The 137,145-nt window shown below is 55.9% G+C and overlaps 5 protein-coding genes across 7 annotated transcripts in view; 1 reads left to right on the top strand and 4 right to left on the bottom strand.

The window, feature by feature from the left end:
- Positions 1–250: 250 nt before the first annotated feature.
- SHMT2 (serine hydroxymethyltransferase 2) lies at positions 251–5,229 on the bottom strand. Of its 2 annotated transcripts, none has more exons than XM_040983222.1 (12): positions 5,124–5,229; positions 3,534–3,731; positions 3,056–3,135; positions 2,728–2,928; positions 2,458–2,539; positions 2,219–2,311; positions 1,993–2,132; positions 1,566–1,731; positions 1,356–1,455; positions 1,105–1,260; positions 899–1,006; positions 251–753 (listed from the first exon to the last, which is right to left on the bottom strand). In XM_040983222.1, the coding sequence occupies exons 1-12, from the start codon at positions 5,154–5,156 to the stop codon at positions 626–628; spliced, it is 1,485 nt and encodes a 494-aa protein (XP_040839156.1). In that variant the 5' UTR covers positions 5,157–5,229; the 3' UTR covers positions 251–625. The 2 variants fall into 2 exon arrangements, with proteins under 2 accessions (XP_040839156.1, XP_040839148.1); XM_040983214.1 differs by having other exon boundaries at positions 2,219–2,341.
- Positions 5,230–9,933: 4,704 nt separating this feature from the next.
- NXPH4 (neurexophilin 4) lies at positions 9,934–17,103 on the bottom strand. Its single transcript, XM_040990307.1, has 2 exons — positions 17,047–17,103; positions 9,934–10,794 (listed from the first exon to the last, which is right to left on the bottom strand). Exons 1-2 carry the CDS (start codon positions 17,101–17,103, stop codon positions 9,934–9,936), a joined length of 918 nt encoding a protein of 305 aa, XP_040846241.1.
- A 3,674-nt stretch (positions 17,104–20,777) lies between these two features.
- On the bottom strand, positions 20,778–95,720 carry LRP1 (LDL receptor related protein 1). Its single transcript, XM_040983235.1, has 89 exons — positions 95,182–95,720; positions 86,788–86,910; positions 83,639–83,776; positions 81,549–81,668; positions 79,456–79,584; positions 79,068–79,331; positions 69,561–69,723; positions 69,247–69,469; positions 68,076–68,265; positions 67,473–67,616; positions 66,122–66,358; positions 64,535–64,715; positions 63,568–63,790; positions 62,443–62,644; positions 62,106–62,231; positions 59,331–59,471; positions 59,111–59,236; positions 58,631–58,747; positions 58,273–58,353; positions 56,574–56,741; positions 53,888–54,070; positions 53,383–53,583; positions 52,263–52,508; positions 51,906–52,103; positions 50,867–51,071; positions 50,584–50,748; positions 49,836–50,080; positions 49,460–49,591; positions 49,010–49,237; positions 48,727–48,901; positions 48,552–48,646; positions 48,306–48,455; positions 48,077–48,217; positions 47,700–47,834; positions 46,113–46,244; positions 45,718–45,852; positions 45,433–45,562; positions 45,205–45,331; positions 44,732–44,883; positions 44,522–44,646; positions 43,871–44,248; positions 41,481–41,670; positions 39,482–39,686; positions 38,945–39,137; positions 38,156–38,281; positions 37,871–37,999; positions 37,581–37,700; positions 37,271–37,384; positions 36,951–37,100; positions 36,746–36,868; positions 36,315–36,431; positions 36,091–36,219; positions 35,698–35,820; positions 35,449–35,589; positions 35,149–35,339; positions 34,284–34,467; positions 34,117–34,202; positions 33,852–33,971; positions 33,253–33,440; positions 32,945–33,150; positions 32,399–32,587; positions 31,473–31,621; positions 30,991–31,084; positions 30,760–30,876; positions 30,462–30,581; positions 30,071–30,193; positions 29,769–29,894; positions 29,341–29,457; positions 28,611–28,717; positions 28,392–28,524; positions 27,273–27,392; positions 27,011–27,133; positions 26,632–26,772; positions 26,405–26,539; positions 26,188–26,307; positions 25,387–25,655; positions 25,069–25,247; positions 24,707–24,813; positions 24,474–24,590; positions 24,047–24,223; positions 23,792–23,932; positions 23,513–23,686; positions 23,188–23,349; positions 22,762–22,936; positions 22,552–22,653; positions 22,334–22,398; positions 22,120–22,210; positions 21,867–22,011; positions 20,778–21,717 (listed from the first exon to the last, which is right to left on the bottom strand). Exons 1-89 carry the CDS (start codon positions 95,246–95,248, stop codon positions 21,577–21,579), a joined length of 13,635 nt encoding a protein of 4,544 aa, XP_040839169.1. The 5' UTR covers positions 95,249–95,720; the 3' UTR covers positions 20,778–21,576.
- A 20,620-nt stretch (positions 95,721–116,340) lies between these two features.
- Positions 116,341–132,658, top strand: STAT6 (signal transducer and activator of transcription 6). The gene is made up of 22 exons (XM_040983260.1): positions 116,341–116,596; positions 120,495–120,631; positions 121,006–121,144; positions 121,442–121,525; positions 121,949–122,087; positions 122,177–122,226; positions 122,369–122,517; positions 123,369–123,500; positions 123,630–123,818; positions 124,211–124,298; positions 124,440–124,562; positions 124,729–124,821; positions 125,092–125,298; positions 127,507–127,601; positions 127,700–127,836; positions 128,017–128,163; positions 128,335–128,398; positions 128,503–128,604; positions 128,766–128,855; positions 130,979–131,044; positions 131,131–131,256; positions 131,356–132,658. The coding sequence occupies exons 2-22, from the start codon at positions 120,516–120,518 to the stop codon at positions 131,543–131,545; spliced, it is 2,526 nt and encodes an 841-aa protein (XP_040839194.1). The 5' UTR covers positions 116,341–116,596; positions 120,495–120,515; the 3' UTR covers positions 131,546–132,658.
- Positions 132,659–132,753: 95 nt separating this feature from the next.
- Positions 132,754–137,145, bottom strand: part of NAB2 (NGFI-A binding protein 2) — a 5,842-nt gene continuing 1,450 nt past the window's right edge. Inside the window, exons 2-7 of one of the 2 annotated variants that reach the window (XM_040983288.1) lie at positions 136,059–136,932; positions 135,562–135,695; positions 135,176–135,227; positions 134,940–135,072; positions 134,533–134,724; positions 132,754–133,498 (exon numbers count right to left, since the gene is read on the bottom strand). In XM_040983288.1, the coding sequence (XP_040839222.1) occupies positions 133,389–133,498; positions 134,533–134,724; positions 134,940–135,072; positions 135,176–135,227; positions 135,562–135,695; positions 136,059–136,932 (1,495 nt within the window). In that variant the 3' untranslated portion in view covers positions 132,754–133,388. The remainder of the gene's footprint in view (positions 133,499–134,532; positions 134,725–134,939; positions 135,073–135,175; positions 135,228–135,561; positions 135,696–136,058; positions 136,933–137,145) is intronic. The other variant, XM_040983297.1, reaches the window with a different exon arrangement.

Below are 137,145 nucleotides of genomic sequence, written 5' to 3' on the forward strand. Positions count from 1 at the left end.
CCCTCTGCCTGCCATTCTGCACCCCTCCCCTCCCTTGCTCCGTCCCCCGGGATCAAACAGAAGCAGCCGTGGGCAAAATACAATTTCATTTAACAAATTGAATTTGCTGCGCCTGCTAATCACGTCTGGTGTCGGCTCTGATCAGAGATGGAGAGGAGGCCGTAGTCCCAGGGGTCCTGGTGGCAGGGGAGGAGGGTACATATGGAGGGAGAAACCCAGGGGACCCCTCCCAGAGTAGCAGAAACTCAGGGCAGGTTGGCATTTTATTAGATAGGAAGGAGGGTGCCCACCCACCCCTTCCATTGGCTCAGAAGGGTAACTCCCCCCACTCCTCTAGAAAGTGGGGGGCTGTAACACTGAGATCAAGGCAGAATTAAGGCAGAAGGCTCCAGAAGGGGGGTGCTGGGAGAGGCCCTTCTCTCAGTCTTAGGACCAAATGTGATTTGTGTTTTCTTCTCTCAGCTTCACATTGTAGCGAGGAGGATTACACCTGGCTCTTCCCAGGAGGCCTGCTCAAAGGAGGGACAGGTGGCTGGGCTTCCCTTGCATAGACCTAGGCAGGGGTAGGGACAGCAGCTTCTGGTTCTGGTCTGGGGGTCCCTTGCTCCCCGGTCCCCCATTGCCTTTAGTGTTCATCGAAACCAGGCATGGGGAAGGCCCTGGCAAACTGCTGCACACGGTGTCGGAGTTCTGCCAGCCGCTGGCTGGTTGCTGGGTCCTGGAGCAGGAAGGATTTGAAATCCTGGAGCTTGGCTAGAGAGACGGGTGAGAAGAGAGACACAGTCAGCACTGCGGGGTGACATGGGGCAGGCGGTGGGCAGTAGGCAGCGGGCCTAGCTTGGAGAGGAGGCAGGGAACGAGCAGTGGCTGGCCCAGGGGTCTTTTCTGGCCCACTCACCAGTCTTGCTCTTGACCTCCAGACCAATGTTAACTCCTTCATCTATGAAGTCCACGACTCTCCGGAAGTCATCCTCACGGAACTGTCGTGAGGTCAAGGCGGGCGCCCCTGGGAGACGGTAGCCAAGGAGTCAGTGGAGGGCTTCGCACCATCCCAGCCTACCCAGCAGCTGTGCGGGGTGGGTGTATAAAGACCCAGGGCCCTACCAAGCCGCAGGCCCCCGGGGGTGATGGCACTTCGGTCCCCGGGGCAGGTGTTCTTGTTGGCGGTGATGGACACAAGCTCCAGCACCCGCTCGGCACGCGCTCCATCCAGACCCTTGGGTCGCAGGTCCACCAGCACCAGGTGGTTGTCGGTGCCACCTGAGGGAGAGGGGTGGAATGAAGAATGGGGTCATGCTGAGTCCTCGGCCATCGCCCAACCCTCCAAAGGTCCTCAGCTACACTTCCCAGCTCACCAGACACCAGGGAGTAGCCTCGCTCCAGCAGTGCGTCAGCCATGGCGCGGGCATTCTTCAGAACCTGCAGGGAATACTCTCGGAACATGGGGGTGCAGGCCTGCAAAGTGTGACAACAGCATCTGTGACCGTGCCCTGCCTTGACCCTCAGCAGCCACAACCTCCATCCTGGCACTCAACCAGCTCTAGCTGACTTCAGGGTCCCCCAACCTGTTTTAGGGCCACAGCTACGGCAGCAATGGCGTGGTTGTGGGGACCCCCCTGCAGGGACGGGAACACAGCAAAGTTGATCCGGTCCTCAAACGTGTAAGGGATTTCCCGGCCAGTCTTGGGGTCCACAGTCCGCACTCCCTTCCGGTAGAAGATGAGGCCCGACCTGTGTGGGGAGAGCAGTGTGTTCAATCGCAGCTGGAGACAGAGAGGGGCTGGGGCAGGGGCAAGGGGCCAGCTGGCAGCTTAGCGTGCACCTTGGCTGTGCTCCCATCCACAACCCCTGCCAGGGAATAGCCACTGTGAGCACACAGAACCTTCAGGTCTGCAGGTGACAATGAACCCCTCCCAGATGCAGCCCCGACAGCACCCTCGGAAGAGGGTGTGGCAGGAGGGAAATGCAGGGCCCGTCCAAGGGGGAGCCTACCTGGCCCCACGTAGGGTCTTGTGTGTGGTGGTGGTGACAACATCCGCATACTTGAAAGGCGAGGGGATCACCTTGGCAGCCACCAGGCCGCTGATGTGGGCCATGTCTGCCAGCAGGTAAGCCTTGACCTCATCACACACCTGGACAGGTACAAAGATGGACCTCAGCCTGGGGAGGGCCTGGCCACACTCCCAGACTCCTTGGGGCACTCAGTGGTCCCACCAACCTCTCTCATGCGTGCATAGTCAATAAGCCGTGAGTAGGCACTGGTGCCAGCTATGATGAGGCGCGGCCGGAAGAGTCGGGCAGTCAGGGCCAGCTGGTCATAGTCAATGAGGCCGGTTTGGGGCTGGACAGACAGACAGACAGCTACAGCCCCTGGAACCCTGTGGGGCAGCTCACCCCCTCCTCCCTGGTCCAGCCCACACCTAGGCATCCCCTCTCCGCTGCTGGCACAGCACTCACGTTCAGCTTATAAGGCATAGATTCAAAGAAGATGGAGGTGGCTGAGACCCGCTTGACATCAGACATGTAGCCGTGGGTGAGGCTGGAGGGCAGGGGAGGTAAGGGCTGTACTTAACCACATTTGCCATGCTCCCCACTGCCCCTGTTGTCCCTCTGGTGGACTCTGAGGGCTGCTGGGCTGCAGGACGGGGAGCCATGGCTGGTGCAGATGCCAGCCACCAACTCCTCCACCACCCCAGCTACCCCCAGCCACCCCTTCCACACACTCACTGGCCCCCATCAGGCAGGTCCAGCCCCATGATCCGGTCGTGAGGCTGCAGAAGGGCAGTGTAGGCGGCCAGATTGGCAGGCGACCCCGAGTAGGGCTGGACGTTCACTCCCCAGTGAGCAGGGTCTAGGTCAAAAGCTTCCAGGGCTCGGCGCTGGCACAGCAGCTCGATCTCATCCACCACCTCTGCTCCCCCGTAGTACCTGCCATGCGAGGGGCAGGTGCACACAATCAGGTCCCAGGAAAGTGACTGTCAGCCAGCAGCCAAGGACCAGGAGAGCCCAGGGAGCTCCCCCATTGGGAGCGCCAGCCCTGCTGCCTCGCCCTCACCTCTTGCCAGGATAACCCTCCGAGTACTTGTTGTTCAGACAGGACCCCAGGGCCTCCAGCGCAGCGCGGCTGCAGAAGTTCTGAGGTGGGGGGGGGGGGGCAGTGTCAGATGGGCCGGAGCTTCCCACTCCTTTCCTGGGACCCCCATGGCCCACCCTGCCAGGGCACCCAGGACTTGCAGAGGGGAGCCAGGCTCCACAGAGAGCTCCTTGGGCCAGGCCCCATTCTCAGAAATGCAGCCGCGATGATGAGCCTCCCCAGCAAGGCCACCTACCCGCTCCAATGTCCCTCTTGGGAGCAAGGGAGGGGTAGAGGACACACTGGAGGGTGCTTTCAAAGTCTGGGACAGCTCCCACCTCCTCCAGCCAGGCTAAACCTGTCTTTCTGCATCAGAGGGACAGGGGCAGAAGATGGCCGAGCCCAGCGGAGTGGCTCCACATCCCAGGCCCGACCCATGCCCCCTGTGCTCAGGTCCCACCTCAGAAGCGATGAGTTCCAGGCCGCGACATTGCCTGTCCTTCTCCCGCTGCAGCAGCTCCCACATCTCAGGGTCACTGGCTGCCAGGCTCTCCTGGCCACTCCAGCCCTGCACTGCTTCCCCGGCCTGGGTCTGGGCAGCCTTGCCATGCTGGGCCCGCACAGCTGACCTGACTAGCTGGCCGCATCTCTGCAGAGGCTGGGGGCAGGAGAAGTCGAGGTCAAACATACCTGGGGTGCCAAGGAGTTGCTCCCACCGATTGCCCTTTACCAGGCTGGCAAGGCCCTTGGGCTCCATAGCCAGCGGCCAGCTGTCCAGCCAGCCCGCTCCGGTTCTCACACCCCCACCTCTCAAGAGCCAAGGCTTGGGATCAATGTCCAGGGGGTAGGACTAATTCACTCCATTTTCACTGTAGGAGGACATTGTGACCCTAGCAGGTCAGTGAGCACAGGATTACAGTTGATTGGGTAATATTTGTATGATAACAACCAAATGGATACTTTTTGTATACCTGATTGGATATCATTTGTATAAGAACAGTTGAGTGGAGAGCATGCAAATGAGAACACTTGGTAGACTATAAAAAGCAAAGGGAGTTCCAAACAAAAGTATAGAAACAGTTGATGGGTTTTGATACTTCCTCTCTTATGCCATATGACCCCCTCAGTGTATAAAGTCTGATGCCACTAATAAACTTCGGCTTTGACCATCAGTCAGAGTCCACACGTGTTATTATCGGCTCCATGCACCAAGTCCACCGCTGCAGGACAGCAACACTCACCTCACCTTGCAAATGCCCTCCACAAGCCTCCCTTCCCCCCACCCCAAATGACCCTGAAAAGCCCCAGGGCAAAGTTGTCGTCCCATATGGCTGCTTTCCCCAAACTCAGGTCAGGGCCCTAGAGATTCTAGAATCTGCCCACTCCCACAGGGACAAGGGGGCTTCCTGAAGCAGAACTGCTACCCTAGCCAGAAAGTTAGAAGCCTGATTGGCCACGGGCTGACTGCAGAGGTGATTTTCCCAGGGATGGAGGTGGGCGAGGAGCCTTTGGCAGTCCCTGGAGAACAGGTATGTGTGTGGGGCTGGAATGTGGGAGAGGGGCAGGTCCCAGTGGAAGCCGCCAGGATCCATATCCTGGCCCCCTCACCGACACCCCTTCCTTCTGGCCTCCATGCCCGCCAGCTGGACTCTGGCCTGATGCAAACAATGAGGCCCAGTTGCATCGTATGCACGCCTCGGGTCACGCAGGAAAGACCCCCTGGCCGGTCCAGGAGGGGGAGCCTGACGAGTTCCACAGCACAGGGTCCCCTATGGGACACGCGGCGCCGGCCTCTCCCCTAATGCCACGTGAACTGGGCGCTCACGAGGCACTGGGGCGACGAAAGGCTAGGGCAGGGAGGGCCCTCAGTTCCCCCTAAGCGTGCCCAGGAGTCCCGGGGAGTCCCTGGCTAATGGTTTCCTCCCTAAGGCCCTAAGGCACACGCGGTGAAAAAGCCCAGAGAACCCCAGAGTTCGTGAAAGGGAACTCGGCAAGGGGAAAGGATTCTTTTTCACGGGCCACCCCCACTCCTCCAGAGCCCCATCCTTACCCGAGCTGCCCAGAGCAAAGAGAAGGGCAGCATCGCTACCAGGGGTCGCAGGAGGTCCAACCACTAACTCTGGCGGGAGATGGCAAGGGGGTCGGAAACAGACTGATCTGAAAGCGCATGCGCGAGACGAGCGGGGTTTCCCATAGGAGCCAGTTGAGGGCGGGATCCACGCATGCGTGATAATGACCCTTTGAGGCCTTTTGGGAATTGTAGTTTGTCTCCTTTCTTCCGCTTTTCCCCCTCCCATCTACTTAAAAACCCTGCCCTGCTCCCATTGGTTTATGTGAGGGCCAAGTATGTGCTGGGCAGAACCAGGCTGGACTGCAACACCCATTAGTTGCAGTGGAAGTCAGGAGTGAAAACAGAACCAACCCAGCAATTACAACCACCAGCTGATCAGGGTGATGGACTGTAGAATCTGGTTTGAGAACACCTCAAAGTTTCTTTGGAGATCTTCCTAATCTAAATGCTGGACTCAGAACCCTAACCAAGAAAAGAGAGACGATAGAACAGGTCAACCAACCATCTCAGCTATGATGGGCTATGTCAATCAGTGAATTTTTCAAAGACCTCATAGTGCTTGGAGTGGCAAGATTGGCAGTGATTCATAACTGTTGAAATATCAAAACCACATGAGCAAGATCCTCAGAGCATGCCCTACATTCGAGACCTGGGGAGGGTGGGAAATTGGGTGGGCCTTCTCCCTTAATACCCCCCTTTAAACATGAAGGAAACCATATGGAAAAAAATAAAATAAAAACCCTGCCCTGAAAGAAGACAGATTCAGAGCCACCTCACACCTTACAGCCTAGCTTTTCAGGGTTTCAATTTCCTGTCGGATGTCAGGACAAGTTATTGGGTGCATGCTCAGATCTAGCATTATTAGGCTCTCAGAGATTTTCCAAAGACTTCCACACAAAAACACACACCTCTGGCACCGCAGTTCAGTAGATCAGATCCGCCTCCACCTGCCCTGCAGGCATCCCGTATGGGCGCTGCTTAGAGTTCAGCAGCTCTACTTCTGATCCAGCTCTCTGTTTATGCTCCTGGGAAAGAAGCAGAAGATTGTCCAAGTGCTTAGGCCCTGGCACCACTTGAAAGATCCAGAAGAAGCTCCTGGCTCTGGTTCTTGAGGCCATTTGAGGAAATGAACCAGCCTGTGGAAGACCTCTGTCTCTCCCTGTTTTTGACTCTGCTTATAAAATAAAAAATTTAAAAAGAAACAAACATAAAATGTGTGTTAAAAAAAATAGAGAGCTGGGCCCGGCGGCGTGGCCTAGTGGCTAAAGTCCTCACCTTGCACGCACCGGGATCCTATATGGGCGCCGGTTCTAATCCTGGCAACTCCACTTCCCATCCAGCTCCCTGCTTGTGGCCCAGGAAAGCAGTCGAGGACGGCCCAAAACTTTGGGACCCTGCACCCATATGGGAGACCCGGAAGAAGTTCCTGGATCCTGGCTCTGAATCGGCATAGCATCGGCCGTTGCACTCACTTGGGGAGTGAATCATTGGACGGAAGATCTTCTTTGTCTCTCCTCCTCTCTGTATATCTGACTTTCCAATAAATAAAATAAATCTTAAAAAAAAAAACATAGAGAGCTCTGTACAGTACACTAGAATGCACCTGGTTTGGAAGGGTGACAGTCCAGGGCCAGAACAGTGTTGTAACAGGCTAACCTTCACCTGCAAGCACCAGTATCCCAGTTCTAGATGCTCCACTTCCCATCCAGCTACCTGCTTGTGGCCTGGGAAACAAGTAGATGATGGCCCAAAGGCTTGGGACCCTGCACCTGTGTGGGAGACCCGGAAGAAGCTTCTGGCTTTGGATCAGCTCAGCTCTGGCCATGGCGGCCACGTGGGTAATGAACCAGAGGACAGAAAGTCTTTCTCTTTGTATTTTCTTCTCTCTGCAAATATGCTTTTCCAATAATCAAAAAAAAAAAAAAAAAGCCACAATAGAGCCCGGCACGATGGCCTAGTGGCTAAAGTCCTCGCCTTGAACACGCTGGGATACCATATGGACGCCGGTTCTAATCCCGGCAACTCCACTTCCCATCCAGCTCCCAGCTTGTGGCCTGGAAAAGCAGTCGAGGATGGCCCAAAGCCTTGGGACCCTGCACCCACATAGGAGACCTGGAAGAGGTTCCTGGCTCCTGGCTTCGGATTGGCGCAGCACTGGCCGTTGCACTCACTTGGGGAGTGAATCATTGGACGGAAGATCTTCCTCTCTGCCTCTCCTTCTCTCTGTATTTCTGACTTTACAATAAAAATAAATCCCCCCCCCAAAAAAAAAGCCACAATGAAGTGCCCAGTGGAGATGAACTGAAACTTTCCTGCTAACCAGCTCTGGTTGGCTAGCCCTCCTTGTTGTGCTAGCCTGACCTTGTTGTTGTGCATCTGTCATGTCCTTACCTGTTCACAGGCTTGGTGATATCCCAGCAGTCAACGAGCTTTCTTTGTAATCCCAAGGGTATCCTGGGCCTGGGAAGGGAGTTTTCCCTTTGCCTATTCCATCAGGAGGAAACCCTTGGGCGACTCCCACATGAGGATGCAGCCTCTCCCTGGAGGCAGATCTCAGAGTAAGTGTTGCTGCCTGCTTGTGCCTCTCCTCTCTGAAGCCCAGGAAGCAGTGGTTGGGAAGGGATACCACTGCCTGCCACGGAAATATTACACACATGCTCCTTCTGCTATCTGGCTGAGCTCCTGCCCTTGAGGTTGGAGTGATCCAGGTGGGCTCCCTGGCAGCCTTGACTTCAGGAGGCAGACAAGCAGGAACACTTCCCTCTCCCCAGGGTTGTGCGTCTCCAGGAGGAGGAGACAGAGCAGGTGATGGCCTTGGAGGAAGCAGGTGTAGCAGCAAGAGGAGGACCAGTCAACCCCCAGCAGGTTCACCTGCAAAGTTTCGTGTCCTCCCATCTGACCTTATTATGATTTTACAAGTAGAGAAACTGAGGTCCACACAGGCCAACTTACAAATTCCAGCCGTTTCCACTTGGCTGCCATGCCAGACTCTTTGCTCTAACCCGCTGCCACACCCCTGCAGCCCCAGCTTTGTCTCAGCTGTTGGGAGACTTTTGGGCTGGCTCTTCTTCCAACCTGTGACCCAGAACCGCTCCCCCTGCTCCCGTGAGGCTCTCACCCACCGATCCAGTGCAGGCTCACCTGGCAGATTTTGCACCCACAGGCTAGTCTGGGTCAGACGCTTTCCCGACTCCTAGTCCGGCTGCAGCCAGGGGGCATGCCCTGGAGAACGCGGCCTCTTCCCAGGGGGCACCTGGACCCTGGCCTCCAGGCGAAGCCAGGCGGAAGAGCAGGAATTTCTTGATGCCTCTGCTTGTCCGAACCCCCTCCCTCGCCCCAGTCAGGGGTCCCACGGGAAGGGGGGCCCACTGAGCTGAGAACTGCTAATGAAGCCGCAGCCAATTAACGCCCGGGCCAGGGTTGGGGGCGGATAAAATTAGCAGCGGCGGGCAGCAGGAGCGAGCCGGAGGCGGCGGTGGGGAGGGTGGGCAGCTGGCCGGAGGGGGCTGAGTGTACCGGCAGCCAGCCAGCGGCGTCGCGGGGCCCGCCCTCCAGACCCGCGCCCGGCCCTCCCCCCACACCCTCATCTCCCCCCTCTAGCTCCCTCCCTTTCTCGTCCGTCTGCAAACTCAGCGCCCACGAAATTAGGAAGGAAAAGGAAGATCGATGACTCCAGATGCCGCAAACACCGTCCCCCCTCCCTCCCCACCTGCCGCCTCCCTCCGGGCCCGACGAGCTTAGCAGGTTGTCAGCGCTCTGCCCACGCTGTGCCTGCATCCCCATCCCATCCCAGGTCTTCTACCTCCTTCCCCAAATAGTCCACCGGTCCCCACAGAATTCTCAGCTCCAGCCTGTTTGCTCCAGCTGCCTTGGCCCCAACTCAGCCAGAAGGATTTCCCCATCTGCCCTGGCAGGCCTCCTGCCCTAAGGGTCACTCCCCTCTGTGATCCGGTCTTAGGTGACCTTATGATGCCAGATATTGTCAACCAGTGCCTCAATTTCCCCCAAAGCCGCCTAGGGAGAATGTCTTGGGTGCATCTCCACCAGACAGTAGCCCACACCTGCCCCCCTTTTCTCTACAAAGGTCTCACACAGACGCGTATTGGATTTCACTTTATTTTGTTCCCTTTCCCGTCTGTTTTGGCGTATAAAAAATATCACCGTGAGGAAGCAGCCAAGAGGGCAGGTGGAGTTGGACTGCGGGGATGGGGAGGACGGAGGGCCAGGGCCAAGGGCGGAGCTGCCGGGCGCAGTGCCTCTGCTTCCGCTACCCGAAGGGGTCGCGAGGAGAGGGGGCAGGCAGAAAGGGCCAGGGCTATGGACTTCTGCAGGGACAGGTGCGGCAGGGCACGAGCGCGTTGGGGGTGGGGGTAGGGTGGCGGGGTGCGATAAGGGTGCCAAGCAAGTGGCAGTAAAGCTGCGGGCAAAGGGATTGCACAACCCGGCGCCAGGGGCAATAAAGGAACCCAGTGTGGACCCGGAGGACGTTGGACGGAACAGTCTTCCCTCCCCGCAGATTCAGGGGCTGCGCTGGTTCCCCATCACCACCTTAAAGTGTGTCTCAGCCTGGAGGCGGGGTATCCCAGACACAGCGGAATGTGGCATGAGGAAAAGGGAATTCGCAACTGCCTAAGGTTCCCTGGAGGGCCATTCTTCCCCGCCCCCCAGAGTGGAAGGGCTGGGCGCGGCCGGGTGGGCGGAAAGGGGACCGGGAAATGTGGGCGGGGTCCCACCTAGCCAGGCTGGGATTTGGCGGGAAGGGCAGAGACAGGGCAGGGGGCGGGGCGCGCTACCCGAAGTAGGGATGCTCGCTCTGGAAGTTGTAGTCTGGGCACACCTTCTGCACCAGTTTGTAGTCAAAGCTGAGGAAAGAGACGAAGATGCAGATGACTTTGAAGGGCTTGGCACAGAGCCAGGCGGCCTGACTCTGCGTGTGCTCCGTGAAGCACACCTGCGAGGGGTCGTACAGGCACGGGCGGTGCTTGCGCGCACGGTTGGTCTTCTCGTACTCCACGTGGCAGTTGAAGGCGCGGGACTCTTTGGCGCCAGGCACTCCCAGCGCGCCCCCCAGGGGCCCCGCTAGTGCACCCCCAAGGGGGGTGCCCCCTAGTCCTGCAGCAGTCATCCCCAGGGGGGGTCCCAGCCCGGGAAGCACCCCCTCCAGGGCCAGCGTGGACTGCAGAGGATGGGGGGCTGGCCCCGGCAACCAGACTCCCCCGAACTCGACCCGCTTGGAGGGGGGCACGATACTGACGCTGAGGTTGCCCAGGCTAGAGGAGTTGTGGCGGAAATACACGCTAAAGGTGCCATTCACGTGGTCCACGATCTTGCCCGTGACCAGCAGCGAGAACTTGAGGGTGTGCACCCGGAAGTAGAAGTCTCCCCAGCCAAAGATCTTCTTGGCACGGGCAGCTTTAATGGACGGCTTCCTCTTGGTGCGCGGCACCGGCAGCGCGCCCGCCGCTCCAGCCCGAGCCAGGGCCCCGGTGTGGTTAGCGGGCCAGGCCCAGCTCCAGGTGCGGGCGGCGCCCAGGCCCTCGGGAGACCTGGGCGCTGGCAGCTGTTGGCCAGGGACAGCCCCTCCGGCCGTGGCTGGGCGCAGCTCCAGGTACTGAGGCCGATCTGACTCTGGGATTTGGGCACTGAGGGCCTGCGCAGGAAAAAGAGCAGGAGAGACAAGAGAGAGGCTCGTTGGGGTTGCCCCTGACCGCCCCGCCCTCCCTCTCCAGCTCTCTTCCCCGGGAGCAGCAGGTGATTCTGGAAGCAGGTGCCGGGAGTAGACCGGCAGCCTTTTCAAGCTATGTGGTCGTGGCTAAGTCGCTCCATCTATTTAGCCCTCAGTTGCTACATCTGTGAGGTGACGCTGCACGCCCGTGTGCGCTCAAACCTCAGGTATTGGAGCGGGCCAGAGGCGGCAGGGCAGATCCAGACACCACGGCTCCCACTACCCTGGCCTGCCCTGCATGATTCCAAGCAATGGGTCTGGGAGGACAAGAGGCGACTGGAGTGCGGGAGAGGCCGAGGCCTGGGTATGTCCACTTCCGGGGCGCAGAAAAAAGCGCGAGGAACTCCCGACCCCACTTCGGTCCACCCCGACCGACCTTCCGGGAAGAGGGCACCTGCAGGATTCCCGCGGCTGGAGGCAGAGGGCGTTAAGCGTGCCGCGGGGCGGCTTTGGCGGGGGGCTGAGGGGCAGCTGACCTGGGGAGGTGGGGGGAGCCGGCCCGCCCGCCCCCACCCGTCTCGGCGAGTCTCAGGTGGCGGCCGATCCGGGAGACAGCGCGGGCGTGGATTACAAGATGGATCGAGAGGCGGGAGCGGCCGGGCCAGGCCCGGGCCATCAATTATCTGGGCGGGGGTGGGGTGGTGGCAGTGGTGGCCGAGAGTGAAAGGAGACCGGGAGAGCGGGAGGAAGAAATATGGAGATGCCGCTCGGGCGAGGGAGCGGGAGGGAGCGGCGCGTGTCAGAGTGTGTCATTCAGGCCTGCTCGCGGGGGGCCCGCACGGCTGCGGTCCCGCGGGGGAGGCCGCGTGGCTCGGGGCGACCGGCAGCCCCCGGAGGCTCTGCAGCGGCGACGCGGGCGACAGCGCGGGGAGGCTCGGCCGAGGCGTCTGTGTGGCCGCCGGCGGCACTGGCTGTGTGACCGCGGCCGCCGTGGTCTGCAAGGGGTCACTCTTCTGTGCGCACACCACCTTTCAGCCCATGTCCCAGTCGCGTCCGGTTCTCCCGGAAGCGGGTACACACACACACACCTGCACAACAAGTGTGGTGTCGCCGTGTCCTCACAGGCTTGTGGAAACGTGTGTGAGTGGGAGATGGACCTTCCCCGGAGTGCCTATGCATAGGAGGGAGGTGGTGGCGTAGGGAGGCTGGGCCGCAGGGCGCCCTCACCCCGTGTTTCCGCGCGCGTTCGAGTCCACGTTGGAGGGGTAGGCATGGCGGAAGAAGCGGCTGGGCTGAAATCTCTACCGCCTGGTCCCGCAGCGCTGCGATCCCGGGTTATTAATGCTGCCGCCACCCGCTCGTCATACATATTTATCGCCCCCCTCGTCCCTCCTCCCATCCAACCCTCCTCCCGGCCCAGGTGAGGGGGGCAGGGGCGGCAAACGGTGATGGACTCAGACAGACAGGCTGAAGCTGGCATCTGAAGTGGGCCTGAGAGGGGGCTGGGGGAAGGGGTCCCTGGCCCGGGGTAGGGAGAAGGAGGGGCCCTGGATGTTCACGTGGGGAGGGGAGCCACTGGCCAGCAGAAGTCAGCTGAGAAAAGGAGTGGACGAGGCTTGGGAGCAGGGTGGAAGAGTGCAGGTGTCTGACCTCTGACCCTTAATCGACCCTCCCATCCCTTACCTGCACTTGGTCACCCAGTGAGCCCAGTCCCTGGCCTCCTGACCCCAAATGCCTCCAAGCCACCTCATCCCAGCCAAAACCCCAGGATCCCTGTGTCCTGCACCCAGACCAGGACCTGGGCAGCCCTGGTTAGGTCTGATGCCTCCCAGGGCCCAGGGGCTGGAGGAAGGGATGAGGTTTGCCCGATGCCAGGATGTGTGTGTGTGTGTGTGTGTGTGTGTGTGTGTGTGTACCCCCACCCCTCTGATCCCAGACAAATTGCTGTCTCTACTTCTCTGATCCTGGCAAATCCCTGGGCTTTGGGCTCTCACACCCCCACCTGCTATTGGAGACAGCCAAGATAAAGAGGAGAGTTGGGGGGAACAGCCAGGCGACCTTGGGCGATGATGGGGGAAGCTTGGCCAGGCAGGGACGAGCTGTGAGGAAACGAGCCGGGAAATGGGAACAAGGAATAAAATAAAATCAAATCCTCCCTCTGGCTTCCTTAATGGCTTGTACACTCTCCCTCTCTCGCTCTACCTCTTCCACTGTTTCCCCCCCTCCCTCCCCCTATTTCTCTTTTTTTGTCTCTGGCTCTTTCCTCACTCTGTAATTGCCTCCTTCTCTCCCCGTCTGTCTGTCTGACTGCGTTTTTCTCCCTCTGCCCTTCAGGGTGTCCGTGTGCCACTGTGGGAGAGGGGGGACAAGGTGATGAGGGGTTCCTTGGTGCCCACAGCCTGGGTCTGTGCCCCCACTGGCCCCATTGCAGGGGCGGGGACGGAGGGAGCAGGGTGTTGTCCGAGGAGGGGTCCCACTTGCTCCAGAGCTGCTTTAATTAAGCTAATTGGGCGCGGTGACATTTGCAGAGGGGAGAGGCTAGCGCAGCTGTCGGCAGCAGGGCGGTGGGAGGTGTCTGGTGTCTGGTGTGGGGGGGCTTCAGTCAGCTTCTCCAGGCCCCTGCCGTATGAGCCAAGCCAGCAGCTTCGTGCCCCCAAGGCAGCAGCCCACGCACCTGGGGGGAGTTGAGGCTGCCTCTGGCTGCTAAACAAACTCCACCAGAGGTGAGGGCGGGTGTGGGGGTAGGAACTCTTTCCCCACAGGACAGGGCCGGTATGGGGAAGGATCAGGCTATGGGCCCCCCAGCCGCATTGCAGGGTGCACCTCCCTTGGGGCTTCAGACTGCTTGGTGCCCCTCCTCCTCCCTGCGTGGGTCAAGCTGGGCTAGCGGGACTCAACTGGCGGGAGGGGAGGGCCCCCAGGGTCAGGGGAGGGCCAGCCCAAGCCGGCATTTGGAGGCAGGGGAGAAAGCAGCAAACTGAGCCCCTGCACCTAGCCAGAGCCTGAGGCCAGGGCCAGGGCACTGCAGTCTGGGCAGGAGGAAGCTGGCTGAAAACCAAGGACAGAGGTGGGGTGAGCAAGACAGGCTGGGGTGAGGACTAAGACCTAGATGGAGGGGAGCTGGGATGGGGGACCAGCTAGACTGGGGTGGGGGAGGGAATGGGAAATGGTGGGTAGACACTGGACAAACTGGTGGGGACCACAGAGGTGAAGGTGGGGTCTGGAATGCTAACATTAACGGTGGTAGCATGGGCTAGGTACTGGGTGTGGGTGTGAGACAAGAATGGGATAGGACAGGATGGGGAAGAAGAGAAATGGGGGGGGGGCTGTTGGGCAGAATCAGAAATGCTGATGGAGGCAGAGATCCAGGAGGTGGGAATGGGGCAAGCGGCAGGGGGTGGGGCTGGAATGGGAATGGGGGATGGCGAGAAATTGGAGGGAGAGGTGCCGAGTACAGGTGTGGGTCAGAGCCAGAGGGAAAGACAGGCCTGGCAGGATCAGGCTCCGGGAAGGGGCCAGGCAGGTGGAGGGGAAGACCTTGGCTGCAGACCCTAGTACTGCGTGAAGGCGGGGGAGGGGCAGGCGGGTAGGGGAGGGCTGTGCCCTTGGGCCGGGCGCCCCCTCCCCCTCAGCCCCGCCTGCCCGCCCGCTCGCGGCCTGCCGCGCAAGGCTCACCGTTATCTGAATTTTTATTTTATTTTATTTTATTTTATTTCCCTGCTTCCTCGAGCCGGTGCGGTCCCCCCGGGAACGGCCGCCCCCCGCCCCCCACCCCGCGCCTCACTTTATTATTGCAATAAATGTGCCTATAAAGGCGCCGGCTCCGGGGCGCGTTGGTGGGGGGGGCGGGGAGCCGCGGAGCGGGGATGTAATTTCCCGAAGCCGGAGCCGGAGGGGGAGTGGGCGGGGTGGAGGTGGAGGAGGGGTAAGCGGGGGAGAAGGGGAGACTCGCCAATTTCCAAGACTCTAGGCGGTGCTCCCTATTCCAGTCTCCCCACTCCCTGCGACCCCCACCCCGCACTTGAGTCCTGACCCCTCCCCCATGACCCTACTCTTGCTGTGAACCTGTTCCCCCCCCCGCCGTCCCCGCCCACCTGGATGACGGCGCAGTCCCAATTCCTGATTCCCTTGCTAACGCTTCATCTTCGACCCCTATCTGAGAGCCACCCCAACCCTGACTTCCCTGCTCTCCCCAGTAATTCTCCCCAGTGACCCTGACCCTGACTCCAATGACCCCATCCCGCCTGCTCCAAGGTCTCCAACTCCTCCCCCATGCCAAGTCATGACCCCCTAAATCTTCCTTTCCAACTGCACAGAGGGGCTTGCATGGCAAGGTTGTGGCTCCAGGTGCCAGCCACCGCAGCCCCCTCCCCTGTGTCCCTGGCCCAGCTGCTGCCCCTGATTACCCCCCAAATCCCCACCAGCAGCTCACAGTCCTTGGACCAGACTGCGCGTGTCTAAGTGGCCCAGCCAGAGATTAGCAGAGGGGCTTGAAGGGGGCGTGCAGGCGGAGGAGATGGCAGGACCCTAGGGCTGCAGAAACGCTCGCCCCCACCGGCTCTGGAGGAGGCCCGCAGCTGCAGCTCGCTGTTCCTCAGATAGCTCCCATCGCTCATAGCCCCATGCACGCTCTCCCTCAAGTCTCCACCAGATGTTTCATTCCCCTTCAGGGGGCAAAGGAAATTAAACCAGATCTGTCCACAGGGGAGTTTATTTGAGGGGAGAGTGGGAGGACGGCAGGCGCAGGGCTGGGGACTGTGTACCATCCTGCCGTGTGTGGACCCCACACAAGGTGGGTGTGCACACACACACACACACACACACACACACACACACACACACACTTCTTCCTATGGGCCATGTAAGGGCAGGCAGAGCAGCTAGTGCAAAAGGAGCCCCTGCCAGATAAAACAGTTTCTACCCAGTGGGGCTACTCGCTGCCTACCTTCCTGACCCTCAAGGTCACCTGGCTGGTCTAGGAGAATAAGGTGCTTTATTGCTGGCTTCAAGGGGGCATCCCCTGCTTGGGTGGACTTACTGAAGGGGATTGGTGGGAGTCCAAACGCTGGGGGAGATGGCAGGGGGAGAGAGAACTAGCCCCTTTCCAGGAACAGCCTAGTGGGGAGGGAGGGTTTAGGGAGCCACCTACCTGCTGCTGAACTAGGTAGGTCACAGTTGGAGGGCAGGAAACAAGGCTGGCCAGGGGAAGCTGAGGCTTGTGGAGGGAGATGGGCCCCAGGGCTTGGGGTCTTGTATTGTGGGAGACGCGGCGGGGGGGGGGGGGAGGCACAAACTGATGGCTGTACCCTAAAGCAAGCGCTGGTACTCCCGCAGGCAAAGGGGACATCAGTGTGCACACGCCCCCTCGAGCCCCAGCGCCAGACACCCAAACCTGGCTCTCTCGGACACACCCACGCACACAGGTGCACACCAGGATGCACGCTCCACAGCAGCAAAAAGGAACATACCCTGTGCACTCACCAAGGGGAGGATCAGGCTGGGCCCACTTAGCCTCCACGGTTCCTGCCCCGGGAACCTCAGAGAAGGAGGCAGACTAGAGGGGTTGGGTAGGGAGCGGAGGGGACGCGAGAACCCCCTACCTTCCAGACAGCACCCCCCTCCCCGCCATTTGCCGGGCGCGAGAGGGGGGTGTGTCTGCGAGGTTGTGCAGGGGAGATGGTGTCTCCGCCGGAAACGTAATGGGAGATCGTAGCCAAGTTGAGCCGTGTCTGTATGAGTCCGTGCGCGCGCGTGTGCTCGGAACCAGAGCCTATCTGGCATGGTGACAAGTGCGAGGAAGAGAGACGGGGGTGGGGTGGGGGGAGGCGGAGGCGGAGGACTGGAAAGACCGACAGAAAGCGAGGCAGGCGAGCGAGGCTGGCGCGGAAAGACCGCCAAGGCTGACACCCCGCCGGCTTGTCTGTCGGTCTCGCACTCCCGCTCTGTCTGGCGCACTCGCGGGTCGCGCTTTGTGCCCTCCCCGCGCCGCGCCCCTCACCAGCTCCGAGCCGGCCTGCATCTCGAGCCCCTTGAAGCCCTCGGCCAACTTGTGCCAGGAGACAGCGCCAGTCCCCAAGTCGGCAGTCTGTCTGTCCGCGTCCCCCAGGCCGCACAAAGTTGGGCCGCTTGGAGCCTAGAGGGGGAGGCGGGGCGGGGCAAGGTGCCTGGAGCTCCTCGCCACTCTGGGACCCTGGTGCCCCAAGCCTCCCCTGCGCCTCCAAACTCCGCCGCCCTTACCTTCCTAAGGAGCCAGGGGCCAAAGAGCAAGAGGAGCCATTCCGGGAGCAGCCGCATCTTCCCCGGGCGGCCGAGCTAGCGAACGAGTGGCGCGGGTCCCGGGGCTAGCCGGAGCCGGGCCTGGGGCGCAGGGCTCCGGGCGCGCGTGCGGGCGAGCGGCGGGAGCGGGCGGCGCGGCCGGCGGACTGCGTGGAGGAGCGGAGCCGGCGCGGGGGGCGGGGCGCGGGCCGCGGGCGGGGGAGAAAGTTGGATCGGAGTCGGGCGGGGCTCCGCCGCGCGCCAATCCCGGCCGCGCCCCGCGCGCCCCCGCCCGCCCAGCGGGGGGCACCGAAGGTGACTTTCACCCTGCCACGCCCCGGACACGCCCCCGGCCCAGGTGCGAAAACCAGAGGCTCCAGGGGCTCGGGCAAGGCTCCCAGACCTGCCGGCTTCGCGCCCCGAGGTGGACGAGGGCAGGGCGTGGAGCCCAGGGACGTGTGTCTGTGTGTGTGTGAGTGGCGGTGCGGTGGCGAGGTGTGGGCTCAGCGGCCGCAGCAGGACCAGGGTCCCTCGATGCTGGACCGAGGTGGGACCCGGGGCAGCATCAGGGCAGGGGCCGAGGTGAGGGCGGGTGGGGCCTCGGGCGGCTGCGGGCGCGCAGGCTGACGGGGATGGATGGGCGCCCCGCGGCTCATTCGGCCCGGAGATGAGAATCATTGATCACGGATGGAAACCCCATCACGTCTGTCAATAGGATTGACGAACGGCGCCCGGCGCCCCCGCCTCCGGCACCCCTGCGGCCTCGGGGACCCCTGGGCGAGATGGACAGCTTACCCGAGTCCCCCTAACCCCAGTCGCTAATCCCGCCTCCGCCAACACACGGCCTGGGCCCCTGTGTGGGGTACGATACGAGTGCCCTTTAAGCCGCCTGCCCAGCCTCCCTTCCCTGACTATCGCTGTCCCATCTTTCACCATCAGCTCTTCTCTGGATCTCTGGCCCCTTGGCGGCCTGCCTCTGTCCTTGTCTCTGTCCCCAGCCCCAGCCTTGTCTCTGTCCCCGTCTTGGCTGTTTCTTCGTTAGCTGCCTCCTTCCTCCGCTCTCCCCCCCCCCCCCCCCGCCCTCGTCTCTCTCCCTTGCCCTGGAGTCTTCAGCTGTCGCTGTTGCTATGCGCTAAGGTTGTGGCATGACCCACACCTCGGACAGCAAAGACATCTCAGCCAGCAAAGATGCAGAGAGATGCTCGCAGGCCCTGAGCACCCCCTCCCAGCCATGCAGAGGTGCCTGAGCTGACAAGCCATGCTGTGGAGGTGCACAGCCCAACACAGAGACAGGCACACACCTGGGGTATACACCCATGCACACGGATGCTCATTTTGCACACATATGTAGGCGCCTAGTGTTGGTGGGGACATACGCCTGCCCCAGGAGATAAGTGTGTCCAGCTCATCTTGGTAGACACACACACACACACAGCTGAGCGTTCACTAGCACTGGCAGTCCCAAAGACACGCTGAGGCATGTACAAAGAAGCAGACAGGTGTGAGATGTTACACACACACACAGAGTCAGGGAAAGCACAGGGTTGCTGAAGAGGCTGAAGCACCCAGGGAAGCAGCCAGAGCCAGGAGGCAGGGGCCCGGGCAGGTGTGCAGAGGAGGCAGGCGAGGGCAGAAGCGTCCAGGCTTAGGACCACAGGCCCCATCCAGAATCCCGAGTCCAGGGGTTGCTCCAGCAGTAGGCGGGGGCAGTGGCACAGCAGGCCTAGAACATCCATTACCAAGGTGCTGATACCCCCCTGCAGGCTAGCCCCACCTCCATTACTTGACTCTCCTGGTTACAACCTCAGGTCATCCTGTTTTCTTGCCAGTTATCTATCTGCGTGCACACACACACACACATCTGCCTCTGGGTTTTTACTTCAGTTCCTACACTCTGTTTCCGAATCTGCCTTTTGTGCTGGCAATATAGGCTGTGTTCCCGGTTCTGCTCCCTGGCTCTTTTCTGTAGCCCTCGTGCCACCTGCTAGCAGGTGAAGAGGACCTGGCAAGAACCTGGGAGGACCGCCTCCTGGTGGCTGGTGTCCAAGCAGGCCCTGCACACAGAACTTGGGTGCTGGCCCTCAGAGGGCTGTGCCTTGCAGCCCTCAGGTGGGGCCCTTCTCCGCTTTGCTCCAGATCTTGAGGCGACAGGCAGAGAGAATCAGTGGCTCCCGGGGGGCGCCAGATGTACGGGCTGGTGGAGGGAGGGGTTGAAGGGGTGGCGGCTGTTTGGAAGGGAGAAGGGGAGAGCCGCTGCGAGACGGAAGCTGACTGGCGGAGGGGGGAGGAGGGTGTGTGGCAAAATAGCCCGAGGGAAGGAAGTGAGAGGCTGGGCTGGGGTCCTCCGGCAGGTGCATAATTAGTGTGTGATGAGGAGGGGCAATGATGGGCTTCAGGATGAGCAGTCCGGCAGGAGTGTGGGCGCCACCTGGTGGCTAGATAGGAGTACAATTCACTCAGCCACCAACAAGGAGGCCCGTCTCTGCCTCTCCTGGGTTGCTCAGCCCCTGGGATCTTGGGTTCCTAGGGAGTAGGCAGAAGCTCTCAAGAGCCCAAGAGCTGGCTAGGAAGAGGAGATTAGAAATCCCAAGGTTGGGCCCAGCATGATAGCGTAGCGCCTAAAGTCCTCGCCTTGAATGCACCAGGATCCCATATGAGCACCAGTTCTAATCCCGGCAGCTCCACTTCCCATCCAGCCCAGAAAGGCAGTCAAGGACGGCCCAAAGCCTTGGGACCCTGCACCCACATAGGAGACCTGGAAGAGGCTCCTGGTTTAGGATCAGCCATAGCACCGACCGTTGTGGTCACTTGGGGAATGAATCATCGGACGGAAGACCTTCCTTTCTGCCTCTCCTTCTCTCTGTATATCTGACTTTGCAATAAAAAAATAAAATATCTTTAAAAAAATGTTCCTGGTTCCTGACTTTCAATCAGTTCAGCTTCAGCTGTTGTAACCATTAAAAAAGAAGAAATCCCAAGGAAAGAGGGAAAGGGAAGCCTCTTGTTTCTGGAGGTGCTGTCACCCACACTTTTCCAGAGACAGGGGAAGCAAGCAAGGAATCCCCAGGCCCCTGAAACCCGTGACAGAGGGGTTGACTGTAGCCCTCCCCTCTGAGTTGGGACAGCCCCCTCCCTGGGATCACTGCTGCAGGGGAGAGTGGGTGTGAATGCTCTCTGGGTCCTGAACCGTGTGACCTCCGGCAAAGGATTCCAGAGTAAGTAGTCCTAGGATATCTTTAATTGGTACCAACTTTTCCTGCTAAGCCCTGTGCATCCCTTAATGAGCTGTATCTATTGGTGGTCTTCTTGGGTGGGTCCCCAGGAAGTGTGATGTCACCGCTTCAGAGCAAATGAACTTGGGCAGGGAGAGCCACTGCCCAACCCCAGTACCATCTGGTGGGATTGTCACGGGACAGCATTGTTGGTAGAGGTGGTGGTGATGTCCCCTAGAAGTGGCAATGCAAACTAACCAGAGAGATGAATTCACAGGCTCGAAATCACACGGTGAAGGGACCAGTGCCAAATCCAATGCTACCCCTGCTGCCTTGCACTGGGCAAGACCCTAAGGGAGGCCTCTCTTCCAGGCGGGCCTCCAATGGACAGCAGGACTCCCTCTGGTGGCTGAAGCAGGCAAGCGCAGCCCCAGCTCAGCATCACATTCAAAGGCAGACACAGGCATCTTTTTTCTTTTTCTTTTTTTTTTTTTTTAACAATTTTATTTATAACAATATCTGTGTTATTTAGTTGTAAAGGAATTCAAAAATTATTAAAACGTTCAGGTCCCCAAAACGGGGCTGCCCGCTTGCCCTTCCTCGGCGGGATCCTCCTCCTCCTCCTTGGGCACCTGTCACCAAGGTCTCCAGCCTTGGGAGGGGGGTGGGGTAGCGAGGGGGAGAACGGCAGCGGGGAAGGGGAGGACCTGTCTGGAAGGGGTGATGAGTGGGGCCATCTCAGAGGTGCCCCTAGAGCAGGGGCTAGGGCTTGGGTTGACCAACCCCCTCCAAGAACTAACCATCTCCACTTTTCCCTTCCAGTCAGACAGGGGCAATGAAAGAACTCTCCCTCTTCCTTGGAATGAGCGCCCAGCAATGGGGAGGTGGGTAGCTGGGACAGAGGTGAGAGGATGGGAGTGAGAGGGGAGCGCCTTGGTAAAGTGTCCAGGACCAGCCAGCACTCCCTGTGGGGTGCGTCTGGGGGAGGGTTGGGGGCGGCCCCCTCGTACCTTGATGAAGCTGCAGGAGCCTCCCCGGAGCCCACCTGCCCTCCCCCAGGCGGTGCTGGGGTTCTGGGGGCTGGGCAGGTGGAAGGGACTGAGAGGAGATAACACTGTGCTCGCTTGCTCGCTTGCTCGCTGGCTGGCTTGCTTGCTCGCTCACATATAAAAAGTAATTCCTTCATTTGTACATTTATACATCCGGCTGGGCCGGCCAAGGGCTGGCTGGGGAGGGGGCACATGGAAGGACTGCTTGGGCTAGGGGAGATGGAGGGCAGGAGGCTCTCTGGGGGAGGGTTCTATGCCAAGGGGTCCCCTATCTCATCCTCGGGGCCCCGGCCCAGGAGTTCTCGCTTCTCGTCCGTGCTGGCCAGGGAGTGGCGGCTGCCGTGGCCCCCCATGTAGAGTGTGGCATACACGGGGTTGGTGAAGTTGGTGGGCTGCAGAGTGACAGAGAGGGTCAGCAGGGACTGAGGGGCTGCTGGGTGCTGTGGCATGGGGTCCACCAGCCCTTCCGTCCCGACTGCCACCCAGCCTACACACCCCTGTGCCTTGCTAGGGAGCAGCCCCGACCCCACGGGCAGCCCACCTTGTCAGGGTCCAGGGCAAAGTCAGCATCCAGCAGGCCTCCCACATCATCGGGCTCTCCGCCTTCGTACATTTTGTAGGTAGGGTTTCCTATCTCCACGTTCATGGCTCCATTGGTCATCCGCTGGTGCTGGAAGCCCTTGGCCCTAGGAGGAGCAGCAGGGTGAGGGGCCCAGAGATCCCCGGGATGGGGGTTGGGAGAGGAGAGCTGGTCGGGGGGGAGGACTGGAACTTTCCAGACGCCAGTGACTCACCCTCGGACTCGCCGTTTATACCAGAAAACCACCCCAGCCACCAGCAGCAGCAGCAACAGCAGCAGCAGTGGAATGAGAATGGAAGCCATGTCTAGAGGGAAGACAGCAGGGGGGGGAATGGAGTCAGGACTCGGGGAACTGGGGGGCCCAAAGTTTCCCCCGCACCCCGCTCTACATCATGGAGGCCCCAATAGTACCGCCCCCTGCCACTTACGTCCTGGCTGCTGCTGGCTAACCACCTCCTCTTCACACCGGGGTCCTGTCACGTGAGGGGGACACCTGCAGAGGGAGGGTGGGGCTGAGAAGGCTGCCCCAGGATCACAGCCACTGGGGACAGTGGGCAGGGTCTGGGGGGTGTGAAGAGCAGGGGAAGCTGAGATTCGGGAAGAACAGGACTAGTGTTGGGTAGGACGTGAGCCAGGTCGAACTCACTGGCACTCGGGCATCATTTTGCTGTTCATGGTGCAGGAACCGCCATTGCTGCAGTGGCCAGCACAGGTCAGGCAGCTGGGGGCCACGCGGCCATCGGTGCAGCTGCAGAAAGGAGATGGAGGCTGGGTGGCGGGGCCTGTGAGGCCAGGGCCAGGGGAGGGTTGGGGCTGGAAGGAGTGGGATTGCAGCAGGGAGGCAGAGCCCACTCACTTGCAGGTGACATCGCCAGTCTGCTTGTTGACCGCGCAGGCGCCCTCGAGACAGCGGCTGCACTTGTTGACCTCACACCTGAGTCCTTCGAAGTAAGCAGTGCAGCGGCATTGCCGGGAGCCGTCGGCAGCCATGTGGCATGTGCCAAAGTTCTCACAGTAGCCCGAGCACTGCCCTGCCATGGGGGGGTGGGAGAGGAAGTGCCTCAGGTTCCACTCTCACCTTCGGAACTTGTGTGTCTGTGTGTGTGTGGGGGGGAGCGGGGGCATCCTGGGTTTCCTAGAGAACCCACATCGCAGGCTCCAAGGTACAAGGATGTCCCTGAGCATGTAGCTGAAGGTCCGATGCACAGGGAGCTTGCTAGGTCAGGGAGGCACACCCCAGGAGTCCCAGCTCCCTCCCTGGGCCCGGGCCTGGCTCACTCACGGTACTGGCAGCGATCCCCCAGGAAGCCAGGGAGGCAGCGGCACTGGGGTTGGTTGCCCTGGTTGACGGTACAGGTGCTGTTGTTGGCACAGTAGCCTGCACACACCTGCTGGGTACATCTGGGGCCCGTGAAGCCTGTGGGGCACCGGCACGTGGGCATGCCTGGTGAGAGAGGAAGTGTGAGTGGACTCGCCCTGCTGCTGCTGCACAGAAACCAGGGCTGGGTGGAGGTGGAGCCCTGAGGATCCCAACCCCAGGGAACCTTGTTGAGCGGACACAGAGGCCTGGAGGGTGATGGAGGCAGGGCTGCAGCCAAGGGGCTTACCAGAGGGGGAGGCGGCACAGGTGCCCCCATTGCGACAGTGCTCCCAGCACTGGTCCAGTTCACACTTGTCGCCCGTGTAGCGGGGCTGGCAGCGGCACTTGGGCTGCCTGCGGGCGTTGAGGAAGCAGCTGCCACCATTGAAGCACTGCAGGTTGCAGGTCCCAGGCCGGGGAGCTACGGTGAGGAGCTGAGCATGAGCACCAGTGGGTACTGCAAGGGAGCTGGGGAGGCTGACCTGGGCCACAGTGGGGGTGGTGCAGGGAGAGGTGGGGGGCGTACCATCTGGTGAGGGCGTTGGCGAGGGAATGGGCACACAGGTGCCATTGTCCAGCCGCTTGCCGTTAGGACAGGTGCACACGGGCCCGCTGGGACTCAGCAAACAGAGCCACTCGCACTTCTTGCGGTCACAGGGGTTGGTCACTGTAGAGTGCAAGGGAGAAAGGGGAGGATGCTGAGCCCTGTGGGCCATGATCACTCCCCTGCCCAGCCAGGCTCCAAAGGCCCTCGCTTCCAGACTCAGAGCTTTCCCCGCACCTTCGGGCTGCTTGTGCTGGTGGTACAGGACCACATCAGAGGCGTGGCTCAGACCGCCTGTCAGGTTGATCAAGGGACTGTGTCCAAACTTATGGATCTTGAAGACGCGGTTATTGATGTAGGTGACGCCATAGATATAATCCTCAAAGACATCGATGCTGAAGGGGTGACTCAGGCCTGTAGGAGGAGGTGGAGTTAGAGAGGGGCGGGCGGACGACGGACAATGTCCGGAAGGACAGTCAGGCCCTGCTCCTGCCCTCTCTCCAGGCACTCAAAACTCAGCACTCTGACATCAAACCCCAGCCACCCCCACCTGCCTGGCCCTCCTTTTCCTGTGGCCACTGTTATGCCTAGGACTCGTGGGCCACGGCAGTTTTGCTCTTTCCCACCAATCATCCGTCTGTGACACCCCACTGAGGGCCCTGACCTCGTTTGCTGTCTGCGGCCACGATGGGGTCTGTGCCGTTGAGCCGGATGCTGCCAATGACTGAGAGCTTGGCGTCGGCCCAGTACAGACGTTCATTGTGGTAGTCCACGGCCAGGCCTGGGAAGGGGACAGGGGAGGCACGGTGAGGGCCTGGCCTCCCCTCCTTATCGCCCGCTGCCTTCCTGGACTCTCGGGTGAGCTGGCCCACTGCCCCTGCATGTGTCTCAACTGACCTGTGGGCCATTGGATGTTGTCCTGCACCAGCGTCTCCCGAAGGGTCCCGTCCATGGCAGCTGTCTCAATCTTGGGGTGATTCCCCCAGTCGGACCAGTACATGGTGCTGTGGAGGGAGAGGGCAGAGGGTGGGTCAAAGCCAGAGTTGGGGGTAGTCCAAGCCAGCTCCTAGGTTGGGCACAGGGACTGCTGTTCTGTCATCTTCCTTCTCCCAGCCCTCTCCTGTCATCAGGTCAAGCCACCACCAGTGTGAGTGGGTGGAGTCTTTTGGGGGCAGGCAGAGGGGAGGCCCCAAGGGAGGGGCTGGGGCTGCCGCGTGCTGCCCCAGCGCACAGCTGCCCCTGCCAGGGCCCTCACCCACCCCCGCAGCGGGTCCACCACGATGGCGTGTGGCTCGTCGATCATGCCCGAGATGAGTGTCTTGCGATTCTCGCCCTTCATCTGTGCCACCTCGATCACATCCCGGCCCGAGTCGGTCCAGTACACGTTCCCGGCCACCCAGTCGATTGCGATGCCCCTGGGCATCTTCAGGCCTGAAATCTGAATGTACGACAGGTTCTCCCTGCCCTCCCTCCTCTCCTCCCACTGCTACCACTGTCCCTGGACCACAGGCAAAGCTGCCCACCGCCCCATCCTTGGCGAGGTCTGCTCTGGGATTCATGTCTGGAGGTACACTCACATTGAGGTGGGTGACACCTCGGTCGATCTGCCGCCGGTGACGGTTGGAAGTGGTGGGAGGTGCGGCAGGTGGCAGGCTGCGGAAGGAGATGGTGCCCGTGTGCCAGTTGGTCCAGTAGACACGGCCGGCCTTAACATGGACGTCCATGGCATCGATGCGGACGCTCTCGTCACCCTGGAAGGCCTGCTCATAAGCTGAGTGGGGGTGCCCGGGGAATAGGCTGCGGATCTCGTTGTCGTCAGCGATGTACAGGACCTGGTACTCCGAGCCTGCAGGGGTGGGGCAGGTAGCTAGTGGTGAGGACAGGGCTGGTGGAGGGCAGCGGAGCCGTGTGGCCCAACCCCATCCAGCCTTCCCTATGCCAGCCCCCTGCTCCAAGCAGAAGGCAACACTCTTGATATCCAGCAGAAGTCCTCTCAGCTTTCCCATGGCGTCAGGATGGCATCTGGTGCCCCCCGCCACGCGTTGTAACCATGACGAGCATGTGCATCTTGGGGTATGGGCAGCTGTGGACCCTGGGTCTTTGTGCACATATTTACATACTTGTGGGACTGACTGGTAGGTGTGTATGTGGGTGGCATGCATGTAGATGTCAGAGTATGTAGGGAGTGTGCATGGTGAGTGTGTGCCAGGGCCTAAGTGTTCCCTTTCCTTGGGAGAGGGGTGTGTGTGTGAGTGTGAGCACAGTCAGGCTGGGCCCCTGCTTGTCATCCCTTCCCCGGGCCTGAGGGAGGGATGTGTGTGTGTTTGTGTGAGCTCACGCTGGGCTTCCACTTGTCTTCCCCTCCCCAGCTCTGGCACCTTCAGCCTTGCAGGTGTTGTGTGTCTTCATGAAATTTCGGGCGCAGCTGCAGAGGTGGCCGCCCTTGGTGTTGTTACAGAGCTGCGAGCAGGTGCCGAATCGCAGGCACTCATTGATGTCTGTGGGAAGGAGGGGGTGTCACAGGGGAGGGCCATGGGCTGTCTCGCAGCTGGGCCTCCCACTCGCCTGCCCACCCGCTCTGGATCCATTTCCTACCCTGGCATCCGGGCTGCCCAGGCACGGTGTGGAATCCTGGGCGGCAGGCACAGTAGGCTGCTTTCTCAGTGCGCACACAGCGTGCCTCATCCCCGCAGATGCTGGCGTTGGTGGCACAGCTGGTCAGCTTGGGATCTGTGGGACCACAGAGAGATGATTGCTGAGCTGGGTGGGGCCCTGTCCCCCTGGATCTGCCCACCCACCCACCGCCAGGCCCTCATGCCTACCCATGCTACAGTCCTCCTCGTCGGACCCATCCCCGCAGTCGTCGAACATGTTGCAGCGCAGTGAGGATGATAAGCAGCGCTGGTTTTTGCACAGGAACTCCTTCTTGTCCTTACAGTGGGTGCTCTGGGCTGTAGGGGGCTCTGAGGTGCAGGGAAGGGGGTGCTTCAGGCTCTGCTGCACCCTTCTTTTGCTAGGGACCCCACAGAGACTGGCAAATCCCAGGCTGCCTTCCTAGAAGCTTACTGAAGAGCCTGTTCTGAGATGGGGCTCCTTTCACCCCTCTCCCCCCAGGGCCTTATGGATCCTCCACACCCCTGGCGAGTCCATGCCTCGGATGCACAGTTGGCCCTGTGCAGCCCCACGAGGACCCCTGCTCACCGCAGTCCTCCTCGTCACTGCCATCCCCACAGTTGTCGGTGCCGTCGCACTGCCGCCCGATCAATAGGCACACGCGGTCATTTTTGCAGCGGAAGGGCCGGTTGGGAGGGCACACAAACCGGGCTATGGGGACAGGAGGGTGCAGAGTTGGAGTGAGCTGGCCCTTTGGAGAAGGGTGTGGGGGGACCTCAAGAGCCACATTCCTCCTGATTCCACCCTTCACCTCCAGGAAGTCCCGCCCCCTTGCCCTGCCAAATCTTACCGCACTCCTCGGGGTTCTCGTCCGAGTTGTCTCCACAGTCGTCCTCACCATCACACTTCCAGGCCAGAGGCTTGCATAGGGTGTTGTTGCACTGGAACTCATCCAAGGGGCAGGTGCGCACTGCACCCCAGGGTGGGCTGTGAATGCAGGCCACCGGGGGGACCCTGCCCAGAGCCCTGCCCTCCACAGAGGGATCAGCAAGAAAGTAGTGGTGGCAGTGGATTGGACTCAAGGTGGACTGGGGCAAGAAACTGCCTCCCTCAGGAGTTAGCAGGTAGGGGGAACAACCCCCTTTTGGGGAACGCACACCCTTTCTCTGGTGGTTGTGGGATACACAGAGGAGCATCCCTGGGCTGGAGGAAGGACCTAGGGTGAAGGTCTTATCTGTTTGACAGCTTGGGTCAGAGGATGTCCCACTTCTTGCAGTGGGAGCTGCAGAGCCCAGGCAGGTGGGCCAGGAGCAGATGTGGTCTCCTTGCCCCGGACTGGGAGGCGGCATGACTGGCTTCTCTGGGCAATCAGGTGGACACAGCCCCCAGAATTCTGCCTGACTAGGTGTAGGTGAGCAGGGTACAGCCGACTCAGAGGGGTGCCAGGATCTTGCTTACTGCTTCTGGGGTAGGGGGGTGCTCTCAAACATTTCTAAAAAATGCATCTTCTAGAAAACTGTTCAGGGATCTCAATGTTTTTGTACCACAACAAGCTTATCTTTGAATTCCATTTTTCCCCACCAGCATTTAGAAGTCTCCCTTATGTATCCCCAACTACCAGGACAAAGCCTGGTGCATGCTACATGTTCAGTAATAGCAATGAGGGACAACGCCAGGTTCCTATATGAACGTTGGTTGCAATCCTGGCTGGTCCACCCCAGAGCTGGCTCCTCACAAACACACTGGAGGCTGGTCCAAGTGCTTGTGTCCCTGCCACCCACGTGGGAGACCCAGCTCCTGGCTTTGGCCTGGTCCAGCCTTGGTCATTGCAAACATTTGGAAAGTGATATAATCAGCAGATAGAATCTCTATTTCCCCTTGTCTCTCTAACTCTATCTTTCAAATAAAAAAGTCAATCTAACTTAAGTCATTGCTGGGACAGTGCGGGAACGACAGGCTGGGGGCTTACCACCAGTGCCACAGGCCTCCTCGTCACTGCCATCCATGCAGTCGGCGTCGGCATCGCAGCGCCAGCGCAGGGGGATGCAGTGGCCGTTCTTGCACTGGAACTGGTCCATGTCACAGCGGGGGGTGCAGTCTTTCTGTGGATGGACAGCAGGCGGCTGGGTCAGCTCCAGCTTTGCCCTTGTGCCCTTTCTGCCTCTTTCCTCTGGGTCTCCCTGCCCACCTCGTCCGAGCCGTCAGCACAGTCGTGATCGCCGTCGCACTTCCAGCGTCCGGCGATGCAGCGACCGTTGGCGCAGGAGAACTCGCTTTCGGAGCAGGGGCGCGGGGCTGGGGAAGGACAGGCAAGAGAGGCCCCAGGGAGGGTGGGTGTGGGAGCCCATCTCCAGCCCTTGCCAGGGGGACCCTCCAGTGCCCAAGGCCTATTCCAGTGACATTGAAGGCCACAGTTGTTTGGAACAGTGACCAAGATGCCTGGGTGCACTGGGGACGGTCATTAGGCTGTTCCTCATGGGGACCAGTTGGGCATGGACAGTGCTCACACCTACCCCACTGTGGACGGATACATAGCAGAGGGCATCGGTCCCTGACCTGCCCTCAGGATACTGTGGGGCACAGGGCAGTAGGGGGAGGAGCCGGGGAGGGGGTAGATCACGAAGACAAGCACCAGGGTTGGGGGAGAGGCCAGCAGAGGATGATGGGCAGTGAGGCACAGCACGGGGGCAGGCGGGCTCCGGGGCAGAGGCAGGGGTGTGGCGGGAGCACGGGCGGGTCAGAGACACCTACCTCTGCAGGCCCGAGAGGACAGTGTGAAAATGGAGAGAAACGTGAGATGAGGTGAAATGGCACAAACTCAGAAACACAGCATGGAGGGGCGAGGCGGGACGGGCTACTGCCCTCCTGGCTGGGGTGGGGGTGGGAGTGGAGGCTGCAGGGTGTGGGGTAGGACCTACTGCAGCTCTCCTCGTCTGAGTTGTCGCCACAGTCGTTGTCATAGTCACATTGCCAGCGACCTGGCACACAGCGGTTGTTCTTGCAGCGGAACTGATAAGGCTCACAGGTGCGCTCGTCTGGGGGAGGTAGAGGGAGGGTCTCAGGTGAGCGTGTCTGGGAGTTCAGGAGCCCAGACCGGGTTCCAGGGCAAAGAGGGGTGAAGGGCTGCTTTGACTCCCTGGGATGAGCTGACAGGGCAGGGGCAGAGACAGATGGGGTACTAGGAGATGGTAGGTATGGAGGTACAGAATGTGGGAAATCAAGTCCCAGTCCCACAGTGGGTCTGGTAGGCCCAGGGCCAGAAACACTGGCAGTGGGCTCCAAGACCTGGCCTGCACACACTGCCATCTCCACCCCACACCTGCCACGGGGTCGGGGCTGGGCTCACCGCACTCCTCCTTGGGCTCGTCCGAGCCATCTCCACAGTCATCCTCTCCGTCACACTTCCAACGTGCCGGGATGCAGCGGCCCGAGTCCTTACACCGGAACTCGTCCACTCCGCAGGTCATCTGGGCTGCAAGGGGGCGGGGGGCATGGGCAAGGGTGAGGCTCCTGTAGGAGTGGGGTGCAGGGAGGGGGGCAGCAGCACATGGGTTCTCCTGATGCTGGGGGAAGGGAGCGGCTGAAGAAAGGCAGGTTCTGTGGGGGGCCATGGCCGGTGCAGGGATTGGGGGAGGTGGGACAACTCACTACAATTGGCAGGCTCATCGCTGCCGTCCACACAGTCATTGTCCCTGTCGCACACCCAGACGCGGGGGATGCAGCGCTTGGTGATGGAGCACTGGAACTGGTTGGGGGCGCAGGTGACTTCAGCTGTAGGGGTAGGTGACAGGGTCCCATTCAACATGGCAGTCTTCTCCCTCTCCCACGGCCGGGGCCCTGGCCATCCTGCCTGCCAGCCACTTCTCAGGAAGGAGGCAGGGTTGGTGTCAGAAGCTGGTACTCGCATCTGCATCTGCATGTCTTTACACTGAGCATGATAGCTTTTATGAGCAAACCAAGTTATGCCCAATAGAACTGATGGGCCTGTCTACTGAAGTCAGCAAAGGGGTTCCGCCCACCTGCTGCCCTGGGCACTTACGGCAGTCCCTCTCGTCCTCGCCGTCACCACAGTTGTCCTGCCCATTGCAGCGAAAGATGCCAGGGATACAGCGGTTGGTGTTGGTGCACTTGAACTGACTGGGCAGGCAGACGTGGATGTCTGTGAGGATGGGGGCGCGTGTCAGGACAAGGGAAGGGTGAGGTGGGTGCCCATTCCCTGAGGGAGGTGGGTGCAGACTCCAGGGCTGATGGAATCCAGCTGGGAGGGCTAGCTTAAGTCTCCTCACCCTGAGGTCCTGGGGCAGTGTGGGTGGCAGAGAGGTGGGCAGCCCCCTTACCGCAATTGGCCTCATCACTGTTGTCCTGGCAGTCGTTGTCCCCATCACAGATGAAGGCAGGGTTGGTGCAGATGCCCGTGGAGCACTGGAACTGGCCAGGGCGGCACTTGAACTCGGCTGAAGGCAAGGGATGCTTGGTGTCAGGAGAGAAGGCTGGGGCAGGGCATGGCCACACCCTTCCACCTGTCCCTCATCCCCCGACTCTCCACTCCCTCAGCTCTGGACACTCACGACAGTCCGAGGGCTCATCGGAGTGGTCCCCACAGTCGTCCTCGGTGTCACATTTCCACCAGAAGGGGATGCACTTGTCATTCTTGCACACAAACTGGAGAGCAGTGGGGCAAGAGGGGTTGGCGGGGGGCCTTGGGTACTCAGAAGGCTTTGTTGTGAGGGGCTGGGACATTTCCCAGGGGTGGCAGTGTCAGAGTGTTTTGGGGTGAAGGTACAATAAGTGCTGGGGGACCAAAGCAGGGAGCTGGGGGTGGGCAGTGTGGAAACTGGGGGGCCGGGGGCACTGGCAAGGGTGGGTGAGGGGCTTGTTGGGAGGGGACAGGTGTACAAGTGTTGCTGTGGGGAGACAAGAGGTAGGCAAGAGATGTGGGGGTGTTAGCGTGGGGAAGCCAGCTGAGTGAGGACATCACAGTGGGTGCTGGGGTCCCAGGAGGACTGGAGGTGCTGGTTGGGTTAGGCGGGTAGCTGAGGGAGCACCTCACCTGGCTCGCCGTGCAGTTGGACACACAGGTGCGTCCATCACCACCAAGGTAGAAGTTGGTAGGGCAAGCACACTTGTGACCACCTCCCGGTGAAAGCAGACACAGGTTGCTGCAGCCCCCGTTGTTGATCTTGCATGGGTGATTGGGCACTGCCGGGGAGACAGCAGCTAAGGGAAGGCTGCCTGGGTGTGCTGTGTGACCACCAGCCCCTGGCAGGTGCTGGGAGCACACACCCTGGTCCTCCCCAAAGTTGTCCAGCCCAACTCCTTCCCGGAGCTGGTGGCATGAGTCTAAATCCTACCACTCTCGGGTTTCAACTGGCTAATCCTTCCCTTGCAGGCACTGGGATCCCATATGGGCACTGGGTCATGTCCTAGCTGTTCCACTTCCTATTCAGTTCCCTGCTTTTGGCCTGGGAAAGCAGCAAAGGATGATCCAAAGCCTTGGGACCCTGAACTCATGTGGGAGACCCTAAATAAGCTACTGATGAGGTCAGCTCCATCTGCTGTAGCTATTTGGGGAGTGAAACAATGGATGGAAGATTTTTCTGTCTCACCTTTGTAAATTGGCCTTCCTATAAAAATAGATCACTTTAAAAAAAAAATCCTACCATGCTCAGGAGATGGCTGAAGCTGTGGACAGGAGAGGCGCCACTCAAGGTCCCAGACTATCTGTAGTATTGCATCCTGTGACTTCTGTGCTCCCCCTACCCCAGGTACCTGCCTTAGGGTCCCGTCTCCATGGCTGCACCCCAACCACCACACTCTTGCTCCTTCCTAAAGGCCTTAGACCTTGCTGCTACAAGGCTTCTGGGGTTATACCCAGGGCAGCATGATATTGCATAGAGCCAGGCTGTATTCTGTCTACATCACCCCTGAGGGTGGCCCGCCTCAGCCTATGCCTGCTCCCAGCCCTTGCTCTCTCACCGTCTGGCTGGCGCAGGGCGTGGAAGACGTGTAGGTCCATGGGCCGATGCAAGGTGCTGATAAGCAGCGTCTTGTTGGCACCCGTGGTCTTGTGGGCTCGGTTGATGGACTTTGTCTCCCAGTCGGTCCAGTAAACATAGTCTTCAAAGAGGGTCAGCGCGAAGATGTGTGGGATGTCCTGGCTCAACACTGTGGGGACAGGTGCAGCAGGACTCAGCCCCCAGGCGGCACTAGAGCTTCTTCTCTCCCCTGCCCCCTCAACCCTGTGGCTAGGCATGGACTCAAGTTCCAAAAAGTTCTCTGATTTCCCCAGGTTGCAGTTAACAAGCAGCAGTACTGCTCTCCTTCCTCATGTCCCTCAGGCCCATTTGCCCACAAGAGTCCATGGCAGTGAAACTCTCATCCTGCCTGTTTGCAGCTGAACCAGTCCAGGGCAGTGCCCTGGCAAGCAGAGTCCTCAGAGTGAACCTCTGTGGCCTCCAAGACTTGGCCAGCCTCTCACACACTGGCCTGCCGCACCAGGGTGGGCCTCACTGGCACACTGACCCACATGGCGGTTGGAGCCATCCAGGCTGGCAAACTCGATGTAGTCCTCACGGGCGTCGGCCCAGTAGATACGCTCGGTGACGTAGTCCAGTGTCAGGCCATTGGGCCAGGTGATCTTGGTGTCCACGATGACGCTGCGGTCAGACCCATCCATGCCGATACGGCCAATCAGTGAATGGTCACCCCAATCTGTCCAGTACAGGTACCTGGCCGGAGGAGGGGAGGGCAGTGAGTCAGGGTGGGCCTGGGGGTCCTGAGGGTCCCTCCTGCTTTCAGGGTATTTCCCCAAACCCTCCTCACCCACATACCCATTCTGTACATCCACCACTAGGGCCCTGGGCTCGCGGAGGCCAGAGCTGACCAGCACCGTCCTGTAGGCCCCGTTGAGTTTGGACACTTCAATGGTGTCCCGGCCTTTGTCGCACCAGTACAGGTTGCCGCCTACCCAGTCCACAGCCAGCCCGTCGGGGTTGCTGAGACCTGTCCGGTGAAGCACCTGCCGGCAGGGCAAGAGGAAGATGAACCCTGGGTGACCCCTCCAAGATTCAGGCTCCCCAGCTTTGTCAGGAGAGCATTGGGCACCCAGCGCTGGCCTGGTGTAGGGCAAGCATCAGCAGAGGTGCTGGCAAGGACATGCCTAGGCCCCAAGTGCCCAGAGGTGGAGGTATAGGTGTAAGAAACATCAGGCAGGGACTGGCGAATTTCTGATAGCCAGAAGACCAGAAAATGGCAGTGGGCAAGGAGCTTGGGGAATGCCACACTGAGCAGAACCGTACAGTGTCATGGTGAGGAGGAAAGGAGGAAGGAGGTCCGGCAAGTGGGCGAGGAAAGGATGCAGGGCCCCACAACAGAGGTGAAAGGCATCTCTGGGGTGCCCATGGAGGACTGGGGCCACCCCACGCCTCACCTGCACATTGCTGCCGTTCAGGTGCATCCTTCGTATCATGCTGCCCTGCGTAGTCACATCTGTCCAGTAAATCATCTGTTCTCGGTAGTCAAAGTCCAGGGCCACGGCGTTGTTGAGGCCCTGGGTTTGTGCAGAGAGGGAAGTGGGGAGAAGACGTCAGTTGTGGCAGCAGGGGCAAGGCTCATGGGGTGACGATGGAGTCAGAAGGCCAAGAAGCAGGAACTTGGTGGGAGTGGGCAGGGGCAAGGAGGCAGGGCGTGGCTACCTGCTTAAGCAGTGTGTAGTTGGAGCCATCCAGGTTGAGTCTGCGCAGGTAGTAGCGGTTGGCGAAGATGAGGAAGGGTTCTTCATCTGGAGACAGAGGACCCTGGCTTCAGCATCCTCAGCTGCTCCCCCCAACCAGCTTCCTCCCACTCCAAGTGCCCGCCTTACCAGTGACAGCTTTGCAGCTGTGGGGGTCGCCACCACGGGGGGCATAGCCCTCCACGCACAGACATTTGTAGCTGCCATGGGTGTTGATGCAGCGCTGGCTGCAGGGGAAGGTGGTACTGCATTCGTCCACATCAGCACATGTTCGCCCGTCGTCCTTCAGCCGGAAGCCAGGGCGGCAGCGGCACTGGAAGGGGGAGTGGGGCACAGGGGACCTCGAGCTGGGTGCGGGGCCCTGGGTTTCCGGGCTGGGTACTAGGAGGTGAGAGGCCCTCCCGGGGCTCGGGGCAGCAACTGAGCCCCAGGGAAACTATAGGGTGATGGGTGCGCTAGCACACAGGGACCCGTGGCCAGGCATGCCCTCCGACATGCCCTCGGGGTGTCTCTGGAGGTGCTGCCTCTCTGCCACCCCTCCAGGATGCTCAGCCCAGGGTCCAGACCTCGGACCCCTTTGCTAACTAATCCCTCACTCCCCTGGGCCAGGGGCCTGTATCCAGGCTCATGGATTTAAAACTACACATGGTTTTTGTCCCCCATAAAGTTGTTTTTTTTTTTGCACCAAGATAGTTTGATGTTTTTCTGCCACTCTACACACTCCCCGCTGCTTGTCTTGCTCCTATCTCTCACAGCCCCAATCTCTTCTCAGCACATCCCGCGGCTTCTTCCTCCCAGGGTAAGTTGGGCAGAGGGGTTTCCTCTGCTGCTGTAACCCCAGTCCTCAGGGCCTTGCTGGTACACGGTACGCACTTTCACCAAATGCCAGTGAGTAGACAAGGCGTTTGGCCAAGGGGTGCGGTGACCAGGGCTGGGGCGGGGAGCTGTGTAAGCTCTCCCTCTTTCTACCATCCAGGGTGCTGGGTGCCCACACCTTGAAGCCGATTTTGAGGTCCTCACAGTCCTGGCTGCAGCCGCTGAGCTTGTGGCTGAGACATTCGTTGACGTGGCAGCCTCGCTCGTCTGAACCGTCGCCGCAGTCATCCTGGCCATTGCAGAGCAGGGCCTCGGCCACACAGCGCCCGCTGCTGCACAGGAACTGTGACGAGGCATTGCACTTGTGCTCTGTGGAGGGGGAAGGCAGAGGTGGGAGAGAGGGGGCAGGTCAAACGGGGTCACAGGCAGCCTGCAGAGAGGGGCGAGTAGGGTAGGGGGAGTAGGCCGCTTGGCCCACCTGGGCTGGTGCAGTGTGGGTTCTTGGGGGCCTCGTCGCTTTGGTCATGACAGTCGTTTTCGCCATCACACTCCCACTGCCGGGAGCTGAGGCAGCGCCCGTTGGCGCAACGGAACTCGTTGGGGCCGCAGGTCGGGTACTCTGAGGAACAGAGGGAGAGGAGGAAGGGCCAAGTGAGGTGGAAGTCCTGGGCACATGCCCACCCGGAGGCCTCCCACAGCAGTCTGGCGGCACTCAGGAGATGCTCACCACACTCTGGGGACTCGTCCGAGCCATCAGTGCAGTCACGGTCATGGTCGCACACGAAGTGTTTGGGGATGCACTGGCGGTTCTGGCACATGAACTCTCGCTCATCACATGTGCTGTTGTACACTGGGGACAGCAGCCGACACACAATCCCCTCAGCGCTGCCCCCTGCCCCCCGACCCACTCCTGGGGCCCCACCAGGGACCTGGACAAAGCCTTTCCAACACCCTACCCCTGCCCGGGGTGGCGAGACTGCAGGCCATGGTTTGCTGGCAGTATGGCTCTGCTGAGAGGCAAATCCTCTTCCTGGACTCACTTTCCCTGTCTGTCACATGGGGTTCATCCTTGGTACCCTCCTGTTGCCCTCCCACACATCACAGCATCCCTGTCACTCACAGCAGCCGGCTGTGACACTCTCGTCGGCACCGTCAGCACAGTCCTTGTCACCATCACAGAGCCAGCGCTCGGGCACACACACATGGGTGCCAGGGCAGGAGAAAGAGGAGGGGCCGCACGTCTTGCCTTCTGTGGGAGGGACAGGGAGCCATGGAGGAGGAGAGTCAGGAGCTGTCACAGCAGCCTGGGGTGGGGCTTGTCCCTCCCAGTGTGCCTGCCCTCACCACAGTGAGCTGCCTCATCGGAGTTGTCCCCGCAGTCATCGCTGCCATCACACAGCCACTGCTTGGAGATGCAGCGATGGTTGTGGCACTCGAACTGTGCCTCGGAGCAGAACTTGTCTGGGGGGGTGGAAAGCCATGGTTAGAAGGGAGGGTGGAGGTCAGCAGATGGCTCAGCCCAAGCAGCGAGAGGCCCCCGAGGAGGCCTGGAAAGACTCCCTGCCCTCACTAATCCAGTGAGACCCTTCCCTTCGTGGGGCTCAGGAGGAGCTGGAGAAATGGGTCCCAGGCTAGAGGATGAGCAGCTGGGTTGTGGAGCAGATGGCCATGGCCTTGGAGCCCTTCTCCATGAGGATCTCGTGGGTGGGGCCCAGGAGGCTTTCGGAGTGCTAGAACAGCCAGGCTAGGAGGGATGGGGGACTGTGGTCACTCACTGCAGTGAGCTTCATCCTCGCCATGTTCACAGTCATCCTCCTTGTCACATGTCCAGCTCATGGGAATGCAGCGGCCACTGGGGCAAGCGAAGTAGTTCAGGGGGCATCTAGGGCGCTTCACACCTGCTGGGCAGGGGTGGGGGAGGCACATGTGAGGGTCTGCAGTGGCAGGGCCAGTCTGCCGCACCCCTGGCTGTGGGCTGACCTGGGCAGTTGCGCTCGTCACTGTAGTCCCCGCAGTCATTAGCTCCGTCGCACACCCAGCTGGGTGCATAGCACAGTGACGTTCGCTCACAGGGTTGGAAGAGCACGCCCTTCACGCCCAGGCGAAAGTAGCTGCTACAGTCGGTCGCACCTGGTGTGTGTGTGGGGGGGCGAGGGGGTACCATCTGACTCAGCTGGGGCAGCTGCCTGAATCCCAGGAGAGCCCAGGGGCAGCAGGAGAGGCGGGGCTGCGGGGATGCAAGAGCAGGCAGGCACCAAGGGGCAGGAGGGTTCTAGGGGTTGGGCCAGGGGCTCACGCACTGCAGTTCATCTCGTCTGAGGCATCCTCGCAGTCCACAAACTGGTTGCAGCGGCTGGAGTTTCCGATGCAGGTCCCGTCACGACAGCGGAATTCGCCCGTGCCACAGGCTGTCTCTGCAACAGGCCCCGACCATACAGCGGTACACCACCAGGCCAGAGTCCTGGGCTCAAATCACCTGCCCATCCCTGCCCTAGGGGCACCCTGAGCTGACTGCCTGCAGTCAGGGTGGGAGATGGCCCAGGCTCATCCAGGGTGAGTATGGGGCAGGGGTTAGAGTTTCCCATGGGGGTAGGGCCGGGGCCCACTTACTGTTGCAGGGAATCTCATCGGAGCCATCCCCGCAGTCATCTGCCCCGTTGCACCACAGCATGTTGGACACACAGCGCCCGTTGCTGCATTGGCGAAAAGTTTTCTTGCAGCGGCGCGAGTCTACATGGGAAGGGGAAGGAAGGGGCGAGTCAGCGGCAGGTTGGGGCACAGGGGTCCTGCAGGTGCCAGTGGCCTGCTAAGGCCCTGGAATGTGCTGCCAGTGGTTCTGTCCCCCAGGAGCTGAGGATGCCCAGGGGCTGATGGATGTAGGGCAGGCGCAGGCTGCTTACTGCAGTAGGATGGCTTCTCGTCGGACTTGTCCTTGCAGTGGGAGACACCGTCACACGTCAGGCTGAAGCTAATGCACTCGCCGTTGGCACACTCAAACTCATCCTGCTCCCGGCACGAGGAATTCACCGCTGGGGGGATGAAAGGGGTGCCATGAGCCAGGCCCTCACCACCAACCCCTCACCCCAGGAACATTTGGCTTCTCATGGCCCAAAGGCTGTTGGGGAGTAGGGTGTGCTGGGAGGATATGTCCTCTCCTCCCTAGTCCCAACCTCCTTTGCTCTCACCTCTGCAGGTGAGGTCTTCCTGGAGGAGGCGGCCCCCTCGGCATGAGCAGTTGACATGGCCTTGGTGAGTGAGCAGACACAGGTCCTGGCAGCCCCCGTTGTTGATGCGGCAAGGAGAAAGCTCACCTGAGCAGAGATGGAGTGACCGTGGGCTTGCAGAGTGTCTTTGGCATGGACCTGCCCCTGCGCCCCACTCCCTGTCTTCCCTGGACCTCCCTGTGGCAGGCCCAGTGAGTGCTTCCTGGCCCACTGGGGGTGGAAGGGAGAGGACGTTGGGGGGCTCCTCCTGGGGTGCTGTAGGTTTTGAGGGAGTGTTTGGAGGAGAGACTCCAGTGGGCCATGAGATCCAGGTAGGCGATGCAGGGTTCAGGGCACATGTGGGGAGTGTGCAAGGGGCCTGGTATACAGGGGGCAAGGGTTCATGCATGTGTAAAGGGCATGCGGGGCATTGGGCAGCATCTGGCCTGCCTGTGCATGACCCAGTTCCAGTGTCTGTCCATGTCTGTGTGTATATGTGTGGCTCCAGATAGGGAAGATAACTGGGGTACATGTATAGGGGATTATCTAGGACTGTACGCGGGGACCTGATCAGAAGGTGTGCATATGAAGGATGTGCTGTTGACAGAGGGGTCCTGGCTCGTGCCAGAGCTCTGCATGTGCACACAAAAGTCTTGGGGGGTGCGGCTAAGTAGGAGTGTTGGAACTGTGTGTCTGGGCAGCCCCCCAGGGAGTTGAACTGGCCTGGCTGTGTGGCAGGCAGGAGGGTGAGGCTGAGGTAGTCCCACTCACAGCTGTTGGTGTCATTGGCCACAGCGATGATGCCCATGGGCTGCTGGGGGATGTCCACACGCAGGAGCTTCATGTCACTGCCCACATACTTGTTGGCCCGCTGTACTGCCCGTCGCACCCAGTCCGTCCAGAAGATGTGCTCCCCGTACACGGCCAGCCCGAAGGGGTGCACGGGCTCTGACTTGAGGATCACCTATGGAGACAGAGCTGGCCCTGTCATGGACAGCATCCCTTGGGCAACTTCCCCAGTGCCATCTCCTGCGCTGGCTGCATGGGGACTAACGGCTCCGACAGCCGGAGAACAGGGAGGACTCACATGTTATCTCACTACCTCCCTCATCTAACTTGCCGGGCAAGCCACAAACTCATCCCGGGGCCCAGGGTGGGGGGTGTGTGTGTGTGTGTGTAAACGTATGTGCGTGGATTCCTGCCATGCCACATGCTGCCCAGCCTACTGCTCTTTGCCTGGACAGTTTTCTCCTTGGCTGACCAGCTGTCCCCCAGGACCCAGCCCATCCACCTGCCCTGCACACTCACATAGCGGTGGGAGCCGTCATACTCGCACCGCTCGATCTTATCCAGGGTGGCATCAGAGAAGTAGAGCTTTTCAGCGCGGTGGTCGATGGCCAGGCCGTTGGGTGTGCGGATGTCCTTCTCAATCAGGGTCAGGACATTGGCACCTGACAGGGCTGCACGCATGATGCTGGGGTGCTGCTCGTTCCAGTTGGTCCAGAACATCAAGCTGTGGGCAGAGGGGCCCCGGGGAGTCGGGTCAGACCCTGAGAATCTGCCTAGGGACAACACTTTCGGGACATGTGGCCAGCCAGAAACCAGGCTTCAGCTAGCAGTTGTAGTAGGCTGGAGTGCAAGGCCACCTCAGTTCCAACAAGGCTGATTTGCATCAGTGTCTGGAAGGGCTGGGCCATGCATGCATACAGCTCATGCTCAGTGTGTCTGGGAGAGCTGGGGATGAGGAGAGAGGATATCCCTCTTAAGCTGCCACGGGAGGAAACGTGCACGCCAAGGGCCCTAGACTTGTCAAGATTAGATGGGACTTGGCTGGTTCCCACTGGGGGTGTCTACCCCACAGTCAGATACCACTGTGGGTGCTGGAGTTGGGGACAAGTCTGGGCCTGGGAGCAGGGGAGGGAGGAAGAGATGATATTCCGATCATCCACCTGCATGCTCCTGGGGGACCCCCAGCACCCTAGTGCCAGCTTCAGGGTACACCAGGGAGGAGGGCTCTTCCCTAGCCATTCCTAGCTCTCTGCTGGGCCTCCCTGTCCCAGCTGCAGTGTACCCCAAGTGGCCCCTTGGACCTGGGCTCAGCACTACCCTCAGAGAGTCAGGTCACACAGCTGTCCCACATCCCTTAATGCACTGTAGAACCTTGTGGATTCAGAAGGAAGGCATTGGGTGGGTTGGGCAGTGAAGCCCAAGGCACTGGCTGTTCCATGGGGGCTCCAGGCTGTGGGTCCAACCCCAGACAGGTGCGGTCGCTAAGGGTCAGGTGTCATCAGCTGGGGGCTGTGCCCACCAGACAGGGCCAAGGCAGAGGGGGTGGGCAGAAGGAACAGAGGGAGCTTGTGTTTGCTCAGTGGTGGCAGGCGGGCTGGGCTGGGCTGGGGCCAGTGACGTCAGGGGGACAGCTCCCAGCTCACCACCCTGGCGGTTTCCAGGCAGCTGCTTTTGGGTTTTGTTTGTCCCTTAGTTTCCTAGTAAAGCTTTCTGAGATTCTAAGTGCTGCTGAATCAGGAGGAAAAAGTGTTTCTCACATCTGGGCCAGGATTGCTAAGGCGACTGGGCGGCTTCTCGGAGGCCCACATGGGGAGGCCCAGGGCCTGCCCCTGTTGGGTTGGGGGAGCACCCAGGGAGGAGCTTCCTCCCAAGTTTTTCCTGGCTGTGCTCTCGACTCCCAAGTGACCCATCCCCAGCGGCCTGGGGGAGCCCCCCCAACTCCCCGCTGTTCCTCTCTCTCTGCCTTGAGCCATCCCTCCCTCAGCCTGGATTGTGCCCAAGGCCTGCCCCGTCTGGGCTGCCCTCCCATCCCCTGCACTGTAGGCCGGCTGCCAGTCCTGGCTTCTACAGGCTTCCACAACACCTCTCTGGTGTTGCTGGCAGCTCCAGGCCGGCCATCGCTATTCCCCTCCCCTCACCCACCTAGGGGGATTGAACAGGGCTAGACTAGCACGCACACAATCCACCGGGTTCTGTGTGTTAGGGTTGGAGTCCTGGGGGCTTGGGAAGGAGCTAGCCTAGGGCCTGGATGGTGGCTCTCATCTGAGTGACTCAGTCATGAGGCCAGATGCCTGCTCCACAGTCCTCACTCTGCCCCTTGGCTCAGGGAACTAAAGTGTCACCCTCAAATCACAGCCAAGGAAATGGGAGCTCAGAGAGGCTGTGTAGCTCACCCTGGGACACACAGCAAAGTAGTCCAGCACTTGGGCTAGGGCCAGGATCTTCTACTTTTGCCAACCCCCAGAGCCCTTTTCCTTCCCTGTTCCCCCTGGCCCACTTCAAGCATCCAGCAGCTCACTTCTGGCACTCATCCAGCACGAAGGCTCGTGGGTGGTCGTCTCCAGACATGGTGATGACTGTCTCCCGCTCGAAGGCCCCCGGGCGTGTCTGGTCCACGGTGTGACGTGTGATGGTGGACGTGGTATAACTGGTCCAGTAGAGTGTGTCCCAGCCCCGGTGATAGGCCAGACCTTCCACGGAGCCCACGTCTGGAAAGAGACAGGGGCGGGAGCTGAAGGGGCCAGATCTATGTGCCTGGCTGAAAGGTGGGGGGAGGGTGTGAATGTGTCTGCACAACATGGCTTGGGGGCACCAAGATTTGACCTTCTGCACCAATATCTGACCAAGATCTTCACTCCCGCCCTCTGCTGAGATCCTCCGCCATTCCCAAGGCCTACCTCCCTACCCACTTCCTCTGGGGTCAGTCTGCTTTGGTGGAGGGGTTAGGGTTTTTCTGCAGCTGGAGCTCAGCCCAGCTGAGTTCAAGTTGAATTTCAACAAATCAGATTCTACCTGGGCTGCCCACGGGAAGCATCCTACTTTAAAAAAGACTCTAAACTTGACTGATGGGGGAAGCAGAGGACCTGAACTCAGCTTATAGAGCCAAGGGCATGGGCAGCTGGCCCTGGGGCACAGTGGGTTAGGCTGTCGCCCGTGACACCAGCATCCCATAGCAGAGCTGGTTTGAGTCCTGGCTGTTCCACTTATGATTCAACTCCCTGCTAAAGTTGCTGGGAAAAGTAACAGAAGATGCCCCGAGGGCTTAGGTCTCTGCCTGTAGGAGATCAGGATGGAGTTTCTGGCTCCTAGATTTAGCCTGGTCCAGCCCACCCCTCAGCCATTGCGATCATTTGCAGAGTAAACTGGAAGATCTTTCTAACTCTCCCTTTCAAATAAAATAATAAAAAAACAAAAACAAGAACAAACAAAAACAAGGGAGATATTGTGGCATAGTGGATTATGCCACTGCCTGCGACACCAGCATCCCATATGAGTGCTGGTTGAGTACTATCCTGGTTATTTCCATTTCTGACCCAGCTCCCACTAAAGTGCCTGGGAAAAGTAGCAGAAGATGTCCAGTATTTGGGCCCCTGCACCCATGTGGGAGATGCAAATGAAGCTCCTGGTCCAGTGGCTGGCTGTTGTTGGCCATCTGCGGAGTAAACAGTGGATGGAAGATCTCTCTGCCTCTCCCTCTTCTTCCTGTAATTCTTGCTGTAATTATTTTTTAAATTATTTATTTATTTATTTTTCAGAAAAAGAGCTAGACAGGCCTGAGAATAGTGTGCAAGGAGGAGACCCAGGGGTTTCGTGGCTTCAAGCAGCAGGATGAAGCAAGGGCTGTTGGGTACACATTAGTGCAGGGGCTAAGACCTCACTATTATCAGAGTGCCAAAGTTTGTGTCCCAGCTCTGTTTCCAACTCCAGCTTCCTGCTGATGTGCACCCTGGGAAGTAGCAGTGATGGCTGAACTACTCAGGCCTCAGCCATCCACATGGAAGACTTGGACTGAGTTTCAGGCCCCCAGCCTTGGCCTGCTCAAGCTTTGGCTGTTGCAAGCATTTGTGGGGTATCACCTAGTGGATGGGAGCTCTATGTCTTTCACATAGGATGAACATGAGTTTTTGTTTTGTTTTGTTTTGTTTTAAAGGCCCTGTTTGCTACACTGGAATCTAAAGATCAGCCTTGGAGAGGGGCAGTGGGGCCAGTGTCCCCAGGTCCAGTCGGGATTAGATTGTGGGGCTCAGCTGGGGAAGCGATGCTTCTCGGCTGGGCATTGGTGAATGTGAGCTGGCAAGGCAGGACCTGTCCCAGGGGATCATGAAAGGACAGGGTTACTTTCTTCCCCGTTGCACGCCCAACTCACTACTGAGCACCTGACAGGGTGAACGAATGAATGAACAAGTGAATGAGCCAAAGGAGTGGAGTAGTTGGCCCAGAGAAGGAAGATGGGGTAGACAGAGAGCCGTGAGCACCCCAAGACAGCAGTCTGACCTAGGGATCTTTCTGGACGGCCTACACTGTGCTCTGGTGCTGAGCTGGGCACAGTTGTCGGGAGCATCCTGTCTCTTCACATGGATGGCAGAGCTAGGCTTGGCAAGGATACAAAGCTTGTCTAAGCTGCTGAATTCCCAAAGGATCAGAGTTAGGATCCAGCCTGTATCTGCAACTGGAGCCAGGCCTTGGCCTTGACGTGGGACTGGTCGTGGGGAAGGGGTTGTTAAGCTGAGTAGGGGTGGGGGCTGGGCATTGGTGACTCCCAAAAAGGAGAAACTTGCATGGAACCACAGCAGGTGTGCCATGATTGGCGGCTGTTTCTATAGGATGTCGCTGCGGCAAATGGGATTTGGACGTGGGCTAGGGGAGGCTGGGATGAGGGTCCCACACCCCACCTGCTGGGTGACTTACTCTCCACAATGGTGGTTCTCCCTGAGCCATCATCATTGATCTGCTGGATGTTTCCGAAGTGGATGTCGCTGAAGAAGATGCGGTTGGGGGTGCCGGGGGAGGTGCCGGCGCGATAGTCAAAGGCCAGGGCAATGACATTCTTCATGTGTTCTGGGTCCTCGAAGGGCTGCACGGGGGCATTGAGGTTGCGCTCGTCTGACAGGTGAATGCTCTTGAGAATGGTGCGTTCTGAGTAGAGCAGGTAGCCGGCATACTCGCGGCATGACGCACCATCTTCTGCCAGCATCCCGTGGGCACAGGCGCAGGCCCGCTGGCCCCTGCCCCGGTACAGGCACAGCTGCTGGCAGCCGCCATTGGCCACGGCGCACACGTTGGTGCCTGGTGAAAGGGAGATGTTATATAAGGTGGGATGTGCCTAGGGGTGAGGTTCTGCAGTTGCTCCCATCATCTGGGCCCTGACGCCAACTGTGGTAGGCACCTGCCCTGCCTGAGCATGCCCTTCTTGGATGTCTCTCGAAGCCCCGGCTCCCACCCCCCAGGTCAGCCCTATGGTACCTCTGCCTCTGCTCAGCAGTCCTACCTTCTCTCTAGGTCTCTGGTCACCACTTTGGATCTCTTCCTCAGGCCCTGGCTTGGGGTGGCCAGTCTTACCTTTTTGCCGGTCCCGGTTGAAGACTTTGATGTCTTTGAGCTGGACACCAATGCCCGTTCGCAGTGGCACAGAGTCAGTGGCATTGTCCTTGCTCCCCCGCTTGATGGAGCCATTGGCGTGGGTCCTGGTGGAGGGAGAGAGGTATGAGTGGGGCAGGGCTGGATGGCACTGCATGGGAGGGAGGGAGGGAAGAGAACAGCAGCCCTCACCGGTCACTCCAATAGATGAACTCCTGGAACACAGACACGGAAAACATGTCCATGTTATTGCTGGACAGCACCACCTCACGGTTGTCACCTGTCTCCAGGTCAATGCGTTCTATCTTGTCGGTCCGGGCATCGCACCAGTACAGCTTTCCATCCTGCAGGCACAGGCCTCAGTTCACTCCAGGGCTGTGTTACCTTCCACACCCTACCTTTCATCCCCTTGTACTGGGGCTGGTGGGCCTGAGTGGAGACCCTCTGTTCAAGCTTCCCTCCTCCAAGTCTCTGCCCTCCAGCCCACTGAGCTCTGAACTCTCTCAGTCCCTCCACTCTCCATGCCCGAGGGTCCTTCCTTCACTGGGCTTCCATCCTGGGAGGGAGGCTGGCTGCTCTGCTCTTTGCATCTTCTCACTAAATGGGGGCTGCTCAGGATACAAGGCCAGAAGGACCACCCATCAGTTCCCCAGCCAAGGGCAAACCTGATAATCCACAGAGATGCCGTTGGGCCAGCTGATGCTGGCATTAACCAGCACCACCCGCTCCGTGCCGTCCAACCGTGAACGCTCAATGCGTGGGTACTGGCCCCACTCAGTCCAGAACAGGTACCTGTGCGTGGAGGTGAAGTGGGGTGGAGCAGAAGGTAAGAACCCAGACCATGCCGAAGATGGGGTTGCATCAGGCCCGAGACAGCCTGCCCAGCTGCTCACCCCTTCTCTGGATGCACAGTGATGGCCCGGGGCTTGTCTAGACCCTGGGAGATGACCACATAGCGGAAAGAGCCATTGAGCCTGGCAACCTCGATGACATCAAAGCCTTGGTCTGTCCAGTAGATGTTGCCTGAAGGAGTGAGATTTAGAAAGGTCAGTGAGGGGGGTGAGATGTGTCCCTGGCACCCTCCCAGCCCCTCCTTTTTACGTCCCCTCTAGGACCCCGTGTCCCATGTCCACAGTCCTCTGTATCACGTAGAGCTTCCGACCACCCCCAGCAGCCACCTGCAATCCAGTCCACTGCGATGCCCTCCACACGACCAATGCCGTTGGTCACCACATCCTCTCTCCACGTCTGGTCCCGCTTGGCCCGGCTGATGGTGCTTAGGCCCATGTCCACCCAGTAGATGGTGTCATTCTCTGCAAGAGGAAGAGCCCAAGTGAGGATGCCCACTAAGATGGGGGTGGAGGTGGCAGACTTAGGGAGGGCCAGAACATGTGGCAGATGCTAGGAGTAGCAAGGGGATGTGGGCAGTGGGGTAGGGCAGTGGGAGGGACAGCAGTGGCCAACCCCTCCCTTCGGGCAGGTGCAAGTACCCTGAGTGTATCATCCCCGAAGTTCCTGGGTCACATCCCACTATCCACCCCCTGCCCCAAGTGTGTATTAGCACACTGCTCACCAGCATGGAAGTCAATGCCAACAGCCAGAGAGGTCCCTGACACAGGGACCAGGGCGTCAGACTTGTCATTGGGATCCAGAGGGATTCCCCGAATCCCTTCATGCACAGAGTATAGGAGAAATGAGCCCACACCTGGAAGGCAAGGGCGTGTTATACTCTGCTCGGAACCATTACACACACACACACACACACACACACACACACACGCGCACAAGTCACCTGGCTGGGAGGGTGCGTGCCTGTAGGATTGCTCACTGACACAAGAGGGCAGCAGAGACATGGCTGTTTCTTGTGCTGCCCGCCTACAAGGCGGCTCCCCACATGGGTCCTCCAGGGAGAGAGCCTGGGAGGTTCAGGCCAATCAGGATGGGACATCTCCAAGTCTAGATTTTTCAGATTGGCCCTCTGTTTAACCTCAACTTCCTCTCTGTCCTCTCTCTGACTTGTCTGGACCACACCCTCCTCTTGCCAACGCCCCAGAACTCCACCCTCACAGCACCTGACCCCAGTGCCAACCACCAGCTTTACAATTTCCTTCCCAGTACTGCCCTGTCTGCACGCAGCCTTCATTGCCTCCCTGGCCTTTATCCTCTGGGACCACGTTTACCCAGATAAACCCAGTGGGCCCCAGGTACTCAGTCTCCATGGGAAAAAGACGGTAGAGTTACATGTGTCTAGGAAAACCCCGGAGACTGCAATCTGTGCTTGAAGCTTTACTGTGGATCTTAGCATTTAGCAAGAGTTATTTCTGAGACTCCAGTATTTCCAACACTTGCATGCAAGAGTCCATGGTGCTGCTGCACTCACATTAGCAACAGAGAGGGGTTTCCAGGGGTGCACACCCCTGGGAGACGCCAACACGGGGCCTGTCCATCAGCCTGTTGTCAGCAAGTACTTGTGCAACACCTCTGACTCTCAGCCCTTTCCCGTGGCCCAAGCTGCTGGGCCTGGCTAGACCCTGGATCCTCAGCCTGGGATTACCCCTAAAGCCTAGCAACTGGTCTGACAGGCCTCGGTTTCCCCCGCCCCCTGCTGCGGCTGGCTGCCGCCAGGTTAATCTTCCCCAAACACCAGTTCCAGGCACCAGTGGCGGCAGAGGCATCGACTGAGAAAGCCAGCTGGAGCCCTGCCCTCCGTCACAGTCTTATCTCCAGGACTTTCCCACACCCAGCCCACCACTCCAGGCTTAGCGTATGAAGTGTACACTGCACTGCGGTGGTACATTAGCGTTCCCTCTTGCTGCACATCTAGAACTTTTTCCTGCAGCTCATGGCACACCCTTGCTGTGAGGCTGGCTAGGCTCCACTTAAACCTTGCCATGGGCACTGGGCAGTTCAAGCCACTTCATGGTACAGCGGCTTTCCCTCTCTGATGGCCTGGTCTTCTGGCTAAGAGCCTAGAGACAGGGACCTTTGCCCCCAGGGTACTCCTAGGGCACCCAGCACAGTAGGAAATCTGTTAGTACCTAATCCAGGAGCAATGAGAGAAATGAGGTCTTGCCCTCCCCCACCTGCCCCAACCCTGGTGTCAGGCTGTAAGCTGGGAAAGCTGGGGGCAGGGGCTGGCAAGCAGAGGCTGGGCACTGACCCTCGCAGGCCTGCTGTCCGCTCCGGAGGCTATAGCCAGCTGTGCACATGCAAGAGCGCGTCGTCTCCGATGTGGGCAGGCAGAGCTGGGAGCAGTCGCCGTTGTTGACGCTGCAGGGGTTGGTGCCCTCATGGTCTGTGGGGAGCAGGGCAGGTGAGAGGGAAATGGCAGGATCAGGGGCGTCTTCCTGGGGACCCCAGGAGCAAGCTCAGGCTGCTCTGGAGTGGGATGGTCACCATCTTTACCCTGGCCCTGCTGGGGGGTCACCACCCACCCCACTCACAGGTCCTTGAGGATCTAGCTGCCCAGACTGCTGCTCCTGGCTGCAGCATGGGCTGGTGCCCCACTGAGCCCCACATCTCAGACCCACCACGTACCCAGCTGGATGCTCTCATCATAGACCTTCATGTGCATCACCAGGGTGGTGCTGTTGCGTAGGACCACGGAGCCCGAGCCGTCAGCCTTGTTGCAGGTGCCCATCTTCTCTGACACCTGATCTGCCCACCACAGCTTGTCCCCTGGGGAGGCGGGGTGGGGGGATGAGGCCCCCCGACAAAGCCCGTGGACCAGCTCCCTCCCACCCTGCCACCCTCTGTGGGTCCTCACCCATGATGGCCAGGGCGGTGGCTTTGCCCAGCTGGCTGCGCATGGTGTCTATGACCTCCAGGTCACTGCCATCTAGGTTACAGCGGTTGATGGTGTGGTTCCCGGAGCTGATCCAGTAGAGTTTACTTTCGGGGAAGTCGATGGCCAGGCCTGAAAAGGGTCAGGGTAAGAGAAGAGAATGTCAGGAGGGCTCAGGGTTGGGGGGTCGGAGAGGAAGCTGTGGGTACAGGAGGGGCAGGCTCATACCCACAGGGCCCTTCTGGCCGCTGAAGAGCAGGGTGCGGTTGCTGCCGTCCATGTTGGCCATGCTGATGTTGTCACCATCTGTCCAGTAGAGCTTCCTGTGGGAGGGCAGGGTCAGAGCGTGCCCCTGGCCAGCCCCCCACAGTCATGCTCCCCAGCCCCTGGGCGCTGAACCGACCCCCGCAATGGGTGGACCACCAGGCCATGGGGCTGCTCCAGGCCTTGCACCACTGCATTCTTAAAGGAGCCGTCCAGCCGGGCCACATTGATCTGCTTCTTGTTGGTGTCATAGCTTGTCCAGAACAGATTCCGGGAGACCCAGTCCACAGCCAGCCCATGGGCGTTTGGGAGGTCTAGCAGGGTAACGGGGAAGGGTGAGCATTAGAGAAGGTTGGGCACTGGCTCGGGCAGCTACTGTGGTAGCTGGGGAACAGGGGTCAGGGTGGGGTGGGGGTCATCACCTGCAGAGACCACTGTTTCCACTCCCGTGCCGTTGATGAAGGCGCGTTTGATGGCCTGCGTACGCACATCGGACCAGTACACACGCTGCTCGCGGGCATCGTAGTCCAGCACGGTGACATTGTCGATGTCGGGCACCGTGAAGGAGATGATATAGTTGTAGTAGGGGGCATCAAGGTCCACGCCCCGGATCTCCATCTGGCGCGCATACAGCAGGAATTTCTTAAACTCTGTGGGGCACAAGTGGGTCACTGAGGGTGGACCCCGCTCCCAGACTCCCTGACCAGGGAGGTTCCCTCCTCCTCCTGTTGACTGGGCTCCCACTGGATGCAGCCATCCCTCCCCTTGCTCCCGACCTGGTGCTGGTGTCTGGGGCCTGTCCCATGAGGGGACACAGTACAGAGTCCCCTCACTTGCTCAGCCTCCTGGCCTGAACAGAGGGGTGTCCCTACCATAGCAGGTGATATTGTCCTTGTGTAGTTTCATGAGATGTGGGCAGGCGCAGGAGACTGTCCGGTTGTAGTTGATGAGACACAGGTGGGAACAGGGGCCCCGGCCCCCGTTGGCTTCACACGGATTGGGAGCTGGGAGCAGAGGAAGGAAGAGCAAGAACCCGTTGGGGCTGTCGGTCCTGCCTACTGGCCTTTCTCACCTAGACCATGCCCCCTGCTCCCACCCTCCTGCTCCCATGTCTGCATGCTTTGCTGCTAGATCTGCTCCACTGCTAATAAGGAGGGCTCACCCCGGCCTGCCCAACACAGACTCCAGGCCATTCGCCCACCCCTGTTCTGCAGAACAAGGCCTCTGAGGCCTTCCCCTGGCTCTTACCCATGGGCTGCCGGGACGGATGGTAGACCTGAAGGTCGAAGGGCTGGGTGTTGGTCCTCTGAACCACCGTGACATTGTGACCGGTCCATTTGTTGGCCTTGGCCAGCGTGTTGGTACGCCAGTCGGTCCAGTACACCTCCCCCCCATACAGCGTCACTGCAAACGGGTGCGACAGGAACTCGTGTCCCCGGAGCACCTCCATGTGGCCGGAGCCGTCGTAACGGGCTGAGTAAATGGCATCTGACCTGAGAGTGTGGTCGGGGCAGAGTAAGGATGCCAGCAGCGGTGGGGGACGCCAGCCCTCCGGCCACCACCCTGCCTGGGGGTGCCCTTCCTCCCTGCCCTGGTCTGCCCCACAGAGCACAGAGCAGCAAGCACACGGAAGAACTGAGGCCAGAAGCCCAGAGGTTCCAGGCTACCTGCTGCCAGAACCCCATCTCTAAGCCTCTGGCTGTGGAGTACATGGGCTCATAGCTTCCTGGAGCTGCTGGGGGCACACAGGGCTGGGGAGGGGTCAGAAGGAAGCACCCCTCTGCACAGACAGACCAGTGTGTGACCCAGCTCCACCACCCCCCAGAGGGCACATGCTGGAACTCGGAGAGGGTCTGTAGGGGGTGGCTGTGGGGGGTAGCCCGGCTTCCATCCTCTTCTGCCTGTGGCCCCTCCCCCCAAGCCCTCTTCCTGCTGTGTCTGATCCTTAACCCCCCTTTCCTTCCTGCTTCCACCCAGGTGTGAGGTGGGCACTGACCTGGCATCAATCCACAGGATGCGCTTTTCCAGGTAGTCCACAGTGAGCCCATTGGGCCAGCCCCCGGAGCCTGTCTCCCGATGGACGGTGCGACGCCCAGCCCCGCTCATGGAAGCTGCCTCAATTCGAGGCAGGCTGGCATCCCAGTCTGTCCAGAACAGGATCCTGTGGGAGTAAGGAAGGGTTAGTGGGGCAGGAGGGGGCCAAGGGCAAGGCTGCAAATAGCAGTGTCCTGTTGGTGGCAGGTGCATCAGGCCTTCATAAGAGGGCAGGTGGGTCTCACCCATCCCGGGGGTCCAGAGCAATGGCCCGGGGGTGCTCTATGTCTCCAGCCAGCAGGGTGGTGCGAAGGGTGCCATCTAGCTTGGCCACCTCGATCTGGTCCAGGTTGCTCTCCACCCAGTAGATGTTGCCTGCGATCCAGTCTACTGCCAGGCCCTCGGGGGTGGCCAGGCCGTACTGTATCACCACCTCGAAGCTGGTCAGGGCTGGAAGACGAGAGCAGGTTGTGGTGTCAGTATCTCTGGGATGGTGTGGGGATCCCAGGAGCCCCCACTCCCAGCCCCACTTCAAGCCTGGAGCCTACGCCAACAGCTCTGATGTGCCCAGACTCAGTGGAGGGTGGGTGTTGGGGGAAGGACCCAACATCTTCACTTTCCTCTCTTGGAACCTCTACTTCATCAGGAGATGAATCAGGAAAGGGGGTCAGAACAGAGGTGGTGTGGCTCTGTGGGACAGATCTGCCCTTGACATGAGGAGAGAACTTTCCAGAAGTTACCCTTGAAGGGTGGCTATCACTGTTACTCCTCTAACACAATGTGCCCTCCACAGACAGCCTCTGCTCAGCAGACCGTGTGAAGTTGTGTGAGATTTACAACAGCTGGACTTGACCTTACAGGATGCCCGGGCCCTGTGGGCAGGGCCCAGGGACTGTGTGCACTCACGCAAGTGTATGTGTATGTGTGTGTATGTGTGTTGTGTGTGAAAGAGGAAGCTGACGTGCGGGTGGATGGCAGGTGCTCCACCTCCCAGTGGTTTTCTCTGCTCAAGCCTGCAATTCCAAGAGCTGGGGGAGCCGAGCTCCAGGCTGTCCCAAAGGAAAGGACGATCATTTTCTTAATTATTGGGCTAGGAGCTCTGCCGACGGTAATTATGGGCCGTCAGGCACTGAGACCCACAGCAAAATCTAACCCAATTAAAGGGGACTGGGGAGCAAAGGCCTGTGCTCAGGGCCACCAGGACCTGGAGCCTATGGCCCTGGGCACCCCAAGTCCCCCACCCCTGTCCCGTGGGTGTGCCTGCGCCCCCTGCACTGGCATCACCTCCATTGTCCAGCAGCTTCCCCCGGTAGATTTTGTCCTCCACCACATCGGTCCAGTAGAGGGCGCTCTGGCTGAGGTGGAAGTCCAGGGCAATGGTGTTGCGCAGTCCAGGCACCAGGACACTGTAGTCTCCTTTGTGCAAGTCGATGCGGCGGATCTCATGGCGGTTGGAAAAGATGATGAATGGCTTGAAGGGGTCTGGGGTGAGAAGGTGGGTGATGGGGTCAGGGGTTGGCTGCCTCCTGGGGCCCCAGAACCAGGGAACTGAATGGAGACTCAGCCCTTGGTGTTTGGCCAATCAAGGCCAGCTTGGGGCAGCTGGAGGCCTGCCTGTCCCACCACCCACCCATGTCTCACCCAGGCTGCGGCAGCTCTCGCCGTCGGGTTCCAGGACCCAGCCCTCGTAGCAGGAGCATTTGACACTGAACTTGTTCTGGTCACACTTCTGACTGCACTTGAGGTGCTTGGCACAGTAGCTCTGGATCTGGCAGGTGTGGTTGTCGGTCCCCAGTTCCATGCCCAGGGGGCAGGAGCACACGATGCCTTCGCCAGGTGCCACCGAACAATTGTGGCTGCAACCCCCATTATTCAGAGAGCACTGGTCTGGGGGTAGAGTGGGAGATGGGCAGGAAGAGAGGAGCAGGCTCAGGGTCAGTACACCAGAGATAGCAGGTACCTGACCAGCTGGGCCCCAAGCCCTGGATCCTTGCCCAGGCTCTCCTTCTCTCCGTTCCTGGCTCACTGGGCATCCTCGGGCCAGGGGTGACACCCCAGAGCTAAGCACACCACTCATCTCCCATTCTCTGCTTCTCACTTGCCTGCCCCATCTTGGGGTCAGGGCTGGGATCTCAGTTCTTGTCTAAGCCCTGGGCAGCCACTTTTCCCACTGCTCCCAAGCCTGGAGGGCTGTGAGAAGGGAGGTGGCAGGGAACGTCTTGGTGCTGGAATCATCGGCTTGGCTGGTGACCTGTCAGCAATTCCTGCGTCTTATCTCCTACTATCCTTCCAAGGAACCGGCTGACCCTCCGGCCCGGGCATGACAGCAGATAAGACTGCTCTGTTCCCCCTGCCCAAGTCACACTGTGTGACTTTCCCACCCCATCTCCCCCAGCCTCCCTCAGCCTCCATTCTTCTGATCTTGGAGGTGCACCCTCCTCCCCCACTGTCTCGTTCACTCTCTGCGTTCTACTCATCCTTGGGAACCCAGTTCAATTTCCACTGCCTCCAGGAGCCTGCCCTTGCCATCAGCACTCAGCCCTGGTGCCTTGCCTGCTGCCCATGGGATGAGTGTGTATGTGGGCAGGGAGGTAGTGCCTCTAAGGGTTGTATGACCCTGGTCTAGGCTACCAGCCCTCTCTGTGCCTGTTTTCTTGCCCCCAAGAGGGCGAGATCACCACTCTAGGCAGTCAGTTGGGGAACCCTCATCCTGGGTGTGCCTATCCTCCAGACCCCCAGCCTGTCCTTGCCCACTGCTCACCGCAGAGCTCGCCCTCATCCGAGCCGTCCCCGCAGTCATCGTTGCCATCGCACAGCTTGTCGGGGGGCAGGCAGACGGAGGTGTTGTTGGCACAGGGGTGTGAGGGTGGCCGGCAGGCCAGGGACTCGCAGTTCTCCTCGTCTGAGTTGTCCTCGCAGTCATTGTCGCCATCACACACCCACGCTTTGCTGATGCACCGAGCTGAGACAGGGCAGCACCGTGAGGCAGTGGGTGGCCCCCATGCCCTCCCTGCTCTGTCGTGCCCTTCTTCCCAGCCCCGGTGAGATTCAGATTGTAATACATTGGGAGCCCTTGCCTTTGGGGTCACTCAGCAGGGCTGATGCACCACTCTGCCTACGACTGCTGGGGGGCTTTCTGTGGGCTCTACCCTGTGGAAGGTGTGTGAGGTGCAGGCTTTCCCATCCAGGCCAGGGAGTCTCTCTTGCCACAGCCTCTCCTGCCTGTCCCTCCCCATTCCAGGTCCCCTTCTAGCCTTTCGTTTTACCTGAGTCCTTGCAGCCGAACTTGACGTTGGGGTCACAGACATGGGTCACGCCCTCACAGCTCTTCTCGTCACTCGAGTCCATGCAATCTGTGTCCCCGTCGCAGCGCCACCGCAGGGGAATACACAGTCCATCCAGCCGACACTGGAACTCATCGGTGTGGCAGCCACCAGGAGGCCTCGTGGCTGCAGGAGGATGGTGGGGGGTGCAGGCATCAGGAGAGAGAGGTGCACCTTACCCCCATCTCAACCTGCCCAGCCTTGGGGGGAGGAGGAGATATGATACCTGCCAGAGCCCTGGTGGTCACTCGCCTCATTTGATCCCTGTGTCTGTTTTCAATACGTAAGATCTCAACCAGTAAGTGATTTGTTAGGCCATAGCTCAGCGAACTCCTGCCTAAGCATCAGTTTTACTCATTCATTCATCCCACAAAATGTGTGTGCCAAGTGAAGCAGTGAGTAAGAAGACCAAGTCCTTGCCCTCAGGGAGTTGGTGGGGGGAGTGTGGGGCAGGTCAGCACTTCAATGACTAGGGCAGCTACAACTGCAGAGGGATGGGGCTGGGAGCCTCTAGGGAGGAGCGGAGTGAGCAGAGTCCTGGAGGAATCAGAGAGAGCCTTGGGATATCCATGAAGGACACAGCAGCATAGGGCCACAATGGGGGTGGGGCCGCAGGCTGGCAGGGAGGGGCTTGGCCCTGCCTCTAGGACTGCAGGGAGCTTGTGCAGGCTCTAGGACAGGCTGGGGCATGGCCTGACACATGCTTCGTCGGGCTCACTCTGGCCATGTGTGGGTAGCTGACTCAGGAGGCTGGGAGCAGGACAGGGGCAGCTCAGGGTCATGGCCTCCCGGGCTAACCCTCCCCCTCACAGGGCTGCTGTGCAAAGCCCTCTGCCCTCCCTGCCACAAGTGTGGCCTGAAACTTCCATTGTCTGTTTTGGAGCCCCTGAATTCCTTTCCAACTGGTTGTCTTGCAGGGCTGTCTTTTGGAAGAACCTCCTTTCCCCACATCATGCACCTGCTGGCTCTGACGTCCTTCAAGGCTGCTTGTGCCTGACTTTCCTTGTGGTTATGATCCATTTCCTTTGGGGGCAGCTGCATTTCCTGCTGTCCCTATTTGAGGCTTCCCTGGTAGGACTGCCCCTGCCTGGCACCCCTTCACCCTACAGAAGTACTCAGATTCACCTTCTAAGTTCTTTACTATAGAGTTCCCCATTCTAGTCCCTCCACCTCTGAAGACCTCCCATCCTGGCTCTGCCTTGTCCAGTTACCCACATCTAATTTCCCCATAGGGTGGGGTAATTAAATAAAATCCTGCCTCCCCCTGAGTGGCCATGGCCTGGCAGACATGTGCCCCCACGTCAGGCCACTCTCACCCTAGTTCATGGAGGAGGAAGCCTGCTCACCGAGACAGTGACCTGTCCCAGCCTGCCTGCTCACCGAAGGAGGGAGGGCAGGAGCTCTACTACACCCCACAGCCTCCAGGGGCCCCTTCTCAGCAGCCTGAGGTGCTATCTCTTGTCTACACACCCCCTTCCCCCAACACACACACTCATCCCTTCTCAGGAATGGCTCTGGAGACTTGGGTGCTGTTTCTCGATTTTCCTATCACTCGCCTATCCTCTCTCACAGGGCTGGGGGCTGCTCAGTGGGATCCTTACTCAGCAGGGCAGGGCTGGAGGCTCGAGGGATCTGTGGCAGGCAAGGCTGTAGTATTCTCCCTTTTACTGCCACCTGCCAGCTATGACGGGTTGAACTGCATTCCCTGGGACAATGTGGAAGCCCTCCCTGCGACAGCTGTGAATGGGCCCTGACTCCGACATCCAGACTTGCAGGTGATAGGCCTACGGTAAGGTTATTAGGACTAACTTATCAAGACTGACTGCTTTCTAGATATAAATGGGAGGGGGGGGAATGGGGCTCAGACACCTGCATGTGGGGGAAGTCACGTGTGATGATAAGGGCAGAGACAAGAACAAAGCTGCCATCAGCCATGACCCCTCACCATCCTTAAGGTTACGGAGGCCAGGGACAGCGCCCACGCTGTGCCTCAAAAGGACCTGGCCCTGCCCACAGTCTGGTCTGCGACTTGAACTCCTGCTTCCATGATGGCAGGGCAGTGCATTTCTATGGCTCCTGCCGTTCCACCTGTGCTGCTCCGCTGTGGCACTACAGTGCGGCCCGGGAAGTGAATACCTTACTGTGAAGAGTGTAGCTTTCATAGACAAGTCTGTGCTTCTGATTTCTGTGGTCCTTGGCTGTGCTTTGCCCTCATTGTTGACCTGTGCCCTCCGGAAGAGTCCACCCCCAGTACCCCTAAGCTGGATCCTGGGGGCACCTTGCGGAGCCCATCCCTGTCTGGCCCTGGTTCTTTCCTGCTCCTGCGAGCTACGATTTCTCAACATAGACCCTGTGCAGGGAGCTGCAAGCCTCCTCATGCCATATGTTGGGGCTGTTATTACCCCACTCTGCAGACACAACTCACAGAGGCCCAGGAGGGATTAAGCAACCTGCTCAAGGCCACTCAGAAAACAAACACACAGCAGAGACGGAGTGCAAACCAAACCAAGGCCACAGGCCCCACTACAAGGCCCTGGTGCCAAACATCAGTGGCACTCTCCCTCTCCCCGCAGGGGGAGCCGGAACCTCCTGGCCTGGCTACCATCTCTGGCTCAGCCCTGGGGCCCACCCTGGTTGGTGCAGTTGGCATGTGTCTCGTCGCTGTAGTCCCCACAGTCATTATCTCCGTCACAGGTCCAGTGCTCAGGGATGCAGCGCCCACTGTTGCATTTGAACTGGGTGCTGGAGCAGGAGTGGCTGCAGCCGGCCTCGTCGCTGTTGTCCCCACAGTCGTTGTCTGGAGTGGATGCAGGGGATGGGGAAGAGAGAAAGGGGAGTCATTAGCAGGGTGACTGCCTCTGTGACCCCAGCTCTGTGATGCACCCCCTCCACCTTTCCTCAGTCCCACCTGCAGCCCACCCTCAACCACCCACCCCCACTGAGAAAACAATAAACAGAAAAGACACAGAAACTGCATAGACTGCAGCATGCACCATGGCCCATGGCGGGGTGAAGGGGCAGGGCAGGCTCCATGAGGGCCCTTGCTGAGTCTTGGGGAGTGCAGGCCTGAGGAACAGGAAACGTTCCCAGATGCTCTTGTGGCAGAGTCAGGGAAAGAGGTCTGTGGCTTTCACAGGAGGATGTAGGGCTTTCTCTAGTCTGGGGGTGGCCTCTGCTGGGTGGAGGGATTTCTTGAGCCCCCACCGGAGCTTGTGGGGGCACTCTGCCCTGGGTGTGGGTGTCTGGTGAGGTGGGGGCTTCTTGCAGACAGAGGTTTCTGAGGCAGCTGAATGGAGGACATCCTGCTTGTAGACCTTGAGGAAGGGCCACAGGAGGCATAGGGCAGAGGCATGATCTGCCTCCCTCTTGGCGTGAGCTACTCTGACACTCTCCTGCCCTGTCTGTCCGGGCATGGCACCCTGTCTCTCTATGTTTCCGCCAACCCCTGCTTTCTCTCTGGGCTGCAGCTCAGGGGTAGGAGTGGAGACGGGGAGCCTATGGGCCCCGGGGATGGCCTCTGGGTGATGGTGCATGTGCTTCTATGCACTGACCGGCAGGCTCAGGACAGGTCTTTTCGTCAGAGCCGTCCCCACAATCCTTCTCTGAAACACAGAAACCGCCAGGGCAGCCATTGGCACGTGAGACACGGCAGGGACGAGGGTCAATGTGGCATTGACTAGCCTAGGCCCACATACGACAGCCAGGCTGCAGTGCTGGGAAGTGCATCCCAACAAACACCAGACATGACAGAGCCCAACATGATACACACACACACACCAGAGTCCAATATAGCACACACACATATACATGACAGAGCTCAATAGTGTACACACACACACACACACACAAAACCGCTTGCTGACGTCACCTGACCCATGGGTGACCACCAGGTGGGCTCCTTAACCACTGTGCCACCGCGCTGGGCCCACCAGGTGGGCTCCTGAGTCCACAACCCAGAGCCTGGGGGGGTTGTACCAAGGACTCCAGAAGATGGGAGCTTGTGGGGAGGAGGAAGTGAGGCAACCCAGGCTTTCCTTGCTCCAATCCCTCTCACTCATCATTTCCTGGCACCCGAGCCCTGGCCCAGGGTGGGCAACTCTGGCCATGAGGAGGCAGTGAAATGGTGCTAACTGGCCCTAGGAAGGTCTCCCTTTGGTCCATTGTTGCTCCCCGAGGCATTCCCAGCTCCTCTTCTCCCGGCCAACCCAGCAGGACTTCGGGGTACTTGGTTCTCAAGCCCCTTTCCCTAACTCATCTATGGCCTGGCTACAGCTTCTAGCTCTCCCAGGAATCACAGCAGCCAGCAGCCGACAGGGGCCAGCTCTTACCGTTGTCGCATCTCCAGTTGATGTTGATACATCTGCCATTGTTGCAGGTGAACTGAGTCAGGGGGAAGCAGGTGGGATAGGCTGTGGGGGAGAAAGAGGAGCTGAGCAGGGTTCCTAGGGTAACAAAGCATCCTCACTGCTCAGAGAGGACTTCCTTAGCCCTCATTAGTCACTGCATTCAGGCCCTGTGCCAACTGCTTGCTGTGCTTGCTGGAGCTGTGACCAGCACTGGGATTGCCAGCACTCCTGATCTGCAGATAAAACTTGCCCAGGCCCCCCAGGGCACTAGGCTGCAGAGGCTTTCCAGGTTTCCCCTTCCCAAGGCCCAGCTTGGCCTCACCGCCACCACCCCTCTTACCACAAGAGTCTGATTCGTCAGAGCGGTCCCCACAGTCATCATCCAGATCACATGTCCAAGAGATGGGGATGCAGCGGCCACTGGCGCATGAGAACTGATTGGGAGGGCAGGTGCGAGCTGGGGACAGGGATGGACACAGAGCGTCATTGTTCTGACCGGCTTTGCTTTCCTCATGTCCTCTGCCCTTGTTGTCCAGAGTCCAAAACCACTTCTCTTGGAGAAGTTCAAAACCATCTATGTGGCCCTGGGCTGCATGTCTTACCCTCTCTCTCCTTCTCTCTCTAGAGGCCTCTAGAACCCTCCAAGAAGATCCCTTTGCCTGGCTTCCATCTGTAGCCTAGAACTACAAGTCCAGTTGCCCCCAGTCTTCCCAGCTGGGGAAAGGGGTGCAGCAGACCCTCCCACTCCTGTCCTGGAGACTCTGACCCCCTCATTCTCCCTGCCCTGAGCTCTCTCTTCCCAAGCCCTCACGTTCCTCACCTGAACAAGTGGCATTGGACTCGTCCTCACTGTTCCCGCAGTCGTTGTCCCCATCACAGAGCCAGCGGTTGGGGATGCACCGGTTGTTCTCACACTTGAATCGGTCGGAGGGGCAGGTATGTTGATCTGGGTTAAGGGGAAGGGATCAGTGAGCATGTGTGAGTCACAGGCAGTCAGAACCCAGCTGTCCCACGGGCTGGCAGGCAGGCCAGGCACTCACGGCAGAGGGCCGGCGCCTCGTCGCTGTTGTCCAGGCAGTCATTGTCTCCATCGCACTTCCAGCGCTCCTGGACGCAGCGACTGTTGGCACAGGCAAACTCGCCCGGCTGGCACTGGGGTGGGGGCACGTAGGATGGGTTCGCTGTGGGCACCACAGGAGTGTGAGGCGGGGGAAAGTAAGACCCAGGTCCTGGGATAGGTGCTAAGCCCCCTCAGCCACACACTTGATTTGTTTTGCTTATGGAATACAGGGTCATTTTTCCCTAGGACTCAAGGCTTAGAGAAGACATTCTCTGGAGGGAGCATGCCAATCTGTCTCCTCTCTGATAATTCCTACACTGCAGTGAGGCCTGAAGAGAAGAGCTTGCAAGAGAGCCTCGAGCCGCTCAGTCCCTTCTCATGCCTGAGCCATGTCTGTCCCCAGCCCTCCCTGCCTCCTCCATGACCTTGGGGGTTATCCCTGAGACCCCTCAGGCCCTACCCTGGACCCCTTTCACAGATGCATCAACTCTTGCAGCAGGAGTGAAGGGAGGCCCCAGCAGCCTACAGGTGTCACACCCTTACCTCACCCTTACTGCGGTCCTAGTAGGAAAAACACCACCGGAAAAACAAAACAAAACAAAATAATAACAACAAAAACACCACCCAGTCGCTGTCATTTGCACTGGTAACTGAGAAGGCCAGGATCCCTGTGCCCCACCCTCACTCCTATGCACTCTCTCATCTCTGAAACTCCCCAGGATCCCCTCCTTTACCCAATGGCTCCATGGACCCGGAGGTTGACAAGTGCCCTGGCTCCACACTACCACTTCCTGACCATCCTTCCCTTCTCCTTCCTGGGTGCTGGGCACCTGGCTGAGGTGCAGCCTGGGACACCTGCATCCCACTTTGTGGTGGCCTGGTTCAGTCCTGGCTCTGACTCCTGATCGCAGCTTCCTACTAACAGGCACCCTGGGAGGCAGTGGGTGATGGCTCCAATGGCTGGGTCCCTGATACCCATATGGAAGACCCAGATTGATCGCAGATTGCTGGCTTCAGCCTGGCTCAGCACTGGCTATTTTGCGGGCATTTGGGGGAGTGAAGCAAAAGTGGAGATCTCTGACTTTCTCTGCGTCTCTCTGCCTTTCAAATAAAACAAAGTTTGAAAAAAATATCCGTGTAAACTTTTAGATGAGTAAACTAGACCAATTTTGGGGGTGGTGCCATGGAACAGTAGGTAACATGCCTGCAGTATTGGCATCCCATATGGACACCATTTTATGAATCCTGGTTGTTCCACTTTTGATCCAGCTTCTTACCCATGCACTTCAGAAAGCAACAGAGGATGGCTCAAGTGCTTGAACCCCTGCCACCTGTGTGGGAGACCTGGGAAAAACTCCAGGCTCCTGGCTTCAGATCAGGCCAGCTCTGGTCATTGTGGCTATATGGAACATGAACCAGTGAATGCAAGATCACTTGCTCTATGTAACTGTCTTTCAAATATATAATTTTTGTTAAAATAAAACAATAGCAAACAGAAACAGTGGCATCCATTTCTTCTACAGGGACTCCCAGGCTGCCTACCATTTCCTCAATCTTCAGACTTTCGATTGGGGCTCAGCATCATGTTCTCCAAAGTCACGCCTAGTTCAGGTTTTGATGATATCAGTGTTCATGGAAACGATCGTTCCCTCACCCAGGCCCTTTCATTCCTTAACCTCCCCCTGCAGCTGGTGTCAGGGCACTTGCTCCCAGTCATACACTATAGCCTACTGATGCATGGCCATTTCTGGGATTCGACTATAAGGAGACTACATGGAACTGTGGGATGAGCGGAGGCGTGAAGACCTGAGAAACAGCTGAAGCTGTGGCTAAGAAACGGACTCCAGGTCAGACTTTCTAGACTTGATCCTTTGCCATGGGGCAGTTTTTAATGAGTAAATAGCTACTGCATAGGAAATGCTTATAGTCTAATGCCTGGCACACAGTCCATGGCCAGCATACATTGGCCGTGACTACAGTGAAAAACTTGAACCAAGGCATCCAACAGTAGGGAAGTGGTTGGGGACAATATGTCTCCTACCCATTAACAGTGAGAGAGGGCCAGGGGACAGAATGACCAAAGTGTCATGATTCCGTTTAGGTGACTGCATAGAGAAATCTGAGTGACAGCCAGGTTCAAACTGGGGGGAGCTGTCCTGTTGCTTTTGTGTCTTTCAGTCTTGCATACATATTTGTTTTTACAGTGAGCACAACCCACTTTTATTTTTTAAAAAAACAGGCTATTAAAAAAAATTGCAAGAGTAATTATACATAAAATGCTGTCACATCCATGAGCCGAAAGGGGTCAAGGACAATTGCATCCAGAGTGGCCCCGGCTACATGAGAAGTGAGGCTGCTGCCCAGCCAGGGACCAAGGGCAGTCTGGCATCAGGGCTAACAATGCTGTGATGCTCCTTGCAGGCACGTGGCCTTTGTTTCTTTGAATTTTCCAACATTTTAACTACTCAATACTGGGAAGAGAAGTCCAAAAGGCATTAGGAAGTGTTTCCTCCTTCCCCAGCTGGCCCATTGCTCAGTCCCCACCCATCCACCTGCCCTCCAGCTCCTTCAATCACTCTTTTAGTCCCCAGGGCTTTCTCTTCTGACCACCTCTTGCTTCCTATTGGCTCTCAAAGCCCCTCTTCACTCCTTTTCTTAGGCTGGGCCCCTCCAGTGGCCCCTGCCTGGTTTCTAGTTGCCTGAGTAGGTGTGTCGTGGGTGGCAGTTCTCCTTCTCCCAGCCCGGTCCCTCATACCCAAGCATGTGACGCCATCCGTGTCCAACACCTGGTCCTCCGCGCAGGCACACTGGCGGCTCCCGGGAGTGGCCAGGCACAAGCTGCTGCAGCCACCATTGTTTACTCGGCACTTGTTGGTGCCCACTGTGGGGAGTGATGGAGAGGGAACCGAGAAGGATGGGGACAGGCAGAAGCAGAGTCAGGAAATGCAGAGCAGGGAGATGAGGGACAGGGGAGGAAGGGAAACATGTTGGAGAGGAACCGAAGAAAGATGTCTCATCAGCCCCCAGAGGAGGAGGCTCCAAGTCCCAGGCCAGAACCCACCCCCACCCAAGCTCCACCCCGTTGGTGGTACCTTGCTGCTGCTGGGCGTCATACATGCGGATCTCAAAAATGGGCGGCCGCTCGCTACGTAGAAGGACCACGGTGGGCGGCACACTTCCCACACCCCTCTCCAAGCGGTAAACACTGCCACTGCGGTACTCGGTCCAGAAGAGGTAGTTGCCATGGTGACACAGGCCAAAAGCATGGTTCAGCTCAGGACCCTCATACACAATCTAGGAATAAAGGCATATGACTAAGGATCTGGGAGACAAATGGGGGTATCTGGCCAGGGTGGGGGTGGGGAGGCAGCCTAGGGACCATCTCTGTGTTCTGGGCATGGACCTTGTTTCTTCATTAGCCTGGGAGCTCTTGTGAAGAGTGACAAACCCTGAAGCCAGCAGGTGACAGAGCAGGGATGTGGGTGACCAAGTTTTCTATTCATCCCTCTCTTGGGCACATTTATCTTCACTCCAGTTCCTCTCAACACACATGCCCCCACACAACTGAGCAGACAGTAGAATTCATTCACTTATTTCTCCACACAAGACATTCAGTAGAATATGTTACGGGCTCAGTGGTGGTGGGCACTGAAAGTCAAAAAAGCCAGAGCCCCTGCCCTCAAGTTTCCCAAGGCCCTATGGAAGGCACACTTGGATAATGTCATGAGGAGGAAGGGCAGGCCTAGAGTAGCTGGCCTCAAGCTCGTTGCCAGGGGAACAGGAGCTGGGGATGTACTTTCCAGGCTGGAATTACTACAGAAGCAATGGCAGAGGGTGGGTGCACTATTAGGTGTGCCAGGAATGACAAGCTGTCTGCGCTGCCTGTTTAGGGTGTTGTAATGTGGGGAGCAGGAGAGAAATGAGACTACAGAAGCTATACCATAAAGGGCTTGATGTACCAAGGAAGAGTCTGGTCCATACACCTAGATGTGAACATGACCTATGCGGCACATAATGACCCAAGTGTAGCTTCTCACACTCACACAGAGACAAACACCAGTGTGTCCACACACTATGTGGACAGACATGGATCTACACCTGTAGCAGAAATACTCAAATGATGCAGCATAGCAAAGCCGCAAGCACACAGACACGCACAGACCTGCCCGGACCTCCAGGCCATCCAGTGGCACCCACAGGAATGTTCGTCTGCTCACCTTCCGGTCTGTGCCATTGAGCAGGATGGTCTCAATGCGGTCATAGAAGGCATCCACCCAGTAGAGGCGCCCAGCTGGGATGTCCAGGCTCAGCCCATTAGGCCAAAGCACCGTCTTCGAAGTGACAAAGATGTCTCGATGGGAGCCGTCCATCCAGGCCCTCTCCAGCCGCCCTCGCCGGCTGTCCTTGGGGTCCTCTTCCCAGTCTGTCCAGTACATCCACCTGTAAACAGTCACCAGTCAGCATCCCGTGGGCCACCCATGCCATCAACAGCCTCTCCTGAGATCCCACTCCATAGTCCAGAACTCCTCCTAAGGGTCTTGCTAATTCATTCATTCCTCCACTGCATCTGTGTTTTGGGTTGAGTATCTGTCTACTGCCCACAGGGCATGGTTCTGGCATGCAGGAATCCAGAGGAGTTAGCCAAGGGCCCTGGCTTTCATGGAGTTCACATCCTATAAGAAGCCAAGTCAGTCATGGCCATGTGAGAGAGTGATAAAAGGCAGGAAATGAAATAGTGAGGAGCTGGGCAGTGGCTGGGGCACAGGTGGGGGCCACATGCGGATCTGTCTTGGTGCTGAGGGAGACAGACCTTCACAGATCTGGGGGTTCCAGGTACAGGGAGTCACAGGGGAAGCTGGGTTTGGTGGGAACGACAGAGGACAGGCAGTAGGACAAGAGGTGCAGATGAGGCCAGACAAGCACCCTACATGGTCTTCCTGGACTGGCCAAGAAGGCAGGTTTCCTCCTATGGCTAGTAGGATGCGGAGAAGGTCTCTGGTCTGGGGGCAACAGGCTCAGATTTTTGTTTATGTGTTTGAGGCATCACTCCCCTTGCCCTGGAGTCAGAGCTGTCTTAAATGTCTGGCCTTGGCAGCTCTGTCCTGACTCACATTGTCTCACTCCCAGTCCTCTGAGGAGTGTACACCCTTGTGACTCCTTCCACCCTGCAGTCCTGGGACTCACCCATTGAGCGGATCCACCACGATGGCCCTGGGGTGAGTCATTTTGCCCTCAATTAAGGTCTTGCGTGTCTGGGCAGCTTTCTCCAGCCTGGCCACGCTGATGGTCTTCTTGGGCCCATCGTCCGTCCAGTAGAGATTGTCGCCCATCCAGTCCACAGCCACACCTTCCACATTGTGGATGCCTGGGGTGGCAATGGGGTGGTAGGAATGGGGAGGGAGAGTCTCAGAGGAAGTTCAAAACTGCCACCCTCCAGGATGCATGGGACCTTTGAACCAAGGTGCTAGGCACAGGATATAGGAAACCTCTGGTGTTCTAACAAGTAGGGGAGGAGAGGCTGGAGGCAGAGATGGGGAAGACTGCCTGCATGACCCCATTTGTGTTGGGACAGTTTCCTCAAACAGCACCTGAGGGGCAGGTGGTGACTGGCCTATTGGTTAAGCCCTACTGGAGCCCTGGGTTACATGTCTAGCTGCAGTTCCTGCCAGCGTAGAGCCTGGAAGGCAGCAGATGATGGTTCAAGTGCATTAAGTTTCTGGCTCCTGACTTGGGTCTAGCCTAGCCTCAGTTGTTGTGGGCAGCTGAGGAATAAACCAGCAGCTGGAATCTCTTTCTCTGTGTCTCCAATAAGTATGTATTTTCCCCCAAACATGAACTGTATGCATGGCTGTATGTGGCTGATGTGGGGCCTGGTATGGAGGGCCTGTCTGGTCTGTGTGCCGGTAGACATGAAGCATGTGTGCACATGGCCCTGGGTACATGGGTGACACCATGCTCTTGGCCTCAAAATCCTGAGTTCACCAAATGAATCAGTTAGGAAGTTAATTTTTTTTCTTTCCGCTTAGTCCAAGGCTGCATCTCCAGGCTCCTTTAAATAGCACTTCCCCTGCTATAGGAAACCTCAGTTTTTTTCCTGATGAAGAGCTACTTTTGAGTCCCCCTAAGTCTTATGACTGCTGACTGTGGAGGTTCCCTAAGCCACAGGGGGTGAGGAGCAGGGCAAAGGGCACTCCCACAGAGACTGGGGTGCAGGTGTGGGGCAAGGAAGAGGTTCTGCACATGGGTCTGAATGGTTCAGTGCAGAAAGCCCACTTCAGCTGGCGGAAACACAATTTACTCAGGACCCAGAATCATGTGTGTGGGGCGGCAGTGATGCCTTGCTCTGTGTGTGGCTGTGCCCTGCCTGGATCTGGCAGGCCGGGCTGATTCCAAGCCCTGGGCTTCTCCCGGCTGTGTGCTGCCTGCAGCTCCAGGGCACTGAGCCAATGGCAGAGACCCTGCGTTTTCCCAAGGGCTGGCAAGGACAGCCCACACGGCCTAACCCATCCATCCTCCTGCCTCTTTTCGGCTCAGCCAAGAAGGGGGTCAACCAGGGGTCAATCTGTCTATCCCCTCATCGCCATGCCAACCAGCCCAGCCAGCCAGTCAGCATGGGACTCTCGAGGGCACCGAGAAAGCTTTAGGACATCCCCCCCACCCGCCCCGCCATCTCTGCATCACTACTGTCAGTCTCCTTGCTAACTTCCCAACCTAGGTGGTCCACATCCCTTGGGAACGCTGCCCGCATGCTGGCTGCTCTGAGACCAGTACCGTCTTTCAGGATGGTCTCCCGCTCTGTGCCATCGATCTTCTGGCGGCCAATGAGGTAGCTGGTGGTGTCGGCAAAGTAGATGAAGCCCGTCTCGGCATGGAAGTCCAGGGCCCGGGGGTTCATGAGGTTCTCGATGGGGATCATGTGCTCGTCAGGGACCTTGGCCCCCATATCCATGCCCCGGATGATGCCCGGCCGGCCCTTGCCGTACACAAGGAACAGCTCATGCTCTGGCTCTAGGGCAGCCACAAGGAGGGGACACAGTCAGTTGTACACCCAGGATCACCAGCCCACACTGCAGAGTCAAGACTGTGCTAGGGTCAGGAGCCATGGGGAAGCGGAACTGTGGGTGGAAGGATGAAACACACACACACACACACACACACAAACACACATACTGATGTGGACAGAGGACTCCATCCAGGCCACAGTGCCCACGCACTGCAGGCGGCAGGGAGTGGGATGGGAAGGGAAGTACATTTGCAGTGAGCTACCCACTGTCCAGCAGTGACATTATGTGGCAGAAAAGCAGTGCCTTTAAAATATGTTGGAAATCAGATCACTTCTCACCACTTCCTGTGCTGCCACCATCCTAACCGAAACCATATCACTTCTTGCCTACACCGCTGAAATAGCCTCCTGGCTACTTCCCTCCTGCCCATCCTCCCTCCGTGGGGTGGGACTTTTATACACATGAAAACCTAATCCCATCACCTGTTTTGAGAGTGGCCGTGAGCCCCCTAGCTCAGATGGCAGAGAATTCAGCCTCCCTCAACCCACTTGGCCATGGCTCACACAACTCCAGCCCCACTGGCCTCTGTGCTATTCCTCTGTGCTATTCCTCAGGGCCTTTGCACTGATTCCAGCTGCCAGAAATGCCCTTGCCCTGTGTCGTCATGCGGTTGGCTTCCTGGCTGCACAGAGGTTGCTCAGACACCACATCCTCAAAGAAGCCCTCCCTGTGTTTGTCACTCTCAGCTCTACTTTCTCCCTCCCACCTGGGGACACTGAAGTTATATTCATCTGTTGGACTCCTCTGCCAGACCACAGGCAACTTGAGCCAAGGAAGCTATCTGTCTTGTTCACTATAGAATCTTTGTGTCCACTGCTGACTTATTGGATAAGTAAATTAATGAATGAGTTGATACATAGCCTTTGGTGGGCAGCCCTCCTCCCAGACATAGGTTTTGCTCTTGACTCCACCAGGGTTATGGGTGATGACCTCTGGGGTCAGTTCCTTTACTTCTTGACATCTCAGGAAGAGGCAGTGGAGCTATGAGGGACACCTAAGGACAAACCCCTCACCCTGAAGCTCAGCAGCAGGCAGGCACGCCCTGCTGTGCCACTCACTCTTGCATGACTTCCCATCGCTGCCCAGGCTGAAGCCAGAGCGGCAGCGGCAGGTCCGCGCCTTGTGGCTGTTGGCCAGCAAGCAGATGTCAGAGCAGCCGCCTGGCTTCCCATACTGGTCGTTCTCGCAAGCGTGGCTCCGCACTGCAGGAAGGTGGAGAGCTGTCAGGACCCTCCGGGGCTCATGCCCTTGGGAAGGCATTATCACATCTGACCCCACACCATGTTTATGCCTCCCTTCTACCCCATTTAGGATCTTGGGGCTGCGGGACTGGGAATCCTTTGCTCCTGACATCCTCCTCACCTCTATTCTTGGGTGAGAACTTCTGTGATTGGGGGAGAGTCCCAGGGTTGCCCAGAGCCAGGGGATTTTGCTGTAGTCCCATAGAGAATGGGGGGGGGAGTGGCGGGGGGAGAAGGAGTAGGGACAGGGGAAGGGCCCAGAAGTGGAAGGGCCAGGGTGTGTGGCCTTGGTTGGAGGATAAGGGCAAGTGGTCATGAGGTGGCAGAATCAGGGGCCCCCACACGAGGCCATAGAGGGGTTTTGTTCCCAGAGTCCTCGAAGGGTATAGCTGGCTTAGGGGTGCTGTGGAGGCTGCTTACCTCGGGGCTGACGGCGCTGGTGGTAGATGTGCAGGGCACCACCCTTGTCCACGCGGGTGACCACCTGGTACTCAGTGCTGTTGAAGCGGTTCACGCGGATCACACTGGTCTTTTGCTGGGCGTTGGCATTGTCAGAGTTGGTGGCGTAGAGGTAGTTCTCAAACACCGTCAGGCCGTACAGATGCTCAATCTGAGAGATACAAGTGGGAGTGGATGACAGGGGATGAGAGGGGCCCTCCCTCTACCCCTCTCTCCCCGCCTGGGAGCCTGTAGCATCATAGCCCACCTTCAGAACACACAAATTTCAAATCTACCTTTTGGGGCTGAAATGTCACACTCTACACCTGTTCCCTTCAAATGGACTTGAGCTTTCTGGAATCTTCTAAACTGTCCTTTCCTATACCGTCTCCAGTGGCCTTCGTACCCATGATGTGTACATATATGTATGTGCTGGGGGGGCACTTGGTAGACTGGTCTCACATACTCCATACTCTACTGCAGCCCTTGATGGCATAAGCCACTCCCCTCACAGTGGGCACTCAAGTGACCTGGGACTCAATTCAAGTTGAGCTCTGATCTCTTCCCCAACAATAAACCTTCTCAGCCTGATTCCAGCATTCAGCTTTTGAAAGGGCTGGGAGAACACGCCTCCCATGCCAGCCCCATGACAACCCCCTGGGTGGCCACCAGTGCCCCTGTGACCAAGACTAAGTAGCTTATTAATTCATGGGGACTCTCGGGGCTAAAACCAATACCATATAGGCCAAGCAGACCTTAAGGTCATCCTGTTCATCCCAGAACTGAGGTGCCAGCTCTGAGTCCCAGGATTTGCCTAGTTGTGCGACCTTGGGCCACTTTGCCTCGTAGGACCCAAAGGGTGCTAAACCACCTGCCTGCTCATCTCCTAGACACTACCATGAGGACTGAACCAGGACAAGAAAGTAAAAGAGGCCTCTAATGTGACTGCCCCTATCAAGCTGGAAGCTGTACCCCTGTCCATCTTTGCTGTGCTCAGACCCACCCCACTTGGGCTCATGGCAGCCCTGTGCCCATTGTCCTCCAGGAAGCTGAGACAACCAATGGTGCCCCCTGCAAAGGTTTCCCCCTCGCCACAGGGTCCTGGACAATGGATCCCCAACCCTGAGCCATGCTCAGCCAGCATCTCTCTCACCAGTATGCCTTGGATGATGGTCTGCCGGCCCTTGCCCTCATAGTCCACCACTTCGATGTAATCCAGGTAGGCGTCCGCCCAGTAGACTAGGCGGCTGACCAGGTCCAACGTGATGCCGTGAGGAAACACAATCTTAGTGTCCACCAGTTTGGTGCGGTTATGCCCATCCATGTCACAGCGTTCCACCTTGGGGATCTGTCCGTAGTCAGTGAAGAACACTTTCCTGCAGGGAGAAGCAAGTTTGATGGGGTCCAGGCACTGGTTGGGGAAGTGGGTCACCCTCTTTCCCTCCTCCCCTCCACAACCATTCTCACCCCATGGCAGGGTCCAGGGCGATGCCCTTGGGGTTGTAAAGTTCCAGGTCCAGCAGAGTGACACATGTGTCCCCATTTCGGTTGCAGACAAAGATCCTGTCATCAATGTCATCCACGAAGTAGAAGTTGCCTGTCAGCCAATCAATGGCCATCTGCTCCACGTCTGCAGAGGGCAAGTGAGCTGGATGGAGGGCAGCTCCTCCCACGAACACACCTACCCTACCCACATCCTCCCAGCTGCGCTGCCTGCCTTTCCTAAGCTCCCCTGAGAGCTCACCAGCAGCATCACATGTGTCCTGGTGGTGCGCCGTCTTTGCATGTGTTATTCTCTCTGCAGAGAGGTCTGTAAGCATCTCCCTGCACCCCACCCCTGCCCCCAGTTCCCACCCTTCCCCAGACCCCAGGGCATGCTCAGGCCTGTCAGGTACTAGGTGAGTTCTGGCTGATGGACAGACTGACTGACAGGCTTCCTCAACTCTGACCTTGAACAGGAACCCATCTTCTTGGGAGTTGCCGAAAGTAGCTGGTTCCTGGTTTCCAGCTTTTTTTTTTTCTTTTCTTTTTAAAGTCTGCTCTTGCTTATGATAAGCTTATCCAGGCCAACTAAAATACCAAGTATCTTTGCTTTTGGCCAGATTTTGAGCAGCTCTTTATGGTGAGTCTAGTTATCACACATTAACCAGAAGCACAGAATGGAAGCTGGGTGTGTAGCATACATTTTGAGATAGAACAGCAGGGTGCATGTCAATAAGCCCAACTGGAGAGAAATGAGTTCCAAAACAGGGGGTCCCTAGAACTTGAGAAAGGGAAGCCCATAGTGCAAAAAGTTGAGGACCAGTAACTCAGGCCAACCTCCTCTATCTGCTCTACTCACTGTCTCCAAAGCTCCTATTGGTCAGTTTCTTCTTGCCCCGTAAGTGAGGCATAAGACTGTGGAATGAGAGTCCAGGAGGGCAGATGGTGAAAGGACCCTAAAGGTAAACTGAGAAATGGCTCAGGTAGAGGCAAGGCCTTTGACCTAAGAGTTAAGACTCTGTTACAACACCTGCTCCCCATACTGGTATGCCCGGGTTAGAGTCCTGTCTCCAGGTTAGTGTAGACCCTGGGAAGCAGTGGCAATAGCTGCTGAGCAGTTGGCTTCCTGCCATCCATGTGGGAGACCTGGATTGAGTGCCAAAATCTTGACTTTGGCTCTGATCTAAACCCTAGGTAGTTTGTGGCCATTTGGGGAGTGAACCAGTGTACAGAGCAGATGGGAGCTCTGTCTGTCCCTGTCTCTATAACACAGAGATAAACAGAAGGAACAGAGAATGGCAAAGGAGGATGGGGGAGAGCGAGAGAAGAACAGGGAGCACTTCAGGAGGTTGGGAGTGCAGCAAGATGGAGACCAGGACTCCGTGCAAGCTAAGCCATGATTCTGGGGTGGGGAGGGCCCAAGGCTGCCCTGAGAGGGAAGCGGGTACAGCACGGGTAGCAGAAAGTCAGGGGACAGGGAACCCCTGTTCCTACCCATCGTCTCCTCTAACCCCTACCATCAGTGAAGATTCTCTAACAAACCAAAAAATGGCCCAAGGCTGCCGTTCCCTTCACCAGCTTCCTCAGCAGGTGAAGTTTGCAGATCCCCTGCTTTGAAAGGTTTTTCACGCCACTCCCATGGATCCTTCCTCCTGAATCCTGTCCCCACTCAGCAATAGGCATGATGATGACTTGGGTTCTGCTTTACTGATCCCTGCCCACACCCCCTCCTCCCTACCCAGGGAATCAGGGGCTGTTTCCTAACTGTTGGGGGAGGGGAGCAGAGGAAACAGGAACGTAGCTCCCAAGGAACTTGGCTAAGGCCCTGACACTGACTCACAGTCACAGGACCCGGGCTGAGCAGAAGAAGGGAAGGAGCCAATTGGAGGCCCTCATCAAACCAGTTTCCTCTTCAGTTCTCCTCTGCTAAGCCTTACCCCACCAGGACTGGTGACAGAGCTCACAGGAATGAGTTGCTACCCCGTTAAATGTTGATGCACTCCTCACCCGGCAATGCTCTCCTCAACGCCTGCAGCCCTGTGCCAGCCCAGCCACCCGTTCCTCTGACGAGGTTGGGCACAAGAAGCCAAGCAGCCCTGGGTGTGCCAGGCCCTGTGCCGACTCCGTGCCCCCCCTACTGTGACCACGGAGAAACCAGATGAAAATGCACGCTGCTGGGCCGGCTCCCAAGGAAGCCTAGGCAGGGGGAGCAGGGGCAGGCGGGGAGTGCAGGGAACCTGCCTGAGGCCCCAGGCAGCCAGCTGGGTGGCTGAAAGTCAAACAGGGCTGTGTGCCCTTTACTTGGTCACGGCAGGGGTCTGGGGGCTGCTGGCATGGAGTTGAACTTCATCAGTCAAGGCTGTTTTACCAGCACCAGCTGGCACAGCTACATCCTCTCTCTAACTTCCTAAGGCTTTCCTGAGTCACTGCCCAGACTTGGGGCTGGCAATACCCTGTTCCAGCTCCCAGCCCTCCTCTGCTCCTTCATCCACCCTTCCCTTGGCAAGAGGGGAGAGGGGCAGAAACCTGCCCAGGATTGGGAGCCTCCCATCCCAGATGCAGCACCGTGACCTCCCTCCCTGGCCTCTCCCCAGGAGCCTCAGGATGCTGTGGTCTCAAAGCCCCCCACTGCTTCATGGCCGATTTCAGGAAAGTAGGTAGAGAGCTGGTCCCCACTCTCAGACGCTGGCCTTCAGCTGGTCTCCCCTTCCACCTCCCTGCAGGCCAGGCAGGGCCCCACTCAGCAGGCCGGTGAGGAGCTGGCAAGGACTGGAGTCCCCGGCCCGCCTGGCCTCCCCTTTGGTATTTTTGCAGCTGGAGACTATTAGTTGCAAGGAAAAACCCTTTGTTATCCAACCCCTGCCACCACACTATTTTCCTCTCTCCTAAAAGTTCAGATTCCTCTGTCTACCCTACTACATACACACACACACACACACACACACACACACACACACACACACACACACACACACACACACAAGCACATGTACCTCTCCACTTCCACCACTACCAGGCCAGCATGGAGAGATGGGCTCTAGTTGGGAGGGTGATGTCCCACCAGGGCCCCCTCCCAAGGCAGGATCTGAAGCACTCCCCTTTGCAACATGGGCTGGGCTGAAGGTGGGGCCCTGGGCTCTAGATCCCCAACCACTCTGAACCCACAAATCCACAAGACAGCTATGCCTTGCACTGGGGGCTCCCTCCAGTGGGTTCTAGCTAGAGGCACCAACTCCTTAAACAAGCCCAGAAGAGGGATTCCAAGGGCTGGGAGAAGCTCAGGAGGAGCAGGGATAGGGACAGGAACATCTGAAAGATGTAACCCAGCTGCCACAGGGCACAGGACTTCCGGTACAGACCCCAGAAAGACTTAACCTGTGTCTATGAGTGGGAGCACCTGCACTCCCCAAAGCATCCTTCATGTTGTTCCATAGGCCACAGCCTCAATGACAGCTGCTTTTTCATCAGTCACATCCCCAGAGAAGTGACACCCTACCACATTTGCCTCTGTTGCTGCATGCTGCCCTGGACTCAGCTACATTCCTGGCACAGCAGCCTCGGTGCAAACTCTGGTTCTATCATTCTAATTGTGGGAATCTCAAGCAAGTGACATATCTCTGGGTCTCAGTTCTCCTTATCTGTAAAAGGGGTTGGCGCCTTAGTGGCTCCCACCCCAGGGCCTGGCACTTGACAAGCACTCTCCCCTACAAACACACATGGGAGCTGGGGTACACTCTCCCGTCCTCCCTCACTCCACCTCTGTTCCCTTTTGCCTTCTCCACCACATGTTTGGTGCCTGTAGCCAGAGAGCACGAGGCAAGCCCTGCCAAGTGGACAGAGATGTGTCCTGCAGAGGTAGAGCTGATCTCTCCACATCCTCAGGGTAAACCCCAGGCTTCCAGAGGACAGCCCTTCAAAGCAGAGGAAGGTCCCAGGCCCCAAAGCAGCCTGCAAACACTGCCAGGGCAGGCGCCACCTTTCATCTCTGCCCCTCCGGTGCCTGACACACAGGCATTGCCTCACTTAACAAATATTTATCACATCCCGAGGCCTCCCTCTGTAGTCCCAGAGCCAGACCCTGTTCTCCCCTTTCTCCCCTTGGCTACCAGGAACCTCCCCCTCCAGCCTTGGGATGCCCCAAGGATAACCAGCCTCAGTAGGCTGGAGGCACAGATGCAGCGACTGTGAATCAAAGATGGGGGAGGAGACGGTGCCGCAGGCTGACCAAGCATTCTGCTGGGCCCTGAACTCTTGCTTGCTATCCCAGGAAATCCATAGCCCATTCACACTGTGTCCCCTTCTGCCCCTGCTCCTATCCTGGGGTCTCTGTCCTGCTCCCTTCCCCTCTCCAGGCCAGGCTTAGACCACCCTGGCTGGCCAGGGGTGACTCGCCTGGATGTGGCTCAGCCTGGCCTAGGGTCGTTTCATGATTGAGAAATCCTTGCTGGGCTCTCTTACTTAAGTTACTTCCTTTGGCCTGAAAACAGTTGGGGCCAGGGAGGGTAGAATGGGGGTGTTGCTGGGAGCTGACTGGCTGGGTGGGGAGGCAACATGAAGGAAGCTGGGTCTGGGTCCTACACAGGGCTGGCAGGACAGAACAGTAAAGGAGCAAGAAAGGGCTGGTAAGCAAGAAGGAACCTCAGAAAGCAAATGGAAAGTCTAAATGCCAGAATATAAGGGGCCCAAGGACAGAGAGGTGGAAAGATAGAGCCCCAGAAATATTCCAACACCCTGGGAAGTTAGAAGGCCAAGGAACAGGCAGATGACTTTTCCAGGTAAATATTGGGGCACTCCGGTTATTGGGCAGTGATCACAGAGGGGCTGCTGCCTATTCCCACTTTGCCCTCCCTCTAGACAAATCACTACCCATTTCCTGTTGTGATCTTAAACAACGCACACACAACCCACACTCACAAAGGGAGGGAGAAGTGAAGTTGGCCAGCTGGACTCCAGGACCCATTTCGCAACCGTGCTGCCTGCAACTTAGAGGGGACCTTTGCTGGGCTGCCCCGCCCGCCTACTCCTTCCCCATGCAGCTCAGGGTAAGGGGGTACAGGGAGGAAAATCCTAAGTTCCCTAAGGGGCCTGGCCCAGCCCATTCACTCGCGCGTGCGCGCGCGCTCTCTCTCTCTCTCACACACACACACATACACACACATGTGTGTGTGCGCACGCTATGTGACTTCACCAAGGTTTCTCTGCCTCCAGGCCTCCCAAGCCCCCTCAGCACACACTCCCTTCTCAGGGACCCTCACCTCAATCAATTCTGGGCTCCACAGTGAGATTCTCCTCAAAGTGGAAGCCAGGTCAGAGCACGCTGAGCAACAGACTGGGTGACAGCAGTGCCCTGCAGGAAGCCTGACAGTTCCCTGGAAATGATGGGTCAGAGGTGGGGGGCTAGGGTGGCCAGCGGGGTCCTGGTTCTGGTATTGTCAGACCTGTTGATCTTTCTGGGCCTGTTTGTGTGAGTGTTTTATTATTACTATGATTATTATTATTATTGCGTTTGTGTGTCACTTTCACAATGCTTGCCGTCTTCATGTGCAGCTTGTGCTATTTACAAATATTCTTTATATCACCTAATTTACCCTAATCAACTAGGTAAGATTATTTTTAAAAATAAATCAATTAATTAAAAAATAAATAAATCACCTTATTTTTCCTCTTCTGCTGTATCCTAGACAATTTATACAATTAATAAGATTCAATATGGGAGACCAGCATCATGACACAGGAGGTTAAGCTACCACTTGTCAGAGAACTGATTATTTCTTGCCAGAGAGTTGGTTCAAGTCCTGGCTGCTCTGTTTCCAATCCAGCTTCTTATTAAGTGCCTGAGAAAGCAGTAAAAAATGACCCAAGAGCCCGGCACGATGGCTTAGCAGCTAAAGTCCTCACCTTGAACATGCCGGGATCCCATATGGGCACCAGTTCTAATCCTGGCAGCTCCACTTCCCATCCAGCTCCCTGCTTGTGGCCTGGGAAAGCAGTCAAGGATGGCCCAGTGCTTTGGGACCCTGCACCCGTGTTGGAGACCTGGAAGAGGTTCCTGGCTCCTGGCTCCAGATCGGCACAGCACCGGCCAATGCACTCACTTGGGGAGTGAATCATCGGACAGAAGATCTTCCTCTCTGTCTCTCCTCCTCTCTGTATATCTGACTTTGTAATGAAAAATAAGTAAATCTTTAAAAAAAAAAAAGATGACCCAAAAGCTAGGGTCCCTGCCACCCTCATAGGAGCCTTGGATGGAGTCCCAGGGCTCTGGCTTTGGGCTGTCCTGGCCACTTGGGGAGTGAACCAGCAGTAGGAAAATCTCTGTCCTCTGTTTCTCCCTCTCAAATAAAAATTCAAACTTCTTAAAAATATACAGATTTGATTTGTTGTTTATAGGAGTTTACTCATGAGTATCACACAGTTGCCTAGGCTGGTCTCAGCCCCGCTGGGACCACAGCCCAGATAACCTGCCTATTAGCCGGCAGCTCTGAAAACTCGGGGGCCAGTTTCAATTGCCTCTTTTTTTTTTTTAAGATTTTATTTTTATTATTTTTTTATTGGAAAGGCAGATATACAGAGAGGAGAGACAGAGAGGAAGATCTTCCGTCTGATGATTCACTCCCCAAGTGAGCGCAACGGCCAATACTATGCCTATCCGAAGCCAGGAGCCTCTTCTGGGTCTCCCACGCGGGTGCAGGGTCCCAAAGCTTTGGGCCGTCCTCGACTGCTTTCCGGAGCCACAGGCAGGGAGCTGGAAGGGAAGTGGGGCTGCCGGGATAGAACCGGCGCCCATATGGGATCCCGGGCATGCAAGGTGAGGACCTTAACCACTGCGCCACTGCACCGGGCCCTCAATTGCCTCTTATAATTGATTCCCCCTGCTTGGACTTGGCGCTCTGCCATCACCCTGGAGCAGTGGGGGCCTCCAAGAGGGAGGGGAAGAGACCCTCACCCCCATCCAGGTTCCTGAGAGGTACAGAGGTATAGGCTGTGGCTACCCAGAGGAGGGCAAGGGCGGCCCAAGGGCCAGGAGCTGCTGCACAGCGCTTTAGCTCTAAGACCCACGGGAAGCAGGCTTACTTCCTGGCCTTCTTCCTTCTTCTATTTCTGTTTCCAGAATTTTCTGTACAGCAAGCTCCCCGTTTTTTTCCCATATCCTCCTCCCTGGCTCTAACACCTCTCACTTGTCTGATTCTGTCCTCTGGGCCTACAGTCTGGGGTGGGAGGATGCAGGGCGTCCAACAGAGTTCATGGCAAAGAAGAGGGTCAAGGCAGGGAGGGCCACCCTGAGGGCAGAGAGAAAGTGGGAGAAAGTAGCAATGGCCTTTCTTCCTCGCCTCCTCTAAGAGCTAATTATAGGCCAGCAGCCCAGAGCAGATGACTATAGGACCCCACACACCAGGGCAGGTTGGGCAGCCTTTCCTGGGGAGGGGGCTGTAGGAGAGACACTTCCGATTATCCTCAGCCCAGGGCCTGTAATTAGTCTTTGGGATGACAGCACAACAGTAACCCTCCCACATACTGGCAGCCAGAAGGTGGGGTGGGGCAAGAGGAACCCACCCTTTACCCCAGCATGAGCATTTCCCCCTAGAACCTTAGTTGCTGCCAGCAGCCTGGACTCTGCCCCAGAGGGGCCTAGTGAGTCCCTGGGCTGGAGAAGGCAAAGCAAGTGTGTTTGCCAAGGGAGGGGTACCTGGTCTAGGGAGGTGATTTCCGGCAGTTCCAGGGAAGGAAGTCAGGAGAGGGGAGCAGGCCAGAGCAGCAGCTAAATCACAGCCCATGGCCACTCATCCACCTCTGACCCTGGGGGTTGGCCAGTCAAGCCAGTTGGGGAGGATGCTAGACAAGCAGCCGTCTTCTGAGATCTTTCCCCAGACCCACCTACCAGCCCCAGAGCTCCTTGAAGTTCCCTGGGGCTGAACTACCTCAAGGGTTCAGCCAACCATGTGGAGCCCCGGCGCCAACAGGACTCAGGGCAGATGACAAGGGAACCTGAGGGTACTCCTAGCCCACTTTGGAGAAGCCAGCTGGAGTATGGCCCCTAAAGGAAGTTCTTCCTAAAGGTCATGGAAAATATAAATGCTGAAAACACTGTGCACAAGTTTCAAAGCAGGCTGGCACCAAAACTCAACCTATCTTTCCATTCCATTCCCATGAAAGTTTCTGTGTAGTTGTTTTTGACAGATTATTTCTCTGAAAGGCAGAGAGAGATCTTCCATCTCCTGGTTTACTTCCCAAATGGCCCTAACAACAGGGGATAGGCCAGAGCCAGGAGCGCCATCCAGACCTCCCACATGGGTGTCAGGGACTCAAGGGCCTGAGCCATCATCTGCATTCTCCCAGGCACATTAGCAAGCAGCTGGATTGGAAGCAGAGCAGCTGGGATTAGAACTGGCAATGCTACTGGCACTGGTGGTCCAATCTTAAACGTGTGCCACCACAATGTTGACTTCACCAAGCAGCTTTTAAAGGGTGAAACTTCTGCTTCTCACAATACCAGGCAGATCCATCTCTCCCAAAAGGACTCCATGACCATCTTATGGGATCTTTGCTTTCAATGGGGATTATCACAAGAACTGCATACAGAGACTTGAAATCACTGCTGGAGAGATCAGAGTTCATGGCCCTGAACTTCACACGTGCAGTCCAATGTCAGCCAGTGGCTTCACCTCCATCTCTCTGATCTGGATAGACCAGCTCAAACCCATTATGCAGATTAGAAATCCAAAGTACAGACAGGGAATTCTGGTTTACTCAAGGTCAAAGACAAGTTTGCCTGTGGGTGGGGATGGGGATGGTTCCTCAGAGCCTGGGCTGCTGATTCAGAAATGTGATGACCCAGACATTGTCGTTAAAGTGTTCTGTTTGCTTGTGTAACAGCATCTGAGATGAGCAGGTGGTGGATCTACACCCCGGCACGCCCACCCCTTCCTGTGACAATGCTTCTCCTAGCCCTAGCTAGGCTGAATGGGAAGGGAACACCAGGAACATCCTACAGCATGCCCACAATCACATTCACCACCACCCGCAGCCATCCCTCAGTGAGGAGTTCATTCTGGCTATGCACCAAAGGAGTCCATGGATGGACATAGCAGACACAGGTCCAGTGGGGCCCTGGCTCCTTTGTGGTCAGCCACAATGTAACAGGGCCACCCCTGGCTGCAGCTCCTTCTTTTACCAGCTGTGGCTTGGCCTGCATGGGAAAGTCCCTCTAAGATCTGTTTGAGATTGCTTTCCTGGAGAAGGGACAGTCCCTGATCTCTGGAGGCAGATCTTCACTTTTCCTCTTGAGGCCTTCCTCAGTCTGGGGCCAGACAGGCAGGAGCCAGCCAGAGACTCAAGAGAAGGCAGAAGCAGCCATGGCACTTCCCCTGTCCCTAGACAGGCCCAGCCCCCTGCCTAGGGCTTAGGGTCAGCCTGATAAGCCCTAGACAAGCGCCCTCATCCTGCCACTTCCCCACCCTCTCCTGCCCTGCAAGCAGGCAGCAGGTGACTCACGATGCAGACTGAGGGAGATGTTGATGGTGTGCTCATCCACGAAACCCTTCAGGCCAGGCATGCGGGCGCACTTGAGTTGTGTTTGGGCAGCACTGTCCCCAACGTGCACCCAGCATACAGTCTCATTGGCATAGCTGAAATCCATGGCTGTTGTCTGTCGAGTGCTGGTAGGTGTGATGGTAGAGACCTGGGCCCCACTCAGGTATGTAGCCAGGATGTTCTGAGAGTTGGCAATCAGCAGCACAGGGGGTCGGTCCACTGGTTCTGAGCACCAGACAGAAAAGGGGCAGTGTGGTCAGGGTAGTCCCAAGTGCCTGCCAGGCCACCACCCACCAAAGGACAGTGTGGATAATAGGCAGCACTGTGGTCCCCAGGCCAGCCCACTCACCATTCTTGGCTTTGCAGGAGCGGTTGTCTGGTTGCAGCAGATACCCCTCAACGCAGCCGCACGTGAAGGAGCCATCGGTGTTGGTGCAGAGCTGGCTGCAGGTTCCATACACAGAACACTCGTCGAAATCTGCCAGGGAAAGGGGCAAGGGCATGGTCATTCTCAGTGGAAGGGCAGAAGGAGAGTGCCCTAAGATGTCAACAGACTGTCCTCATAGCTACTTGCAAGGACAATCTGGCAAGATAGGTGCATATTCTATCACCCATCAAGCTCAATCTAAAAAATCCACTTGAGAGAAATATCTAGACAAGATACTTGCACTTTTTTTTTCCAGTGTTGCAATCTTTATTCCATTAAATACTTGCACTTTCTGAAGCGATTTCTTGAGGGACTGCTACATGCCCAGTACTAAGGATGCATCAGCTAATTTTATTTATTTGGTGTTCAAAACAAAAATTTCAAAAAAAAAATTTGCTTGAAACATAGACGCTGAGAGAAGGAGAGTCAGGAAAGAGCTTCCCCCCACTAGTTCACTCCCCAAATGCCTGCAAAAGCCAGGGCTGGGCCAGGTTACAGTCAGAAGCCAGAATTTTAATCCAGCCCTCTAATGCAGATCCAAGTATTTGGGATGTCACCTGTTGCCTCCCAAGGTGTACACTGGAAGGAAGCTAGAATTGAGAGTAGGGGCAGGACTTGATCCCAGGCAATCTGATATGGAACATAGGAAAATTTACAGAGAGAAGGGAAGACAGGAAGAGCTTCCATTCACTGGCCCACTCCCTAAGTGGCTGCAATGGCCAGAGATAAGCCCATCCAAAACCAGGAGTCAGGAGCTTTTTCCAGGTCTCTCACGTGGATGCAGAGTCCCAAGGCCTTGGGCTGTCCTCTACTGCATTCCCATGCTAACAATCTGGGAGCTGTATGGGAAGCAGAGCAGCCAGGGCATGAACCATCACCCATATGGGATCCTGGCACTTAAGGTGCGGATTTAGCCACTGAGCCACCAGCTGGACAACCCCTGCCCCCAGTGACTTTTAAAATAGACCTACATACACTCAGGGCTGGTGCCATGCCATAGCACATTATGCCTCTGTCTTCAGTGCCAGCATCCCATATGAGTGCTAGTTAGAGTCCATTCTTGATCCAACTCTCTGCTATTACATCTAGGAAAAGCAGTAGAGTACAGCCCAAGTGGTTGGGGCCCTGAATCCACGTAGTAGACCTGGAAGAGGTGCCTAGATTCAGATTGGCTCAGCCCTGGCCATTAGGGCCATTTGGGGAGTGAAGCAACGGATGGAAGATCTCTATGTCCCTTCTCTCTCTGTAAATCTGTTTTTCAAATTAAAAAAATAACAAAACTTTAGAACAAATAGACTTGCACTGCTACCCGCATGATAATTATGTTCTGATATAAAAGAAGTACAATAATAGTAATAATGATGATAATACAGAAAAAGGTAAAGGATGTGCTGGAGGTGTTCATGAAGCAGCAGGAGAAGGACATTATTGTGGAGTCACGTTGGCCAAGATGGGATGTGACTGTGAAGTGTACAGGGGCAGCTGTCCTGAAAAGATGGCACATGCCTGAAGACCCGAGTGAGGCAGATTTCAGGCAAAAAAAAGTCTGCATGGTTTTCAGCTGAGAAAAGCTGGGAATGTCTTACTCATTCATAGGGAGATGGCCAAGTAAACTGTGGCGACAGTCACACGTCAGGGCGGTTTTTAAAAAGAATGTAGTAGAATGCTACTATCAGCACAGGCACTGCAACCTCGGGGCCTGGTGTCAGAATGGGTGGATACAAGGAAGTCTCCCTGCTGCTCAGGTGTGCTTGAGTGCATGTGTGATGTCACAAGAGAGGGAGAGGGCCAAGAGACCGCAGAGATAGGCCAGAGGCCAGAATCAAATGAGATTTATAGTCATGTGGCTTTTAAAATTTTATTTCTTTTACAGTGCTGTCTGTGAGATGGGTTTCTCAAAGTCAGCGGGGTCTGTCCTGCCCCTAGTCCCCTTGCTTCTCCCTCCTCCCCAACTCCATCCCCGCCACCCGCAATCTGTACCATGCGTGTGCACAGGGACATGGCTGCTAACGCACCTTTGCAGGTCTTGCCATCCGCCTGCAGCTGAAAGCTGCTGTTGCAGTAGCAGGTGGGGCCACTGAGCGTGGGGACACAGTTGTGCTGGCAGCCCAGGCGAGAGCAGTTGCCCCGGAGCTCTGCAGGGGTGTGGGGGCAGAGTGGATAGAACAGACACAAACTCAGGCCTCCAGACCAGAGTGCCCCAGCCTCCCTCTGCCTCCCTGGGATCTTCAGAAACTATTTCTAAGGGCTGAGCTGTTGGTTCCCAGGGCTGGGAACTAACTACTGATATTTCCAAGAGAGGAAACGGAAGCTGCGAGAGGGTGTGAGAGAGGCCCTGGGTCACCATGTCCAGTATGGCTTAGCAAGCAGCCCTGTCTGCCGGTACTGGCCGCCCTCTGTCCCATGGGGAACAGACCTGAAACTTTGCTGGGGCCAACAGGAAGAAGGGATAGTGAGCCTGATCCCGACCATATGCTTTTAGTCTGTACTGCCAGGGGCTCAGCATGCTGTCTACAGCGAAGGGCGTGAGGGGGATGGGATCCAGTCCACCACCGCATGAGCCCAGTGCGGCCTGGACTGGGCAGTGCCCTTGCAACCTGTTCTTGTAGCCTGAGGTGCCTCGGGGACAATGCCCAAGGTCAAGGTGGAAGATGGAGAGGAGGAGCAAAACTGCTTCCCTTGGGATCCTCTGCAGATCTTTCTCCTGCCACTGACCCACTTCCACACATGGGACAGGAGGAGGAGAGGTAGGAGAGCAATGCTACCCACCCCCACCAGTGACCCAATTAATGGCTTTGCGTGGGGCCATGCGGCCTGGCCACAAAGACCCCTTTGTCTAGTGGCCTCACACCCCCACTGCTCCTGCCCCCACCTAGGAGAGAGCCAGCCATGAAGCTAAGACGTTCAAAGCACTAAGCTGGCTAGGGTAGTGAAGGTGAAGGAGCAGGCCTTCTCCTCACTTCCACCCCAGAACCTAACTGTGCTGTCCATCCAGCCTCCCCCATGAGGAGGAGGAGAGGAACCTCAGCCAAGGTTGTGGGGAGGGGGTCCCTTCTGGAGATAGTGTGGACTGGGGGTGGTGAGGAGGCGCTGTGCGGGTTTTGAAAGCTATCCAAAAGGAAGCAAGCTCAAACATGTGCCAGCTGATGAGGAGGAGCACCTGAAGTTACCAGCCCCAGGTCCTGGTTTGGCCTCTCCTGGGAACATGGGATTGGAGACAAGTTAAAACTGACAGAAGGGTGGGATGGGACTAGTCCACAGCTTCATGAGAGGATCCAGATGTGGCCCTGCCCACAAACAGATGTTCCCTGACATGTCTATGACACAGGACATGGCCCCCACCCTACAGCCACCCCTTCTTCAGGGCTGGCTTAGGCTCCCTCCCAAAGCTGCTCAGGCCAAGGACAGCAGAAGGCACAAGCCACCATTCCTTGACATGGGGATCTGAGGCTAGCTGTCCCCCACAGTTCCCAACCAGGCTCCTCCCCTGCGATCACAGGATCCTTTAGGGATTGGTGAGGTGGGTATGGGGGGGACACATGTTCTGGTTTGTGTATCCCAGTGTCCCTGCCTCAATCACTGCAGGAAGCACAGACCATCAGGAGCAAGAGAGCAATGTAGCTTTCAGGCCCCTCCTGGGCAGGCTTCCCACCACCCCAGCTTCAGTTCCGGCATCCTGGGCCCTCTCAGTGATTTCCCACAGCTCCAGCTGGGAAGCCTTCTGAAGAAAGGACCCTGACTATTTTCCTTTTTCAAAAAAATATTTTTTAAAGCATGACTGTAACGACCTCTTGCTTTACAGATAAGCTGGGGCCTGAGAGAAGGCAGTGGCCTATCTAAACACACCCAGCCAGGGCGAGCCGTCCAGGCCAGGGCCAGCTGTCCACCCCTGAGGCCCAGGCGGCTGTCACCAACAGCCTGGTTGACAAGTCTGCTGGCAAGTCAAGGCGTCATCCCACTGAAAGGGGGTGAGGACAGTCCTTGGCTGTAACTGCAGAGATGCACGGTGACAGGAGAAGGTGGGACAGGAATGGGCAAGGTACCCACCAGGTGCCAGGCCAAGGGCTGGCTGGCATGCAGCCGAGGGAGGAGAGCAAGACCTTACCTCGGCAGTGGGGTCCTTCGTCAGAGCCGTCCACACAGTCTTGAATGCCATTGCAGAGGCGGGACATGGGGACACACACCTCGGTGCCCAGGCAGTTGTGCTCATTCGGCTGGCATCTCTGGGCTTTACTCTGTGGACCTGGAGGCAGACAGAAGGGCCAATATCACCAGGCTGGTCAAGGTGGCTGTTCAAAGGAGGTGGAGATGAGAGACTATGGCTCAGACACCTGCACTGGCAGGAGCCCAGAAGGATTTGGGGGCTGGCTGCAAACAGAGAGCTCTCCTACCCCACCAGCAGGCAGAGTAGGCAGGGAGGGGGGAGGCTAGGCCTTCAGCAGTAGCCCACTTTCCAGTGCCTCCATGGACCGCAATGCCCCAGGCCAGGGTCAGAGGTGGGAAGTTCCCAAGAGCCTAGGGAGGCAGAGTCCAGGACAGAAACTCAATGATAACAACACCTCCGTTCTTCTTACAGTTTCCAGCAGCCTGAGACTTCCAAGGACACCAACTTTCTAGAACTGCCTTGTTCTTTGGAGGACCTGAAATATGGCTCATTCAGGTTGGGACTGGTGCCATGGTGTAGCAGGCTAATCCTCCAGCAGCAGCACCTTCATCCTATATGGCAGCCACTTTAAGTCCCTACAGCTCCATTTCTGATCTAGCTCCTTGCTTATGGCCTAGGAAATCAGCAGAGGATGGTTCCTTGCTCACATGAGAGACCCAGAAGCAGCTCCAGATCCTGGCTTTGGACTGACCCTATCTCTGGCTATTGTGGCCATTTGGGGAGTGAATAGTGGGTGGAAGATCTCTCTCTTCTGTCTCTCCCTCTCTTTCTCCCTATAACTCTTTCAACTAGGTAAATACTAAAAAAAAGAAGAAAGCAAGCTGAATTTTAATAGCAAAAAAAGAATGGAGAAGATCTCTAATTAACTATAGGGACAATATATGTAAACAATGATTTTTGCTACATTGGATAAAATAAATTAATTTCACTTATTTCTTTTTTATTCTTTTTAATATGGCTATTGCAGATTTTTTTTTGTTTTTAATTTATTTATGTACTAGGCAGAGAGCCCATCCACTGGTTCAATCCTCAAAGGCTTGTCATGGTGGGCTGAGACTGGACTGTGCCAAAGCCAGGAGCTGGGAACTCAATCCAGGCCTCCAATGTTGTGGGGGTGGGGTGGTAACTCTACTGTCCAAGCCATTACTGCTGCTTCCTGAGAGTTCATTTCCAGGAAGCTGGAATCTGAAAATAGGCCAAGCATTGGACCCAGGTCCTTGGCTGTGGGACATGAGCATCTTAACTGCTAGGCCAAATACACACCCCTGTGAGCAAATGTTGAAATGTGTGAGCCACATCTATTTCCATTGACAGTGTTATTCTAGATTTCCACACCCAGAGTAGCAGCCTGATGGAAGGTTCTGGAAGGGCTCCAAGGTTGTGGCCAGCTATTGATGTCTCTGCTACTTCCTTTGCTGCCTGAGAGGTTGTATAAGAAAAGTGCCTACCCCTGCCGCTGGGTCCCTAAGTCTGGACCAGCATTGAGTGTAAGCATGCCCACATCCCTGGGGAGAAGCACCCATGCACAAGAGAAGGGGTAACTGTGCAAGTGAGGGTCTGCATCTATGTTCTGCGGCTTCTTGCCTCAGTAGTTGCAATTCCTTTTCATTCTGTGACCCACTCGGGGGTATGTGTGTGTCCCTGAATGCTGTCTGTGCTTCTGCACGTAGCGGGAAGGGTCCATGTGCTTGTGCCTTTGTGTGGGGCTGTGTATGATACTAAGCGTACATGAGTGTGAACAGCCTGGCGCTTGTACCAAATTAAAGAAAGAATGGAGAAAAAGAGCACGAGCTGGCCCCTCTGCGTGACTTTCCTCTATTTGTAGCACCCAAAGTTTGAGATCAGAAAAGCAGAAGGGCTGTGGCAGGTGTTGTGGCACAGTAGGGTAAGCCATTATCTGTGATGTCAACATCCCAGAATGCAACGCCAGTTCCAGTTCCAGCAGCTCCACCTCCAGTACAGCTCTCTGCCTGGGAAAGCAGCAGGAGACTCCCCAAGTCCTTGGGCTTCTGCTACCCATATGGGAGAACTGGATGGAGTTTCTGGATCAGTCCTGACTGTTGCAGCCATTTGAGGAGTGAACAAGCAGATGGAAGATCTCTTTCTTCCTCTCTCTGCTTCTCCCTCTCTGGAGCTCTGCCATTCAAATAAATAAAATAAATCTTCAATAAAGAAAAAAAAAAAAAAAGAAATGTGGAGCTGGTGATGATGGCCTCAGGCAGAAGGAACCATGAGGCCAGATACCCTTGGCCCTCGGCCCTCCAGGGCACTGAGCAGCAAGGAAGCTGAGAGAACTGCTGGCTCCCTTTCCAGCCCTAAAATTACCCCCCGATAATTATAGGTGGGGGTGTAGGGGTGGGGACAGGGGATTGGACTGAAGCAGCAAAAAAGAATGCGAAAGAGGACAGAGACAGATCTCGGAAGGCAGGGTCATCTAGACCCTGGCCTGGATTAGCTATGTGGGAAAGTGGCTGGAGCAGGAGACCCCAGGGCTCTGAGAAGGCTGCCCAGGACTCTGGGGTCCTGCCAGCAAGTCCTCCACCCCCTTCACTGGCAGGGGATAGCCTGGGTGGGGACCTTTCTCCCAGTTTAAACAGCTGCCTCTGATTACACCACTTATTGGGGGCAGGGGAAGGCTGGGTGGCGGGAAGCGTGCAGGGGTGGGGCTTTTGGTAGGGAGGCTGAGCAAGAGCTTCGGCCTTTGGCCTGGGAGCCAAGGACAGAAGGGCCTGGCAGGATCTGGAGCTACTCATCAGGGGGTCAGGCAGGCTCACAGGTGGGAAGGAGGAAGAGACAGAAGGAACGGAGGTGAGACGACCTCCCGACTCCCAGCCTCCCTCCGACACAGTCCATGGTCCCCGCCAGCCTCCAGGGCCTGCTGGGGGAGAAAGCGGAGGGGCTGCTTCTGGCAGCATGCTGGGCACCTGGAAGAGAGGAGCGGAGACAGTTTTAGCTGTGTCATGAACAAACAGCCCAGAGCAATGTCCACAGTGTGCGAGCTCAAGAGCAGCTGTCCCGTCCCAGAAACCTGCCAAACAGAAAGGATGCAGCTAAGGGTTGGGACAGAGGGGTCCTAAGGTGACACTTACAGATCTCAGGGGCCTCATCCGAGCCATCAGGGCAGTCCCTCTCGCCATCACACCGCCAGCCCTTGGAGATGCAGGTCACCTGGTCTCTGCAGGCGAACTGCTTGGGGCTGCAGGTCTTAGGGGCTGTGGGCAAGGAAGGAAGAGAGGGGTGTCAGTGAAGGGCAAAGGCTGACATCAGGGCCCTAGAGCTGCTCCCAGGCTCCCCGTGTCGCCCTCCAGTTCATCCCTGAGCCACAGTCCCTGAGCACCAGGGAGGCAAGACGGCTATGCAGGGTCACACCCAGATGCCACACATTGTACCTGTGCGTGGCGCAGGGGCATCTTCCAGGCTGCCTGTCCAGGCAAAGCCCTTGCTGTTCACGATCACTCAGATCAGCCTCCTTAGTCCTCAAGGCTTTTGACCTATTTTCTCCTTTTTTGCCCGTCACTCCCTTTTAGAGGCCCAGAGCTGGTCCTTTCTTTTTTCTTTAGAAAATTATTTAGTTGGAAGGTACAGTTACAGAGAGAGAGAGAGAAAATTCTACCCATTGGTTTACTTCCCAAATGGCTTCAACAGTCAGGGCTGGTCCAGGTCTAAGTCAGGAGCCTATCTGAATCTCTCCAACAGGTGCATCTTCCACTTAGGCCATCTTCCACTGCTTTGCTAGGCACATTTACAGGGAGCTAGATCAGAAGTGGAACAGCCAGAACTAGAACCAGTGCCCATATGGGAATGCTGGTGTCACAGGCAGTGGCTTAATACATTGTGCTGTAGTGCCAGGCCTCCCCTTCCCCTTGCCCCCAGAGATGGTCTTTTCTAACCTTTCTGTTTCTGTGCTCTCGGGGACACAGCTAGTCCCTTGAATCATCACTCCTTCCACCCCAGCCTCTACACATTAGGCCCCTAGAAGGAAACTGTGTGTGTTAGGAGGTATCCTTGGCACCCATGTGCAGAAGTGCAGAAATACAGGAGGGAAAGGTGAGGTAAGAGTGCCCTCCATTCTCCAGACAAAGCCTCCCTTGCTGGGCATGCCTCAGGGGCACTTTAAGGAGCAGTCTCAGGGGAAAAAGGTGCTTCAGGATTGCTCAGAATGAGCTGGAAGGCAGGGGGTTGGCCGGCATTACCTTTGGGTGACCTATGCTCCCACCTTACCAGCTTCCTGCTACTTTTTCTCTATTCTCTCGCTTCATTCCCCAAGGAGAAACTCCAAATAGTACCAGCTAACTCTTAGTATGGTGGGACTGGGTTGTAATGACAACTGGTAAAACACATATCGTCTTATGTAGCCCTCTCCATGGTGTGACAATGGAGGGACAATGGACACTTCCATTTCCAAGATGGGCAAACTGAGCCTGGTGCATCAACCTGGGCCACAAAGTTGAGGACATAACCAAGCCTCAAGTATATACAATTGCTGGTTTGAGTGCTGCCTGCTCTGCTCCCTCTCCAGCTCTCTGCTAACTAATACCCCTGAGCAGGCAACAGAAGATGGCCGGAATACTTGGGCCCCTGCCACCCACATGAGAGACTCAGATAGCACTTCTGGGTCTTGGTTTCAGCCTTGCCCAGTCCCGGCTGCTGTGGCCATTTGGAGAGCACACCAGGGGATGGGTGATCCTTCTCTGTAACCGCCTTTCAAATCTATCAGCAAATGTTGTTTTAAATACAAAACAACCAGGGCTCAGACAGGTGCAGTGAACTCCCAACTAGTGTGGTTTACACAGGCCTGCCATCTGAACTGAGAGGTTTTGAGGGCTAAAGGAAAGTCCTCTACCCTTCATCCCCCCACCCATGGTTGGCTACCCAGGCTTTCAGTCCTTCACACCCCTTCCTTGGCCTGAGTCAGATCCACTTCTATTCTGCTGACTCTTGCTAAAGGCCAGGTCCATGCCAGGCCCTGTGCTGGGCACGAAAATGCCAAGAAAAGGCAAGAAATGCCCCCAACACCCCAGCTCAGGAGGCCAACCTTGTGAGAAGAAAGAGAGCTTGGCACCCCTAGGGAGCACGCAGGCAGGAGAGAGAAGCCTTAGGTGAGGGAATGGGGCCCCAGGAATGAGGAATTCATCTGGGTGCCTCTCTCGGACATGTCCTCCCTCCAGATTCCCCAGCTTTAGCAGAGGGGATTGCGCTTAGGCCCTTGGCCAGAATGAGAGCCAGAGAGCTGACTTCAGGAAACACATCAAGGATGGCCCAGCCAGGCAACCCCCCCCCACCCAAGCAGGGAATAAAGGCCCCTTGAGGAGATGGATAATGCTGAGTTCATTGCCCCACTGGGCCAGCTGTGAGGTCTTCCCGGGGAAATGCAGCCGCCAGCCTCGTTAGCATGCGGGTGAACCATCCACTTCCCCTGGCCAGCCAGCTAGGAGAGAGGGGGCTGTGGTGGGACTCACAGGCAGATGGGGTGTTTGGAGCCCAGAAATGGACCCCTGTGCCATCCCTCCCTGCCCCCGCCCCAACACACTTCTTCCCTCCCCCCCACTTGGGACTAAGTCCCATCCCCACTCTTAGAGGGTGGGGATGGGCAGAATGCACAGCCGGGGCCTGAGGTCATGGATTGGTCACTTGAACCTCCCCTCCATTCCCCTATCTCAGCCACGATCTCCACCCCCCCACACCGACCCCGTCATCCCCACTGCCTGCTTTGGCCCTCCCTAAGTCCTCCCCCACCCAGCACCCGCTGTCCCCCACCCCCAATTTTGGCCTGAACTCGACAGAGGAAACAGCAGCTGGCAAACTCGGAAAGCTGGAATGAGAGAGATTCACAAACCAGATGTGCTCTTGTGGAGGGAGGAGAGTGGGGGAGGGGGCGAGTGAAGGGAAGAGGAGGGTCCATTCCCCTTCCCAGCATCTCCCAGCCTCGAGATGAGTGGAGGCTCCTGCAACTCTCCCAAGGGCCTGGGCCACTTCAGGGGCTTGAGGGGACAGGGAAAGGCTTTTGTCGGAGACCCTGTGTGAAGAGAAAGTCCAAGGAACTTTTCAAAGGTGAAGGCTGTGGCTTGTTTTTGATTTCCTTTCCAGAGGGAGAGAGAAGGAAAGAAGCAAATAACCTACTTTGGGGCCATCTACACAAGCCAAGGACAGAGAAGCAGAAGGAAAACTTGGGGTTGTCTAGAATCCTGTTCCCCCCACAGCACCTCAACCCCACCCCAGGCCCACCATCCACAGGTGAGGGTGGCGGTGCCCTGAGTTCCGTGGCCACCAGAGCATCACCCTCCCCCAACACATGCCCACCCTGGTAGGTGGGAAACAGGGCTTCCTGGCATTTGCTTTCTCCTGTGCTCACAGCGTGCCTACCCCAGCTCTGAAAGTCACCACCGTCACAGCCCAGACACAATCCCAGTCGCACAGGGGAGGAAACTGAGGCACGGAGCCAATAGTCACCGACCATCCACAAAGATGGGGTCAGATTAGGGAGGAACATGGCCCAGTTCACTGGCAGCGAGAGTGAGGAGCGAGATTGCGGAGGAGTCTCCTTCAGGCCCCCCTACACCCACCCACCCACATAGACACAGAAGACGGAGAGGGGTGAGAAAGGGACAGAAGAGGCCTACGCAGGAGGGAGAAGATGGAGGAGAGGCCTGGAGCGGGTGGAGAGCAAGCGAGGTTGCAGGAAGGACACGGGGACACAGGGGCTGTCTGTTCTCAGCTTTGCTGGACACGAATGTGACCGCCATGCTAACTTGGCCAACACCCTACCCCCGCCTCCCCGCCAGCCCAGGCGTCCGGCCCAGCCACAGCCCCCAGGGCCACCAAGCTGGAGCCAGGGCAGGAGGTGTAGGGTTGGGTGTGTGTCCAGACACAACATAGACCCCACTGCCCCGCGGGAACCTTGGCTGCCATCCTGCGGCCCATTCTGGGCTCTTGGGGCTGGGGCCGGGAAGTGGGAAAAAGATGAACCTGGCCAGAGAAGGCTTGGGCAGGCAGGAAAGCCAGGCCCATGAGATATCCATAGGACACCCCCCCAGGACAGAGAGGAAGAGAAGAGGCCCAGGGGGCAAAGGGGGTACCTCGGAGAACCAGGGAGGCTTGGAGGCAGGAAACCACAAAGGGGGGGCGGGGAAAGGGAGAGAGAGAAAGGCTGTTTGCAAAGCAAACTCAGCAAAGAGAGAGATCCCCCCCACCAACTGGCCCCAGATATCACAGGGAGCAGTGGTACCCAGGGGTGGGGGGCACAGCCTGCAGGAACCTGAGGGGCCAGCCCGGCAGGAGCGAGGCCTGTGGGATTTTATGTATTTTGGGTGTTACCCCGTGGCTCCCTTCCGCAAGGCAGCGGCTCAATGAGGCTCAGACACATTTTTGTCATTCCTGAATCTGGGCCTCTGTTTTGTGGCCTGGACAGATGGACAGACAGGGTGGCTTGGACCTCCAGGGGAGGGGAAGGGTCCCCCCTCCCCCTCCCTTCCATCCTGAGTCAATATTGACTCAGCAGGACATTAGCTTGACCTGTGACCTTCCCGCCATATTTTTCCTTCCTCCCGCCCCCGCAAATACGATCCAGACCCCCTTGGATGCCTTCAGAGGTCAGTGTATTTCTCATGGGATCTTTGGAAGCATCCCCTGTGTCCCACCCCACAACAATCTTTGTCCACCAGAAGTAAAAGCATCTGGCTCCCAACAACATACTCCCCACATTTCTCCAGGGCTGCAGGAAGTTCTGCCAAGAGTCTAACCTCCCTCTGTCCTTCTGAAAATACCCCCTTTCCCTCTTCCTCAACCCACAAAGCAGATCAAGTTCCTTTCCTCCAGAAACATTCTCTTCAAAACTCAGTCTCAGAATCATTGGAGGGGGAGAAATGAGAGGAACTTGGAGTAAAGTGCAGGGGGACTCTTAGCTGCCTAATCAGGCACACTCCTCTGGCCAGGGAGAGAAATAAGCCAGGTAGAAGTTACGGAGCAAGCGCGAAAAGCTCAGGAGAGACCCTCACTTCCAGGTAGCTTTTGGTATCTTGGGAGTCTGCCTATCTCTGGAAGATATGTAGAGAAAAACAGGTGACAGAAAAAGAGCAAAGAATTCCACCTGCCACAATGGATCATTGATACAAAGAAGTTCTGGAAGGCCAAGGGGACACACACCAAGAGCAGACCAAACTGGCCAAAAGGACAGCCAGGGCACTGGGTCTGGAGCTTGCCAGGATGGAGACATCGTGGTCCTGAGATAAACCCGGAGAGTCCTATGGGGGGTGGGAGCAGTATCTACCCTGTGGGGAAGACAGAGACCAGGGCCCTGGCAGCGCCTGGCCAGAGGGACCCTCAGAAGTGAAGGCAGCTGCCTCCCACAAGGTCTCAGAAGGTGGGAAGAGGGATGCCAAGGCCTGGGAGACTGTGACTCTCTGAGAGGCTTGGGAGAGGGATGAGAAAGAGACAGCTCTGTGATCCGGTACCCCTCACCTCTTTCTCAGGGAGGTTTTACGCTGGTGCCTGAGGCTACTGCACAGGAAACACTCTACAGCCAACTGCTTCCTTCTCCAAACAATGCCGGGTCCTGCTAACCAGGCTGAAATCTGGGACAGAATGCAGGGGGGCGGGACACAGCTGCCTGAACGTGGCACCAGAACCAAGGCAGGGCTCCCCTGTGTGCATTCAGCTGCACCAAGTCCCCCATCCACAAAGGCAGGGAGCCCCTATCCAGAGCCTAGAAGGGCAGAGACCTGGGGGCAGCAGAGTGGGTGGACATCGCAGGTGAGGGCTGAGATGCTGCCTGCTCAGGAGCCATGGTGGGACTGGAGAAGGAAATGGCTTTCCAGCAGTGGGGTAAGGCGACTGGAAGATTCAGGCTGGACCTGATTCTGGCCATACCCCCAGATGTCATATTTGGGATGTCACCAGTGATTGGGGTGGGAGTGGAGTGGGGTGGGGGAAGGTATTACCAAAAAGTATACACATATATATATGTATACATATATGGTAAAGATGGAGGGAGAGAGAAAGTAGGCCATAAAGGAAGTTTTGTGAGAGCCCCCAACATGGAAATACCCCTCCAATCACCAAACGAATTCTGCACACATCTTTGTCTCAAGGGATGAGGAAGAAGGAAAGACACTCCAGGACCTGGGTCTGACCAGGGCAGGGTGAGTTAACCGAGTAGGAACCTTCTCTGGGAAGCCTGGGGGCTGCAATCTCAGCAGCTGGAAGCAGGGAGAGAGGTAGGAGTTGGTCTTCCTCCACCAGCCTGTTCTGCTTGGGGGAGATACCCCTCCAGCTCCGCAGGACCCTCCAGAACCCCCTCCCATCACCATCACGCCACCAGGAGCAGGTGCAGTAGATTTGGTCCACTGGTGACAGTGCTCCTCCAAGATCAGGGTTACCCGGGTGTGAACGGAGGTGGGTGAGGCCCTAGGACTGCTCCCATGGCCTGGAGACAGCAAGAGGAAGGAAGGAAGGGCAGACAGGCACTAAGGCAGGCCATCTGGGACGGGAGGGTTCCTTCTCTAGAAAGCAAAGAATAAAGTTTAGTGTCTGGTCCCAGGCAGGAGGGCAAGGGTGGGGGACAACGGACTCTCCTTTGGCTGCAATGGACCTGTCATCGGTGTAGGGGGGTAGGGGTTGCTACTGGAATGGGCAGTCTGAGTTCCCAGGCAGTAATCTTGGGGTATGTGTTTGGGGAGGGGGCTTCTCCCTGGGACTAGCAGAATTGGGTCTGAACTGGGGAGACAAAGGTGGAAAGGAAGAGTACTAGGCAGATAGTGCAGTCTCCCTCTCCCAGTCAGCACCAAGACGGTCATTGTGTCACTGATAGAACCCCGATGGAGTGTGGGAGGGAAGCAGCTGGGGCCCCATTCCAGGATTTTCTGCTCTCCACACAGTCCCCCTGGCTTTCGCCTTTCCTTGAAGGGGGGCTCTGCTAAGCATCTTTCTTCTGTCCCCTTCCAGGAGGCATCACAACTAAATTCTTTCTGCTCAGTTTCCCCTCTCACCTCACAGGGCTGAGAATGAGAGGAAGTTCTGGGGGGCTGGGAGGGAATGTCTCCTCTCACCTGCCCCAGCCTCCTCCCTCCTCTTGGGCAGACAGCTGAGGTGTGTGTTGCTGAATACACTGCTTTTCTGCTCATAGCTGCTTCCTGGCCCTCTGGCCCTCCTCCCTCAATTGAAGCAAGTCAGGGAGAAGGGAGGGGGGTGGGTAGTGCTAATCTGATTTCAGAGAAAAACTTTCCCAATCCCAGCCTGGCAAGATTTAGAAGCAGACAGGGGAGGGGCGTATAGGAGGGGATTGGGCCCTTTCATCCCATCCCTTCCCAAACCAGGGATCCAGCCCCAGCCCAAACCCATGACCCTGGCTTAAAGCTAGCTTGGGCAAGACTTGAACCAGTGACTCACAAGAAAGGGGAAAAAAAAAAAAAAAACAGCTGACGGACGGAGAAAGGGGAGAGAGGGACACCCATTTCCTCAAGTAAAAAAAATAGCCCAGGTCCAGCTCCAGCCCAACTGTGTAGTCCATGAAGTGGATGCCAGTAAGCAGGATGGAAGGGGACACAGTTACTGGAGGAGTTGAAAACTGGGGGTGGGAGATGAGGGCACAGCCACAAGCTCCATCCCACCTCCAACTCCCCTTCCAGTCCAAACTGGGGTGCAACGGTGGGGAAGCCGCTTCCTCTCACCCTTCAGCCTGGGCCATTCTAGGCCATTTTTCCCGGTCCCCTTCCCCAGTGATGACATCTGATTTTTTTTTTTCCATTTTCAAGCTCCCAGGAATTGAGAAGGGAAATTTAAAGTCACATAGCATCATCAGCGCCCCCTCTCCGCCCCCCAAACACAGCCCTACCCAGGTTATGACAGAGGTCCGGGGAGGGGGAAGTGTGCCCCATTCAGAAGCAAGGCCAGGAGTCCTGGATCTTGGACGCACCCCCCAGGCCTGAACCCACACCCAAGCAGGGGGCCTTCTCTCTCCCCCACCCACAGCCTTCCAGGGCCTGCCGGCCGGCTCTCAGTCTGCCCAGCAGGGCACCCCTGGCCCGGCTTTCCCCGCTTAAGCTTCAGAGGGCTCTGCAAAAGGTACCCCTTCCCACCCACCCCCGCCCCCTTTTGCAGGGTACATTGCAGAGCCGGATTCCTTCACAATTCAGATGGGGGTGGAGGATGGAGGGGAGGTGCAGGCCCTCCCCGACCAGAGGGAGGAAAAGAAGGCCTCCCGCATCCCAGAATCACCAAAAACGGGGCGCCCTCTTCTCCCTAGCCAGGTCTTCGGTCTTTGTCTGAGCTGGTGAGGAGGGTCCCAAAAGCATCCTCTGTCCAGGGGGTCCCATCCCCCAAATCGGACCCCTCATCCCCGCCCCAGTCAGGCCCGCTGCTGTGTCAGCTGGCCGAGGATAACAAAAGGCACCCCCTTCCGCGCCTCCCTTCCCCAGCCGCAAGCAGGAGTGGGGGCTGGAGGAAAGGTGCCCCCAGGGGTCCAAGGGGGCCCGAGGAATCTCACTTACCTTCGATTGCAGCGGCGACCGGAACGGAGAGCAGGGACAGCAGCAACAGCAACGGCGGGGTCAGCATGGTGGGGGCGGATGCGAGCAGCGACCCCCTCCCTCGGGTCCTGCTACTTCTCGCCCTCGTCCCCCCCCCCAATTGGGGGGACCCCCTTTTCCCTCCCCCTCTCCTCTATTCTTATTCTCTCCTTCAGCAAAGCGCACCGGGGTCGTGGGTGAAGAGGGAGAATTCAGAGCCCCTTGGGGAGGACTTGCTGACGGGGGTGCGCCCGCGGCCCCCAAATCCAAACCCTCTGTCCCCTCGTTTTGTACTCCTCGCTCCTCTTTCCCCCCTCCCCAGGCGAAGCTCACAGCTCCATCTCGGAGCCGCCTCCGGCTGCAAAAATGCACAATTGGGAGGAGGCGGGGTGGGGGGTGGGGGGCGTGGACCGGGTGGGGAAGACTTTGGAGGGGCCTGATGCTGCTCTGGGGGCTCCCCTCGTTTCCGCCTCCTCGGTGTACGGGCCTGGAGCTCGCACCGCGGTTCCCCGGACTGAAGTGCCGCCGGGGGGGGGGGGGGCGACTGGAGGGGGAGAGGGAGGGGACGGGCCGAGGAGGGAGGGAAGGGGCGGGGAAAGAAAAGCCAGGGAGGTGGGGGGGGGGTGGAAGAGCTACGCGGCAATCCCGGTAGTGCGCATGCGCCGCTTTGGCGCGCTGCCCTGGGGAGGGGGAGTCGGAGCGGCCACAGGGTTTGGACTTCGGGAAAGCTGTCCGCGAGTGGGGGGCCCACGGGGCCCGCTGCCCGCCTCGGGGGTGCCTAGCGCTCCTCCTCCTCTCACCTGGCCTCTTCCCTGCGCGCCCCCAGCCCTCTCCCGCATTCCTCCGCCTCCCGCGCTGAGGAGAGCTGAGAAGGCCGCGGGAGGGAATGGGCAGTGGGTGAGGAGAAGGCAGCGACGGCTTCTCTTTGAAAGTCGGGAGTCAGACCTTGAGACGTCGGAGGGCTCTGAGGTGGGGTGTCCGGGGTGGGGTTGGGGAGTTGCGAGTCCGGGCCCCCGAGGTGGGGGGCGCCTGGGCAGCAGCCCCGTTTTCCTCAGGGAACCCTGCAGCCTCCCTCAGCTGGGGGTGTGGGGGCAGGGGCCGCCTGGCGGCGGAGAAGGTAGGAGGCCAGGCTGCGAGCTTTGATTTGGAGTCTCGGGAAGCCCGGGGACCGGGATTGGGGCGTGCGGTGCGGGGGGGGAGGGGCTGCGAGGGCCCGCCCTCCACCTCGCTCGCGGGCTCGGAGTAAACAGGGACACCCGCGGGGACACGCCGGAGCTTGTCCGCCCGCCCGAGGCGCGGGGATGGAGCCCACCCTGGGGCCGGCCCGCCTGGCACGGGGCGCGGCTAGGGCAGGCTCGGGGTTTAGGAGGGCGGTGAATCACCGGGTGGAGTGGGGTGAAGAAGGGCCACCCCTTCGCCCCGAAAAGTCGGGGCTCTCAGAGCTTTATTAGTATTAATTTTGTGGGTTTTGTTTGTATGCTTTCTAAACGGTCTGGCTCCCCACCAAGTCAGGCTTTTAAGATTCGGAGCAGCAGGGATTTGGGAATAACGCTGCGAGGGAAGGCCGGCGGCGGCGGGTGCCCTGGCGTCCGAGGAGGCCGATCTGGACCTTTGTCCCAGGCTCCGCTCAGCCCGCAGGGGGACGAGGCTGGGAGTCCAGAAGGCGCCGGGCGGTTTCCCCAGAGCGGAGCCGGCGGCGAACCCGCTCGTGGCCCCCGCCCCCTGCGGGGCGGCGTTGGAAGGCTCGTTACCCTTGGTGTCTGACTTTGGGTGTCTGGCTGGCAGTCAGAGCGAGCGGAGGGTGCCGGGCAGACGACCTCGGCTGCCAGAAATAGAGTTTGGGCAGGAAGGCGGGGCACTGTCCTTCTCCCTTTTTCAGCTCCATGCAGGCAGGGCCTTCAAGTCCCTCCACTCCGGAGTGGAGCCCCGTGATGACACGGAGCCCAGACTTTGTTCCCCTCCCCACCCTCCACTTTGGAACAGAACTTTCCTTGGCTTGCTTTGCTCGGGCCATGGCCACCTGCTTTTAGGCCGGCCTGCGGACTGGAAACCTTGGGCTTTTTCTTGCCAACTGCACAGGACCCTACTTCCCTACATCCCATCTTGCCAGCTTTTCCTTGGGTTGTCATTCCCCTACCCCTTTGGAATCTCGCCTCAGATTTCCTACATTTCCGCTGCCCCATTTTCTCCCAGGACAGGGGTGGAGTCTCATTCCTTCTTTCCTCTGAGCTCTTGTGGGCCAGCACCATGCCAGGCACACATGGCTTGGACTTGCCAAATGTTTTTACCCGTTGTCTGTTAGGGGCTGTGCCAGCACCCTTCCTGACATCGTGGTGCAAGTGAAATCAAGTGGAGACTTTGGAAGGGAAAATGATACCTGTGTTTATTTTTATTAACTTTGCATTGCAAAAGAAATGATAATACTCAGCAATTGAAAAGCTTTGAGTTGTAGCTTAGTGGCTGAGGTCCTCACCTTGAATGCACCTGGGATCCCATATGGGCACTGGTTCATATCCTGGCTACTCCAGCTCCCTGCTTGTGACCTGGAAAAGCAGTGGAAAACAGCCCAAAGCCTTGGGACCCTGCACCCACGTGAGAGACCCAGATCTGCTCCTGGCTCCTGCCTTCAGATTGGCTTCGGATTGTCCATTGCAACCTCTTGGGGAGTGAACCAGCGGATGGAATATCTTCCTCTCTGTAAATCTGACTTTCCAATAAAAATAAGTAAATCTTGAAAAACAAAAAAAAGCTCAGAGATTAGTGCAAAAGTGAAAAGTAAATTTGCCGCTTTCCACACTCCCTCTCCTCTGCCCCAACCTTTGGAGTAACCACTTGGCTCTCCCTCCAGAACTTTGTTTAGTTTTTATAACTGTAAACAAATGAAAGTGAATATCCTTGACCATTACAGATGAGCTTGTATAACGTACTTTGTCCCTGAACTTGCTTTTTTTTTTTTTCAGTGAGCATATCTTGATCCCTTTCGGCATGTACGCGCACACCTAGCTCACCCTTTATATTGCTGACTGGCAGGCTCCTTGCTTAGCTACCTTGGTCTCCTGGGATTGGTGGGTGTGCATTTCCAATGTGTGAGCTGCAGGGCGTCTTGGTAAGATGAGAGCATGCATATTTCTACCTGAGCCTTTAATTAAGTCTCTTCCTGCAGCTTCTTTCAGAAGACTACCCTGTGACTCTCCATTTCTCTTAACTCCTCACCTCCACATTTTGTGCTCAAAACAGGCTGGGCAGCCAGGCTGTAGCACTGGATTTGGTGGTTCCATGTTCACTACCGGATCCTGAGCTTTTTGGCAGTGGAGAATAACTATGTCTTTTTTAATCAAAAAATTATTTATTAGAGACCATGAACTTCCTTCTGCTGGTTCACTCCTGAAGTGCTCTCTGAAGTTGGGAGCCAGGCACTCAGTCCAGACCTTCCACGTGAATCCCAGGGACCCAATTACTGGAGCCACTGTCACTGCTTCCCAAGGTTTGCCTTAGCAGGAAGCTGGAACCTGCAGCACTTTATGGCTGTAAGGTCTTACCAGGTGCCAGACGTCTGAGGAAAGGACCGCCTCCCCTCTGATATTTGATTGGCAGGAGAGGGGTGCCTGCCCTGAGAGAAGAGCAGAGATGTAACTGCACATGGCTTCTCCTTTGTATTTCTCAGTCCCATCCACACCTCATCATTTTCTCTCTGTTCCCCTTTCTCAACACATTTCTCCCACAGTGAAATGCTTGTGTTAATGTTGTAACTAAAACAATAGGAAATCAAAGGGAAATTCTCTGAATTTGAGGTTTGAATAACTGGAATAGCAAGGACATTGATACGGGCAGAGAATCCTTTCTCTCCGCCTGCCCGCCCCCCTCTCTCAGCCAATTATTAAATAGCTCCTTTTTTGTTTGAGTGTGTCTGAGCCCCAGATGGGGCATTAATTAGGGCATCTCTGGAACTGTCACCCAGAGGCTAATACCACCTCGTGGTCATTTTAAGAAGTGCAAGAACGAAGGGTTATCTGAGGGTCTGGGTGGGGAGAAGGAAAGCTGCCACAGTTTATGGAGTGTTTACCATGTTGCTGGCCCACACAATGAATTTTGCATAGATTGATTCAAGTTCCATATCCACTCTGTGGCTGAGAGTTGTTTCTGGTTTGTGCATACAAATAAAAGCCCAGAGAAATCGAGGAGTCTGGCCCTATTATGGAATGGACTGGAGGCCTGAATCATTCATTGAACAAAAACTTACCAGATACCTCCCAGGGACCAGGCAGCTTGCAAGGCACTTGGAACTGTAGCTAGAAACGCACCATTCTCAGTCTAGGAGAAGCTTGCCTGTGTGTGGGGCGCTCCACAGGGTGGCTGCTGATGGCAGCACCCCAGTACCTGAATAGTGAGGAAACGAGGGCAGAGAGGGACGCCTGGTGCCAGAAGGTGCTGACAAGCAGTGACAGGGAGGGGTGTCACAGCCCAGCAGGCACTTGAGAAGTGGCAAATGAGAACTAAAGTTTTTTCTGAGTCCTTCATGCAACGCTGATGTAGCTCCCCAGGAAGAGGAGGAGGTAGGATCAAAGGCAAGGATACCTCAGGAAGTTAGTGGAAAGTGGAACTGACCACTTATTTTGACACATAAACACATGCATGTGGGGGAAGGTCTTTAAAAAGTTAATGAAAATGAATATTATGAAAAAACTGCATGGACTTAAGATATTTTTGTATCAAAATACATTTCTCTTTTAATTCTATTTTTCCATGAACTTTGTGAAAGAGATAGTAGTGGAGAAAATGGTGGTTCTAGAAACTTTGGTTCACAATGTCCTGAGACCTTAACTGCTCATCAGGGTCACACAAGACTTAAAAAACCCAATTAAAAAACAAATGGGCCACAAAAAAAACAAAAAAACGGGCCAGCGTGGTAGCCTACTGGCTGAAGTCTTCGCTTTGCAACTACTTGGCAACCACTGAGATCCCATATGGGTGCCAGTTCATGTCCAAGCTGCTCCACTTCCCTTCCAGCTCCCTGCCTGTGGCCTAGGAAACCAGTTGAGGATGGCCCAAAGCCTTGGGACCCTGCACCCACGTAGGAGACCTGGAGAAAAAAGCTCCTGAGCTCCTGACTCCACGGCTGTTGCGGCCACTTGGGAAGTGAACCAGTGGATGAAAGATCTTGTCTATCTCTCCTTCACACTGTAAATCTGACTTTCCAATAAAAATAAATAAATCTTTTTTTAAAAAAAAAAAAGTGCCAATGTTGTGGTCAGTGAGGTAAGCCATCCCCCACTAGCATCCCATGCCAGGGCTGTAGTTTTTTCCTAACAGTACCACTTCTGCTCCGGATCCCTGCAAATGTTCCTGGAAAAGTGCTCAAGTACCTGAGCCCCCGTTACTTATGTGAGAAACCTGGTTGGAGTTGCTGGCTCCTGGCTTTGTGACCAGGCTCGGGTCTGACTATTGCAGCCATTTGGAGGCTTGAATCAGTACATGGAAGAGTTCTCTCTTTATCTCTCACACTCTACCTTTCAAATACAGAAATAAAGAAGAATTCAATATGCATTTATTATGTTACACTGATAGTTTCATATGCTTTTGTTTAGGATTATTTATTCATTTGCCTAGTTTTCTATACCACTATCATTTTCCTCAATTCTTTCAAAAAGACAAACAAAACCAAAGGGTTGGTTAATTTCCTGTGTCAGTTCCTTGGCATTGACTTCCCCTCCACCTGCTCCCCCAGCCTGCCCTGTGGCCTTCAACAATACTTCTTCGGGTTGACTAGGTCCAGCCACTAATCTTGGACTCCTATCCACCTCTGCTCAGCCCTTTTGCTAGGAACTGGAACCTACTTTGGACCAGGCTGTTGGCATCTCCTCCTGTTGGTACCTGGGATCACTCAGAAAGCATCCCCTCCAAGGCCCTGGGGATGCAGGAGCCTCAGCAAGGATACTTTTTTAGCTGCAGGTTTGGGATGCTGCAGCCCCTCCACGACTCTGGCCTTCTCACAAAGGCATTTGATCTGTGTTATGTCAAATCTCTGTTTGTGTCAGGAAGGTGGGTGGGACCTCCTATTGCACCCTTACTTATGTCACCCCCAAAGGCACTGGGTTTTAACAGAGATGCCCATGCAATCCAATGGAGAACAGCAGATTTTTCTGACCAATGATGCTAGAACAATTTAGTGTCCTATGGAGTAAACACAGTCATTCATCACTTAGCAATGGGGTATATTCTGAGAAGCGCATCTTAGGTGATTTCATCTTAGGTGATCTTTCTGTGCACTTACACTGATTGATTAAGACAGCTGCAATGTCACCAGGCAATACACGTTGATGGGACCGCATCACATACATGATCTGCTCCTGGATGAACCTTGATCATTGCGTCACACCATATGCAGAAATGAATTCAAAATAGATTATGGACTTACATGTATAAAGCTAAAATTCTGCACTTTTTAAAAAAATAATTATTTTTACTGGGAAGGCAAATATACAGAGAGGAGAAGAGACAGAGAGGAAGGTCTTCCATCTGTTGGTTCACTCCCCAAGCAACCGCAATGGTCGGAGCTGTGCCGATCCTAAGCCAGGAGCCCAAAGCCTCTTCTGGGTCTCCCACGCTGGGGCAGGGTCTCAAGGCTTTGGGCCGTCCTTGACAGCTTTCCCAGGCCACAAGCAGGGAGCTGGATGTGAAGCGGGGCCTGCTGGGATACAGACCAGCACCCATAAGGGATCCTGGTGTTTACCAAGACAGGACTTTAACTGCTAGGGTACTGCACCAGGCCCAATCATACCCTTTTAAGAATAATTTACGTATTTATTTCTTTATTTGAAAGGTAGAGTTACAGAGACAAAGGAGCAGAAAGAGAGATCCCCCACCAACTGGTTCACTCCCCAAATGGCTGCAACAGCTAGGGCTGAGCCAGGCAGAAGCCAGGAGTCTAGAACTCTGTGCAGATCTCCCACATGTGTAGTGGGCTAAGGAGTTAATTAGCACTGTTGGAATGGGCAGGAACAGGAACTGGGCTTGTGGCTAAAAACACCTGGACAAATTGGACTCATCTGTAGCCAATACCCTGCTAAATTAGTACTTGGGGGAAAAAGTATAAAGAGAGGTGAAGGAGCAATAAAGGGAGACTTCGCAGAGACTTCTACCATCACTGGTCTCCTGTCGGTGCTTCATCCCCAGGCCCTCTCCCTGTCCACGTTACTAACTCTACTGATCGGAACACACATGGGTGGAAGGGGCCCAAACACTTGGGCCATTTTCTTACTGCCTTTTCCTGCTTTTTATTCTTTCATTTTTTGAGAATTTGTTTTTATCGAAAAGGCAGATTTACAGAGAGATAAAAAGAGACAAAAATAAAGATCTTCCATCCACTGGCTCACTCCTCTATTGGCCAAAACAGCCAGAGCTGATCTGGGAAGCCAGGAGCTGGGAGCCTCTTCTGAGTCTCCCACTTAGGTGCAGCGTCCCATCCTCTGCTGCTTTTCCAAACCATCAGCAAGGAGCTGAATCAGAAATGGAGCAGTTGGGACGCCAAATGGCACTCACACTTAAATAACAGATTGATTATAACTTTTTATAAAGGACTATGTTATTGTTAACAATATGCGGAAAATCAGTTAGGAGGGTGGGAATTTGAAGGGGAGAATCCCAGACTCTATGGAATTGTATCATAAAATTTAAAATTATGAATAAAAGAACTCCAGCAGTGGCACATCAAGCACTATTTTGTACAGTGTGGCAAAGGCTTTAAGACTGCAGGACAACAGTGAGCTGTGCATGATGCACTGAGCTGGGAGAGAATTCATTGAACTCAGTGCATGAAGTGGTCCCACAGGGAAAATAATACTGATTGTGGCATTGTACGGGTCAAAACAGGTCCGTGTGGCCCTCAGATCCAATGACCAACAGATTCTGGCAAGATTAGCACTAAAAACAACCTAGCCATATAGGATACCTGGTTTCTTCCTAATCCTGGGAACTACTCAAACTGGAAGTGGGAGAAAGGTTGTACAGGAAATGGTACATCTTCAATACAATACCACAGGAGGTGGAGAGTGGTGAGCCACGAGCTGGGGCTACAGAGACCATGGTGGAAATCTAACATAAGAACCCAAACCTGAAACTCGTGGGAAGGAATGGCACGACTGACTGCAAACAAAGAGCTATGTACCAACCACAGTAAATAAAATCGAACTGTAGACCTGTGGATGACACAGCTTAGAAACCTGCCCAAACGAGAAAAATTTGATAATCAGAAGTACAATGACCAAGAGCAAAAGAAGAGACAAAGGCACAATGAATATTACTGAAGACTCCCCTACAAAGGAGCAAAAGCCTTTACCAACTTCATAGTTAACTGAGGAATAAATTGAGGAAATGGGGGATACAGAATTCAAAATACTTGTCATAAACTTCTTATCAACAATGAGAAACATGTGATATAGGAGTTCAAGGAATTTAAGGAATATGTTACACAGAAGATGATCAACTGAAAGTTGATATATCAGAAATGAAGAATACAGTGGAGCAAATTAAAAGTACAGTGAAGAGTATCCAAAATAGAATGAAGGAGGAAGAAGAAATAATCTCAGCAGTAGAAGACATTTACTGTCACCAGGGGGAAACAAACAAAAAGCTGGAAGCAGAGCTGGGTCAAGCTAAAAAAAAAAAGCATTCTAGAATTGGAAGGTACTACTAAAAGGCCAAATATAAGAGTTATGGGAGTCCCAGAAAGTGCAAAAAGAAAAGCTGGATTTAAAAATGTATTTAATGAAATATTAAAGGAAAATTTTCCTACGCTGGAGAAAGAATTGGGAAACAACATCCAGCAGGGGAACAGGACTCCCAAAAGTGTTGACCAAAAGTGATCTTCACCACAGCACATAATGATCAAGCACTCTTCAATCAAACATAAGGAAAAGATCCTTAAATGTACATGTGAAAAAAAATCAATTGGCTTGTGGGAGGGGTAGGGGGAATCCCAATGCCTACAAAACTGTATCACATAACACAATGTGATTAACAATAAAAAAAAAATGTATGTGTCAATTAAAAAAAAAAACATCAATTGGCATGTGGGCACCGGTTTGTGCTCTGGTTGCTCTACTTCCCATCCAGCTCCCTGCATGTGGCCTGAGAAAGCAGTCGAGGGTGACCCAAAATCTTGAGACCTGCACCTGCATGGGAGACCCAGCAGAATCTCCTGTCTCCTTGCTTCAGATTGGCTCAGCTCTGGTCATTGTGGCCACTTGGGGAGTGAACCAGCAGATCAAAAATCTTTCCTTCTGTCTCTCCTTCTCTATGTAAATCTGCCATTTTAATAAATTTTTAAACAACAAATCTTTAAACAAATTGAAATGGTAGCTGTTCTTGATGAAGATGGTTTTTTTTAAAGGATTATATTTATTTATTGGAAAGAAAGAGTTACAAAGGAAGGGGAAAGAAAGAGGAAGGGATGGGAAGAGAGAGCACTCTCCAGGTGGATACAACAGTCAGAAGTCAGGGGCTTCATCCAGGTCTCCCACGGTGGTGACAGGGGACCAAGCACTTAGGTCATCTGCTGCTGCTTTTCCTACTAGGAAGTTGGATTGGAAGTGGAGCAGCTGCTAACTGGTGCCTATACAGGATGCCACTGTTGCAGGTGGCAGCTATACCCATTACCCTACCAAGCTGGTCCAGAGAATAATGATCTTTTTTTTTAAAGATTTATTTATTTATTGGAAAGTCAGATATATAGAGAGGAGGGGAGACAGAGAGGAAGGTCTTCCATCTGATGATTCACTCCCCAAGTGAGTGCAACGGCCAATGCTATGCCGATCCGAAGCCAGGATCCAGGAACTTCTTTCTGGGTCTCTCATGTGGGTGCAAGGTCCCGAAGCTTTGGGCCGTCCTCGACTGCTTCCCCAGGCCACAGGCAGGGAGCTGGAAGGGAAGCAGAGCTGCCAGGATTAGAACTGGCGCCCATATGGGATCCCAGTGCGTTCAAGGTAAGGACTTTAGCCGCTAGGCCACGCCACCAGACCCAATGATCTTTTTCTTTTTTTTTTTAAGATTTATTTATTCAATGTTGGAAAGTCAGATATACAGAGGAGTAGAGACAGAGAGGAAGAATCAGTCCATTGATTCACTCCATAAGTGACCACAATGGCTGGAGCTGTGCTGATCTGAAGCCAGGAGCCTCTTTTAGATCTCCCACGTGGGTGTAGGGTCCCAAGGCTTTGGGCTGCCCTCTGCTGCTCTCCCACACCACAGCAGGGAACTGGATTTGAAGTGGGGCCACTGGAATTACAACTGGTGCCCATATGAGATCCCGGCACGTGCAAGGCGAGGACTTTAGCCACTAGACTACTGTACTGGGCCCAGAATACTGATTTTGATAGGAGTTTGCACGACACCTGAACCCTGAACAGCAGGACGGGCTTAGATACTGTGTGGTTTTGCCCCAGAGGCTATAATTTTAATACAGCTGCCCCTCTGAGGAGGTAAGGGCCTCAAGCATGAATCAAATCATCAGAAGAGTAGCCCGATAAGACAGGAGTCCAATAAGGGAGCACACACCGGATGGGGAGAATTCTCAGAGGGACCAGGAAGGCTGGGTTGGGGGAGAATTTATTCAAGAAGCGCCATCAATGTTGAATACTCCCAGGGTCAGCAAGACAGAGATGAGGCCTTGCAGTGGTTCTTGGCACCTAAGAATGCCTGTATGCCGTGGGACCAGAACAGTTCTCTCTGCTGGGTCAGGGAGCAAGCTGTGCAATGAGGTAAGGAAGAGAAGACAGTGAATAATTTTCCCAAGAAGCTTTGGCTATATGAGGGAAGAGAGAGAGCGAGCAAAGTCGTAATCAGATGGCTGCCACTTCCTTGCAGAGGCTCAGCCCTGACCACAGCTAGCTCCATCCAGAGATGCCTGACTTTGTCCATCCACCAGGGCTGCTGCTTGTCCTTCTCTGAGGTGAAGGTCTGCTGCCTTGGAAAACCTCAGACAGCTCGAGGGCTCCTGCTGAGATCCTCTGACATGGCCATTGCTCATATCCGGTTGTCCTTGGCAAGCCTCCTAAGGTGTCCATCCTTCTACACTCAGCACAGCACGTTCTCTGCCTAATTACCCTTGCTCCATTCCCCACATCCCTTCTTGCATGAAGCCTGTGGTGACCCTCGGCTCACGGCTCACGTTGTCTTTGCCTCTAGGTGTTTGCCTGAAACCTGGCTAATCCTGAGATGCCCTGCCTTTCCTGAGAGCTTGTTTGCTTTCCTAAGGACACAAGGTAGTTGGTGATGGGATCAGACCTATCGTCATTATGTCTGTGCAAGGAACAGTTAGGCTGCCCCTAGCAGGAGTCACAGAAGATCTCACTGATGTAGCAGAGCCACGAGAGATCTAGAGTAAGTTTGGGGGCAGCTGTTTCCTTAAGGATTCTCCACCTCCACAGTGACATTGTCCACAGGGCTGGGGGCAGTCAATCCTGCAGTTGCAACAGGGTGGCAGCCTTCCAGCCCTCATGAGTGGAGACATCTTGCATCTGAACAAGTGTAAGATCTTTCTCAGGAACCTCCAGGATCTTGTTGCCCAGAATTGGCCAGGATTGGGTCCCCAGGTAGGGAAATGGTTTTACAGGGATTGGCTAGACCTCTAAGACTCAGCATCTGTTTAGATGGAAGGCAGACCCACAGAATCCAGACTGAGTCAGCCCTTTTGGGGCGTTCCTCAGTGATCACATCAAGTCTCTCTTTAAAGGCCAAGTCTGCATCTGTTTATAAAATTTGTGTAAAATTTCATGTAATTCATTATACAAATTTAGGAGATTAGTTAAAGGTCTGGTCTCTCACCTCCTGTTAAGAGGTGTAGCATCACATAAGGGACCAGGCTAAGTGGGTTCAATGACAACTCTCACTTTGGCCTCAGACATGTGGCCCAAGCTAGGCATGCCAGAGTTTCCCCTTCTATAAAATGAGGGTTGCTGGGTGCCAGAGTTTGCTATGGTTATTAAGATGCCCTTTGGAACGCTCTCACATCTCCTGTCACAGTGCTTATTCAAGTCCCAGAGCTCCCCCTTCTGATCCACCTTCCTGCTAAGGTGCATCCTAGCAGGCAGCACAGGATGACTCAAGGACTTAGATCCCTGAGTTCTGAGTTTCTGGCTTCATTTTGGCCAGCTCTATTTGTGGGCATTTGGCAAGTAACCAGAGGATGGAAGATCTCTTTCTCTCTTTCTTTGTCTCGCCTTTCAAGTTAAATGAATTTTTTTTTTTCAAAATGGGAGCTATCAGCTCTACCCAATAGAAGCTTTTTAAAAAAGGATTTATTTATTTTTATTGGAAAGGCAGACCACATTTATGGAGAGAGGGAAAGACAGGAAGAATATCTTCCATCTGGACCCAGCATGATAGCCTAGTGGCTGGGTCCATGCCTTGCATCTGCTGGGATCCCATATGAGCACTGGTCTGTATCCCAGTTGCTCTATTTCCCATCCAGCTCCCTGCTTGTGGCCTGGGAAAGCAGTAGAGCATGGCACAAAGCCTTGGGACCCTGCATTCACATGGGAGATCTGGATGAAGCTCTTGGCTTCTGGCTTCAGATTGGCTCAGCTTCAACCATTGCAGCCACTTGGACAGTGAACCACCAGACACAGAATCCTTCTCTTTGTTATCTCCCTCTCTCTTTATATCTTCCTTTCTAATAAGAAATAATTTTTGAATAAATCTTTCAAAATCAAAAGATATTCCATCTGCTGATGTTACCTAAATGGCCACAATGGCTAGAAATGAGCCTATCTGAAGCCAGGAACCAGGAGCTTCTTTTGGGTCTCCCACAAGAGTGCAGGGTCCCAAGGCTTTGGGCCATCCTTTACTTTTCCAGGCCACAAGCAGGGAGCTGGATGGGAAGTAAAGCCATGGAACATGAATTTATATCCATATGGGATCCCGGTGCGTGCAAAGTGAGGATTTAGCCATTGCACCAGGCCCCAGAGTTTTCTATCATGATGGAAATATCCCATATCTGGGCTGATATAATAATCTCTAACTATATGTGGCTATTGAGCATTTGAAATGTGGCTTGTATCTCTGAGGAATTAACTTTAAAAAATAAAACCAAATAGCCCTGTGAAGCTGTGGTTACACACACACAGTTCCTACTCATAATAGGAGAAAAAGTAAAATGACTAGATTTAAAGCAAGAATTGAAGTAACACATAAAGCCCATGAAATGTTAGTCATCATTTTTGCTGCCATCCACTGATATCCTTGTCACTTGAACACACTCCAGAGGCCTTTGAGATCTGACTTACTCCTACCCACCTTAGGTCATCTGCAAAGCCAAGTGGCCTCAGGGCTCATGTGGGCTATCCGGTGAGTCTTGGCCTCTGGGTGCCTCACCCTGTCCACCTCTACGTCACCATGACTGCACACAAACGTGCTCTGAGCCGGCGGGACTCAGGTTTCCACCCCTCGGCTCAAGCCCCCAACGCCCCAGGCCTTGGAGCTCTGTATTCCCCTTGCTCCCAGGAGGCCTGGACTGTGAGTCTGCTGAGAGTTCTGTTCCCAGGCTCCATGCCTTACTTCCACACTAACTCTTATGTCTCTACTTCTGTTTCCTGCTGAAACTTCACAGAGCTCCAGCTCTGTTCCTCAGCCTGTGTCCTACTGGCCACCTGCATGGGTCTCCTGATTAAGCCTCCACACTGCTGCTGGGGCATTCGTTCTGCTAAACATCCTGCTAGTATTCTCTTGCCCCAGACCTCTAACTGCCCATTGCCAATCACTACCCATTCCCAGAAGGCACTCTGCCTCTCCGTGCCTTTGCATATCCACAACCAGCTTCCTAGCTTAACTCTCCTATTCTGTGTCTGAATAACTCTTTGCAACATTTATATATTTATTCACAGAAAGACGAAGACATGTCTTCCACTTACTGATTTACTCTCCAAATATCCATAAGAGCCAGGTGGAAGCCAGGGGCATGGAACTATTTGGGTCTCCCTCATGGATGGCAGGAGTCTGAGTGTGTGGACCATCTGCTGCTGCCTTCACAGGCATATTCGCAGGGGGCTGGATCAGAAATGTAGCAGCCAGGGGCACTTAGATATGGCTTAACCCAGTGCACCAGGAGCTGGCCCCCTCCTTGACCTGCTGTACTCCCTGTGTGATCTAGGAACCCCTGCTTGGTGTTCACACAGCACCCTACACTCATTGGGATTGCAACTCTTGACGATCCTGCTGTGTCTGTTAACTAGGCTGATTCCATCTCTCAGTGATAAGTGTCTAAAGACAGATACTCAGCAAGTGTTTGTTGAATTAGCCAAACAAAGGTACAAGGAGTGGCCTTTTTTTTAAAAAAAAATGTCTATTTATTTACTTATTTGAAAGACAAACTGATAGAGAGAGGGAAGCGGAGAGAGAATAGATATTCCCTCTGTCCACTCCACAAATGGCCGTTATGGCTGATACCGGGCCAGGATGAAGCCAGGAGTCAGGCACTTCATGGGTAGCAGAGACACAAACCTGTGGGGCTTCTTCTGTTTTCCCAAGAGCATTAGCAGGAAGCTGGATCATAAGTAGAATGGCTGAAACTTGAACTATTGCTCTAATATGGGGTTTTGGTTTTGCAACCAGTGGCCTAACCTACTGTGCCACAACGCCAGGCTGTGCTTAACTATTATTTAAGATTTATTTATTTTTATGTGGAAGGCAGAATTATAGAAAGAGGAGGAGAGACAGAAAGAATCAGGAGCTTCCTTTGGGTCACCCATGTGGGTGCAGGAACCTTAGACCATAAGCTGATCAGAAGGGGAACAATCAGGAACATAAACTGGTGTCCATATGGGATGCCAGTGCCACAGGCAGAGGCTTAGTCTACTACTACACTACACTGGCTCTATTTTTTTTTTTTTTGTAAAGCTATGACAGATGAATAGGCATATGCACTGGGACTATAGAGCTGTGGTTACTGGTGCAGGATGCCTGCAGGGGCATCCTTGCCTCTGAGCCACGATGTTTGTGTGTTGAAATGGAGCAGCAGGAATGTGGAACAATCCTGCAGATGGTCTCTGATTCCTCCACTCTAACTGGTGAGTTGATTTTGAGGTGCATTGAAATGTTGGGAGAATGGCTAGGGCCTGGGAGGCAATGCTAGTTGGGGGAACCCTCAGCAACTCCCATGCTTCTGTTGAATCCTTCTCACATCCTTCAATATGCCCCAAATCCTAGGTCGCTCACCAACATCCCAGAATAATCTTGCTGGTGACAGCAATCAATCCATCAATAGACCTAGTGCTTGTAGAAGAGCATATGTAAGCCACACACACACCCCCAGTGGCCCGCAGAGAGAAAACAGGATGAAGAAGCAGTCCCTGTTACTTCCTACCATCAGGAAGGCACATTTTCTTGGGTGCTGGAAAGTGGTGGGCACATGCAGCGGGATGTGAGTGTGAGCCCTCCTGAAGTTTATAATCTAGGGAAGAGAGCTGCATGCCTGAGGTACTTAAGAAGCAGGACAAACAAATAAACAAATAAAAAAGCGAGGTGAGGAGGTGGTATGTGATACTCACCAAAGAACGCTCTTTTTAAAACAGTCTACCATAGTCCACCTTATGTCAGCCAGTGGATTCTGGAGAGATTTCATAGTGCTTGGAATAGTGAGACTTGCAGCAATTCAAAACTGTTGAGCTATCAAAACATTTGAGCAGTGCCCTCAGAGCATGCCCTGAGTCGGGGACCCTGGGATGGGGTTGGAGGCTGGGTGGGGCTTCTCCTTTTATTTCCCTGCTTACAGCATATACAGAAAAAAAAAAATGTGGCAACAATGGTCTTATCCAATCTCTTGTAGCCCTTGACCATTTGTGCCCTAATCAACTATGTACAGATTATTAATATAATAATAATAATAATGATAATAAAGAAAATAGATGGAAAAAGTTAGCTATATTTGAGATTAAAATCAAGCTGATCCTAAATAAAGAGAGAAAACACTGAAAAAAATAAAATAAAAACAATAAAGCAGTCTGCTTGGGGAAATCAAGTGCTTCTCCAGAAGATGGAAAACAGAACAGGTTGGACAATTCTCCTGACTAAGCTTTGCAACATGTTCCTGAGTCTGTGGATGCACTAAGGGGGACTTTATCAGCCAGTAGACCTTGAAAAGATCTCAACCCTAGAACAACAAAACCGACAAGGTCTCAGGGATATCAAGCCACTCAAGCAACACCTTTAGAACCTCTTCCCCACGTTAGGATCTCTAGGGAGTCAGTAAAGGGCCCTCTACCTTCCCCAAGTGCTGATGTGGTTTGACATTAATGAGTGGCCCTCTTCCTCTCCTCCCCTGTGGAAACAGGAGAAAAAAAAACAAAACACAAAACGAAAGACTGAAATGTGTGCCCACCAACCTTCCTCCATATCTGGACCCTCCCCACCCTGATCAGAGGCCCACATGGGCATGAATCCCTTTCAACTATGTAAATAATATTCAAAATAAAATTTTAAAAAATGGTCTGCTCAGAATTGAAGTTTCATGTCATGACTAAGAATTCAGATACATACAAAGGTACTTTGAGAAACTTGTGGAAAACAGAATTAAAAGATAAGCTTATTTTAGTGCAAAAATACTGAAATCTGCATATAAGAAGTCTCCAAAAAGTTGTCCTTGTTCTTCATCTGAATAACTCTTATGAGCAAAGTAGCAGGGATAGATTTCTTTCTTTCTTTCTTTCTTTCTTTCTTTCTTTCTTTCTTTCTTTCTTTCTTTCTTTCTTTCTTTCATTTATTTGAAAGAGTGGCAGAGAAAGAAACAGATCTTTTATCTGCTGTTTCACACTTCAAATGCCTCCTAGGTTAGAGCCAGGAGCCAGGAACTCCAGGCGGGTCTCCCAGGATAGTGGCAGTGTCCCAGGTATTTAGGCAATCCTTTGCACCCGCCTAGGTGCATTAGCAGGGAGCTGGATGGGAAGTGAGGCCCCTGGAATAGAAATCAGCACTCTGGTACGGGATGCCAGTTAGACAAATAGCAGATTAACCTGATGCACTGCAATGCCAGGCCCCTGTGCATGATTTTTACATTATTATTATAATTATTATTATTTTGCATCAAAAGAAACTTAGATTGTCATTCCCTCTTTTCAGGGTATTTGAAGTACACTCGTGTGAAACAAAAGCTTACTCAACACTTCTTGTCCTTCCTCGGCATGATGCTTTCAGATCTATTCTGTTTTTAGACAAGTGGCAGGCCAGTGTGAGTTCTGCTCCAATATGACTAGCATCCTCCAAAATGGGGACACTCTGGAGTCAGGAACACATGCTGGAGGGAGGGGCCTGGCATACATTCTGCCCCCGCAGCCTCAGAAGGACCCAGCCCTGCCACATCTAGATCTTTTTTTAAAAAAATTTATTTTTTTATTTTTTAATTGGAAAGGTGGATATAGAGAGAGGAGGAGAAACAGAGAAGATCTTCCTTCCGATGATTCATTCCCCAAGTAGCCGCAACAGCTGGAGCTGAGCCAATCCAAAGCCAGGAGCCTCTTCTGGGTCTCCCACACGGGTGCAGGGTCCCGTCTTTGGGCCATCTTCAACTGCTTTCCCAGGCTACAGGCAGAGAACTGGATGAGTAGTGGGGCTGCTGGGATATGAACCGGCACCCATACGGGATCCTGGCGCATTCAAGGCGAGGACTTTAACCACTACACTATTGTACTGGGTCCACATCTTGATCTTGAACTTCCAGTCTCCAGGCTAGAACATGTTTGCTGTGGTGTTCATTCTTGTTTATTTGAGAAGGAGAGGGAGAACTCTCATGTTGCCCAAAATAGCCAGAGCTGGGGCCACGCTAGGATAGGAGTAGGGAATTCAATCTGGGTCTCCCATGTGGGTGGAAGTAACTCAGTGACTTAAGCCATCCCGAGGCCTTCCAAGGAGCTAGGAATCGAACGTGGGGACTTGATGATAGGGTATGATATGCCTAAACTGCTAGGCCAGATGCCTGCCCCAAGGTTTCTGCTGCTGAAGTCCTGCAGTTTGTGGTGTTTGTGACAGCACCACGAGCCAAAAAGGCTCTCACCAAATCACTTTGGTGGCTTGCGATTGGGCTAAAACCTGCAATGCCTGGGCAAGCAAGTTAACTTTTTCCCTACACTTACTGTCTTGCATTTTTTAAAAGATTTAATTTGTTATTTGAAGAGCAGATTTACAAAGAGAAGGAGAGATAGAAAGATCTTCCATGTTAGTTCACGCCTCTAATAGCTACCAATAGTCAGAGGTAAGCTGATCTGAAGCCAGGAGCCAGAGTTTTCTCAGGTCTCCCACGTGGATATAAAAACCCAAACATTTTGGTCATCCTCTGCTGCTTTCTCAGGCCATAAGCAAAGAGCTGAATCGGAAGTGGAGCAGTTGGGACACGAACCAATACTCATATGGGATGCCAGTGTTTGCAGGCAGAGAATTAGCCTGTTGAGCTACAGCGCTGGAAGTCCAGCCAATCCTGCAATTGCACAGCCAGTGGGTAAACACCCCCTAAACTGAAGCGCCCCCACCCTGGATGAGTTGAGGCCCTACAGCAGCTGACATGGTTTTAGAGCTCTAAGGTGGAGTCCCACCCAAGCTGGCTCCCACTGTGAGTTCTGCATTCTTTCCATGACAACCAGTATGCCTGTGGGGAGGGCAGGGAGGCAATCAGTTAGAGAACAAGACAAAAGGTAGGATTTTCCAGTACACCTTTAAGTGTCCAAGACTCCAACTGCTGTTTCCCCACCTGCAATGACAAGTGTTCAGGATAGGTGAAGCTCAGTTGCAGCTACTGCTGCGGGTGCCTGAGAACAGAGCAGGCCCCAGGGACACAGGCACGATGCACGCAGGTGAGCAGCTCTGTACGTATCCTCCACGCTAGCTTCACTGACCAGAGGAGCCTGAGGACTGCGCCCCTACCTGCTCTCCCTTCCTGTTCTCCCCCTTGCATTGGTCACTTTGCAACAGATTCATTAAACCTCTGTCTCCACTGGGCTGTGCTGGGTGGTAGTAATTAACACCACTCCAATGATACCCACCTGTGCAGGCTGGGCCCCTCCTGCTTCTTGTGGTCTCACTATTCTGGACCTGAAAACAGGGCTTCCTGTTTGCTGTGTTAGAATGGGCATTTTTCTAACCCTTCCCCCAAATTATATTTTGTTCTCACAAAATTTGGGGCAAGACTGTTATAAGGTTCAATTTTATAGTCTTTTAAAAAAATTATTTAGGACCCAGTGCGATAGCATAGCAGTTAAAGTTCTCGCCTTGAACGTGCTGGGATCTTATATGGGCACCAGTTCGTATCCCGGTGGCCTCACTTCCAATCCAGCTCCGTGCCTGTGGCCTGGGAAAGCAGTCGAGCACAGCCCAAAGACTTGGGACCCTGCACCTGTGTGGGAGACCTGGAAGAAACTCCTGGCTCCTGGCTTCGGATTGGCTCAGCTCCAGTCATTGCAGCTGCTCAGGCAGTGAATCATCGGATGGAAGATCTTTCTCTCTGTCTCTCCTCTCTGTATATCTGCCTTTCCAATAAAAGTAAATAAATTTTAAAAATATTTACTCATTCATTGGAAAGGTAGATTTAAAGAGAAAGGGGGAAAAAAGATCTTCCATTTGCTGGTCTCTTCCCCAAATGGTCATAATGGCAGGGACTAAGCCTGCCTGAAGTCAGGAGCCAGGAGCCTCTTCCAGGTATCTCACGTGAGTGCAGGGTCCCAATGCTTTGGACTGTCCTCCACTGCTTTCCCAGGCCACAAGCAGGAAGCTGGATGGGAACTGGAGCAGCCAGGACACGAACTGATGTCCATATAGGATCCTGGCTCTTGCAGGTGGAGGGTTAGCCAATTGAGCCTCACACAGACCCTATGGGTTCAATCTTAAAGGTGACAAAAAATAATCACAAAGAGGTCATTTCCATCCCCACCCCCCAACGCCCGCCACTCAGGGCCCTGCGCTAAGGGGCATGGACAGACCTTAGACCCGAGCAGCTGTTTGTCCACAGTCCAGACTCCTAGCTCTTAGCTGTTGACCTCTGCTCCTTACTCCTGCCCTAGCGGCCACGCCCCACGCATTGACTTAAGTTCAAACTCCAGGGGAGGAGCTGGGTCTGGGGAGCAGTTCAGGCACCAGGGGGCAGCAGAGGCCTAGCTTTGGCCCCCGGGCCCAGCCCTGTTAAGGGGACAGTTGAGGAGATCAAAGACCTCCTCCTGGTCTGCCCGACCTACTCAACCCTTCCCCACAACGCCCTTAACACAACCCTTTTCCAGGCTTCTCCACTCTCAAGTTTGGGGCGTCAATGCTTTCCTGGATCCATTGGGTCTCCTCCAGTTTCTCCCAGAACCCACACTATACAACCACCCACCCACTAGCGGTGAAGCCTGTGGCCGTGCGTGCTTGCATGCCCTCGCGCGCGCCCGCCCGACATCACGAGCACGCGCAGCCCGGAGCGCGGACGTGTAAGAGCCGGCGTGCGCGCGCGCGCCCAGTGTGGGGCCCGGGGAACTTTTGCGTTTGCGTTCGCCTCTGGGTGTGTCTCAGTGTTTATCCCAGAAACAGATAGGAACTTGGCCAAGACTGCGCCGCAGATTCCTAGCCCAGCATGTCCCTGGGGATTCTGCAGACTCCAGTTCCTCCTGTATTGGTGCCCTCACCCACCTCAGGAGTTGAGGAAGAAGGAGGTTAGCCAGCAGAAAGTAGGCAAAGCTAGGTTTTAGGGCTCCCTTTCCCCACTGCTCCGCAGATCTCCCCTCCCCCTATCTCCGAGCAACGGTCACCCGACTCCGGGGAGGGAGGGGAACCCCTGCTGCTTTTCAGGGTCCTCTGCTGGAGGCCGCGCCGAGTCTGGAGGGATTTGATATTTTTCGAGGTACCAGGAGCCCAGGGCCTTCCCCCAGCCCTCGGCCGAGTTTGAGAAGGAGAGGCAGGCATTGCTAGTATAAGGGTATTTCGCCAGTAAAGTTGGTGACTTTAGAGGGGGCCAGATAAAGTGGGGGCTGGGCAGGAGCCCCGAATGTGCGCGCCGCCCCCCCCCCCCCCGCCCAGCACAGCAGCAGACACACACGTCCACCCCACTTTCTTCCTCTTCCTCCTCCAGCCCACTTTCTCTTCTCTGTGTCGTCAGAGCTCCAGGGAGGGACCTGGGTAGACCGAGAAGCCGGAAACAGAGGGCTGGGGCAGGCAGCCACTGCTTGCCCTGAAGAGGAAGGCCTGAAGAGGAGAGAGAGGGGGGGAGAGCGAGAGAGAAGAGAGGAAGAAGACTGATTTTTGTTTTTCCTCCGCCCCCTGCCCCCCCCCGCCCCGCTGTTGGTGGTGGAGGGGGTGCCGGCGGAGCCGGCCCTGAACCCGTGGACCAAGCTACAGACCTATGGGGCCTGGCAGTGCCCGCTGAGAGGGAGCGGCTAGCAGAAGGGTTACCCAGGTGAGGAGGCATCTGGGAAGAGGAGGGCGGGGCGGGGGTCCATGGTGGGGGCGGTGGGAGCGAGGGGGTCCTGCTGTGGGCGTGATTGTGTGTGTGTGTTGGCGGGGTTCCCCAGCCTGGACAGCACTGGGGTTTGCAACTCCCAGAGCTATTGGAGAGTGTGTGCAGGCCTCGGCACACCCACCCCCGCGGGGCACGGTCCCTACTCCAGGGGCAGGGAAGTTGGTGAGAGCAGAGAGAGTAGGTGCAAGCGGGCGGGGGGGGGCGTGAGGAAGCCCCTCTGCCCTCCCAGGCTGGGGGGACGGAGGGGTGGTGGAGGACGCAGTGGGTCCTGGTCAGCACCCCCACACACACCCCGACCTCGCTCCGAGGTTCCTGTTCAAGGGTGTGTCTGGGGGCTGAGCGAGCCCCAGAAGCCGACCTCATGGTGCCAAGGGGGGATTTCCCCCCTCAACTGCTCCGCGCTCGGCTGCTGCAGACATCGGGCGGCGCGGAGTTAACCCTCCCCGCGCCACGGCAGCCTCACCCCCAGCCCCCCGCGCACACACGGGCGACTCCCCCACTCCCCTCAGGAGCTCTCCGACCCTGGGTCCTGCGCTCCCACGACCTGAAAACTCAGGATCACTTCCCCAGTCCCCCAAGGTCCTGGAGGTCCAACTTCCCCGACCCTGTTAGGGAGGGAACTTTAGCCCCGCCCCTCCTTCTCCGCCCCTTTTCAGGGGGCTGAGGTCTCCCGCTCAGCCTTGTTGGAGGGTGGGGCTGGGAGGAACAAGTGAGTCGTCCTCAAGAAAGGAGGAGGGGGTGATGATGGAAATTTGAAGCCAGGGCTCTTCTGAGAGGAGTGGGGTGTGTTTGTGGGGCGGGGGGGTGAAGGATGGCACTGGGCTGCCTGTGACTTGGGAGTCACTCCAGTTCCCAACAGGGTAGAGGGGGTATCAAAGGTCTGAGATGCTAGCACCCTAGGGGGCGAAGAAGAGGAGAAACTAATCTGAGTTTGAAATTCAGCTTGAATCCCCAGGGGGCCACCCAGCCCTGGGGCCACCCAGTACCGAGATCCGAGCCGGCTGGCTGCCTTTGAAGAAGGAGCTGGGAGAGCCAAGCCTGGGAGAGAGAGATAGGGGCAAAAGGAGCTTGAAGCAGCAGTGTCGAGGGAAGGGGTAGTTGTTTTCCATCCCTTTGGGAGCCCTGGGACTTGTTGGGGTGATCCGGTTTGCGGGGGTGAGGGTGACTCAGGGAGTTTCCTTTCCCATCTGCTGCTTCAAACCTGGGAAAGGGATGTTGTAAGGGATGTGAACTGGGAGCCCTGTGGGAAAGCTTGCAGCACCCTGCCCACCCTGGGGAAAGGGGAGGGGGCCCTCTCCCCTACTGCCCTGCCCCCTCCCCACCCCCTTAACTCTCTCCCCCTCTGCTCATTCTTCATACTCCTGCCAGCCTCTCTCACTCTCTCATCACTTTGGCTTTTTCTCTGTTTCTCCTCTCCACCAAGTCTGCTTTCACCCTCCCTCCATCCCTCTTAGGATAATGGATTTAGAGCTGGAAATGGCCCAAATGGCCCACTGTGATGGTTTCACACTTGTTGAGTGACTTGGAGCAAGCAAGGATCTTCTTGACCCTTGGGTTCTTCATCTGTGGAAAGGGAGAATGACATAGTTTAGAATTTATGGTGAATCTCCAATGAGACAATTCATGAACTGTAGTGGTTCATACAGAGTAAGCGCACAATAAAAGCTTTTATTGCTTTACTAACTTCTTCATCTAGCCTGGGGGTTTACAAATTATCCTAAGGAGTCTTAGAATTTACAAAAAAAAAAAAAAAAACAAAAAGAAAGAAAGAAGAAATTTTAAAGGCTGAGAGAGAGATGGGGGGGGGGTCCTCCATTTGCAGATTCACACCCCCAAATGTCTGCAACAGCTGGGGCTGGGTCAGACTGAAACCAGGAGCTTGGAACCCCATCCGGTTCTTCCACCTGAGTGGCAGGGACCCAAGTTCTTAAGCCGTAATTTACCTTCCCAGCACCATTAGCCAGAAGCTGATCAGAAACAGAATATCTAGGACTTGAACCAGGCACTCTGATATGGGCTGTGAGTGTCCCAAATGGTGGCTTGATCAGCTGTGTCATAATGCTGTCCCCCCCACCAACGTTTCACATTTTTGTGTATTTATTTGAAAGAGAGAGAGAGAGAAATAAGAGAATCATTCACAAACTGCCACAACAGCCCAAAAGCTAGGAGCCAGGAACCCAATCTGGGTCCACCCAGATGGACACTTGAGCCCTCCCTCACCTGCTGCCTTCCAGGGTGCACATGTGCAGGAAGCTGGAATGGAAGGGAAAATAGAAACTCAAACCTAGGCATTACACCAAGGGAGGCAGGTGTCCCAAGTAGCAGTGTCCAGCTCTGCTGTGCCCAGCCCTTGCCCCAGAGTGCTAGAATCTTGAGAAGTTGCTCCAGGGACACTCTAGGGTCAGGTGGTAGGAATAGGAAAGCAGAGATGAGGTCTAGGCATCTCACACTGGCTGCCCCTCCAGGTTTGTACCTATTCTGTGTAGTTCTGCTTTCCAGGGTTTCAGTTGCTGGCAGTAATCCCAGGCCTGAAAATATGAAATGGAAAAGATCAGAAAGATACAATTCATGGATCTTAAAAAATATATATACCTTACAGTATATACTTATATTCATCTCCACGTTATCATTAGCTATTGTTAGAGTCTTTCTTTGCCTGATTTATAAATGGAACTCTGTCATAGTAATGCAGAGATGCACAGAAAAAATATATAGTGTGCCTGGGACTCAGCTCTCACTGCTGTTATAGGTATTACCTGTGGCTTCAGGTATCTGAGGAGCATCTTGGAATCAACCCCCCAACAGTAAAGGGTTGGGGGGCAACTATCAGTGACACTCCCTCAAATTGTCTACTGCTTTTAAAAGTATGGAAGGTTCTCTCATCTAGCTCTCCTGTTTAGTGGATGAGAAGATTAAGGCCGGCGAAAAGAAAGTTCCTTGTAGGGTTGGGCCTAGAGTTACAGCTTGAGGTCTGTAAAAGAATGCTTTCTCTTTTTAAGATTTTGAAAATTTTTTATTTGAAAGGTAGAGTTACAGAGAGAGAAGGGAACACACACACACACAGTTCTGCCATCCACTGGTTTACTCCCAAAATGGTTTCAACAATCAGAGTTGGGCCAGTCCAAAGATGGGGGCCAGGAGCTTCTTCAGGTCTCCCACCTGGGTGCAGGTGTCCCAAGCACTTGGCCTCCACTGCTTTCCCAGGAACATTAGCAGGAAAGTGGATCAGAAGTGAAGTAGCCAGGACTTGAACCTTTGCCCATATGGGATGCCAGCACCACAGGTGGAGGCTTAATCTACTACACCAAAGTGCCGGGCCCACAAGAATGCTTTTCCCAGGGTGGGCATTTGGCCTGGCAGTTAAGGCATCAGTTGACAAGACTGTATCCTGTGTCAGCAAGCCTGGCTTTGTGTCTGGTTCTCTAATCCTGATGCTGATTTCCTGCTTGTCGAACAAGTGATGGTTCAGGTTGTCAGGTTCCTACGGCCTATGTGGGAGGCCTGGACTGAGCTCCCAGCTTCTGGTTCCTGGCTTTTGCCTGGCCCGGCCCCAACTATTATTAGAGGAATTTGCAGAGTGAGCCAGTAGATGAGAGCTCTCTTCTGTCTGTCTAATAAGTAAGCAAATAAAAGATTATGAGAGGGCTTTTCCTGTCTCCTTGTCTCCCTGGTGTCCCCAGCCCTTGGGCTGCAGCTTAAGTCTTCTTACCACTGGTGAGCTATGTTTGCCATCAGAAGCATCCCCAGACTAGACCCTGGTTGGAAGTGGTATGGCTGTGAGCAGGGCTGGGTCTCCGAGAGGGCCTGGTTGAATGGCTTTGCTACCTTCTTCCAGGCACCCTCCAAACCCCACATCATGGCTCTATGGGGTCTGGTCTCCAAGATACCTTCAGAGAAGCTGCAACGGCTCTATGTGGACTTCCCCCCACACCTGCGGCATCTCCTGGGAGAGTGGCTGGAGTTCCAGCCCTGGTGAGTCCTGGCTGCCCATGTTGGTGCCCCCAACTCCATCCTCTCTCTACTTAGCTCCTCTACCTTTCCATGACATTCAGGACTTGAATCCTTATCCCCCCTGTGGTCTTTTAGATACAGCAGGGTGGATGGGGAGAATCTGTACTCCATCCAAACAGGTTTGTGTGTTTTTATGGGGACACCCCATCTCCTAGGAGACTGACCCAATGAGGAGGGAGGTCAGGGCTGGGCAAAGGCACTTCTCACAGCAGCTGCAAGATGGGGGAAGGAGGGGTATGGGTGATGGAAGACAAGGGGAAGAGGCACCACTGAGCTGTGGAGGGCTGGGGCAGGAGGCCCTGACTAAGGCAGACTTGTGCTCATCTTTTCCCTAGGGAGTTCCTGGTTGGCTCAGATGCCTTCTGCCTCTCCATGGCTAGCACCCTTCTTTCAGCCACTGTCCAGAAACTCCAGAAGTTGGCGGGACAGCAAGGCGAGGGGAGTGCCATCTTACAACCCATCAGCACCCTGGAGGTGGGATGGAGCAGGAGGGGGAAGGGGTTGAGCCTGGGTGGGGCTGAGACAGAGCTGAGGTGAGCAGTGGATGCTGGGAGAAAAATGAGCTGGATGTTGATAGCACATTGGTGTGCCTGTGGTTAGTTATTAGCCAGCATGCAAATTGGATTTTAAAAGTATGCAAGTGTACAGGAACTTCTGGAGTCTGCAGTGGCGCTGTCTGTCAGTGCATGTGAGAATGAGGGCTGAGGACTGGAGGGAGGGAAGGGTCCAGGGAAGAACTAGGCTCACTGCCTACCACCCTCGCTTGCACAGAGCATTTATCAGAGGGACCCCCTGAAGCTGGTGGCCATCTTCAGACAAATCCTTCAAGGGGAGAAAAAAGCTGTTATGGAACAGGTATTGGGATGTCCCACTTCCGCCCTCCCCCTCTCCCTCGCTGCTGCACCCTACAATTCCCTGAGACCTTCTTTTGAGCATGAGAAAGTAGAGAAAAGATTCAATCCCCAGGAAAGACCCAGGGGTCAAGGCCCAGGATGACCAGGAGGTTCCTGAGGTCAGAGTGAACCCCAAGGCAAGTTCAAGGGAACTGTAAATGGGAGGCTGAGGAGAATGAAGAGTGGGGGAGGACAGGGCTAGGGGGAAGCTAACTCAGCCAGAAAAAAAGGTCCGATTCTCAGGGGATTCCCAGGAGTCAGGGAGCACAGCCACAGGGCATGGGGGAGCTTGGCAGGAAGGAATTCCTTCCCTGCAGAGCAGGGAGATTGAGGGTGGAATGATGACAGACCACCTCACTTCTTGGCATTCCTCATTCCTGTGCAGTTCCACCATCTGCCAATGGCCTTCCACTTGAAGCAGGAAGAACTCAAGTTCAACATAGCCCTTCAGAGGCTGAAGCACCGAGTGGAGGAGATCCACCATCTCCGGGAGTCCCTGCAGCAGGGGCCCGAGGCTGGCCAAGGTAGGGACCTGGGCACGAAGCTGAGATGGACCAGCCTCCCTCTCAACCTCTGTTGAACTGGCTAATCCTTTCTGCACCCCCCCCCCCAGTGTCTCTGCGTAACTTGACCAAAACACCAGCCGGGACGGGACCAAGTGAGGTGAGTGCCCGCCAAGGTGGTGCAAAGACAAGAGCACAGACAGGTGCAGGCTGAGGGAAGGAGAAAAGAGCCCTCTCCCCACATGGGCAAGCCAGCAAGGATGCAGTGTGCAGCCTTGGCTTAGGCTCCCACCTGCCTGCAGGCACTAGCCACACTGCTGCAGGAGGCTGTGGGGGAGCTGGAGGCTGCCCAGGCCTTGGTGCTGAAGAGGATCCAGATCTGGAAGAGGCAGCAGCAGCTGGCAGGGAACGGCGCACCCTTTGAGGAGAATCTGTCCCAGCTACAGGACAGGTGAGGGCAGGGCTGGAAAGGAAGGGGTCAGGCCAGGGATGGGCACCTGCTGTGCTTTATGAGAAGCCAGGAGGTTTGGCCTTGAAGGGGACCAGAACTCAGAGAAGCCAGTTCCTGCAGGGCCCTGCGTACACTGTTGTTAGCATCACAACCTGTAGAGGATGCTCTGCTGAGGGGGCACAGGTGGAGGCTTATTCAAGTCCTGTCTCTCGCTTCAGGCTCCATGAGTGGGGGAGTGAGAAGCCTTTTACAAATCTTTATTTGAACAGCGGAGTGATAGAGACAGTGAGAAAGAATCTTCTATCTACTGGGTCACTCCCTAAATGGACACAATGGTTGGGGCTGATTCAGGCTGAAGCCAGAAGCCAGGAACTCCATCTGAGTCTCCCAAGTGGGTGGCAGGAGCCCAAGCACATGGGCCATCTTCCCCCTTGTTTCCAGGAATGCTAACAGAGAGCTGGATCAGAAGTGGAGCAGCTGGGAGTTGAACTGGCGCTCTCATATGGGATGCTCATGTTGCAGGGAGGCAGCTAAGTCGCTTTGCTCAATGCCAGCCCTGGGAGCCTCCTTCTATTTGGCCTAATGACTAATTGAGGCACCTGCCAGTTTGTATAAAAGCGCTCTTTCTCCTAGCAGCTGACCTAGGCCTCAGAGCTAGGGAAGAGGCAGCCAGCTTTCCACAGAGGGCATGGACCCTGAAACACCCAGAGCCAAGGCAGGCCCCATAATCACTTGCAGCCACACCCAGACCCACCTCCACACCTGCTTGTTTCCTGGGTGAGGGGGAAGGGAGTCAGGGCTGGAGCAGGCAGCCTGAGCCCCGTGCCCCCTGACCATGGTCCTGGCCCCAGGTGTGAGAGCCTGGTGGACATCTATTCCCAGCTCCAGCAGGAGGTGGGGGCAGCTGGGGCGGAGCTTGAGCACACCACCCGGGCCTCACTGGTCAGCCGGCTGGATGAAGTTCTGCGCATACTTGTCTCAAGGTGTGTCCAGCAAGCCCCCAGGGAGCAGAGAGTTGTCAGAGCTTGCGGGTGGCGGGAGGAAGGGAGGGAATGGCAGGGATGGCAGAGAAGATCTCTTCCCTCTGCTCGTGTCCTCCTCCCTACCCCCAGCTCCTTCCTGGTGGAGAAGCAACCCCCCCAGGTTCTGAAGACACAGACCAAGTTCCAGGCCGGGGTTCGATTTCTGCTGGGCCTACGTTTCCTGGGATCCTCAGCCAAACCTCCCCTGGTCAGAGCTGACATGGTGACTGAGAAGCAGGCCAGGGAGCTAGCTGGGCCCCAGGCACCTGGTGTTGCAGCGTAAGCTGAGGCTGGACCACCTGGGGGAGGGTGGTATGCAGAAGATGGGGGAGTCTCCTGGGTGACGGAGGTTCTGAGAGGGGCCTGGGAGGACCCAGCATCATGCAGTGTGTGTGTTGTTGTTGGGGGAAGACCCGGCACCATACAGTGTGTGTGTGTGGGGGGGGAAGACCCAGCACCATGCAGTGTGTGTGTGAGGGGGGTTATGGGGAGGCAGGCATGTGGGTGTGGGGCCGCAATGATAAGGACTCATCCCAGGCTGGAATGGGGTGGGGACTCCTCCCTTAAGAGCTGGAGCAAGGACATGGGAATTTAGTGCAGCAGTGTCCAAAGTTACCACCCCTACCCCACAACTGACCTGCACCTAACCCACATCCTCATCTGCTCGGCAGAGAGAGCACAGGAGAAATCCTCAACAACACCGTGTCCCTGGAGAACAACATTCCTGGGAATTGCTGCTCTGCTGTCTTCAAGAACCTGGTGAGGGGCCCCTGGGAAAGAGCAGGGACTGCTCAGACCCTGGGACTGTGTCTCCCACCTCCCACAGAGAAGGTTGAGGAGCCCTTTATCCTCACACCCTCGCCCCTTATCCCTCGCTTTCCCTTCTCTTCCCACCGGCAGCTTCTGAAAAAAATCAAACGGTGTGAGCGGAAGGGCACTGAATCGGTCACTGAAGAGAAGTGTGCTGTGCTGTTCTCTGCCAGCCTCACGCTGGGCCCTGGCAAAATCCCCATCCAGCTCCAGGTGCGCCACCTGCAGCTGTCCTGTGCTCTCCAGGTGTCTGGTTGGGACGCTTGCACACGGATGGCTGGACAGTCCCATGAGCCCCAGCTCTCCCAAAGCTTGCACCAGCCCTGGACAGTCCCACTTGCTCTTCTAAGCAGAGACCTATCTGGTCATTTCCTTGCAGGCCCTGTCTCTGCCCCTAGTGGTCATTGTTCATGGGAACCAAGACAACAATGCCAAAGCCACCATCCTGTGGGACAACGCCTTTTCTGAGATGGTGAGGGGGTCTCATGTGGGAGGTGTGCAGACTTGCGTGTCACACTCTTGGGTGCTTCGCTCATTCCCACGGGCCTGCTTTTCCATCCTAGCCTCCACAGCAGTCATACTCACCATTGGCACCATCAACTGTGGTCAAGAGGGCATCATGTGTGTGGTTGGGACACAGGGACTGGGGGGGACGGTACAGGGGCAAGGCTGTGTCTGAGGACACAGCCTGATGGCCGCCTGGGGCACCTCTCTCCTTCCCCCTCCCCCCCTTTTACCTCAGGACCGTGTGCCCTTTGTGGTGGCTGAGCGGGTGCCCTGGGAGAAGATGTGTGAAACGCTGAACCTCAAGTTCATGGCTGAGGTGGGGACCAACCAGGGCCTGCTCCCGGAGCACTTCCTCTTTCTGGCTCAGAAAATCTTTAACGACAACAGCCTCAATGTGGAGGCCTTCCAGCACCGTTCTGTGTCCTGGTCACAGTTCAACAAGGTCATTCCCTAGCCCTTCAGCCCTCCCACCTGGAGCTGTGCAGCCCTGCCCCAGCCCTCCCTTTACACTCTGGGAGATCCTTGTGTCTGCCAGGAAACCCCTCTGCCCTGGGAATTGCAGGAGACCTTCTCTGACAACCTCCAGGGTTGGCCTGGGGCCCCCTCTATCCCTCCTCTGGTGACTTGTGTGATTCACACAGACTGAAGATGAACAGAATCTGTGATTCAAAGTGAAAATAGTTCCTGTTGCAAAAACCAGATGCAATCCCACAGGGTCCCAGTAGTCCCGTCCAGTAATCCCAGCTGTCATGGGCTGACCAACACCACAAGCCAGGCACTCAGCTTGGTACTTAGTGAGTGTTAGCTCACTGACTCCTCCCAGCATCCTTTGAGGTAGGGACTACTCTTACCCCAGCTTATGGGTAAAAGAAGCTGAAACTCAGGACATGAAGGAGGGAGATGATCAACATATCAGAGCAGGTGAATGACATGATGAGGATGGACCCCTTATTTCATTTCTCCTGCGCTTATATAATAATTAGCTAATTTATTAATTGAAAAGGCAGAATTACAGAGATAGGGGGCAAAAAGAGAGATATCTTCCTTCTACTAGTTCACTTTCTTTTTTTTTTTTAAAGATTTATTTTATTTTTACTGGAAAGGCGGATATACAGAGAGGAGGAGAGACAGAGAGGAAGATCTTCCATCAGATGATTCACTCCCCAAGTGAGCGCAACGGCCGATGCTATGCTGATCCTATCCGAAGCCAGGAGCCTCTTCCGGGTCTCTCATGTGGGTGCGGGCTCCCAAAGCTTTGGGCCATCCTCAACTGCTTTCCCGGGCCACAGGCAGGGAGCTGGATGGGAAGCAGGCCGCCGGGATTAGAACCAGCGCCCATATGGGATCCCGGGCGTGCAAGGCGAGGACCTTAACCACTGTGCCACCGCGCCGGGCCCGAGTTCACTTTCTAAATAGCCCTCATAGCTGAGGCTGGACTAGGCCAAGGCCAGAAGCTAGAAACTGTCTGGGTCTCCCATAAAAGGCTGACTATATACAAAGCTGAGCGGCAGGGACTCACACCAGCGTTTCCACATGGGAAGCTGGTGTTGCAATCAGCAGCCTAACCCACAGTGTTGCGACAACAGCCCCTTACCCTAGCCCCTAACTACTATATTTTCCTGCCTCCAAAATGAGGTAAATCAGGTGCAGGAACAGGGAAAAATGAGACCTGGGATCTTGGTTGACCACACACTGGGCAATCATGGCCACAGACTATCATAGACTATTTCTGTTAAAAAAAAAAAAGAAAAAAAAAGGAAGGAAGATGGCCTGCTGCAGTAGTCCCGCAGTAGTCGAGTAAAAGCAAGCAGGCATCCACCAGGATCCTATGTGGGCACCAGTTTGTGTTCCGGCTGCTCCATTTCCCTTCCAACTTCCTGTTTGTGGCCTGGGAAAGCAGTCAAGGGTGGCCCAAAAGTCTTGAGGCTCTGCACCCATGTGGGAGACCCAGAAGAAGCTCCTGACTCTTGGCTTCGGTTCAGCCCAGCTCCAGCTGTTACAGCCACTTGAGGAGTGAACCAGTGGACAGATCTTTCTCTCTGCATCTCCTCTCTGTGTATCTCCCTTTCCAATTAAAAAAAAATCTTTTTTAAAAAAAGAGGAAGAAAGCCAAGTCAATATGACCGGAAGATGTGTTAGTAAAGGGATCAAGACGCTGCCACTTAGCAAGTCACTTTCCTGCCAGGCTCAGTGGACATGGGATTACAAGAGCTTTAGCGCTGGACAGCCTGGGCTTGCAGCCACCTCTTGCCAGCTGTGTGGACCTGGGTCAGATGACCCTCCTGGGCTTCTGTCTCTTCATCTGTAAGATAAGGTTGCTTTGGTGACCATGATCTTGTCAGTCCCAGGAGCTATGCATTAGGAAAGGCCGGGTAGTGGTAATTGGCACACAGTCAGCATGGGCGTTGGCTGTTGCCCCGACATGGTCACAAGGTCCACTTTGGTCCCTTAGCCCTGTGTGACTCCACTGTATGGACACTCACAGCCTGGTTCCTGCCCCAATCAGATTCACACCCTGCCTCCACACACCCCCTCCACCGACTCCTCCCCACTCCTCGGGTCCCATCCCCTCATACCGGTTCCCCTCCCTCTGCCTCGCCCCTCGAGCCTCACCCCTCACACCACCTCCCTGGACCTTTGCCGGCTTCAGGAGATCCTGCTGGGCCGTGGCTTTACCTTCTGGCAGTGGTTCGATGGTGTCCTGGACCTCACCAAACGTTGTCTCCGGAGCTACTGGTCAGATGGGTGAGTGCCCCAGCCCTGGGGCCCTAGCAGCTGTTCCCATTGCCACTCCCTCTGCACACCCAGTTCCACCAGCCCATCCTCTCCCTCTGCCCGGCCAGGCTGATTGTTGGCTTCATCAGCAAGCAGTTCGTCACCAGCCTTCTCCTCAACCAGCCTGACGGGACCTTCCTCCTCCGCTTCAGTGACTCTGAGATCGGGGGCATCACCATCGCCCATGTCATCCGGGGCCAGGACGGTGCGGTTGCTACAGCCACCCTTCTGCTTTGGGGTTCTTGTGGGAAGGAAGTGTGCTGGTCCTCCTCTAACCCTGGCTTTAGTGTATGGAGAAGGGGGTTCTTGTGGTGCGAAGGTGTCAGCCAGAGGGTGGAGACAGATGCCTGGACGGAGGGAACCTAGTATCTCTTTCCCATCACAGGTTCCTCACAGATAGAGAACATTCAGCCATTCTCTGCCAAAGACCTATCCATTCGCTCACTGGGGGACCGAATACGGGACCTCGCTCAACTCAAAAACCTCTACCCTAAGAAGCCCAAGGATGAGGCCTTCCGGAACCACTACAAGCGTGAGCTGGCGCCCATGGCGTTGATTTCTTTGTCACCCACATCCTCTGTGTCAGCCTTCCTTGCCTCCCTGTGTTCATAGCCCCCTACCCTGCTTCCACCTGCCACGCCCTCCTCTCCCACTTCCCTCACCCCAGAAGCAATCCATTGTATCCCATTTGTTCCCACAACAGCTGAACAGATGGGGAAAGATGGCAGGGGTTATGTCCCAGCTATCATCAAGATGAGTGTGGAGAGGTGAGCACAGTGGTGAGGGCTGGAGGCTGGGACTGACCTGTAGGGAGGAGCATGGCATCAACCCTTGGCTGGCCACCTCACCCCTACCTCCTTGCCTCCTGCAGGGACCAGCCCCTTCCCACTCCAGAGCCGCAGATGCCTGCCATAATGCCCTCTTATGACCTTAGGATGCCCCTGGAGTCCCCCGTGGTGCTTGGCCCAGATGTGTAAGGAGCTGGAAAGACGGGAAGGGGAGTGGTCTATGGACACAGAGCTTTCAGAGGGCAACAACCAGAGGCGGGGGGAGCAGGGAGCTTGTCTTTCCCTGAATGGGTAGGAGGGCCTCTCAGAGAAGGGTCTGCATCAGGGGTCTGCTTTCCTTCCCCAGGTCCCAAGTGTACCCGCCACATGCTCACCCCATCCCCTACCAAACCCTTCCCACCGAGGAGTCGGGCAGAGTGTTGTCACCATTCCCGGAGTAAGTTGAGCCTCTAGGTGTGGGTTGGACTGGGTCCTGGGGAAGCTATGCCACTGCAAAGGGTGTGGTGTGGGCATCTGCCAGAAGAGGCAGGGCAGTACCTGCCGGCCCTCTTCACTGTCTTCTCCTGCTCACTGTAAGGGCTGCAGATGGTCATTTATTCTTGTTTTTTGTTTGTTTGTTTTGTTTTTGATTGATTTAAAAGGCAGTTTGAGAGAGAGGGAAAGAGAGTGAACTTGTGCATCCATTGGTTCACACCCCAAATGGCCATGACAGCCAGGGTAGACCAGCTAGACCAGCAGTGTGAAAAACCACTGTGGTCTCACATGTTGGGTAGCAGGAGCCCAAGTATTTGAGCTGTCTTCTGCTGTCCTCCCAGGTGCATTTGTAGGCAGCTATACAAGAAGTAGAGCAGCCAGGTCTCAAACTGGTGCTCCTATGAGATGCTGGCACTGCAGGTGGTGACTTCAGCTGCTTTGCCACAACACAGATCCTGGAGGTAGTAATTTAGATCCAGACTCCCTGGTTTTGCATTTCACCTCTGCTGTTTCCTGGCTTTGGGCAAGTTACTTAACCTCTGGTGTCTCATCTGTAATATGAGGAACAATAACAATAGTAATGCATCATGAAGGTTAAGTGGAAATTCATGAAATGTGTGAAGCTGAGTGGAGTGTCTGGCCAGGAGCACATGCTGGCTAAGTTGTTTTTCTCTTCTGCTATTGAACTCCACTGTTGTCATCCACTGTGTTTATTCTTAACATTTAAATGTACACACATCTGTTTTTATTTTATTTGAAAGAGACAGAGATTGTTCTGTCTGTTGGTTCACTCCCATGACTCAACCAAGCTAAAGCCAGGAGCTTGTAACTATCAGAGTTTCCCATGTTGGGAACAGAGACCCTTCATACTTGAGCCATCACCTGCTGCACACCCCCATGGTGCACATTAACTGGAAGTTAGAACGGAATGGGAGACTTGAGGCATGCAAGCAGTTCAATATGGAACAGCTGAACAGATGGGGAAAGATGGCATCTCTAGCTAGCTAATATCTGGCTATCTCCAGCAACATCTAATAGCTAAATATCCAAATGCTCACCCTAGATTTTTTCAAATATTTATCTTTATTGGAAATGCAGATCTACAGAAAAGAAAGAGAGAGACAGAGATCTTTCATCTGCTTGGGGTTCACTCCACAATGGCTGGATCTGAGTTGATACCAAGCCAGGAACTTCTTCCAGGTCTCCCAAGTGGGTGCAGGGTCCCAAAGCCTTGGGCCATCCTTCATTTTTCTCCCATGCCACAGACAGGGAATTGAATGGGAAGTGGAGCAGCCAGGACATGAACTATGGGATGTGGGCACCTGCAGGTGGGGGATCAGCCAGTTGAGCCACTGTGCTGACCCTAACTCTAGGATTTTATTGACTCTTTGATCTTGCCCTTGAATTGATTTAGACAGTTTTTCCCCCAAGGCAACATTTAACTGTTTATGAACTCTTTGTTTTTTTGAGACTTGTTTATTTTTATTGGAAAGTCAGATACACAGCGAAGAGGAGACAGAGAGAAAAATCTGATGATTCACTCTCCAAGCAGCTGCAATAGCTGGAGCTGAGCCAATCTGAAGCCAGGAGCCTGAATCTTCCTCTGGGTCTCCCACACGGGTGCAGGATCCCAAGGCTTTGGGTGGTCCTCAGTGCACTCCCAGGCCACAAACAGGAAGCTGGGATTAGAACTGGTGACCATATGGGATCCAAGCACTTTCAAGACGAGGACTTTAGCCTCTAGGCTACCTTGCCTGGCCCTGAACTCTTTGTTAAAGCACATTTCCCCTCCCATGTGTTGAAGTGCTGCTTGGGGCTAGGAGACTGGGGTTGCTGAGAACCACTAACGTTCATAGTCAAAGAAATGCTAGAGGTTGGCTGATGCGACCCCCAGCACATATGCATTTTACAGAGGAGAAGCCTGAACTCACAGTATGGGGTGGGGACCATGCAGGACCCTGTTGCCCCGGCATAGCTAGGTCAGGAGGAGCTGGAACTGGAGTGTTGTCACCTCTGTGGCCTTGACCTTACGGTTGTCTTGGTCCAATAGTACTGCCTCAGACCATGCTCTCCTTCTGCTTCCAGGACTCACCCGCAGATCTCCCAAAACCTGAGTCAGATCAACCTGTCCTTCTCCCAGCATCCCACCTCGTGAGTGGCAAAGCCCCTGCTAAGCCTGTGCTCCCCATTTGGCACTGGCCACTCTGTCTCGGCTGATTTGCCTTTCTGGTCCCCAGCCTGCTGCAGTGCCAGCCTCAGGAGCATGCTGTGTCCAGCTCTGAGCCCCAGCTCTGCCCAGATGTGACCATGGTGGAAGACAGTCGCTTGAATGATCAGGTGACAGGCTTCCCTCAGAGCACCTGGTGAGTGATGGCCTCTGGGGGCGCTGGCTGAGAAGGGGCTGGGGATTGGGATGCCACACCACTGCCCACTGCCATCATTCCTCCCCACTCTCTTCACAGGCCTACCGAAGACATGTTCCCCCCACTGCTGCCTCCCACTGAACAGGATCTCACCAAGCTCCTCCTGGAAGGGCAAGGAGAGTCAGGGGGAGGGGCTCTGGGACCCCAGCCGCTCCTGCAGCCCTCCCACTATGGGCAGACTGGGATCTCCATGTCCCACCTGGACCTTAGAGCCAACCCCAGTTGGTGATCCCGGCTGGACGAGGAGCCCAGAGACACGGCTTTTCCACTACCCCATGGACACTGCTCCTGATCCTGCCCAGCAGATGGGCAGGGCACCCTCCCAGCACCACCCACTCTCTGGTCAGGAGGAAAAGACTGCCAGGGGAATGTACAGTGGGTGGAGCCACTCCACTCCTTCCTTCCACACACTCCTGTCCATCTCCTTCCAGCCCTGGAAGGGAAGTTCTGGCTCCAAAGTGAGACACACCCCAACATGCCTGCACCTGCAGCACGCATGTGCACGCACACACTCACAAAGCTCTCTTGAAGGTGGGGCTGGGCTACAGCCTAAGTTAGGGTGTGGAGGGGTGCCACTGCGCACTCTGGGCCAGGGCCTGGGACACACACACACAGAGTAACAGTTATACAGACACACTGGCCCTAGACGCTGGGCTAGTGGTCCTGGGCCTGGGTCCTAGCTCCCAAGGGCAATGGGGAAACAGTTTAGGAGGGACACTGGGTGGGAGGAGGTGGGGGCGGGCTCTGGATATGTGGACATTGACCACATTAAGAAACAAGTCCCCTGGGATGGAAGCTTTTGGTTTGAGTATGCAGGAGTAGGAGTCCAAGGCCAAGTTTGTGTGTGCGTGCATGGACATGTATGTAACCAAGACAGATTAATGCATACATGCTACACCTCAGTTATATGAGCACATGTAATCTGTGTTTATCTGCTTTTGCCCATGTGACCACATGCATTTGGGAGTATGAGACACTGCACAGGGCTCTGACATCTGAACCCAAATGTGCTGTGACTTGTTTGTGCTCAGGTGGGTCGTGAACAGCTGTGCCATCTACTATGTACACAGCTCTAGGGCCTCCAATGCCACCCCTGGGACTTGGAGGTGACAGTGCAGTTCAGCAGCCCAGGTCTAGCCTTCCAAAGCTATCAAGAGGCCCTGCCCATCACTTCTTTTTTGTTCTGCTCACCCTCAACATACACACACATTGCCAGCTTCCTTCCATCATCCCCATCCCATCTCCATCCCCAACCCTTCTCTCTTTGCAGGGAGTCATAGATCCTAAGCCATAAAATAAATTTTATTCCAAAATAACAAAATAAATAATCTACTGTACACAATCTGAAAAGAAAGATGCTCTAACTGCTCGGCTAGGTGCTGGGAGTCTAGCCCCCAGCTGGCGAGGGGGAGACCCTGAGTGGACCCAGGCCTTCTGAGGGGGCCGCTGAGGGGATCCCCCCTGCCCCCCACCAGAGAGCAGGAAGGAAAAAATTGCTGAGGACTTGCAGGGGAGAGAAAGGGTTGAGGTGGGAAGGGAGCAGACTGTAGCACTTGTTAAAGTAAACAGACAAACTAGAAACACAAAAACGGGGAAGGGGCAGGGAGAAAGGTGCAGGTCCAGGATTTCCAGACCCTCAGACCTCCAGTTCCAGGAGGGACAATGTTGCCCTTTTTAGCTGCTGGACCCTCCCAGCGAATCCCCCTTCCCCCATGTCCAGACGCAATCCAACTGCTCAGCACACACACCAATGCCAACCTAGGAAGAATGGGAGTGTGCTGTGGGAGGGAGGGGTCCCTCAGGCTCTGGAGCGCAGGCCTTGACCCCTTGCTGTGGGCGGGGGGAGGGAAGGGCGGGAGAGGACACCACGCACCCTGCTTGCATCCTCTCACCAGGCCCCTGCTCGTTATTGCTTGAAGCCCCACAGCTCTCCGCTCCTGGAGCAGGTGCAGGGGCCGGAGAAACTGTGACCAGACGCCCCTATTGTCCCAGTGTTGGGGCAGGCATTCCGGGGGTCCGTGTGAACCAGAAGGCTGGGGTGCCCAGCAGGGCAGGTGGCACCAGTCTGGCCCTCACTGCCGGCTGGCCTCAGCTTCCACTTTGACGCTGCTCCTGCGGCCTTCCACCAGGGCAGGGTGGGGCCCTGGGGCAGGGCATCGGTCCAGCAGCCCTTCTTCAAACTCTGTAGGGGGAAAGGGCAGGTTAGAAGATAGAGCCTCGTTGAAGCTGTAGAGAGAGGTGACGATGACCAGGCTGGGGAGAGTGAACTCTGAAGCTGGGCTCACTAAGCCTCCTGTCTTCAGCTCATGGCATGGCTACAGGGGCAGGGGGTGTGGAGGGGTGTCCACCCAAGTGTGTGTGGAGCCCCCTCCCCTGCCTGGTGCTGTGTGGCTGTCTTTCTCTCCCGCCTCTGTTCTGCTGGAATTTCTGGTTCTGTCGGGAGCTGCGGGGGTGGCTTGGCTCTGACCTCTTCCCCTCCCCCCTTCTCAGGCTCTGCCACCCCCATTCATCTCTGGCCCCCTCCCAGACCTCCACCCACCCACCTACCTGCCCTACCCACCCTGCCATGGCACCCCAAGGTTTTTGGTAGCCAAATCGGGTGGGGTGGGGGGGAACCACAGGAAGCCAGCCTCCCAGCTCCTCCCTCTAGAAGAGCCCCCCTCCCCTCTCAATCCCCACCCCCACCTCCCACCCACACACAGTTTAAAAATACCAAGCCAGGGTTGGTGGCTTTGTCTGCTGCGTCACTCTCAGCCCAGCCGGCTGCCCGGCCCTCTGCCGGCCCACTCCCTTTTCTCCTATCCACACATAAAGCATCCTCTTCGGGGCTCCCTGGCCTCTAAGCTGGGCAACATGGTCCCCACAACTTGCCACCTGCTCTACCCTCCTGCACTGGTTCAAGTCCCTTGGTGACTCTTCCTCAGCCAACCATACTGTGTAGCCCTGCTTCCCCCTCCCCTGGGGGAGATCCAGAGCACAAGACATGCTCAGACCCTCCCTACCAGGGTCTGGCTCTGGGCAGAGCTCAGCCTGGCTGGCAGGCACCACACCTCCCGTGGCCTCCCCATCCTACTGACCCCTGTGGGAGATCACTTCCCCTTTTCTTCCTCCCACCTGGGCCCCAGGGCACCAGGATTGCTGTGGCCAGAGCAGGGATGGGGCGTAGGGGCCCAAGTGGCCGGGGTGCTTTGGGGACAGCACTGCTGGCTGCCTCACCTGCGAGGGGTGGCTTTGCAGGCACACAGGGGCTGAGGCGGCCCACGCGGTCGTGGGAGACGAGGCGGGCGAGCCGCAGCCCCTCATCCATCAGTGTCTGCTGCAGGATGTGGCGGCTCCACAGCCCATGGGTTGGTAATGCCAGAGGCAGGTCAGCAGGGGGCGGCGTCAGCCTTGGGCACGACCCCACAGCTGTGGGCATGGGCACTGGTCAGGAAAGGGCTGTAGCAGATGGAAACCTCCCTCCATCCACCCTTCAACCATGCAGCCAGGCCGAGGCCCTCTGGTCAAGATGGTGTCAGGCTCCCCAGCGCCCTTGGAAGGTAGCTATCTTCCAGCTCACTCCTCCCACACCCATCCCTTCTGCCTCCCCCAGCTGAGAGAGGTGTGTCCTGGTGCACACTCACCCTGCAGGTGCCCATCGAGGCTCTCCCCAGACAGGCTGGCACTGTCTTCCTCCAGGCTGGGGCGGTATGGTGGTGCATAGGACTCAGGGCCTGAGGGAGGCTGCTGGATTTCAGAGTGACTCTGTTCTCCAACCTGTGTACACCCCAAAAGATGGTGTGCATGGAAGAAGGGAGGGAAAAATGAGGAGCTGGCAAGGAAGGGCTTGCTTCCCCTCCAGGCACTCTGTAAAACACACCTCTTGCTTCAGCTTCTTCAGTGGAGGGCCTGCCAACTCTTCAGGGTGCAGCCTGCAAAGAGAGCAGAAAAGGTCACATTGGAGAGAGTCACATGATTGGCAGGGCCAAGAAAGTGGCCAGAGGTACAGGGACAACTTGACACTTGCACAAAACAGTTGGCTGAGGAGGGACAGGGTCTCTTGCTTAGGTGCACTGGGTGGGGGCGAGTATTCGAGGGAACTTGCGATGGAAGGGATGGGGGAGAGTCAGGCCTCAAAGGAGTCGACCCAGCCAGAGGTGGAACCGGCAGGTGGATGAGAAGCAGGCTGGGAGCTGCCTGAGCTGCAGGGAAGGACATCACTCGACTCCTGGAGGGACATCAATGCCAAAAGGGAAGGGGTCTCACCTGGAGCCCTTCAGGGAGGACAGGTAGGTGCTCTCGCGGGCCACCTGGCGGGACAGGGAGAACAGCTCCACTCGCCGCAGCAACAGCGTGTTGTCCCTCATGCAGAACTGGGCAGCGGCCTCGTTGATGGTCAGCTGTGGAGAGGGGGCAGCCAGTCTGTCAGAAGCTCAGCTCCTCCTCTACTTCCTCATGCAGCGCTGCCCTGTCTACGTCCATGGGATCTGCCTTGGCTCTGATACAGCCTGGCAGCTCAGCCCCTACAGCTCCCCGGGAATGCCTCCTCCCACCGCCCCACCTCATGCATGGTCCTGAGTGACACAAGCTCCACAACTGGTCACTAGCTACTAACATCACCTCTGTCCAGGATGGAAACACCCTGGCAACTGGGCCTGGGGGTGTATGGGAGGTGAGAGCTGGAGGGGCCATGAGATGGAATCGGAGAGGATGCTGGGTCACCTAGGGGATGCGGGCAACACCCCAAATGCCCCGGGCCTCACCTCATGCAGGCTCAACTGCTTGCCCTCCCTCCGCTTGGAGTCAAAGCGGCCATAGATGATGCTGTACTTGCGAATCTCTTCTTCCTTCTGGCTGTCGTTGTCATCCATCTCAAAGATGTGCCCCACACTCCGAGCCAGCTTCTTATTCAGCTTTAGCAGGGAAGTCACCTCTCCAGCATCCCCCCTTGGGAAACTCCGGAAGATCCTCTCCACACTCTCCACCACCATGCGGACCATTTCTGGCTCCAGGCGGTCTGGACTACCTCCGGCCCCACCAGCTGCCAGACCCCCAGCCCCAGGCCCCTCAGGGACTGCGCCCCCTGCAGGTGGGGAAAAAGGGGGTGAGCCAGCCTCCTCTTCCCCTCCTGCCCCAGCGTCTGATTCCGGAGTACTCCTGCCTGGCCAAATCCGGGGGTCCCCTGTGCCGGGACCCCCAGGCAGTGGTGACAGTTTCTCTCCAAGTTCAAGAGGGCTCTTGGGGCTAAAGCTGCGGGCTCCGCCCACCTTCTCCCCTGGGCTGCTGTGCCCATTGCTCATGCTGCCTTTGCGGGTGCCCGCAGTCTCAGAGATCTTGAAGAGTGGGATGCTGGAGACGGGCACAGCGGGCACAGGCTGGCTGAAGAGACCTGGGTTGGTGGCCCATTCCCTCAATGCCTTCTGGAGGCGCCGGACATGGAGGGGCTTGGTGGCCATGCCCACCAGTGCCATGATCTCCAGGAACTCCTCCTCGCCTGCCTCACACAGTTGCTGCACGTCGTCGCCTCCCTGCTGGATGAAGGTCTCATAGTAGGAGAGGAGATTGGCACGCTGCAAGACCCGGTACAGCTGCAGCTCTCCCAGAGTCCGGGGCAGGGCCATGGCCCGGGCACTAGGCCTGAAGAGCAGAGAGGAAGTCAGAGTGAGGCCCTCCAGTGGGGTGGCAACTCATGCTCTATCACTGGCTAACAACTGCTCCCTCTGTCGTGCCAGCCCTCCATGTCATCTCTGCTCCCTCTCCCCAGCAGTATGCAGAGCTGGGCACGGCCCAGAGGCACGGTCATGCCACTACATCCCACACAAACTAGAAGCACCCAAAGCCAGCAGTGCC

This window comes from Ochotona curzoniae, unplaced genomic scaffold, assembly GCF_017591425.1.
Source record: "Ochotona curzoniae isolate NIBS_2020 unplaced genomic scaffold, NIBS_Ocur_1.0 contig_1014, whole genome shotgun sequence".
NCBI lineage: Eukaryota > Metazoa > Chordata > Mammalia > Lagomorpha > Ochotonidae > Ochotona > Ochotona curzoniae.

Excerpts from the sequence above, each read along its gene's own strand:
- SHMT2 (XM_040983214.1), bottom strand. The coding sequence starts at position 5,156 with ATGCTGCCCTTCTCTTTGCTCTGGGCAGCTCGG. Across the intron at positions 2,540-2,727 it reads GACCTGCCTGATGGGGGCCA|CCTCACCCACGGCTACATGT; the intron begins GTGAGTGTGTGG and ends CCTGCCCTCCAG. Across the intron at positions 1,261-1,355 it reads AGGCTACTCCCTGGTGTCTG|GTGGCACCGACAACCACCTG; the intron begins GTGAGCTGGGAA and ends CCTCTCCCTCAG.
- NXPH4 (XM_040990307.1), bottom strand. The coding sequence starts at position 17,103 with ATGCGGCTGCTCCCGGAATGGCTCCTCTTGCTCTTTGGCCCCTGGCTC. Across the intron at positions 10,795-17,046 it reads GCCCCTGGCTCCTTAGGAAG|GCCCTCAGTGCCCAAATCCC; the intron begins GTAAGGGCGGCG and ends TTTCCTGCGCAG.
- LRP1 (XM_040983235.1), bottom strand. The coding sequence starts at position 95,248 with ATGCTGACCCCGCCGTTGCTGTTGCTGCTGTCCCTGCTCTCCGTTCCG. Across the intron at positions 51,072-51,905 it reads GAAGCTGCTGGACAATGGAG|CCCTGACCAGCTTCGAGGTG; the intron begins GTGATGCCAGTG and ends CTCGTCTTCCAG. Across the intron at positions 37,701-37,870 it reads CGAGAAGCCATCCTACTGCA|ACTCGCGCCGCTGCAAGAAA; the intron begins GTAAGCAGCCTG and ends CTTCCCATGTAG.
- STAT6 (XM_040983260.1), top strand. The coding sequence starts at position 120,516 with ATGGCTCTATGGGGTCTGGTCTCCAAGATACCTTCAGAGAAGCTGCAA. Across the intron at positions 121,145-121,441 it reads AACCCATCAGCACCCTGGAG|AGCATTTATCAGAGGGACCC; the intron begins GTGGGATGGAGC and ends TCGCTTGCACAG. Across the intron at positions 123,501-123,629 it reads CTGCGCATACTTGTCTCAAG|CTCCTTCCTGGTGGAGAAGC; the intron begins GTGTGTCCAGCA and ends CCCTACCCCCAG.